At 36.4% G+C, this 144,179-nt stretch overlaps 1 protein-coding gene across 4 annotated transcripts; it reads left to right on the top strand.

The window, feature by feature from the left end:
* The first annotated feature begins 3,443 nt into the window (after nt 1–3,443).
* fbln2 (fibulin 2) lies at nt 3,444–63,194 on the top strand. Of its 4 annotated transcripts, none has more exons than XM_088916444.1 (18): nt 3,444–3,541; nt 12,356–13,876; nt 35,021–35,120; nt 35,546–35,675; nt 36,818–37,004; nt 41,102–41,311; nt 43,210–43,317; nt 45,167–45,268; nt 47,599–47,739; nt 50,658–50,792; nt 53,140–53,277; nt 55,168–55,311; nt 55,831–55,959; nt 56,568–56,693; nt 57,392–57,508; nt 58,948–59,076; nt 60,005–60,128; nt 61,458–63,194. In XM_088916444.1, exons 2-18 carry the CDS (start codon nt 12,496–12,498, stop codon nt 61,813–61,815), a joined length of 3,759 nt encoding a protein of 1,252 aa, XP_088772570.1. In that variant the 5' UTR covers nt 3,444–3,541; nt 12,356–12,495; the 3' UTR covers nt 61,816–63,194. The 4 variants fall into 4 exon arrangements, with proteins under 4 accessions (XP_088772570.1, XP_088772572.1, XP_088772573.1 ...); XM_088916446.1 differs by having other exon boundaries at nt 41,108–41,311; XM_088916447.1 differs by lacking the exon at nt 47,599–47,739.
* The last annotated feature ends 80,985 nt before the right edge of the window (nt 63,195–144,179 follow it).

The following is a 144,179-nucleotide window of genomic DNA, read 5'->3' on the forward strand; positions in this document are numbered from 1 at the left end:
TGCTAACTACTGCACCACTGCACCACCCTACAGAATACACCTCCATGCCCTAACTAAGGATACTATCAAAGATACACTTGATTGCATAGAGCCAGATGGATCAGACCCATTGTGTAATATAATGGACCACATAAATCTGAATATACCTCGCACTGAAAAGAGTGAGAGAGTTCAGAGTTTGTTATACATGCAGAAATTAACCTTTTTTAAAGATGATTCTTTATTGTATAAATCTAAAGGAGGAAATAGCTTATATCCGACTTCCTATAACAAAAAAGTGTAATTTCTTTTTGCAGAGTGTAAGGATACCACTCCTTTTAGACTAAGAACAATCCAAATTCAAATAATCTTCGATTTCTGGGCAATCATAGCGCTAGAATACTTAGCATACAACCTCTTGGTAGAATGTAGATATTTCCATCACTGAACAGATATGTAAAATGCAGATGAGCACAAACATAACAGTTGAATAGCAGCACTGATGCTAAAGGAAAGGCACAAGCAGATGATTCAGCCTTACCCAATTCAGTTCTTTGCTAGGAAAGCTGTTTCCTCACTTTTCTGGTGCCAAACTTCTGGAACTTAGGTCATGGCAAATCTGACTCTAAAGCACTAACCTCTGTAATAGAAATGAAGCTCTCTCTTTTCTTGCCAGGAGATGTCTGCCTTAAATCACAGACACTTAGATACCACATACAAAGGGCTGGGAAGCTGAGGTATGGGATGGCAAGAGAAATAATCAACCTGAGCTTCCAGGTCAGTGTGTTTTTGTATTTGGCAGCAGTTTTCTTTGTCAAACGCTTGTTACTTCCCAATTAATTTGGATGCCTGGAATGCATCAGCAGGGCATGATGGACCTGGCATATCTTTAAAAGGGCAAATATGCCGAGAAGTTTTAATCATAAAGCTGTGCTAATAATGGCCGAGGACTGGCAATAGATTTGAGTTTGAAATGCTGAAAAGCACAAATGAAAATGCACTTTATTTGCAAATAACAAGAGACTGCCGTCAGCTGGAGCTGGAGAACCTAATTCATTGCAGAAAATAACAAACAGCTTACTGTTCTGTACTGGTGTTTTTCATCTTAACAAAGGATTCCACATGTCTTTGAAACTAAAGGACTGACCAAAGTAGGAACTAAAGTTTTTCCATTACCTTTATCCTTAGTAATGGTGATAGGGCCTGAAGACCAGATTTTTATCATTTGTGGTGGATTTGGACAGGATACTGGTGTTAAATTCATGTTGCAAAAAGTACTGTGAGATCTTTAGTGTTTACTGTGAGGACAAAACTTTGGTTCAACACACTGGTGTTCACTCCTGGTCCTGGAGGGCCACTGTGTCTTCCTGTTTTCATTCCACAATGAACTCTTCATGGCTGTATTGTAACTGTTGAGTTATTCATCTGTAGTAACACCGCTTTCACATCTTTATTCATTGGAAATTCGAAGTTACCTATTGTAAAACACCAGATGGACTGTGCCCAGGACCAGGAGTAACACTGGTTTTGCGGGTTTCAGGTGAAAGCACAATCTCCCCTGGGGACTGGTTTAGATTGTATTCGCAAGAGTGAAGTACTGTATAGTGGAAGAGCCCATTTGCACTACTGCTAGAAGAACCTGATTTTTCTTTGAAGAGTTCCATCCATGTTTTTACTGTAAACCAGACTTCAAGATGGTATAGCTGCAGCTTATTTCGTGTTTATTATATTTAAAGAATCCAGCAATATGGTTGCTCTGCTCCTTAGTAGGTTTCATATAGTTTAACCAAGTTAATAGTTGAACCAAGGCAACCTGGTCAAATTGCATAGAAAAGCTCAAGTTAAATTCAACATACAGTAGATGTCAAATTCTTATCACTTTGTTGCTACACTTTCATCACGAACATTTAAAAAAAAATAAGGTGCCAGTATATTACAGTATATTGACTTGTCTTTTACAAAACAGTCAGCACTTTTGTGATTTCTACCATTATGTTTTTACCCTCCTGCGATGCAGTTAAACAATTTTTTTAAAATAGGGACATTTTTAATGAATAATTTCTTCATCAGTTTACAAAAATAATTAGCATGCAATGTGAAGTACGTGAGGTGAATTAAATGTATCTCAGATAATTCAGCTTGCCCTTTCAAATAATTCCCAAAAGGTACTTTTATCTTTAAGTAATTAAGATGTTTCTTTTCAGTGTCTGGAGCTAAGGAATGTACTGGATTTTGCACAATCAACATATGATCTCATTTTCAAGGTGTACAGTATCATTTCGTCTAAAGCATTTAATCAGTTTTTGACTGATATTACTGGTGTATGTCTTTATTAACCTTTCTATTTCTCCTCTTAGGAGTGATGTGTCATTTTGCAACAGTTTTTGGAGAATAACAGTATGTAAGTTGTGAGAGATGTGGTGGTGACTGCGGTACATCAGCTGCTGTTCCTGTGTGTCATTGCACTTTGAAGTGCTGTTGAGTTACCCTTGTATGTGCTCCTTTTGTCTGTTTCTGGTATGAGAAATATGTACTTTGCTCCAGATATTCATGTTACTAATACTATGCATATGTTATGTTGTGGACTAAAAAAGAAACACCTGTTTTAGACTGAGGGAGATCTGGATCCCAGTTTTGTGTGAAGAATGCTGTAAAAAGGAGTTTTTATTTAATGTGATGTAAGCATTTTAATTATTTAGTCATTAGAATTAGTAATTAAAATCTGCATTTCAGAGATAATTTAATTAAAATATGATGCAGTGGAAGAGGATGCTCACTGTTTTATAAATAATATAATTTAATTCGATTTAGTGATCTCTGTCAGTCAATAAACGTACAGAAATATTCATTTTAAACGCGTTAATCACATTTCTGTTTCCCCGTTTTGTCAAAGGTTTTTTGTTTTGGTATTATTTTCTTTTGCTACACAATACATGACCAATTAATGAACACAGGTTAAGGCAATGTATTGCAATGAAGATTAAAATGTGACTGGCGTCGGCACGAAAAATAAAAAAGAAAAAAATAAAGAAAAGAAAACATAAAGACAAAAGAAAAGGATAAGGACGCTAGTCTCTGAAGTGCAGTATATATACAGTAGGCTGTATATTTGCTGCGACCCCGAGAATAAGAGGATTGAAAACGAATGGATGCATTATATAACCTATACTGTTATTTACCTACTATGTAGTTCAAACTAATATGCATCCGGAGTCTATAATTCGGAAGCGTGTTGTTGAGGAGCTCATTTTCAACCGGATTATAGCCCAAGAAAACGTAATTTCAGGGGAATGGGTTTTGATTACAAGGGCAGCAGGTAACTGCCCCGAAAAAAGATTAATGGGAAGCAGGAGTGTTTTAAGACGATCGCGTCAGTAAGTGCAATAAGTGCAGTTAGAAGAGAGGTCTAAGAAACTTTTGTCCCTCCCCTCTCTAAAGAGTTTGAGGCATCCCCTCAGCGCTGCAGACCAGGCGCTGTGGAATGACAAAGTCAGACTACCAACCTCTGTTTGTTTTGGGACTTTCTCCACTCCATTGAAGAAACTGTTGACTATGACTGTAGGTAAGGACCAAGCGAATTCTTGAAGTTTGTTTTAGAACACGTTGATGCACAACATTATGAAAGATAGTGACGCATCTTTTATAAATGATCAGTAATGAAGTTAAGGATAGGAGTCTACAGTACATGCATTGTCTAATCATTTTATATCGTGTGCATATTATATATTCTCTATATAATATAGAAAAGTATTAAAACAAAATCACAAGTATTGGGCGTAATCACAAGTAACACTATGCTGGGCGGTCGGATTCAAACTTGTAGCAAACTTCATCTAATTAAATGCAAATGAGTTTTGACGCTTCAAGCTGCTGCACAGTTGATATTGAAGGATTTCCCCACAACGCCTTTGAATAACAGTTTTTAAACCTAGCATTGTGTCTTTGCCGTGTGATCATTTTAATACACAGATAATAACATAAAAGCTGAAAGAGAAACGTTTCTATGGTTTCCGTGTCATAGAAAGCCAGCGTTATAAAATAGAAGAAACCACGAATTGGGTGAAAATGCCAAGTGATGGTCATGTCTTATGGTGTGCACAGGGCAATTATGTAGGCGGGTTTTATGGCGAAATAAAGGTTCAGTGGTAAAGTGGGTACTTTCAAATTAGTTTCAAAGATTTCCCCGCGTGTTCAGGGGGTCTAGTTAAAAAAGGGTTCTATTATTCAAGAATGAACAGATGGAGACCAGAGAGAGCTCCAAGCCAGAAAGTCACGACCGAGTCTGTTTTCAATATTGATGTTAAAGATCTCCTAATTTACTGTACAGTACTAACTTGCTGGAACCCTTGGAGAACGAGACCTAGAATCATGTGGCCCCTGTGTCTTTATTAAAGCAGTTTTTTCACGTTTTTAACGTCAAGGTCTGAACTAACTTTTTGTCTGGCGCGATTAAAAAGTGAACGTTCAGGCTTGAAGCCTTAACACTGGAATGGCAAAGTCAGACTACCAACCTCTGTTTTGCAACACGGGTTGCAACGAAGAGCTCAGGGTTTTGACAGATGTTGACCTTTTTATTGCGATATTAAAGATAAATAAGTGTAATGTAAACGAAATATTGAGAAATGTTATATGTTATTGGAATCATTTTCTCTCTTCATTTGTTTTCCAGTGATGGAAACTGATTTATAAGGGTATATGAAGCGCATATAACCACGTCATTAATTATCATTGCTAGGCGTGTTTTTTCCATGAGTCTCGGGGGTTCCTATTATCTGTATTAGATGTTTACCGGGCTTTATCGAACACTTAAAACAACCGTTCACTATTTACAAAAAGCACAAATGTTACAAAAAAATGAAAGCCCACTTCATTGTCTCAGCAGATACCCAACAGTGCTTGTGCTTTATTTCAAATAAGAGCTTGCAAGTGCATTTTCACTAACTTTCTCAGCGATGTAAGAGAAGAAGCTCCAAGACATTTAGAACAGTTTTAGATGTTCCTTGCACAATCCTAACACGATTCCTATATTTTTTTAAAAATACTGATTTTGAACAGTTATTTTCTTGAAAAAAAAACCTGGTTTTGAGCACAGTTTTTTCTTAACTGTATTTTTTAAAACTTTTTTTTTAAACAGGATGAAGGTGAGGTATTTTTGGGAGCTTAGTTTTTTTTTGAATCACTAAGAATTACATCAGAGAAAAAGTAGTCTGCTTTGGAAAATGATGGAGAAAATAAGACCCTCAGGGGCAATTGCAGACAGACTTGTATCTTGATCTTTTAAATCACAGAGGATTATATGACGTTTCGTCTGAAATCACACTTCTGAACTTTGATCATATAGCTTAAATATGTTTTGCTCGATTTTAAATTTAAACTGTGACTTGAGGGAGGAAGTTCAGTGGATTAAGGTATGGCAGATTTAGTGTGTCACAGATTCCAGTGTTTGGCACGATGTGATCAGATTCCTTAAGCGGCAATGCATGAAAGTTAATAAAGACTCAGTAGTTAGTTTTGAATTGCTGTCCTTTTGATTGGTTTATTTCAAGTGTCCAATGCAGATTTTATATGTATTCTTCCAATGTAATTGTGCCCTTGTAGTTATCGTGCTAGCAAAACCCAGAGCTGCACAATTTTGTAGGAAAGAAAGTACAACATACTTACAGTTAGTATCTGGGAGCGTTGTAAAAAGAGAAAAATACAAAAGAAGATATAATGTATATATAGGAAATATGGTATAACATCCTGAGAGTAAATCAGGCTAAGGGCTGTTCTCAATTCAGCTAGGCTCCCACTGGACAGATAACCGACTAACCTTTGTAACACTAAACCATTTCTGTAAGAAATAAAAGGGGCAAACAGTATATCCACAATACTGCACCTATGGCACTATCCTGCTCAGATTACACTTTGAGGCCTGGTCTTTTTTTATGGACGGTTTTAACTTGAATAGGCAATAGGCCCCTAGAAAAGCCATCTACTGGGACCACAACTGTTTTCATTTGTATGTGTTGACCTGGCATTTCCATGCTGGAAGATGACCTGATTTTCATCTTCTTGTCTACACTGCCATCTAATTTACTGACATTTGCAGAGGGGATTTCTACCAGTTCACAGACCTCAGGGCATCAGGATGTGAGTTTTAACATTTGCAGTTGCACTGGATGGATGTTTTACTCTATGTGTAGCTGATGCATTGTCTCATGACATATTTTTAGTTAAAACTCTATAAAGTGTGTAAACTTATACTGTACATACTGTTTACAGACATCAGTATGTGTGATGTTGTGTCCTTCAAAGAGTCAGTCAGTCAGACACAACAACAAATAAATTTAAAGAAGCGTATTTATTGTGTCAGGAAAACTTTTATTTACATTTTCTGCTCTACAAACTTCTGATGAGATATCAAGACAAACTATCTTTGCTTTTCAAGGTTATTAACTTTTTGGAGTTTACAGTGAGCAGCTGAGAGAAGAAACGAGATGATGTTGCTACTTTTTTCAGAGTGTTTTTTTGGGTTAAAGGTTTGTGAATTGATCAAAACACTGTTACTTATTTTCTTGAAATTGGAAGTTACAGGTTGTTATACTTAGTTTTCGTCTCTATACAAATTAGTTCTTGAAAGTACTCCATCAGAAAAATAACACATATCCCATCGAGACCTAAATGAAGCTTTACATTTTTAGATCAGCGACGTGTGTGAGTACTGTAGGTTGTTCTTTCTGCGGTGCAATAACGTGACAGGCATTCATTGAGGGAAATATTGCATGCCAAAATGAAAGTATAGTCTTTTCTCCATCAATCGATTTTCCATATGTTTAAGTCTCTCTGTGACATCATTAGTTCTGTTCTGTATGTCCCTTTTGTTCCAAAAATTTGGAACATATACAGTAGTCACCACATGAAAAGGCACTGAATATTATGCCATTTTTCACAATTCTGGTTCTCAGAAGCTTTCATTATTTAAAGGTGTCCAAAATAGGGGGCACACGTATGTTTAATCTGGTATTCATGGAGCCAAAATCCAGATGGTGATAGTAGACTTCCAATAGAGAAACGTTTCACTGTTTAAATAGTGACTCACAGTGAAAGTACGGGCTATAAATTTAATATTATTCATAGGTGAACCTTAACTGGTCCTATAACAGTCTGGACTTAAGGTCTGCTCTTTCAATTAGAATATTAAATGTAACTAGTGTCCATCCTTGCTCATTTTCTGTTTTGTTTTTTCTTGTTTTTATAGATATTTGTATATTATGAGTAAATGTAATGTTTAGTATGTACGTTTGGGGATATAAGTAAAATTAAAAGCTGTTAAAGTAGAGGATGCAAATACAAAGTGACTTGATTGCCAGGGTATATTTCTGGTCATTTAAAACTTAACTTTTTCAGTGGCTGTTTTCTTTTGATTCTGTGGAAGTTATTCATTTGTTCATGTGAAACTCTTCATTGAGATGTCTTTTTTTTAGGAGAAACTGTCAGAATGCTGGTGCTAATTTATGGAAATAAAAGTAGTTGCAGGCTCTTCTGTGGCATTCCCTGGTTAACAGATGGTATTTTGACAGAAATTGCTTTTGGGATAAAATGTTTGCTCCTGTCTGGCAGATCAGATGCAGCTGCAGAGAAAAAGGTTAACCTTTGCATATGAAATTGTGCCAATTCATTAGTATAAAATATTTTAAATGAAAAAACCTAATTTGTTTTAATATGTTAAATTAATGCACAGTGCTGGCTATAATTATTTTAAGATAAAGGGGAAAAAAGATTAATGGATGCTACTAGGCAAAGACACTAGATTCTGAGGAAAAATCTGTACTGTAATATTCTGAGAAATAGTCTGTTTAAATGAGGTTTTTAACCTCATATGCAAAAATGGAGGAGCAATACAAAAAACATGTTTATTTTGTTTTAAATTACTTCCAATGCAAACAGAGCCACATAGCAAGAATAAATTGCAGTGATTATCATTCTTACCCTCCTTTTCTGCATTTGTGACACCCCTCCAAAGGTTTTCTGAGTGCTCTTTCATCCTAGTGAGTGGTGGCTAAGATTCATGGTGAATTAATGTTTTGCAGACACTGGGAGTAAATGCTTATTTTACAGGGAATGGTTCACATCAGGTTAGGAGTATGAAAACATAATGAACGAGCTTTGATTTCAAATTTATTTGAGCTTTTTGAACTGATGGTAAGTCTGATTATCGACATGAACAATGATCATTTTCACAATCTAAAGAATTTAAGGTTTACTGTAAATACTCCAGATTTACTTGAGAAGCAAGTCTTGATACAGTGTTAAGTATTTGGCAGAAATACCACTTGTATGAACCAGCTGGCACTGTCTGAGTGGTACTCATTATTTCAATCAAAGCAGGCTGATATGATCAAATACCTCAGTCTAGTGTCATTCATTGGTATTGTTTTTGGCACATTGACCAAGTTCTGTGTGTTGGAATCAGAAACCACATTTCATTAATCTCTACTTTTCACAGGATCATGATGGTTAAAAGGAGGAACAATCTTAAGCAGTCCAAACAAAAGAAAAAATGCCAGCTCAGAAAAAAAAAGAATGCTGTAATTCAACCTTCCATGTGTGCTTTTCAAGGAACATGTTCGCACTTACAAAGTTCAACAGGTCAAAGTCTGTTACCATATGTCACACATTATTGCTTCTCTGAGGGGGAAGTGTCACAGCATCCTTTTAGACATGATTTTTAAAGAATATGGGATAACTAATATTTGATTAATATATGCCCTGTCTTTACCAATCTGTCCTGTCATTCTAATGGTACTTAGAATGAGAGGACAGATTCATTTTCTGAATAGATTGCCCTAAAGAAAATCAATTAGCCACTGGTGAAATATATTCCTCAAAATCTGAAGTTATATTTCGGATGTGCAGCTGAGGAGATAGATCATTCAGAGTTTGTCAGTTCCTAATTAGATGCTAGCAGCCAAACATAGGCGGACAGACTAGCTTCCTGTGGTTGGTAACCTTTCTTATGCTTTTATGGTAGTTCTTCTTAAGACTACATCAGGTACATCAGCAGAGTCCAGCATGTACACCTGATCTTGCAGAGCTGGGAGATATCCATTGCTTGGCCTATGGCAGGGAGTTACCCATGACTCTGTGCTGCCCCAATCTTGTAATGCAGCTTGATCTCATATACTGTAAAATCTCTTCTTAAGAACATAGAAAAGGTTACAAATAAGAGGAGGCTGCTTCTCCTATCTAGCCAGTTTATTAGTTAGTAGTTAATTGATCCAAGGATCTCATCCAATCTTTCATTGAAGGAAACCAGACTATCTGCATCAACACCATGGCTGGGTAGTTTGTTCCAGACTTACACATCCCTCATATCCATACATTTGCATGAATGTTGACGAATCATTAGAGTTTTGGATCTCATGAGGTCCAAAAATAATACAATGCGGTGACATTTTAATGTGTAAACAGGTATTGTTTTAATAACTATACTCTTGTTAAAAAATATTGGAGTTCTGTGAGGATCTCTAAAATAAAGACCTTCAAATTTGTTATAGGCCTTTTGCTATGGGGGCTTCATCATTCATCATTTTGGCAGATAATTTAGTTCCTTTTGAGCATGACAGAGCTAATGGATTATTAGCAGACTGTGTATGTTTCTAAGCAATTGTAAAATAAATAGGCGGGTGTGTTTTGGGTTAGTTTCCCAGTGAGAATATAGAGATTAGCAGATTCAGTAACAAATAGGCAGCATTTACAGTATATTTGGAATTGATTTTGGAGATAAGGCAGATATTTGTTTATAAATAATGTAACAGATGTGTTTCCAAGAACCACAACTGTTATAGAATTGTCCAGACTCTGCATGAACCTGCACCTTTATCTTTTCCCCCTTTCTATGATAAAATTTAGTACAAGGCTGCTTCTGTGAAATGCCCAGGACTTCTTTTTTCCCATGGGAACTGTGTGATGTTTCTTGTTCTTTACACTGAAACAACACACGTACTGTATAATGCATGCTTCCATGGTAGCTCAAACAAGCCTTACATTTACTTCCCAATGAGGAAGAGTTGATTTCTTTTGCAAAGCAACATTTAAAGATTCTAAGAGGAGTCTAAGATATCCGTAAGCCAAGAAAGCTAGGAGGTGATTGAACTCGCATATTATAAGAGTACATGAAATGTTACCAGTGGGGGTGATTTTGCCCATGTAGTTTGTTTGCTCGCTGGTAGGAAACTGATCAGAGGATCTCATCCTGTCTTGCAACTTCTTGAAAGACGTTGTGATATCAGCTTTGACAACAGCACTGGGTAATGTTTCCCCGACTCCCAGAACCTTTTGTTTTGAAAAAGAAAAAAGTTCCTCCTGTTCTCACTTTTAAATGCACTTCCCTTCAGTTTCCTTTTGAGCCTGGTTCCTGCTTCACAACTGATTCGGATGAGGTACTGTATCAGTAGTTCATTATTTCAAGATTGCCTCATTTTGCGGATTATTATTGTTGATGAAGCGTGTACTTAATGTTCTTTCCTACAGTCAGATCTACATGATATTGTGTGGCTATGTGGCTCTTTGAAAGCAAATTGGAAGTATTATCAAATTTAAACTTAAATACTAAACTGTTCCTTTGACCAATTTAGTGCTGTTTGAAGAACAATACAATACAGAAGGTAATACAAAATTAGTTTTAAAGAGTTCTAATTCTCCCCAGCATCAGGCAAATACAGTATATAGTATGTAGTTAAATGCATGTTGTGCAAAGTAAGATTTGAATTGTTTAAAGTCACTGGGTTTTGTCTATTTCACACAGCTGGCAGCAGTTGTGAAGTATTTATAATCTGTGAAATGTAGACACATTAGCTCATGCAGAGTATGAACACAGAGTAAACAGAGCAATGTCAGAACAGGAGGAGTAACTGCAGTCCACCTACAGGGAGATTGGATGTTTTTTTTCCCCTTTCCTTTGATCAACAGTTTCCTTACCATGGCTTCGGGAAAACTGAATCTTAAGAATGCCTTGGAAGTGGAGAGAATCATTTCAAGCATGTACCATGAATTTTTGGTTTTGGGCTTTCAGAATCACAGTCCTTCCAAAACAAATGTTGCCTTTCCCATTGTGATGTGCCAGAGAATTCAGTATCTTCAGCTTTTGTACATTCTGTATAAAAAAGGAATATATACATTGATGGAAACAGTAGTATAGCAGTGAAATACCTGACCATCTAGTTTCAAGTTAATTTTCTGCTTAAGCATGCTGTAGTTTTATGTATCTGTATAATGGTCTCTGTAACCCTGTGCTTGAGCTGTTATATCACTGTTTATATTAATTGTATATCAGTGAAATATTTATTTTCTTTCTCTATTCATTGTAATAATTATTAACTTGTTAACTTGTTTTTTCTTTGTGTTTATATGCCCTTCTGTCTCTTGTGAAAGTTTTTAAAAGATTATCAAGTGGACATCTTTTATAAATCCATCATTTGCACTCATACAAAAATACCAGAATGGAATTTTTGCTCTAAGAGATTTCTCAGCTATCACCTGTAAGCCAAATATGTCTTATTCATGAAACTGCTGCTGTAGATGAAAATAATTCAAAATTCCACCAGCCTAAAATATAACAGAAACTACATGCAATATTTATTACATTAATATTGTCCCATATTAATTCTGGTTCCTAGCTATCTATGTCATAAAATACGTTCATACACATGAGAGTAAAACTGATAAAACTGAGTTTGAATAAAAAGCCACATGCCATGTTCTTCTTCCAAACCTTTTTGGAAAAATGAATGCTCCTTTAATTTCTTCTCCTGGATTTATTCAGGAGAAGATTTATTTATGGATTTATTTATGTCTAATTTTCTGCTTTAATAGGATCAAGTCACAGATCATGGAAGTGAAAATATCTCTTCACTGGTCCTTTAGCTTTCCAGTCTACAAATCAGTGTAATCCAGAAGCCACTGATCTTTAGTTTTTCTTGGTGACAGTTCTGCTTATGGGATAAGAATCTTAAGGGTATTAGCAGATGCCAACAAATCCGAAGAGGGTATTAAGTTGAAAGAAGTAACTATTACACTCACTGTTCATTTTAAGAACTTCAGAGTGAAATCTCCACTGAAAGCAATGCAAATCTATTTTTTCCTTCATAAAAAGTTAAACTGGATTTTACATGGCATTTATTAAATTTATCACACTGCGTTTCATGGTTGTTGGGAAAATGTGTTCATAACTCTGAGTAACCTTGTGGTTATGAAACTGGGATGGCCTTAAGATGAAAAACTCAACTATGTATCCAGATGTTGGCTTGAACTCTGAAAGCTGGGCTTGCTGAATGTGCATGACAGGAAATCTGTTGTGTATGGTCTTTAACAGACTGTTCTTTCACTATTGTAGGTTCTGCAAAGTGGAGGCAATTAATGCAAGAAAACTAAACACTGATGCTACAGTCCCTTGAAAGACAAAAACAGATTGTGGAAATCTTTACTGATTTTTTTATTAATAAGGTTTAACTCACTTTTGGAGCTGAAAGCAAAATGGCTAAATACAAACTGATGAAATCAATCCTTTTTATGACTGTACTTGTGCTATATATCAGTGGTGCCCTGTGCCAGAAGGACTGCACTGGTGTGGATTGCCCACTACTGGAACATTGCATTGAAGAAGTTTTGGAAAGAGGTGCTTGCTGTGCCTCCTGTTTGCAGAAAGGCTGCACGTGTGAGGGTTATCAGTATTATGATTGCATAAATGCCGGATTCAGGAATGGTAAAGTTCCCGAAGGAGAATCCTACTTTGTTGATTTTGGAAGCACCGAATGTTCTTGTCCAAAAGGAGGTGGAAAAATAAGTTGTCACTTTATTCCTTGTCCTGAAGTTCCTCCACATTGTATTGAGTTTTCTGAACCAGCAGATGGATGCTTGCAGTGTGAGAGATTTGGCTGTGTACATGATGGCCATAAGTATGATGCTGGTCACACTTTCCAAATGGACCCATGTAAAGTCTGCCACTGTCCACATGCTGGAGGAGAGCTCATGTGTTATCCTGTCCCAGACTGTGATTTAGGAACCTTTCAGACACCACCTCTGTTTCCTACAGCCCATGAAGAAAACACGTCAGAAAAAAATAACGATGAACTTTCAAACTACGAACGGGCAGGGTCTGAAGATCAGTTGTCCCAAATATCTCACCTGCCCCAAAGTGAAAAACTTCCGCTTTTCAAGACAGACATCAAAGATGAAGACGAGGATTATGACTATACACCTACCGATTCTGCAAAATCAAGCCTATTTGATCTGGCTGTACCCACAAAGCCTGCAGTTACTTTGGTGTCCTACTCTGATAAACCTGCTGCTCATGAAATGTTTAATGAGGATTTGAAACAAGAACTAAGGCAAAAAATCAGAACTCAGGAAGAAGAAACTAAAAATGAAGAGATTACAGAAGATCCCCTCGTAGGTCCTACATCTCAGGTCTTCCAGGATGTGAGAAAGAGCATGGAAGGAATCTCTGGGAAAGGAGCTGAAGACTATGTTACACCTCACATGGCTGAAGAAGAACATGAAGAAGATGAACAGGCTGTGACGTTAAAAGACGTTACGGAAGGCGGGACTGACATAAAGGAGGTGACGTATGTTATTGATCATGAACTGCAGACTACAGAAACTGTTCCTGCAGTAGAAAGCAACAGCCACTCCAGCACAACTGAAGAGAACTTTCTGGTGCACGAAGACCCTCTTGGGAAACATGGGCAGGCTGTGTTACCTACCATAAAATTTAGTCCAACAACCCAGCCTCCTCAAATTATGAAAGCGGTTGAAGGCCTGATTTCTAAAAAGCAATCTCAAACACTTTACAACTACCAACCTGAGCGAGAGAGGAGAAACAATTCTGTTGATTCACATCCAGCATCGCAGGGAGGTGAGTTCACTGAATCATCATATTATTCTCTCAGCTTGTCTGATTGCTGTTCTCTTTTCTTATTGTCTGCTATTATTTCTAGCCAGCACTCCTAAAATGATGTTTTTTTTCTTTTGAAAATGTCTTTTTTTCAAGGACTTTAATGTAATGGGTTGTTGTGAATGCCAATTCCAACAAACGCTGCTTCCCTGAAAACAGTGTGCAATTGCACCATGCAGTCTGTTCAGAATGAAAGACTTGAGTATAATGCTACTTCTTGTACAAATTTGTCGTTCATCAGAAGCTAATTTCTGGTATAGCATGGACTGCATACAGTATGTGATCCATAACAGAAATTTAGTAAATGATTCCCCAGTTGCAAAAACATTTTCCATTTAATGACCCCTAGAGGTGAGAGGATTAGCTCATATTAACCACAGAATATATCCATTGCACTGTATTTAAAGCAGAGAAAGATATGTTAGTTTTAGAGTAGGAATTCAAGGTCAGGAAAGTAAATGGTTTTGTCATTGAGGTTGTGAATAGTTCCTGTTAATGGGAAATAAGATATGTTTGTAAAATTAAAATGGTAGTAATATGTGACATGAAAACAAATGGGAAACGGTGCTCCTCTCTACTCCTGCTGTTCACATCTGCTTTGTGACTGTGAGTTTTCAGGTTTGTAAAAGTCATTTCTGCAAGAGGAAAAGCCATGTATCCTTCACAATACTTAAATTCTTAATTGATAAAATATGTTAGCAGAGATAAATCAGAAAGGTGACAGAAATCACAAAAGATGACAGTTCACATAGCATATTGTTTATTCCCGCTACTGAATCTTTGAATAGTGCAGCTGTTTAGATTTGTTAAAGTTATGTTTGTAAGAAATACATCACACAAACAGAACTGACAACCATTAGTGCCTTAACATAAAATTGCTTCAAAACTAAAGTAACCTGTTGAGAGTACAGATTTAATTACTTACGGAGCTATATACTAATTATATCTGGAGGGCACATCAGAATAAGTTTGAAGGAAGTGACTCCCACATGTATTCATACAGTACTGTCACGATTATAGTCCCTCCTCCTTAAGGGTGCTCCAGCCCTTTCACTTCAGACTTAATTCTGTGCACCTGACCCCTGTTCCCAGCCCACCTTAAAAGCCAGGCTCTGCATCTGGTTTCCGCACCGTGCGAGTCCGGGACCTGGAAGTGCCTGGTCCCGTTAAGGTTTTAATCTTTGTTCCCGTTCCCTGTCCACCGGTTCCGACCCGGTTCGTGTTTTAACTCCTTGTTGGATGGATCACCTTGGCTATGGACTTATTCTTGTGTTTTTTGGATTCCCCTTCTGGATTACTTTTGGATTGTTTGCCTCGGCCACACCTCCCCCGTGCACCAGCGCACTTTGGACACGCCCCCCTGTTTTCATCCCCGTATTCCTGCATGACTTTTTCCTAGTGTTTCCTCACGATTCTGGATTGTGTCGTCCGCATAGGGTCCGGAAAGAACTGATTGTTACAAGTACCTTCATTTCTCTATCTCAGTTGTGATCATTCTCTTCCAAGACCACTGTTGGCGATATATATAAAATGTGATGCTTTTCAAATTTGTTTAACATGCAAAAGATCACTGTTCATCAAGTACATTGAACCACATTTTTTCAAGCGATCCACTTGCGGGACTTACCTAAAATTAAACCTTACTTATTTAGGCCTCTGGGTTAACCAATATATTTAATTTCCTATCAATGCAACTTTTTTGTATCTTAAAAATAAGAACATAAGAACAGTTACAAATGAAAGGAGGTCATCTGGACCAATTAGCCAATTTTGTGGTTCAAGGATCTCATTCAGCCTTTTCTTGAAAGATAATTTCAATTACTTAAAAGGGTTTGGTTTCAACAACATGGACGGGCTGCTAATTTCATATTCCCATAACCCTTTGGATAAAGAAGTGCCTCCTGTTCTTGGATTTAAAGCACTATCATGCTCTGGTTCATGCTTTGCTGATCATTCGGAAGAAAAGCACTAGGTTTACGTGGTCAGTACCTTTGAGGATTTTGAATTCCTGTTATGTCCCCTTGTAATCTTCATAAAAGCTGTATGACACAATAATAATAATTTAAAAATAGTTCCCTAACATTTTCATTTAAGGCTTGATTTATTTTAGAAGAATGAAGGTATTCATAGGTTAAATTATATACTGCATTCCTTCTTGTTTGCGATCCTGTTAACAACAAGATAAGTAGAGGAATTCCATGTCTTTCTGTATGCATTCTGGCCCTGATCCAGAATAAACTCCTATGCATCAGCTTTACGAATTGAGTTCCCTTGACAGGTAGACCCACCTTTTCCTTTTCATCTGAGTGACCAGGCAATTGCATTTCTTGTTTTTGTTTTGACTAAAAACACGCACTCTGTTGGTCAAATAGAGGATCAGAGGCGGTGACATACAGTACAGTACATTGCATAAATACTGCAAGAGGTCAGGTTGGGGCTTGCAGCTCTAAGTAACTGATAGGTTAGATTCTGGAAGCAGACATTGACGTGACAAGGGCCTTGTAAATAATTAAAAGCCGATTGTGCTACAGTAATGGTTTCTTTATTGAAATAAACATTTAATGAAGAATACTTACCCCGAATGAGTCCACTAGACAGCTAAAGCATAAACATTTTTTTTTGGTTTAATTATTGGGCACGGAATTAGTCTGCTCCTTAGAAGAATACTGCAAAAGCAGAAGGTTTTATCTGGAGCACTGAAGGTAGAAAATTATTTGTAAGGGTTGGAGCTGGGATTTTAGAGTCTTTCAGCCATTGAAGGCATTCAGTCAGTGTATAGTTTGAGCCCTGTAGGCCAGATGTTGACAGTTTGACTCAGTGTCACATCAGTGTCCCTGGCCCTGCAGAACGTGGTTTTACCTCCGGAACATCTTGGCTGTGGAGCCTTCTTCAGGTGTCCTTCTTCTTCACAATGTTCCATGGCAGCCTACGCATGCTGACGCTGCTATCTACGTGACTTTACATCAGATATCTTAAAAGTTGTAAAGAGTGGCGTACTTGTGGGACTAAAAATTAAACCTAACGTATTTAGGTCTCTGGTTGCACTTTTTAACGTGCTGGTGCAGAGCACTTCTTAGTTAGCCGATGTCCAAAGATGTGTTGACAAGAGGTCAGTACTGGGTTTCACTTATCCCAGCGTCCCTTGTGTGAAACTCTTAGGTTATAGTGCTTTTCTGAGTATTGATGCCTCCTGGTATGTTTCCTATAAATGAATAACATATGATGAAGGAACTGAATGAATGTCTGGAGAATACATTTGCCTTGAGCATGTGAATATCTCATTTTAGCATTTGCCTCTTTGATGTTTCCGAATCCACAGCATCTGATGTTAACTTCTGATTTTGAGGACTGTTATATTGTGCTACATGTTGCTTAATTCTGGTTTTCCTTCAGTTCTTAACCCATTATTCCAAAGTTTCCCGTTCCCTCGAGTATACTTTTCAAAACTCTCTTTAGAAACTTTGTTTTTAATGATTAAAATTTTGTATTTTACCTACATAACAAACTCTGGGATTTAAAAAACTAGACTTCCCTGTCATTGTGCAATCTGTATTTTGTGTTTTTAATGCTTTTATCAGATTAATCAGCCATAAATCTGTGTACACTTCAGAGATTAGTGAGTAGAGAGAATATTTTTGCTAAAATTCAGTGGTTGTGTTTTAAAAACAGAGAAACAACTCTAGTATGGAGTATAAAGAGACGTTTAGTCATGGAAATGCTCTATCATTGGCATGCTTGTCCACTTCGAACAAAAATATTTTGAAAAATTAGGAAATATTAAGTTGGTGCCCAAATACAGCTCTAATTTGTATATTTTTCATATTTATTTGCTGTGTTGCAAATACCATCTTATGAAATGGAAGAGGCACTCATACACTGGTGTGCTTATTTGTTAATTTGCTTGTTGTTTTGCAGCACATTACTGGCATTCTGAATATTTTCAACATCAGAGCTGTTGCTTCCACAGTTCTATGCCTGAATTCCTTTTTCTGAGTAGTTCTCTCATGCTGTTACATTGTTCCATATTGTGTTAATTCAAGCACTGCTGGTGTTCAATCAAGTACTCCTCATTTACATAATGAAGCCAACAGATTGTGTTGTTGGCTGTGTTGAACTGTACTCGCTTGAGTACATCTGAATATACAAAAACAAACACAGAAATGTCATTCACTTTTTCAGACATAACAATGTGGTTTTCAAATAAGAACACATTATTCACTTTTGTAATCGAATCGTTTGAACTGGCGATCTGGAGGTTTCCGTTTGCAACATTTTCTTTGTGTGTGGTATACTGATTTCTTGGCCAGTTTTAATTTGCCCATGGAGCAGGAAGAGCCAGTTGAAAGTTGAGGAAAGCTGAGTTCTTGAAGATTTGTTTACTTTCTCATGGCTTTATACAACAGGACTCGTCGAACACCTGAAGTACAAGAAGTTAATCACAACTGGAGTCGTCTGTGTGTAATTTTAAGATATTGTAGCGTTCCACTCCTGGCAGCAGTTTCCCTTTCCTTCCCGAAGGGTTATATAAGGAGGAGCCCCCAGGCAGTCGCGCTCTCTCCCCTCGTGGCATGCTAGGGGCTACCTCACAATGTGAGCTCTTCTTCCAGCTTCCACCTGCCCGCGGCTAGTGCGCTCTATTGCTCTCCGAAAAGGGCAATAAACTCCTCCCCTTGCTGCTGCAACTCGCCTTCTGTCTGCTCTTTCTCTCCCCCTCTTCCCTCCGAGCTGACTGATTCGCCACAATATATTTTGTATAACCTCCAAATTCCATTCATTTACAACATAATACACTAGAAGAACAGTATATACCGGTTTTATGTTAGTAAATGTATCATCTTTAGAGCTTTATGTCCTACTGATCCTGCATGCCTTTCCAAGTTAGCACGTCATTAAATATTACTGTAAGTAGTGGAGTTTCAAAACCATGAAAATCCCTTAATATAATTTGTCGTCTCTGGTGATTTGTGTTCAACAGGAGGTAGATGTTGTGTCTTATATCATTTGCACCATATGGTAAATGATAAAATGATAGCCTGACCAACTGGTTAATGCTTTATAAAAAAGCATTCCACATGCAGCAATTTCTGATTCCATTGTATGATGACACATTTCTGATTTCACTGTGTGCTGACACATTTTAATGTAGTACGTTTTGTGTACTTCTAAGCACCCCAGAGTGCAAGTTGTCTGAAAGAATTCAGACCCTGAAAAAAATGTGATAGAACTTGTTATATTGTGACTCTTGGCAGAAAATTTCCGAAAACAAAGTTTAAAAAATTAAGAAAACACTAATCCCTGAGTGTGCACGAAATACCTGAGATGTAGTGGGAATTATTGATTTCAATTGCAAATTTCTTAAGGAAAAGGAAAAACGTCTTCATCTAAAGTTTCTTTGTGATATATAAAACTCTTGAAAACTTTTGAAGGCTTGAAAACTGGCAAAGTTTGTGCTAGACAGCAATTAATGTATGGTTTCCTGACTGACTTCTGAAAATTGCCATTGGAATATGTACTTGATAGAAAATGTGTTAAATGTTACACTTTTGAAGTTACATCTTTCCAAAAATACTGAAGCGTTGCTGGCAGTATAAAAGACTGCCTATAAAAGACTGGAATACAGCTAACTCAGCAACTTCAGTATTTCATATTTGTCTTAGGAGAATTGGTGAGTGAAGTCGGATTTAATTAGATGTGATGGGAGCCCGGTAATAATTGATCCCAGTATGGCTAAAAGTGCCAGCATGGGTTCTAAGGAGTCGAGCTGCGATAAAACTGAACTAAAAACTTCATTTTCAGTAGAACGGTCTATGCTCTTATACTAAAAGAGGAAGGCACAGAGGTTAAACAGCAGTAGTGTTCTCCACTCAACACCAGTCAACCCACAAACTTCCAGCTAGGTTGAGATCTTAGCATGAGAGCCACATGTGTGCATGATTGTCTGACATCATGCACACATGTGGCTCTCATGCTGGCAGGAGTAACCACTGTTATAGCTCCAAGGTGTACTTCTACAGTTTCTACAATATACAGTATGTGACTGCCCCATGTCCCACAGCAGTACACATGCACAGTGTCAACAGGAATAGAGCAGTTGGATCAAGGGATAATTGAAAATAATACAACTATTTGCATTTAGCTATAGTTCCTTTAAATGCTCATAGAGTCTGTGATCATGACATTATTTTAAAGAAAAAATACAAAATAAGCTACTGTACATACAGTCATTATGGAGAATGTCCTAATGTTGTCTTCCTTCTGACTTGAAGTTATTTGTTGTGACAAAAAATGACTTCTTTTCAGAACTGACATAGTCATCATCTTTGAAAATTTTAAGTTTCCTGTCTCAGTTCAATTTCATCCTTTGTCTTTAGCATTGTTGCACTGTATTCTGTATTCTGTTCTGCATAAGTTTTTAGATTTACTGTTAAACTCATTTTTATAATAGTTGAGACCCTGGTGTTTGAGACAAATAGTGATGAGAATGGAAAGAAGATATTGATTTATGGATGGTGCACAGTGTTGACAGGCTATGCTACCCTTTACTTTGCATTTCTCAGTATGGACATGGTGTGAACGGGTCTTGAAAGCGCCATGATATAGATTTTGCATTCTTCAAAAAAAATATTGTGTACAAATTAATTACGGTTGGTAGGATAGCAATACACTCATGTACAGGTATCATATAGAATTGATATATTCTACAGTACATATACTGTATGAATCTGTTCTGTCAAAACCTGACTGTTTTGTTCTCACTCAGTATTTATATATATTATGTATGTAGTATAAGTACTGTATACCCACTGAGAATAATATGAACCTAAGGATGGTACAGTATATTAATTACAGTATATTTAATATGGCTGTATGAAATGACTGAGTTAACATTTATAAAACAATTATAAACATTTGTCTTTCAAATGTATGACTATTTCTATATTTTTTTCCAGCACGTTGTGTGCGATAATCGAAAGTGCTAAGGATGATGGCAAGTCCTACAGTGGCCTCTACATTCCCATGGGATGGAGTGGGAAAATTGGCTGCCTTAATTAGTCTTGCTGCCCTGCTGAGCACAGGCCTGATGAAGTCAGACGGAGATAGCCTTGCTAAATTCTGTCCTTCTGGCTTGAACGGCTCATCAAAGTTAACAGATCAAGTTTGAGTTTGTTATCTTAAGAGAGCAACTTCAAAATGCACAGTCACAGTCTTTCTTCAAGTAACACTTGTGGACTCACATAGGATGGAGCACTGAACCGGGTCATTCTGAAATGAGCGGATCATTTAATATGCCCCCGAGAGCTGCAGCTGAAAGTGGGGCCAGAAGGTTTTTTTTAAATGTATTTTGTTCTGGCGATCTCTTTGTATGATATTCAGTGCTTTCAAAGGGTGAAAGCTTTTGGTTTTACATTTCATTTCAAAGCTGACTCTAAAAACACCATTACATGTGATGGATGAGGGCATTTTGGAATTGCTTTTATGCCAGGGGCCAATGAGATTTCCTCCTGAGTCCCTGTGTTTTGTTTCTATCCCATCTCTTATACCCAAGCTGTTATTGTTGCATTTGAGGGTGAATATTAGCTCATTGCTTATACTTAGTAATTTTACTAATATGTCCATGCAAAATCCCTTACCTTTCATTTCTTTCCTGAAAGGAATAAATATTCCAGAAGCAGCTGTAATAATGAGATGTTCTTTTACTCAAGGTAATCCATATACTTAATGTATACAGTACAATGAAAAATACGTCTATAATCGTATATAAACCAAGATTAAATAAATATGTTTCCTTGTGAATTCTCAAGCACACAATTCATGGTTCAATGACAATAACTTCTTTGTACCTCACTTCCCTCTTTAACTGAAATTGCACGAGAGCAATAAATTCTTTTTTTATTTTTTTGCTTGAGTGCACACCTTGCTCTCAGAAAAGCACATATCTGTGAAGTTTTCACTTGATATCTGTAGAATAAATCTCCATTGTTCATGTTGTTATTAAAAAGCCTCCGTCAGAAGATCCCGTTGATTTCTCACACGTTGACAGCTACCACTACTCTGGGGACAGAGGTTATATTCTGTTCTGGGACACATCTGTGTGGAGTTTAGTGTCCACAAATGTGGAGAATCCAACACAATTTTCCATTTTTCCCACAAAAATATGCTGTCCAGGTTAAAATGTTCTCATTCAGTTGAATGACTTGTTTTGTCACTGTGCTTAACTAACTTTGTGCATAGTCTTCTTTCTGGTTCAGTCCTGTTTCATGAAGATCTTCAATCAAAGAGTGAAATAGCAAAACCAAATCCTTACTATGTATGTGACTTTTCATGCTACTGTGTCAAACTGTAAAGCAGAACAGCCAACTCTGCACACTGGTAATTGTAGCCTTCTGGAGAACAAGTCTATATTACAGACAGCTTTCCACATGTACCCCAGCTTCCTTGTTTTAGTAGTTTATCTTATCTGAAAAAGAAGTAAGATAAATCCTCTACCCCTTCCTCCTTCTGTTTGGACATGAGAGAAAGTAGATGTTGGCATATACAGTATTTGCCACTTTTAAGAGGAACACAAGACCTCCTGGCATCTGTGACAGTGAATCAAAAGCGCATGGTGGCGTTAATGGGTGGTTTCCTAATGCTGCCCATTGTTTTAATAGAGTTTGAGGAAAGTGGCAAACGAGCTTGGAAAATATTGTTTCAATCTTTCACTAACTCCATTTACATTGATTATGTGCTACTGAATGTTTCTTCCTTTATGGAAAGGTGGTTGTGCACACAATGTATGGGTATTTTAAAAAAGCATTACAAGCTAAAAATTCTAATTTTGTACAAGCAATACCATTTTCAGTAGAGTTTCTTGACAATCAGTGTGTTTGGGAACAAAAAATTAACTTGCTAATGAGAGAGTTCAGTAGTACATTAACCAGAACAGTTTATTACATCCATGTGCAGATTAATTATAATAATCTCTGAAATTAATTATTGTGGCAATGGTACGAGAATGTCCAAATAATACATTTTCAAATTAATTCACTAAAATGAATGATTATTAAATTTAATGTGCTAAAATTAATTGAATGTTGTGATTTAGATTGCGATACCAGGGTTTTTGTTCCAAAATGTAGCATTTACCAATAGGTTCAATCTGTCATGATCCCCATGCAGTCAAAGCCTTTATTTCCTTTAAAACCCTTGAACACTGTCACTGTCTATATCGTTGACAAGTATTTGTACATTACGATTGATTATATTATAGATGACATCAAAGTGCCAGCCTATGAATGTTACACATCCATTATAGATGGTATGTGTTTGGTGGAAACAAAAATTAAAAGCCACCATTGGGAAGGCCGGATGGCTCTAGTATAGGAGGAGCCTTCACTTAGATGAAACTTTAAACCCAGGTCTAGTGACCTGTATCAATTCCTCTGTACATTCTGGCTTCCCTAAGGTTTCCCCTTAATTGAACTAGTGAAGTAGCTTCTCACTCCTCCACCTGACCTGCTGTGTAGTGGGGCTGTTGGGACATTCATGGCTGTAACAAGTTACCCAGGTGGGGCTGCATTTCAGTGGTGAGAGAAGAGTATCCCCTCCTATATGAAAGCATACTGGGATCCTTTTGTGATGAAGAGCACATTACAGATGTGCAGAATTGTTATTAATGTGTTCATGAGAGCATCTTATTTCAAAGTGCATTTATATTAAGATGTAGCTGTAAAAAAGGGTGTGTTTTATAGTAGACTGGGTTTTTTGATTTCCTCCTAGAAATGCAAGAAAGAGTGTGTATTTCTGAGGAACATCCTGTCTACTTGGAACAGAAATGTGCACTGGATTGGAGTCTTCAGCACTGTCCAACAGAATGTTAACTTTTTGTCAGGCTCCAATCGTGTGGCGCAGAGCTCAGTGTAAATAGTTTGCATTGGTGAATGCCCAAAATGTGCAGTAATGCCTTTTGTCTATTATTGTTTGTAATGACATTATGGATTACATGAGACAAATGGCGGTTTGTATCCAGGATATGAGGTAATTGGTTATGATACAGTGATTAGTTTTAAATGATCCACATTACGACATCTGAGGTAAGGCCAGCATTCACTAGACGTTTTCACAAAATAATTTTATGTTTGATTGCAAAACAGGAAAAATGAGAGAAAATGGGAAAGATATTTTTCATGTGAATAAGTAGAGTCATTAAGTACTTTTTACATTTTATGTTTGGTGAAAATTTTCATGCTGCACAGCAAGCAAGACGTTGGTAAGGATTAACACTGTTAAGAGTGTTCCCTGCATATCTTTTTTTGCTTTGTATTATCAATGCATTTTAGATGCTATAAAGCAAATAATCTAAATAGGAAACTAATGCTTAGGAACCCTAGTAAATGAAATAGGAAAAATAATGTATTTAATGTGTTTTTGCAATTTTAAATAATGAGATTTCTTGGGGTATCTCATACAGCCTAAATTTAAAAAATATTCTAAAATACACCCAAAATTAAATAATTTAATTATTCTAAGAATGTTTAATATTTTCATGGTGTTCCTCATTAGTATCACTTTTATCAATGTACAGTATGCTTTCTTAAATTACAAATTACAAAGTTCAAATACAGTTTTAAAGTGTATCAAGGCTTTTATAATAACTTGTGTGTGTTCTCTAAACTAAATGCATACTCCTACTATAGATTAATGATTAAACTGTAAATTCAATTATTCCAAAAATGTGTCACCTAAAAGAGAGTATTATACAGTACAGTATATCACTTAAAAATTTGGAATAAGTATGGATTATGGGGCCTTTTCACAGCAGAGGTAAAAACAAAAATTACAGCTGAATAAAAACAAAAATCTTGTTCCAATATGTCTAATGGCTGAGATAGAAAATAGATGATTGTTTTCCTAATTTAATTGAGTTACCACATGAGATTCACTGTGTATATATAAAACAAATGTCCATATAATTTTTTTATTATTTTTTTTAATTTTGATTACATATAATGTATGTAGATTGAATGAAAAACAGGAAACAAAATTTATGGAAAAAAACAGAACAGTGCATTTAACCTTGTTGTTAATACCATAGGTGAACTCTATAAAGCTCAGTTATTTGTTTTGGAGTCCTTATATAGACAGATTTCAAACAGATCTTAGTATGCCTCTATCAAGCATTTGAAGCAAATCAAGCAAATAAACCTGTGCTGATGGATGTTATATCATTAGTAAGAATGTCACTTTAGATTTTAAAATGCATTAGGTATTTCACATCTGTAGTCTACAAATCGGCTTTACCTCTTAGTGTGGCTGTGTAAACAGAATTCTGCTGGCATGTGTCTGCATTTGATAGATGACCAAAGATTAATGCCTTGAAGGGGCAGGTGGGCCAGCATTGAAACAGGACTTGTAGAGTTTAGCAGTTTTTCACATCTTTTGATAGGAGCCACACAAACTACTAGTATATCACACTGCTCACATAACTTAGTGGAATTTACGTGTGCGTTACAGCACAAACGTGACCCCCTGAATCTTTTCCAAATCTGTTCTAGCTTTTTAAAAAAAGTAAGACAACAAATTACATAATGGAATTATGCATAAATATATAAAATGCTTTGAAAATCTATTTCCCTTGGGGAAAAAAAACTTTGCAATGCAAAACCATCATGCTCTTTTTATGGGAAGAATGAAATTATACCTACTCAGCTAACACAAAACATTTTAACAACATTTCCAAATGTTGCGGGAAGGTTGGGATTTGGTTGTTAGACCAAAAGGTTTTGGAAAGTTCTTTACACTATTACTGGAACAGTGCAGTTGTGTTATACCGGGCATTCAGATATAATGTACAAAAAGGTAACACATTTACAGTTTTAGAAGATGTTACCTGGCGATGTGTTCTATACATTATTAAGATGTTGGAATGTTACAAAATACCAAACTGACAACTGAGCATTTTAGCAGCACTGTGTTGCCATTATATTTTGTCAGTGTCAACATTATAAAGAATGTTTCAACAAAATTACACTGGCACAACTTTTCTGTGCAAAACTGAAACATTTCCATGATGTTGCCACAAACCCTTTAATTTGGTCAGCTCGGAATAGTTTAATATACTCATTTTCTTTACAAAAAGAATAACACAATGACAATGAAATGAGACCCTGTAAAAATGTGTGTGGTGTGTGGAAACTATAAATATTGTAAATTGGATTGTAGCAAGCAGTCCATTGTGGCAAAGTGACTGAATGAAAAAAGTTAATGGTTAAATATATAATTCTTCCAAGTATACTCCGAACTTGATGCTAACCATTGTGGGTTCTTTTTGGCTAAGGTCTAATTGTTTGGCACACCACTATCTGTTATATAGTATGACAGTACCATTTGGCACATTAAAGTAAATAAACCTGAAGCTCTATTTTAATATCCATCACTTTTATTAGTAAGTTGACAGTTATACTGTAGCTGAGCATTATCAGTAGGCTTGGCAAACTGGATAATATCTAGTTAGCAATATTTGTTTAAAAGCCTTTCATCTTTCTTTTTATGAAAGCAAACGTTGGTCTTTATAGCGTTGCCACGTGTCTGCTAACTTAAATTGTCCAGTAATCTCTTCCTGTCGCTTTAAGCTTTAATGCTTTTGAGAATTGAAATATGAAAGCTTAAAGAAAACTAGAATAAATGGGATCAGTGTAACAAATGTTTTACAATGGCATGTCTATCATGTTGAATTAATTGTCCTATGATAGCTTTAAAGTAAATGTTTTTTTAAAATGTATTGCATACTCTTCCACCCTCTGTCCCATCAAAACACAATCCTGTCGTTGAAGGTTGTGGTTGCCACAGGCTGCCTACTTTTTCAAATAAACCTTTATGGAAGCTAAATTTGAGTAGTTTTTAATTTTTTTTTATGTTTTCACTCTCTTATGAATATAAATGAAGTAGAATGGAATAGTTTTGAAAATTGTTTGAGAAAGAAAAAGTTGCACCTGTTGTTTTTTCCTCATTCCTATCCCCCGTGATCCACTGTTAATTTCTTTGATGTTATGCCTCTTAAAAAATGAGATAAGCTTTTTATTTCCTTTACGTGGGAGTAGTAAGCAGTTGCTCAGCCCAGTGTCTTTCTCGAAATTCTATCTTATGTGACAAGTTTGCGGTCCCTTTTCCTTTTGCCTGTTCTCTTCCTGGTCCCTGGAATTTTAATAAACCTTACAGTCTTAAAGTTTAACTTCTAGATGACCATTCATCAGCCCACATAAGGACTCATCATGTCAGCATTGGGGTGATGTGATAAGTGCAGCTGCCTCACAGCTGTGGAGTCCTGGGTCCCATGTTTGGCTGGAACATGCGGCGTGTTAAATTTCCTGGTGCTCCGCTTCACCTGGGTTCTCCTGGGTTTTCTATGGGGGCTCTGATGTCCTCCCACCTGCCAGCGCTTTGACTGGTTGCTCTAAATTGTCCCATCTATGGGTTCGTCCCTGTTTCCCATTAGCTGGCTAAAAACATGTCACAGCACATGCACTAGAAAGGTGACAGCATTGTACATATTATGCAAATTATTTAACCGAAAGATCTGTAGATTTTATTTGCATTGGTGGCAAAAACAAAGACTTCTTGCACATGAATTGCAGAAGGACTACTGTTTCCATTGAGCCTTGCTGGCTTTGCCCGTAGTCACCCCCACTGGTGATTAATGGCCTTTTGTAGGCCTGCTGGGATGCTGCCATTTTCAATGTGGGCTGGTTGTAGATAAATCTGTCGTCCTAAGTTGTTACCTCAGTTATCAGCCTCTTAGGATGCATTAGGTTTTTAATTATCTACCTTGCCTCCAGCCAAAAAGTGATTCACCACTTGGGTCATTGTGTTGTTCTCAGCAACTGGTATTTATTGGTACAATCAACAAATGTGCTCTTAGACAATAAACATATATTTAGTAGCATATAATAATATATAGACTGCTTTCATCAATTCAACAGGCATTTGCCTAACTGCCATGGAGCATGTGCATTCATAGGTCAAAACTTACTATTAAAATCTGACCGCCAGGTGCTGTTATTTGCACAGTATTGATCAAGTGGTAAAATACAGAAGGTTGCCTGCTGCAGAAAGGAAATATCAGGAAGTAACTTGAGGTCCCCCCGTAGAGAGCCATATGTCTTGAAATGTCAGAGCCAGACAGCACATACTGTAGTAGGAGAGCTGGATGTGTGCTGGCAGTGAAACATGACTGTTGTTTTAATGGTAAGGACTCTAAGTACAAGAGGAAAAGGCTGGCATTCAGCCTGTCAAAGCAGTAGTTTATTGTCATGTCATTCTTCCTGTCCTTAAATGTGTATTTTTGTAACATTTAAAGAATAAAATATGAAAGGTGCAATGTAGCATGCTAACAATATACTGTCCAAAATCGTGTGCAGAGCGAGGCATTTTTTAACAAAAAATATCTGGGGCTGCACAGGTGGGATTTTTTTTTAAATTATAGTTAGTACACAAAATTTAAAAATAATTGTCTGAAGGTAAATCAATTGCTTTTGCTGCAGAGTTTTGATACTCTCACTTGCAAGTCCAAGATATTTATTGGATTGCTTCCAAACAACACAACTATTATACATAATAGTTGTACCTAAGTTACACATAACTTTTTAATAATCTGCCCTCAATGCCTTGCTTCAGGTTATGATGTGGGTTTCCATTGTGAATTCTAGTAGATAAGTACTGTAAATTACACTTGGAGAACTGTACATCATCATCTTTGACGATAACTAGCGATAAAGTTTAGTTTTACAGTTAACTAAAAACTACAGATAGAATACTGTTATCAATATGAATGGAATAAGGAAAACCAAAGTAGTTTAGTAGATGAACTGAGAATTTTGAAATGTTATTTCTCGTGTATTTCAAATTTGGGTGAGACTAGGGGCACATACTGTACCTGCCTTAATCCTTAACTAAACCTCACCCTTCACACTATTAATGTTGTTTTTTTTGTCGATAATAAGAAAGGTGAAGTTATGAATAATTACAAAACTAGGCAATGATGTATAAAGCATTGCATTATTTTGTTTTATAATGGTTTCATGTTAAGTATTCAAATACATTTTAAACTCGGTAGGATTTCTTATTTTTAAAGCTAGCTAAAGCTATTGCCCTCTTTCAAAAACTATAACTAGTGCTTAACCAGAAATCAGAAACCAGAAAACCTGTTATAACATTTCACTTCCAGGTCATATGAGCACACACTTTCTTTAATAAAGACAGGAGTAATGCAAAGTGTTCATAACTGTCTAATAACTCTTCTGAAGCAAACTGATTTTGGAGCAAAAAAAATCAGAAGATGCCATAAGTGATGAAAAATGTCATTTCAAGGAATGCATTTCTACCAAATAAATTCAAGAGGTAAAGACAAGTCCCATGGTGTAATTATTTGGGTGACAACCTATCATTATAGATGAGGAGGTCTGAACTTCTGAGTGGAATAAGCCCAGAGGTTTCTGCAGGGGCAGTGGAACTGAGATTGGTGGAGGGTTCCTGTGCAGAGGACGCTGGGAAGGAAAGTCTGAGGTCTCCGATGATTGGCTGACTCGGGGGCCTAGCCTTCCTTTTGAAATTCATTTAATAATGCTTGGATAATACAAATCTGCACATGAAAAAAAAAAAACACTTCACCACTTAAAAAAAACAAACATCTGTCATTGACTGTACAGCTCCCATACCTGCTGGAATATTATGTGAATATACAGACAGATTACCACCTTACAGAAGAGTGTAACAGTTGTATGAGCATTCATACCTACCTATTAAAGAGTAAAAATCATTTAACTTAAACCCAGAACATGTTTTCTTCAGATCTCACAGACATCTGCTCTGCAGATGACTTTCTGGAGGTTTAAATGTGGAGTAATAACAGAAATGACACTCACATTTGCTATGTTGGCCAACCATGTGTCTTTCGACCTTATTTAGATGTCAAACGTTGTACTGTAGGTATGATGAGGTTACACTACATGAGGTTACAAAACACAAAAGGGTGACTGAACACAGATTCATGTGTGTGTCTGTGTGTATCGGTAAACATGATGACATTTCAGCATGTGGAGCATTTTATGGGAGGGCACAGTTAAAAATCATGTTTTTCGGTATTAACTCCTTCCAACTGATGCAAAACACTGAAATATGTTTGTGAATGAAATTTGTTCTTAGATGTTCTTCAGTGGACTTGCTGAGCACATCTTTTTTTTTTACTAGCACAGTTCAGATCCCATCGCATTTATAAATTCTAAATCAGCACTTGCATTTTGATTGATACGTACAATACTTAAATCAGCCGATCAGTCAAAACAAAGCTGTAGTGTAGTGAAACTTTTTTCATTGATGTTGTAGCAGAATATTTGTTTAAGGGTATATAAAATAGTAAACAGCTGCAACAAATGTCTAAAGAAGACTCTCCATAAAGTGAAGAGTTGGAGTGATGCATTTCCCTTAAGCATCCTGTAGCCATTTTAAATCATTCCCTCTGGCTGGGTATTTTAGAATAACAAAAAATTAATTTCATTCATACTGTATGTGCTCCCATACAAAAAAAATCAGGTCAGAATAGGCTATATTGGACAAAAGTAAAAAATAATTAGCTCAATGGCGTCTCTTTTGCTATGTGAAAAAGATTTCCTGTAATATGTGTGAGACAGTTTGCAGGGTGAGTTAAATTTCTGTTGTCCAGAAATTTTTTTCAGGCTACAGTATGTTTAACTGTAATTTTTCTCTTTCTTTCCCTAGTCTGTTTGTGGTGTTACATTATCTCCAAGATTAAAGGAAAACCTTGAAAGTTCTAGTAAGAAGTCATTTAATGTTATATAGATGACCTGAAATATATCATTTACTCAATATGTTTTTTTTTTTTGTCTTTTATGGATGTGACTGTTTCCCTGAAAGAAAAAAAAAGATTTACCTCAGAGCCTGGTGTGTTCAAAGTCTCGGTTTCTCTTTGGCAAGCAGTGTAATGGCAGTAAAGGGTAGAAAGATAGGCTTTAATCATTCTGAAAAGCCCCCTGGAAGGACAGAAAACAGCTGAGAAAGGATCATTATAGAACTAAATTGATTATATTTTGCTTGGCATCCTGATTAGAACCAACATCAACAACCTAGCAGGGAATTGCTTTAAAAATTCCTTATTCATTTATAGAGAAAAAGCTAGACTAAGTGCCCCCCTCCAATTCCAGCTACAAATAGTTGTTCTCTGTTACTTATTTGAATAAATGCAAAAAAATCTTGTTTCTATGTGTGTTTGTAAGGTTAACATTACAGGAAAGGGGATGTTTAGATGTTGGGAAATATTCCTGGTTTCTAAATAAATTCAGGACTTCTGCATATACAGTAGCTGCACCAGATCCTGTTTAAAATCTTTTGTTTGCTGTTGCTAAATAGAATTTAGAAGACACATTGATGAGGTTTAAAATAACAAGTCATGGGCTTCTGGCTAAAAAGTATTACACAAAAGTACAGTATGTTGCAGAGAATATTTTCTCTCAAATTATCAGTTTGTATGTTTTTAGCGTGTAAGGACATGTTAAGGGTACTGTTTTTGTTAATTTAAGTATGCATAGTATTAATCCACAAACCAGTGTTACTGCACATCTTCATCTTCATAAAACATGTTATATGCATGTTATGGAAATATTGACAAATTTAGTTTTTAATACTATGCATCTGTTTTAATATTGAAGTGATATTAAATATTTTCATTTAGTATGTCTGTATTGCATATTTGTACCCAGCCTAAATTGGTACGAAGTGGATAGTGATGTCCATGCACTTGTGTTTTGTTATTACTTTTAGTAAAATAACCTTGAAGATATAACTTTCGCAAAGCTATTCCTTCATAACATGCTTTCTAAAGATAGAACAATTATAAGTCCACTGGTATGTTCTGATATGAAGGCACATTTTCTTTATTTCCTTTAATTCTAATAATATTTTGTCCATATTTGTAAAGTTTCCCGAACACCCCACCTGATATTAAAGCATTAATATACTACTTTAACTGATATTTAGAATTGGGATTGTAAAGTTTTTGTATAAGGTGTACATCATCGGTCTCTTTGCTTGCAGTATGTCTATTAATAGTCATACTTAAGAAGAGGAGGATTGCTCTTTTTCTGTTCCATGCAGTTTATTTGTTTTGATAAAATAGTATTATCTCATACAGTATGCTGTAAGTCCTGTTTTTCTAAGCACATGTGCAGTATAGTGTTTGTTTATAGTGTGTGACTAATTGAACATTGGGATTCAGTATTTATACTGAATTTCTGTTTCCGTATGTGCTTGAGAGCTGTGCACAACACTAATGTTTTGGGATTCCTGCAACATTCCTGTTTACACTTCTTTCTGTCAAGGGCAAAACTAGCTTTCTGCTGCTCTAGCCAAACATCTGTTTAGCTTGCCAGCGTACAGAAACCATAGTAACCAGATGAAAAAATATCTTATATCATTTGAAAATTTGAAAATGTGTGATGGATCACTAATAAATCAATAATGGTGGTTTATGGCTTTGTAGTAGTATTGTAGTAGTATTGGTGAGCTGCGTTTTGCAGAAGTATTGTTTTGAAGTTTTGTAGGGCACTACAAGGCACCCACCATTAGCTGTTAATTTCAAAGCCTCAAAAGTGCCATGTGAATTGTCTGTTTCTTTACCCAGATCATTTTCTCAGAGGTCCTCTATTTGATTTGCAGGAATTTGGGGACCTTGTGAAAAATTTTGTAAAGCTTCTTTTCAACCCAGTGCAAATTGACACCATCAGCTTTTGTTAGATATAATTTTATATCCACCTGAATTATACTGCTGTTTAGGAAGAAGTCTACAAATTTTTAGAGGCCGATTCTTTCCATGATGCATTTGAAAATACATACAGGAATGCTAGGCAAGAGAGGGAGAAATTGGCCGGTCTAAAACAGTGGCCAATATATACTGTAGTCTAGCTGACTGACACTTTTGGTCTCAACTGGATCAGCCAGTTCATATACCTAGAGGTGCAGTTAAATAAAATCACAGGCATAAACAGAAAACACAAAAATGTATAAATTGAAAATATGATGGTGAAATTTACTAATCACAAATGAAATGAATGATGTTAAGTTAACATAAAATTTAAACACTGAGACAATAAAATTACTGTGTTTTGAACTTGTAAAATATAAAATAACCACAGATTCAATTTGTTTAAGTTTTTTTGTATATGTATGTGACGCAGAAAATTGCATGCCGCCGCAAAGAAGCGATTTAAGACGTGCTAAGACAACGCAGCGTGAGTTTGGGAGAATTCCCTCAACAGTTATTTGCAGAGCACACAGGGCTGCTGGAAAATGTACAGTGTGCGAGGTAATGGGAAAGGTAGTACTGCCAGCAGGAGGTTTCTGAAATCTCTGTTGTATACACATTCAAGGTAATTATGAGCTGAGGGAGGCACAGCTTGACAAAACTGGTCTTTGTGTTGCTCGAAGAAAGTCTAAGGTTTCACATGCAGTTGGTATATGATTTGAAACAACTGTGAAGGAAAGCAATAAAACTTTGGAATTTACTTTACTGGCTTACAGTTTGGTAGTGATGCAAGTGCACAAATTTTGACTTTTGTTTCCTAAAGAAATTGAAGCTAATTTCTTCCACTAAGATAACTAATTGCATATTAAAAAAAAAACTGGATACATCTGAATGAAAGAATGATTATAAAATCCTTTTATGGTGATTTTTTTTTGCTCCAAGAGAGACAAAAAATGAGAGAAGGGAAAAAGTGAAGTGTAATGCTTAAATAAATGTTCTTGACTGCAGTCTTAGAAGGGGATGAAGGCACATTCAACTTTATATTATGATCCAGTTGTGACATACTGTACTGTACATAATTAATATACAGGCATATTGTACACAAGCCTAAGTATCAACCTTCTTACTTCTTTGTTGAATAATCATTTTGTGTGTATAGCCACACTGTATTTTCTAGTTGCTGGAACTGGAATTGAATTGACTGAAAAGAAATTATAACAATGAGGATGTTATCTTATTGTGTAAATATACATCAGTCCTTTTCAGAGAAATGGGATCTGTTTTCCAGTGGGTTTGCAATGTCCTTAGACATTCTATTCCAGCTTTAGGATGAATAGCTTGGAATTAATTGACCTTATTGTCACAATCACATTTTTATATTTATTTGTTAACCTCTGCCAATGTAAGTAATGCAGTACTTAAACTTCTTATGTGTAGTGAGAGAAATAGTACTTTCAAGACAAATCTAAGTCTAGATAGTATTTTATTGTCCAGTATAGATAAGATAGACAAAGAAAATCTCTTATAAAGCCACAGGACTTCTCTGGAAGTAAAGTACAACATGCATTATACAAAATGTAAAATACTTCTTTTGCTGTCTAACCAGATTTTTCATTTGAAGAACCAGCTTAAGCCCAGCAGTGTTGTCCTCTAGGAGTACCAGATGTGTTGGTTCCACCAGGGCGGAACCCTGTAATGTTATGCAGGGCTGTTATAACAGTAGCCTATCCTATTCAGACATCTGTTTTGTGGAAACAGTGCACCGTGGAACAGTGAAACACAGTACACATACAGATGGGACCTTGGGGATCATGTTGCTATGGATAACAGTGGTACACAATTTGTGTCCAAGATGGCTAGCCTGCATGGAAGGAAATGAAGCATTGTAGCACAAAGTTGTTCTCTGTCCACTGTTGTTGTCCATAGGAATGCGAACCCTTTGTCCCTTTTGTACAAGTACTGTATGTGTGCCCAAAGGTTATTGTGACACAAGACACACAGTACTTTCTATTTTATCAAATAGGCTGTTTTAACCACAATTTTGTTTCTTAACATGCTCCATGAATGGTAACTCTTTTGTTTTGACCTTTGCTCATGATTTAGTCATCTTCAGTTTATGGTTGAAGCTAATGTAATGAGGTGAAGCATAGTTTAATAAGTCCAAGGTTTCGTAATCACCGAAACATTACAATACAACTGAACTAATATTTTCTTTCACTTAGTGAAGTAAGCTTTATCACAGATAGACTTACTTTTGCCAAACTAAACACTCTCTGCCTTTTGAGAACGTGGGGTTTTGTTTTCTTTATTTTCAGGACATCTCCTTGTTGCAACATGCTGTGAGGCTGGACAAAAGTGGGCCTCTGACAATGGACATTGTACTGGCATGCCACAGAGAGAGGTGAACACCTGTAGGTAAGTTAATAGTCTTGAACATTATCTATTTTTTTTTAATTCCTTTTCAAAGAGTCATGAGGGCAGCAAGAGTCTGAAAATTACAATGCATTGAATTTAGTTATAAATGTGTCTGTAACCTTGATATCTTTCCCTTCATTGTGTCCTGCTGTGATATTGCTAATTGAGATGTTGCTCACCACAGGCTTATTATGCATAACACAACTTGACTTGGTAGGTTGATGAGACTGCAGTAACAGGAAAATTAATGAATACAGTACATCATTTTCCTGCAGTTGAGGGAAAGCAGTACGTCTTAGCCAGGTTTGATAATAGGCCTGACTGGGACAGATGGATTCTGTTTTAATTCTACCGGATTTGCTATACCAGTTGTCCGGCTTTGTAGTTGCTCTACGTATCACTTACCTTTTTGGGTTTTTTTTTAGAATTGCTGAGCAGCAGTGCTGCTTGGGACACTTGAGAGACAGCAAATGCTTGGCCGGTATGACTGCAGCCAAAGAAGGGAAAATGTGCGAACTGGGTGAACGTGACACCTGCGGAGCCGACTCTTACATGGCAAGTCACCCTTCCATCCATTTTCTAACTGCTTTATCCAACACAGGGTTGCAGGGAAGCCAAAGCCTGACCTGGCAAGCAGTGGGCACAAGGCCAGATACACCCTGAATGGGACACCAGCCCATCTCAGGGCAGACATATAGACACACACACACACACACACACACACACACACACACACACCAGGGCCATTTGCCCAATGGAGAAAGGAAACAAACTCTTATTTTATTTCAGCTGGGTTAAAATGTTGCTTTTTTTCCATGACCTACAGACTTTGGAGAAGTCAAGAAGCCGTTGTGCTAAAAATCTGGTTCAATAATAACAAAGAATATAAAAAAGGGAAACTGAGTTCTTAAAAATATCCACAGTTTCAAACCCGCTAACAAGACAAGAGAAGAAGTTCAACTTGAATAGGCAAGTTTTGAGGAGAAATCTGTGCTGATGTTTATTATTAATATATTTAGGTCAATGGTTTAGCAGCAACATTATGATACACCATCTAAATAATGAAGTCATGTATTTATGTTTTCACTTTTTTTGTTTCATAACATACATGGAACTGAATACAATGTTTTTTTTTCCCTGAAACCTCTCTGAAATGCACTTGTCACCCTAGGAGTTTAATTCCCAGATAAATGTCAGATTGGATTTTGTGTTGTTGTAATTGGGAAAAGCTCCAGTATGAGAGTGTGTCACTTGCCTGGTGCTGGCAAATATTGTAATTATTTGTACTTTTCTGCATTGCTGAGACCAGAAACACAGCAGGAAAATAAATTGCATGGTTTTTACTACTTGTCAGAGAGAATAAAAAACTATTACTGTCACCACAGAGAAAATATTCTACATGGTCTTAAAATGTCAATATTCCTCTCCTGCCACCTGCAGTGTCCTTGGCTTTAAGGCAGTGGTACTGTCAGAGGCAGAGGCTTACTTTGGAGAACATTAATTACTTAAGGGCTTTTGTCACAATTCAAATAGTGGTGCGTACTCCTCTCAGACAATGTAATCCCACTTTAATAAGTTGTCATGGTTACCAATGTCCTCTTATTTGTCCCTTTATTTCATGTTTACTAAACAGTAACAAGCCAAAAGATCAGAGAAATGGATGGCAATAAAATGTATCGTGTCACGCTGTTCTGCAGGAGTGCTGTAGCTGCTGTTCTCTGGGCTTGCAGTTTCGCAGTGAAGGACACAACTGTGATTCTCACCAGCATCTAGTTTACCCCTGTAGCCATATGTTTCTAACCTGCTGCGAGGGAGAAGATGGCCTCAGCCAACCCACTCTGAGAGAAAGGCAAAAACCTGAACCAACATCTCTGCCAAAGAGAGGTAATACTCCTTGCAAATGTTGTTAGGCATAGTAAATAACCTGATACAGTTATCTTGCACTTCAATTATATATCCATCAGTGAATCCATAAAGAGTACTGTGTCAGTACTGGCAGATTACCAAGACTGCACTTGTTCTTTATTAAGTCCAAAACTTAATAAACTTTAAACGTATTTCTGTCATGCTGAATTCTAAAGGACTTTGACTTTCTTTTTTGTTGTGCTTCATACCTTTCCTCTACAAAGCTCTGACACAGTCTTCAGGCTGCGTAACGGGAGCCGGTTCAGACTCCCATGTAGTGCGTATTTAGGACCCTATGCAGACGGTAAAATCCGGAAGAGACTGGAGAAGGGCAACAGGGAAACATGACAGGATCAGGATGGGATGACTGACAGGGGGGCGTGGCACAGGCGAACAAGTCCACAAACAATCCGAAAGGGGAAACCAGGAAGTCCAAAAGTCCATAGCCGGGAGATCCATCTGAAGAGAGACAGGAACGGGGCCAAGGAATCAGGAACAAGGAAGTTAAAATCACAAAGGAGCTGGGTTCTCCAAGCCCAGGACCCAGATGTTCAGGACGCCGAGGAATAAGAGCCCTTGGGGTATCCACGAGCCTGGGGGATAGGCAGGCCTTGTGGCGTCCATCTTCCAATACCGAGCCCTGAAGCCTGGAGACACCAAACTTAAGTAGGGACAGGAAAAAAGGAGACACGTGCACGTAATAATGAAACTAAAATACAAAAAGGTCAGAGCACCCTCTAGAGGAGGGATGACGACTGTGACAGGCTGGCACAACGCTGGTTCAGAAAAGCACTCAAAATGAGAGAATTAAGATGTCCAGCACAACCTGTCTGAAAAATACAGGACAATTCCAAATAGGGACAGGTGACAGCGCTAGCTGTTACTGTCCTATAGGTGAAAATAAAGCAGTATTTTTATGCAAGGCTTTTTAGCTAATTACAGATATAAATAAGAAGTCCAGAAAATGTGAGGGTCATAATTTTTCACATCCCCATAGTAAGTATTCTGTAAATTCTTCAGACCATTTAGTTTCTGTTAGTGAACTCTCATAAGTAAATATCACACATTTTCAGTTGGATTGAGGTCTGGAGATTGAGAACATGGAATTGAGAACATTTATTTTCTGAACAGTTAGCCATTACTTTGTAAATTTGGATGTACAGTATGGTTTGGATAACAGGCATGTTGGAATGTCCATTTCTAGTATCAGGTTTCAAATATCTTGCTATGTTTTGGTGTTAATGATTTCCTCTATCTTGACAAGGGCTCCAGTACCAGTGGATGAAAAAGAACCCCAAACATAATTGTTTTCCCAACATGAGCACAATTTTTTTGCCACACATAATGCTGGTGAGCATGTCCAGAAAGCTCAGTTTTCATTTCTTCTGACCCTATGGCATTGTTTCAGTTGTCATTCAAATGCTGGCAAGTCTGAGTTACTTCTTTTGGTGGGTTGCTCAGATGCTTCTTCCTTGCAACCCAGTTATGAATGCCACATGCAGGCAACTTTGAATGGTAGTTTTCAACACTTTGTATCCTGTAGATGCCAGTGAGTGTCAAAGATCTCCAGCTGTTGCCTTTGGGTGCCTCCCAAACCACTTGCTTTAAAGTCCATGATGGCAAGATACACTTGCATTCTCTTCCTGCTAGGGTGGCAACTGTAACCCTAGCCATCGATTTCTAAAAATGGACACTACAGTGGAAAGCGGTAGGTGCCTTTTTTTCCCGATTCTTTTATAGTCATCTCCTAATTTGTGGAGGTCCATGACCACTTGCAGTCTTGAAAGAGTTCTCTGACCTTAGCCTGGATAATGTTGCTGAATGGTTTCCATATGTTACTGTACATCTTTTTATACTCCAGGGAAGCAGGAATCCTTTTGGAGGCCTCTATATACAATACATCTGGAGGCATTGCACTTCCAGAGAGCAGAATGCTACTTTAGATTTGTTTTGGGTGATTTTTATTTAAAGGAATTCTTAGAGGTGTGAAATAATGTGACCTTTAATTATTAATTATAGGTTAATTATTTATGACAAATATATTATGGCTCTTGTCGATGCTATTAAGATTACAGTATAATCTGTCCAATCTGTAGCTCATTCTGCAATATGAGGTATTTGATTCTTATTTCATTGCTACTACTATAAATGTTTAGATTGCATTTTGAATTCAAGACACTAAACTGCCTTAAAAAAGAGATTGCGTAGCAGTATTTGTGTGTCATCCCACACAATTAGAATGAAATATTGTATGCCAGATGTGTTCTGCAGGCTTTAGATAATATGAAGATCATATTGGTGACAGAATCCCATGAGTCAGCCATGTCAGTATGTCAAGGTAATAGAAAGCTGGTTGCTAAAACCATGTGTCATGCCAGTCCTGTCCATCTGCATTATGACCTCTGCCTGTCAGAGCAATCTGTTACAGTATAATCCTATATCTGGGTTTATTGCCAGCTGTACTTTAATACATTTCTTTTAGTAAAACACTCTATTCTGTATTCCAATAAGCCACATAATCGTACTTAATAATGATGCCAAACCATGTTACTCTTTTCAGTGTTCAGATCTCTGTCAAACTCTGTCAGATTAAACCAGAAATTGTGGTAACAGCAATACAAACATGACTAGTGTTACTCAACCTCCATTTTTTAGCTGTTAAAGTCAGCAGCGTTTGTAGTAGTTGTAATGTCTACTGAAGCGCTATTTTCAAGGTACTTGACCTTACTGTGAAGGTGCCATTGCCTTTAGTTCTGGATCTTAAACTCTCGCCATGATCAGTTCATTAGCAGGTAGAACCTACTGATTTGGATTTTAAAGCTCAAGTGCCGAATTCTCCGATAGCAAGTGAGAGGTGAGGGGGAAACTGTATTCATACCACATGAGGGACATTTCCAAAGTTACAGCACCGTTCTGCCTTATAAACATTATGTCTTCATTATCAAGAAGGTCAGGAAGCATGCATGAGGTGGATGCAATAAAGGTTTACAGGACATTTGAGGGCTGGAATCAAAACAATTTTAAAAAGCAATCTGTACTCGAGTAAGTACAATATGAGAGTGTAATTCTGATTGCTGAACCTCATGCAACCTAACTAGATTAGTTTCAATGAATTTATTTTGTCCTGCATTTTCTTGGAATTAGTATTCAGGTAAGGTGAGTGATGATGAATTTTCTGAATGTGAATGTGTTTAATTTACATTATATTAGATCTGATTTTAACAAAACGTCTTTAAGCCAAATTTAATTATCCTGCATCTTTCTTCTTTGGCAGTTTTCTACATTTGGCCAGAATATTGTTTCCAAGTTTGATGAAGTTTACTGAAATAATGAAAATATTACTAATAACTCATTACTAGAGTGGTCAGTTCCTCCCTAGTTATTAACACTATCAATATGCTATTAATCTATCACAAGCTATGAAGAATCAATAAAATGGAATTTTCCACCTCTAATCTAAAGTACTGTGTGTTATTGCAATATCTTCTATTGCAATGTATATTGTGGTGGTGGTGGTTCAGTGCTGCTGAGTCAGTATCAACTCATGGCAACCCTATGGATATTTGCCCGTCACTATCCAGAGAGTTTTCATGGCAAGATACGGAAGTCCTTTCTTCCGAGTGAGAGTGTTGTTACTGTTGTCACAGATATGTGACCCTCCGCCGCCAACACCGCCCCATACTGCTGCTGCCCAGTATGGGTTCTTAGAGAACCTTGTGCCCAACGTGGGACACAAACCCACTACCCTGAGATTAGGAGTCTCATGCTCTAACAACTGAGCTAGTCGGGACTTAATGTATATTGTAGGCATGTAATATTTCCAATTTTACACTGCAATATATTATTGTGTCACTTTCTGACCTTGTGTTGACTCAGGCAGATTTTCTTAAATTAAATATCACATTTCAACAAGCTAATATAGTATATGCTTTGCAGCCTTACAATAGCAGGTAACAAAATACAGAAAAATCTTGACTGTAAGGAGGAACTATGCACCAAAGGGTTAAGATACTATGACATAAAGCGAATTTCCAGACATTTGTTCAATACAGTATACTGTAGTCTTGTCTTTCAAGTTTCAGATGGTACATATGACAAAGAAGCTTTTTCCATTACGGATGAGGAGGGCAATGAAAATACAGTGGAGAAAGGAGAAGACATAGATGAGTGCGTGGAGTATGAAGGACAACTCTGTCACCAAAGGTGTATCAATACCCGGACATCCTACGAATGTGCTTGCTTCCCAGGTTACATACTGCTGTCTGATGGATACAGTTGTGAGCCCGGTAAGAAAGAGATATAACTAAATTAACCTTTTTGTGAAATGACACCCAATGGTGGAATGGTTTATGACTAAAATAACTATTTTAAAATGAAAGTGTGTGTACACAGACACTTGCAGCACCAGGTTTATGTAATGGGTAGCTGTTTCTGTCTTTGCGCATGTTAAAGCTCACATACATTGCATTGTCTACTGCAGTATAATTGTGCTTATTGTACTACATAATACCAACAGGGTTTATCAGCAAATGTAATCATCTTAACTGAGAAATGGAACCACCCAGCATATTCTTGTTGCAATGATTAAATAAAACAGTCAGGGTGCTCTTTTGAAATTTGAGGAAGTTCTATGTTATTCATTGTCCTCAGTTTCACACAAGACTGAGGAACTTCGATTCCTTTTCACACAAGGATTTTTAGATCTGTACAGCAGCCCAGAAAGAGGAATGTTCTAAAAGAACTGTTAGCCAATAAGTCTGCCAGGTTTGTTCCATTCATGTCATTCTTAAGGCAGAAATAATACAGGACAGTACTTTAGAAAAAATCAGTTCATCTTAATTTGATTTCTAAGGCCATCTCACCCAGAAAGAGAAAAAAAAAACTCTTAATTCTTAATTTCACTGAGTGAAATGAGTGTTCATTCTCAGACAATAATATACAGCAAGCAGTTCAGACGTGTTGCAGAATTCTTGGCAGGAAAGAATGTGTCTCACTGAGGTTTGGCTTTTTTACTATGTATTCTTTTTTCAGTTCTTGTTAAAAAGCTCTTATCCTTTCCTTCCTTCAGTTCTGACTCAGATACAGTAGTTTTCTGATTTGGGACTGATAATCTTTATCCAGACTAGGCATATGACATTCCTTCCTGACCCTGCATTTTGTGTTAAACTGCTGACTTTCATCTGATTACATTATATACAAAAGTAGCTGAACTGTGGACGGACAATTGCTAAGAGTTCTATTGTTAGGTAAATGTTTTGATGTCCTGCCTGGTACGGCATGTTTACTAACTAGCAACTAGCAGGCCTACTGTTTTTTGTTTTATTTTCTTGTGTATTTAGTTAATATGTCTAGGCTAGAGGCTGGTGGAGCTTCACTGGCTGAAGTATGACTTTTCAAATGTGCTGCTAAACTAACATTTATTTAAGAGATAAATCTATATCGTTGAGCCCCAATCCACTCCTACTCAATGATAATCCCCAGATTATTATCCCTTTTCACAGAAAATGTTTTTGTTTTTTACTGCAGACAAAAATGTATCCTTTGGGGTTGGGTGGAGACTAAGTTCTTAAAATCTCACAGGGTTATAGTCGTATATTGTAGATATTTTTCTTAGAAAGAGAAGTACAGCTAAATTACATCATTCAGCTCCAAGAACTAGTCTGTATCTTTTTTTCTTCTTACTTTTTCCTTTTCGTTTTGTATTATAATCTAATGATTGAATCCAACTTTTGAGCTTCAGCCACTCCAAAAGAACTGTGATACCTCCAATTAAAAAAATCGGTCAATAGTGTATTGTCCGAGACTCCATTAGAAACATTCACCTTCAGCATAGAAAATGAGGCACTGCAGTTTATCATTGCTCTTCAGGTTTTGCCGTAAACTTGTACATTCATTTGCTTTAATAAATGATCATTTACCACACAATTTATACATGCATAGATGTCTTTCCAGAAATGCTTCACTTCTCTTATACAAACACTGAGTGATACTGTTATACTTGTGTGGAGTTTTACAATGTGTGTAGCCACAAGTTTTATGTGTACGGGCATATCCATCAGCAAATATCCGCCGCCCGCATCCAAACCAGATGACATTTTTATGATTCGCGGCTCGGAGTTAATATAATTGCAGGATAAAATGACTGCCCCTAGTTAATGGGTGTTGCTCTCATGTTTGCATATAGAAAATCCTGAGGAAGAGGACAACAGATTGAGAGAGGAAGACAGGCCTGCTACTCCTGTCCCTACAGTTGCAGCTTCTACCACAGTGATTCCAGTAGATTTGTGTGCAGGTAAGGATTTGATTCAGCTACATGTTTTGGTGCTGAAACCCTTCAGCCACCCTGTATGTACATAATCTATTTCAGGGGCAGGCAGATCCAGGGTTCTGGGGCCACAGAGTCTCTTGGTTTCCATTCTGCTGCTAGTTAAGTAATTTCTTAATTTAACTGATTATTTAGATTTGTAGTATGTCACTTCTTCATGCCTTAATCCAATTCTAAATGCAGAGTACCTGAAAGAACATCAGGGCTGTGACCCACATTGAGTTGAGTTCTGCATCTCGGGTGAAAATGTTTTCAGATTGACAAATTCATATTTTAAACATAGGCTTTTTAAAGGCTCTTACTTTGCCGTTGTTGTTTTCTGCAGCATGTAGAACAAGGAAGCATGTCCTGGAGTTCTGCAGTCTATTGTGTTCGTCAGATGTCTTAATTGAAATTCTAGAAGTATTCCATCTACATTGCAGTTTTAAAACTGCAGTACTGTACATCAGTAGTTTTAAAATACTGTCCCTGTTCATGCACTCTTGGCTCATATACAGTATCTAAACTGATACAAGACAGCATTTTCTGGCAGCTATTCTATGTACTGTAACTATACTTCTGAAAAATTGTTTCTGTACATAAGGTATAATTAATTTGTTTTATAAAAATATTTTGTATTATGAAGTACTGTAGGTACTTATGGGAATACTGTAGAATAATATTAATTTTCTGGAGTCAGTACTGAACACTTTTAATGTGCTTAAGACTTATTTTATTTGCAGTACAGGGAGACATACTGTATATTCTGTGTTTGTTTTAAAAATCAAGGGTAGGATTGCTGCTTTGGAACATGCATTTGTTCTTTGTTCCTTTATCATCCCGTCTGTCTATCACTTAGAGAGCACATGAGCCCAGGAACATCTGGTCATCCCATGAGTCAACCTTTATTAAACTCTAATTACAACACTGACATGATCAGGGCTTTCTGGGATGGGTAGCTTGAAATAAGAAGTGAAGTGTGTAGTGCATGACTTAGTGAAAAAAAGCCTTAGTGTGAAAGCCAAAACACATACTGTATGTCTAATACATGTACTCTATGTCCCATGGACAAAAAAAAGTTTTCTTCAAGGAAAAACAAATGGGCTCTGGCACTTAAATATACAGCTCTGAGAACAAAATAAGGTTCAGTTACTATCATGGTAAGTCTGAACAAAACACAACCAAGTGTGAAAACTTTCACACACTGCTTTGCCACGCTTCACCAAGCCTCGGACTGGACTGCCTTGTGAGTTTGGTCTTTTCTTTTTTTAAAGACTGGAGGGGGCCACCCAAGCAGATCAGCACAGTTTTTAGAACAAGGCATGCAGGCACATTCTCATGCCAACCATATGCTCATTCAAAACTATCCGATCAGCTCTCTATCTAGCTTAATTACACCCACGTGGGGCTCTCTCTGCCACAGACTGAATCTTTTGTTGACTGGCAATCTTCCATGTGTGTCAAAGATACACCAGAGACCCTTCCTATCTAGTCCTTTTCAGAAACCCCAGGACAAACAGCCAAAGTACATTGTTGTTTCCCTGGGCTCAGCAGTTCAGCCATAGCTGCCGATAAGCAGAGTTGGTGCATTGAGGATTGGCTATTATAACACAGTATCAGCTTGCCTCCAGTTCAGAGCAGTCTCTGTTCAGATGACCTTTTCACTGTGCAAGTATACACTAGGGAGATGACAGAGGGAAATGGAATAGGCAAAATCTAAGAAAGAAGGAAGTCACTGACAGAATATATATTGGTTGCACAAAAACTCTGAAGAGAACATCTTGCACCAGCAGGGTTGTTATTAAAAGCTTTTCCATTTTGTCCCCTCCTCCAATAGGAAATGGCCCCTGCATGCACGTCTGTTCACAGGCTGCAGGAGAGGTGCTTTGTTCCTGCTTCCCAGGTTATGCCTTAATGGCAGATGGACATTCATGTGAAGGTAGGGGAGCTGTTTGCTTTTATTATGTGTTTAATATATTAGCATTTAAACTAATGGAAAACAGCACAGATTCAATTATCGTGTCACTGTTGAGAATTCAAACACTGTATATGCAGACCTCCTATCACTCTCTGTTTGGGGGAAGTATCCACAAAGGCGTTTGGTGTAATATTGCCAGAACACCACTGCGTTACCAAAACATGAAAACTGTTAGGTTCACTTTAAAAAGACACTAACTTGAAAATGTGTGTACTGACCTTCTGGGAAATGGGATTCAATGTAGCCAAACAAGAGAGACTAAAATGCAGGTCTTTGTAACTCTGGGGGTTAAGTGACCTCAGCAGCATTTTTACAAAGTAGATTTCACTGCCTCAAGCACTGGTGAATACAGTCAATTATTACACATAAAGACATGTCTGAAATAAATGCCATTCCAGGTTCTGTAAGCTCAGAAATGCTCTGTGAAGTTAAAGCCTCTGATCTCAGGCCATTTATTTATTTCATTCCATTCCTAATTTTTATCAAAGGTTGCAAATTGAAAGCAAGGCTTGCACGACAAAGTAAAGTCCTTTGGATGTAGGGTGGAGTTGCTAATTTATTGTGTACAGTCTGAAGTCTTATGGCTGCATTCAGCTGGCTCTTGCTAGAAAATTCTCACCATATGTGTGTGTGATATGGAACAATGAGAAAAAAAAACATGAACATACCTCCCTGTGTGTATGGGGCTCCAGTTCTTAAGAGGTGTAGTCTGGGGTTTTGAAAGAACATATATCTTTTGAGGCCTAATATTACCAAGAACCTGTAATTAAATGTGTGATACTGCTAAAGATATGCAGCTTTAAATGTGAAAAAAACTACACCCATTTTCTTTCTAGTATATACATACATCAGGAGACAATAATTAGAAAGAAAATAATGCAATACAAATTTCCTTTGACGTGTTTTAAAAGAAAGGATTATTTTAATTATGGCCTTGGGATACATTTTTCCTCTTCTTGAAGGATATTCTGGAAATGGAGCACAGAACTCCATCTCCTAAATCTGAGGGATCATCTTTCGCAGGAAATCTGCTTTTCACAAACAATTTAAGATGTAATGCGTGATCCACATGTAGGAGCATTGCTTCCTGGTGGAACATTTACAATTATGTTGTGGTTTAGAATGTAATATGCAATCCATAAATAAATGCATCACACAATCAATGAATAATCTAATGGAGGATAATTGTGTAAACAAGGAAGAAAACCAGACACACAAAAAGACTTGCTGTTTGGAGGGGGCATGATTTAGCAAAGTTCATTCATTGAAGAATGCAGCACCATTAAAATCCTTTCTGTTTTCCCAACACTTAAGGAATTAATAGAAATGAAATTTAAAATTGATACTAGGAATACATAAAAAAGATATAGAACTGGGGGGTGCTTAAGACATTTATAAATTCATCTATACAAATATTGTCACATATCTACAGTATATTTCCCCATTCCTGAATTTTAAGCATTATTATAATTAGATAAATAGATGCTGTTAATGTTACTATTGTAGTAAACGTCTTTGCTGCATTGTGAATCCATTTAATGTGATTTGTTATCAAGACTAATTCAATCGTTGTTCGTGCGTTATTCCCCTGTAGTTCAAGTGCACAACTAATGAATTTTTTTTTGCAAAGTGTTACCATATGTTAGAATGTGGGTGGGCATCTTTGATTTAGTCTGGCATGTAACAAAGAAACCAGCTTTACATTGGCTGCCCAAACGTATCAGTTATTCATTTCAGTCATTGTGAGCAAAGAAAATGTGAAAATGGAAAACCAGTGCTTTGAAAACTGAATAAAAACCCAGTGCTCTAAAGTTGTACAGGTACATGACCAAAACTTGACACAGAGGTGATTGTAAATACATCTCGAAAGCATGTGAGCCATATTTGTTAAGAGAAATTCAGTGTTAGACATCTTTAGTGTCTTTAATATTTAAACATTTTTCATTTGCTGTATAAAAAAACATTCATTTGTTAATGCACAGTAGTTATGTTCCAATTAATAAAAACAGGAAATATGAAAATACTGCTTCATATACCAGATATATAGACTATTCCTCTTCGCTAACCCTGGTAGAATTTTGAGTATATACAAGTATTACAACTACAGCGTTAGTTGTCAAAATATAGTTTCCAAACCACAGAAAATGGAAGCCCATGGATGATCTTCAACACTTATTGTACAGTATGTGCACTGACATCTCCTTTTACTTTTGTGTATTTTTTACTCACTTATTTATTGACTATTACTGCTCATCTGATTCCCTTTCCCTTTGGTTGACCCGTTTGTGTAGATGTGAATGAGTGCCACTCGGGCACTCACAGTTGTCCCCGCGGAGTGTTGTGTGTGAACAGCAAAGGATCTTTCCAGTGTGTCCGCGTCAATGAGCCCTGCGAAGAGGGTTTTATATACAACGTGAATAGAGAATGCGTTGGTAAGATGATGGACATTGCGCTGTGCATTATTTCAGTCCATCCATGTAATTCATCCATCAAGTAGACATTTGGAAATTCTTACATTTGCCAGGCCCAATTCACTGCATGCCGTAGATCCAGATGAAAGTAGTTATCATATTTTTTTTTTGCAAACCACAATTGTTACTGTATATTCATTTTCAAATCTAAAAAATGATTAATTTGGAATGATACATACAAAAAGATTTGGTTGTGAGTTAAATTAGTTAAATCATTTTTCCCTGGTAAAATGTTGGGATCATAGTATGATTATTAATTGACTCTTCAGGTTACAGCATTTCTTTCTTCTGTTACATTACAGAGCCATCCTAACTGGATGTAATGTAAGACCTGATCAGGCTACTATTATTTAGACACGCAAATAATGTGAAAGCCGTATGATTACTTAGTTGGAATGCAGGCAGCTCTGTCCCTGTCCAAAGCTAATTCCCCAGTAAATCAGTAATCATTATGGTGTCGGTTTGGTAACAAGCACCACTCCTTGATTTGATTGCAGCTTCCATTGTAAATTACAGCATACTACAGAATGATAGGTGCCATCTTTCTCTGTACTCTTCACTCTTCCTTATGAGGTCAGGCTACATGGGGCCAGGGACTGGCAAAATGTTGATTTCCTCTTTTTTTTATTTCTCTTTATCACCGGCAAGCCCAAATGTATTGTTTCATTTTTAATACATCTCATCATGTTGATGAATCAGAAATAATGCCCATTTGATATCCCTCACTGCTTCTGATCTGAATCACTGCACATCACGCACTGCTTTAAGGCTTTCTTCAGCTGGAAGATCCTTGCTAAGGAAAAACCTAATTAAACCCCAAATGCTGAATCGCTTTAATTGTGCCTAACGTGACACTGTGCAAACCTGCACAGCTAGAGAAAGAGCTATTCTGCAGGTTACAGATGTACAGTATAGTGCTGGAGGTTTTTTATCTCATTCTCACCTAACAACAACACTGTTTACCATAGCATTACAACGCCCAGCAAAACAGTAACTTAATTTACCCTGTACTGTATCTATGGTTTACTCATTGGCTACTTATGATAATATTTTTCTGTTCTGCATTGTGTTTTGTTTAAATGCCTGGCTAATTGTGGCCGAACTCTATTCATTCAATTTCCGTGTGAAAATATTTTGTTTCATGTAACAATGTAATTATTTTTTTCTCGGCTCCTAAAGCCCAGTGGAATACAGTGTAAGGCTTGAATGTTGCCAGAAGGTGGAGACCTCAGCCATTAACTGTTCTTTCCCTTCTGCGTGACTCATGCAAATCAGGCAGGAACCTTTGCCAAACAGCTTTGTTTTTATGTGTACGTCAGGACTCTTTTCACTATATGTTGGCATTAAAACACATAATCAAGGAATGTGAGCACCACCATTAAAGACAAGCTTTGATTTTTTGACTAGTGCTGTCTGGAAAAGAGAAAATATAATGTCTTAACTCTGAAAACAGATGTTCCTTTCCCATTGTTGCCCCATAGACAACTTTAATATTTACAGCAAAGGAGAAGCAGCAGTTCTCATGTGTTTCTGTTGTGTTTCTCTGCATTTCTGGAAGCATTTTTCAGTGTCTCGATGTCAGAGATCCTTTTATGACATGACACAAAATTATCATTTTCACATAATAATTGAAATTTGTTTTAAATCTACAATAGCATTGCAGTCACGGTCAACCTTCAACAAACTCATTTCTAAGTTTAGTTCTCTTCCAATACACTGTAGACATATCAGCATAACCGAGTGATCTTTGTCTTGACTAGCCAAAAGCTGTCTTATATCCTCCGTTCTTGAATCCTGTTCCATTTGGTTTTCACATCCTCCTTTCAAGAAACCCATTAATTTCCAGTAATTAGTCAATTTAGTTAAAAAAATAACAGGTTTGTAGAAACATTCTCTCCTGAAAAATATACAAATCATATTACTAATTGCACAAAAACTAAGAAAATGCATTCAACTTGATTAGCTTGAAACCTAAAATGAACGTATTTGCATATTATGCAGCTGAATAAACTCAATCACTCTTCACGTCTCTATTCTGTTTTTCATTATTTAAGGAAGTACAGTTTTCCAGGTGATTATCAGTGCAAGATCAGACTGCTATTCACGTTTGAAAAAATGTGAATGTTCCTCTAAATTGTCTGTTTCAAAAAGTGGTTTTTATTTGTGGAAATTGGCAGGTAACACATTTATGTGTGATTTTGACACTGAGATCTCTAGGAGTCTGTACTGTTAGAAACTGAGCGGCTCACACCTGGATGTCAGCCACTGTCTTGTTTGCCAGCCTTTTCAGAACCTCCAAAGCTGCTTTCTTTGTAATGTGTGAAGTTAACCCATGATTCGCTATTTTACTGTGCTGATTACTGGTTTAGGTTTTCTTAAACCTTAGCTTTATACTCATTCACAGAAGTAGGATGGTTTAAATATGGTATTGTGCTTGCATTGCTTTAATTATTCTGATCTAGTGTTGTGCATTTTCTATTTTTACAATTTGTTCCAAACTCATTCACTGGTTTCCCCAATGCTTAATGTGCAGTAAGTGTGTATCAAAAAGCAGCGCCGAAACATGTTTAGAATAGATTTTCATCAACCTGATAATCATTACCGAATGTAATTCTCTCTACAACACCTCTCTGTGGCAAAAGGGAAACTGCTTTTCAAAGGGAGCATTCTCTTTTTTTCAACCTATTGCACATTTGCTTCTGAAACAGTTTGCTCTAAATCAGTCATTATATAGCGTGGAAACAGGCCAAATCCAGCACATATTCTTTTCAAGCCCTGTGATATATTCCTCCCTGGGCCTCTCATCTGTAGAAGATCTGGAGGCTCATTCAATAGTCTTGTTTAATTTTGCTCAGACATTTTCTTGTCTTTTCCTGCAGATATTAACGAGTGTCTAACTAACACACACAGCTGCCAGGCTATGGAGAGATGCATTAATACTATTGGTTCCTTTACATGTGAGAAGCAAATCACCTGTTCCCCAGGGTATCAGCTGAAGGAAGATACCTGTGAAGGTATATACTGTAATACTATATGTATATACTATATGTGTGTGTGTACTGTATATGTGAGTGTATTATCTGTATTGAACATAATAGGGGAAAGCTATACAGTCAGTGCACATTCAAAATACAGTACACGTTTGGTGTTTATTGTAATTTCATCACTCATAAAAAGGTTTCTTAGAAGTTATATGTTTGTGTCATGTGTACTACTTGGTAGATCCAACCTGAGCTTGAATGCAGCAGTGCAAATGAAATGGCCCAGACTCTGCAGAGACATTGACCAAGGATAACAGGGGTGATGCAGTCCATTCAATCTGTAAAGGAGCTGTCAGATTATTTACGTAATCTTTGGCAGTAGTCAAACTTGACAGAGTTCCAAGTAAGAAGGGGCCATTTGCTGCAATTTGATATTGACATAGAAAGTCCTGGGTGGCCACTGCCAGGTGGGAGTTAGCATGTTTATAATGATGACATTAACAATATTGGTGTTGCTGGAAGAGTATATAACATCGGTTTCGATCCAGCTTGATATAGATACTTTTAGAGAAAGATAAATAGATACTGTATAATTTACATATCTCATTTTCATTTTTTCCATGTATCTTTTCTTCTATGTCAGCTCTGTAAATTACTACATTAAATTAACACACAACAAGGTGGAGTGCTGTAACAGAAACATCCCAAACATTACTCAGTCTCATGACAAATATTTAATGGATCGCTATTCTGAAAAGCTCAACAGATGAACTGCTCTGGTACTACTATAGAGATAGGAAAAATAGGGCATTGAATATAGTGACAAAATGTGGCAATGATACAGTAGTACCATTAATAATTATTTTAATGCTCATTCATGGTGGCACTTGTAACTGATAAAGCTGATTATTGCAAAGAATTACAAGAATCAATACTCTTAAATAATGGTAATTATAATATTGATATGATATGAAACTGATAGGAAGTGTTTCTTCTAGTGTAGGCTTAATTTGAAATGTTGCTGTTAATTTTAATTTTCTACTTCATACCTGATGCTATGATTCTGATGAAAACAATACTAAATCCATTTCACCTTGAGTTTGTCAGAATTCGCCCAGCCTTGACCCTGACCAAGAAAGATTTGTGTTGGGAATAAAATGGTTTATGCATTTCCCCAGTTCCTCTCTCACTCCTTCCCTGAAGCACTGGTTGGTAGTACTAAATGGTGAAAGCTTCAGTTTTGACCATTATGATTTCTTTACATATTTATGCACAAATGAAATGGGTGAAGTGGCCGGCAAACTTTATAACCACCCTGTAGATGTCAATTTGCAAGCTGTATAAGCACTCTAATCTTTGTGGTGCTTGGCAGATATTTGGCATAAAAACTAATAAATGCAGTCCAATAATTAAGGTAATATTTAGCAGACATGATATCAGGGGAATAAACTAATTATCTGCCTGAAAGGAAACAGAAATTGCTATTCTGCCACTTAAATTATATCTGCAATGGTGATGAAGACAAAACAGTAAAATAAAAGATCTTACCACAGTAGACAGAACATTCCCTGAGACAACAATGAACATGTTGCTCTTGGAAGGCAGATAAATAATTATCGTATTTGCAGTGCATGTTTTATATTTGTATATTTGTTGTTCATGACCAGTTTTTTTTTGTAAGGTAATACAATACATAGTAATCACAGTAATATATGGAAAGTAAAAAAAAAACACAGACAATAAAATACTTGGATAGAATCTAGAAGGAGTTAAATTTAAGTATGTATAATGTTTATGGATAATAAAATTGAAATAAATAAGACTTTTTAGTGTCTTGGGAAATTGTCTGGGAATTTGTTTAATCAGTCATTGCACCACAGTGCCATCTAATGGTAGACTTCAACAGCTCTTTATAAAGAGGTACAGTACATACTGTAGAAGTAGTATCTATATTTCTTTGTACCAGGATTGTTTCATTTTAGAAAGTTATGTAATTAAATCTACACATTTAGTGTTACCACCACCAAAACTACTAGTAACAAATAACATAATGCAAGTGTTGCAATTTATGGTAATTATTGTGATGGCAAATACTACACTAACAATAAAAAACATAACAAACGTGAGTAATATAATAGTGAGATCAATCAGATGCTGCCCAAGTCCTCCTCTTTTCATATTTAATGTCATATTCCAAAACAGCTTTCTAGTTACTGGAGCTCTATAAGGATAGGACTGATTTCTAGGTCTAGGGACACTGGCCAGCCTGTGAAGGAGTTTTAGAAACAGGTGTCTAACTTTGGTCATATTTGTTCTGTTACCAAGTCTATTGACCTCATTTTCATAAAAGCTATTTTTTTCTTTCCCCTCTTGATGCCAGACATTGATGAATGTTTGCAGCAGACCCACAACTGTGGCACGGGCTTTGAGTGTCAGAACACAGCCGGGTCCTTCTACTGTAATCCAAAACATCGGTGCTTCACCGGCTTTTCACAAGACCAGCATGGCAATTGCATTGGTATGTAACTCAGCTGGGTCTATAGCCAAGGCTGAAGGTTCTACTGCACTTCCTATAGCTTGTTTTACTCCGTCTGTACTCCTGTACAGGAGGAATACATGATTCATGGACAGACTTGCCCAATTCTTTTACCAAAGAGATGAAGTATAGTACGAGAGGGAGTTCGTGGAGTGGTAAACTAGATAACAGCATTCCTCCCAGACAGAACAAAAGGACAATAATATATATAGATTAGCATTACAAGATTAGTAGGGTTACAAATGAGAGGAGGCCATTCAGCCTGTGTGGTAGGTAATAGCTTATTGATCTAAGGAACTCATCCAGCCATTTCTGGGAGGAAGCCAGGGTATTGGCTTCAGCTACTGGACATGGCTGGGTAACTCGTTCCATACTCCCACAAAGAAAAGGTTACATTACTAATCCAGTCTGCCATGACCTGGATTTGAACTAGGGTTGGTGAGACCACAACACAAAGAACTAACTAGTGTAGGATCATGCAAGCTGCCCAGCAGATATCTGCATTCTGTGATCCTGAGTTGTTAGAAGTTCAGTTGTGAAACTCAAACCTGCTCTTATTTACACAATTATGCTGAACAAAATGCACTTTAGACCATGGATATATCGTGTTGAATTGTGCTCTAGGGAAGAGGAGATGGTGCAAGTTGAGAAACAAAATACTCTTTTTCATATGAAAAACCTATTTAAGGATGTGAATATGCTGTAAATATGTCAGACTTAAAAACAGAAGGTCAGAAATATTTCATTTCTGTATCTGTTACAAAGTTCAAATTGTTTTTGGTCATTCTTAGAAGTCACAGAATAAGAAAAGGGTAGGAAACTGCTTTCTAATAGAGAGATTATTCATTGAAGAGAACCACAACAGATGAACTTTCTTGCAGAAAGTGGTGCCACTGTAAATTGGGTGGAGGCATCTACTGAAGTGAAACACACATTGCACTAAAAGTAAATAATTCTACTAATTAATGCTCTGGGGACATCAAATTCATCATTGAACCTCTCTTGACACAGACTGATTTGTCAGTGACACGTCTAATCTGTCTGGATTGGTGGTTGGAGGTAGATGGTGTTGGAGAATCGTTTTGTTGTTTGTTTCCATGAGATCCACATGAGTAATAATCAGGTTTCTTTTTTCCTAATAAGGAGAATAATTCTCTTAAAAATTCTATAACCCTTGGTTTCATTTTAGTAAATTCGGAATTGACAGGAATAATTGACTAGCTTTTCTGCGTAACCCAGCTTTCACCTGCACTTCCACCTGTACTCACTTTTATTGACGGATAGCTGCCAGCTGGGCCAAACATCTGTTTTCACACTATGGACAGTGAATATTGAACAGGCCTACAGGGACCCAATTAGCCAAGCCAGTTGCTTTTTCATTGAACTGCAATTTTTCTAAACAACTCCCCTCTGTCCGCTCTCTTGTGAACGTGACCTAGTACTGTAAATGCCATCACTGGGGACATCCAGTCACAGATGACAGTTGGTACAACCTGCCTCTGAACAACCCCCATCTCATAGACTCTATTCTGAGCTCCTGGTGGGAGGCATTTGCTAGTTGAACTACATGATTAAAGAGTCACCCTTTAAAATAAAGATAACGCAGAGCATCGGACTTCATGGAGTTGATGCAGACAGTCATGAATGCTATGAAACCTGCTATTCCCATTTTCAGGCAGGAATGTCATACCTGAGACTCCAGCTTTTAATATGTAGTTTTTCAGTGGTGTCAGCTATAATAACAGCCATCTGATGCTCAAGTCAAATACGACTTCTACATATTCTCCAATGTACATGCTGTGGCAGCTGGAAGCGTGTCAAATTTTAAGTTGTTTTTTATTATTGTTGTTATTTTGTTATTTTTTTCTGCAGACATTGATGAGTGCAGCAGCCCAAATGTGCCCTGCAGTCCTGGATTCAATTGCATCAACACAGTTGGCTCATACACCTGTCAAAGGAAGATCATCGTGTGTAGTAGGGGCTATCATGCCAGCCCTGACGGAGCCAGATGTATAGGTAAGAATAAAATACAGGAAAACCTGAACCATCTCTGATTATGAACAGAATGGCATTTTGCTGTTTTGTTTTTCTGTGACAGCCACAGCAATATAAAAATGCATCGTGTGTCCCCCCCCGTACAGGCATAAAAATAAGACATAAATAATTTGTAACACCAAGGCTAGTTGCTTTCTTCTCCTGGCCTCATTAGCAAGTAATATATAAAGAAGGTAGTAAAAAGAGCAAAGAGAATAATGTACACAACAGTGGACTAGCACAGTGGTATTAATGACATTGTAATAACATCATTTTACACATCTGCAAGCAGTCAGTCACTGTGTTTTACCACATTGAAATATTGTCCTTATATCTACTCCTGCTTATTATTGATATACAGTATGTGTGTAATTACAAGATATAATTGTACAGGAATGCCCTCTGGTCAGCATATAAAGAGGCCCTTAGCATCTTAGAGTGAATGGGTTTCCTTTTTCCACTTGTGTGTGATTCCTGGTCTCTCTTCCTTCATGTGTGTAGATGTGGATGAATGTCAGACTGGCGTGCATCGCTGTGGAGAGGGGCAGATATGTCACAACCTACCTGGCACTTATCGCTGTGATTGTAAGACTGGCTACCAGTATGACATGTTCAGGAAGGTATGCGTTGGTACGTAACATGGCACTGAAGGTGAAAATTTTCAGGCAGGTCTGAAAGTTTTCTCAGTTATTTCTCTGACTTTTAGTGCATTTTGATAAAGGTAAGAAGCCTTTTATTGCTTTACTAGTCTCACCCTGTACAGACTAAATGTGTGGCAGAAGGGTTTAATTGGTGATTTCTATTCATTGTCACTAACATAAAGGCCATACTTGTCCTTTCTCATCTGCTATAAGCAACTCTCATGTCCACCACTGTTTCAGTGACACTATCTTATACTCAACTGTCTTATACTCAATTTCTTTATCATGAGTAATAACTGATTTGCAGCTTTGTTTGGATTGTGTTGATGTTTTGAGAATGGCTTCTAAAGCTGTTCTTGGGAAACATCTTTCGAAGATTCCTGCTTGATGCAGTGTGGTTTCAAGAACCTTCATTAACACTATCCTGACCCACTTACACTCCAACCTTTGCCCCTGACTGTGACAAAAACACACCTTATGCTGTATACACAGTTCACTGCTCGTTCACTGCTTTGTTGTCCTGGCCCGGTCGTCAGTGTAAGTGAGAGTTTGTTTCAGCTGCCCCTTTTGTGTTAAATGAAGAGTTCTCGCCGACAGATGTGAATGAGTGTTGGCGCTATCCTGGACGACTGTGCGCTCAAACGTGTGAAAACACTCCCGGCTCCTATCAGTGTTCCTGCACCGCTGGCTTCACTTTGTCATCTGATGGCAAGAACTGTGAAGGTACCTATTTCTACACATTAAACAAGCTGCGTTAAAAAGTCGATGTCACTGTGTCATTCTCAGCATCTGGTGGTCATATGATATACTAATAGTGGTGGGCAGTCTTGTGTAACGTTTGTGTTGTGTTTTTGAGGATAAGATCATCACCGATTATTCGTTACTGTTCTGTATAAATATATTAGAAATATCCATACCAGACATTTCTGATATATTTATACTAGAAATTAATTAACTAAATTCAAAGGAAATTAATTAATTGTCTTTCATGTAACAAATAATCAACCCCCGATATCCTAGTTTATTGGCTGTGTAACATGAATGTGCAGTGGAGGAAATACCCCCCCCCATAAAATGTCTTACATCACATTCAAACTTCAATTAACTTGTCAAATCCCAGCCCCTAAATTAAATATCTTACTGCCAACTTGTGTGAAAAAATCTGACCAGTTTATAAAGCTAGTTGCTACTTTATCCTGATTGTAATATCCCATACAAAAATTGTGATTAGTGATATTTAAACCAAAGCAATGGTCCATTAAGATTGGAGACATTAGGGGTTCACCTGCATTAGGAAACATTATGGACAACTGTAGTTCTTGAAAAGGTTTTCATTTCAAGAGAAATTACTTTTCAGAACATATCATTCTTTTTAGAAGAGATGACATACTTTATGTTTTGCTTGATTATCTTTTATGCAGATGTCAATGAATGTGAAAAAAATCCTTGCAGTCAAGAATGTGCCAATATATATGGTTCGTATCAGTGCTACTGTCGACAAGGCTTCTATCTAAAGGAAGATGGGCATTCTTGTGAAGGTAACCTACAGTTTTTTAATTGTTTTTAACTGTAAATGTGTGGTGTGTAACGTGCACTTATATTCACATCTATTGTGAATTACAAGAAATGTACTGCATATATTAAATTGTGATGACTGTTCCCCAACATTAGAAACAGATTTGCCTAAAGTTTCACATTCACAAGTTTCACAAGGCAAACAACCACAGACAGCTGTTTCACCATAACTATAGCCCATCAGTGTGATAGCTGTACCCAGACAGGTGAAATGGTGCTAAAGATCATTATGGGAAATACAGTTTGGAAACATTGAAAATACAAAAAATAGTCACAACACCTTAATTTGGTTGTTCTCTATGAAACATAGCATAAAATACTTGCTTTCATAGACACTCAAAGATAATTAATAATTATCCCAGAATTATAATTGGTGCTTCTTACAAGGAATGTATTGTTCCTTGTTCAGTTTGATCCAGTTTTCCCTTTCAATGAATGCAAGATGTACTGTACTGTACCATTATAAATAAATTACATAAATAGCTTGGCATCATAGAATTGTTTAATCAGTAACACCTTTTGATAAGTTATGCTCCATTTGTGACTAAATAATATTGAGCTTTTGTTATGACATTTGTGTTAGAAAATGTGGTGCTTTGTGTTGGCCTGTTGCCACACATTATTAAGGTGCAAGTTTTTCTTTTTGCATTCAACATTAACATTATCATTTTGTTAAACTTTATTTGTACTGTACTTTCATCAGAATTTCAGTTAAGAATGATTTTATATAAAATCCAGTTTCAGAGAATGATCCTTCAATTTTTTTATAGTGTTTCAGCAAAATGTGTGAAATGTGAAATTGGTTTTCCGCAGTTCATGGTCATGAAGTTGACAATAAAATTGCTGTTAACAGCCACATCTAAAATGAACATTCTGTTCATAAAAGTAGGAGATTTTCTTGTATGTCCAATATTTTGCACTTGCACTTCAAAACAGTACAAATATTAGAATGCAATACCTGAGATAAAAATCCATCTTTTATTAGGGAATGGCTTTGGTTCAAAGACTTACTAAAGTAAAGATGTATTTTTCATTGATCAATACAATGACACTATGTTTCCACATGTGCAGACATTAGATCAATAGAATCATGACTCTTGTCATAAGGGATTGATTTTCCCTTTCCTCTGTGACAGGTCCCAATGGGACACCATGTCATTGCTGGTCCTCAGAAGACCAGTCTGGTTTCCGATCTTTTCCCTTTTCTTGTTTCAAGAAAGATTCTTTCATTTATTGGCTTTCTCTATTTCTATGCACGATTTCTGCTTTCAGTTACACTGCACAGCTTAACATCTTAAGCACTGTTTCCAAAATTCATCTCAAGAAGACTTTTGATCTCTTTCCTTGTCATGACTTGTGGAAATCGCTGAACTAATTGGCATTTTTGATGTTTTGGCTGTAGACATCGACGAGTGCTCACAGAGTGTAGGCAATCTGTGTGCTTTTCAGTGTGTGAATGTCCCAGGTAGCTACCAATGTGCCTGTCCTGCGCATGGATACACAATGTCACCCAACGGGCGAACATGCAGAGGTAAGATTAAAAAAAACAAAGACACTTGCTACAAAGGTTTTTTTCCCCCATCCAGTAATATAGACAAGAATTTAGTTGTGGTACAGTATATCTCAGAATGTATTTCTGTCATGATGTGTTTGTTTCTGATTAAGATAAAATGTATATGTAAATCTATTTGTTTTCTGCAGTAGAGGCCTATATAAACTCTCCCAATTAGCAATGATCTTAATTGCTTTAATTTAAATACTGAATACACTCAGACAGGGCTACAATGTGACTTTGCTCCTGCTGCCTTGCAATTTCTGGTTCCTGGGTTACTGGAATATTGAGTTTAGATGTGTGTGAGAACTTTGTATGGTTTTCTCTGTGTTCGTGGTGGTTTGGTTTAGGTTTTCCCAGTTTCCTCCCTCCTCCCAAAGACATACAGATAGGTTTGATTTCCTCTCAACTGTCCCTCCTGTGGTACAATTCTCAAAGCCCCATGTGTAGTGGAGTTGGGCTTCTCATCTCATTGGTTGTCCCTGTCATAATTGGAAAGCTAGATGGTTATGCTAATAACCAGCATTATATTTGCATTTTGTATAGTCCAGTATACTGTATGTAGGACATTTATTGGCCTATGTGCAGTATAGGCCAATATCCTGTAGGTTTTAAGAGTTTTCGTTTACAAACCATTTTGAAGTGAAAACGAATAAACTTAAGAAGACATTCCGATTCCCAAAAGGTTAAAAAGGTAAAGTTATGGATTCATTTGAATTTTTATTGAACAAGCTAAGCTGTAGTGCTTCTTGACTGAAAGATGAAACTGCCTGAAGGAAATGAAGTCCTCTTATTCACATGCTTATTGAATCAAATAAATAGGTTTTCTTGCTTTCCCCTGCTTGAATCTACAATAAACAAGCTTATTTGATATCTACAAACCTTGCCTGTGTCTTTTCTGCTACAGACATAGATGAATGTGCTGTTGGAACTCACAACTGCTCAACAGCAGAGACGTGTTACAACATTCAGGGTGGGTTCAGGTGTTTGTCATTCAGCTGCCCCCCCAACTACAGACGCGTATCTGACACGTAAGTACAAACAAATAAGCTAATGTCATCTTGAAGAGTGCCCTGTGGGCTTCTAATATCTAAAGCCTTGTAGAAATCTATTGTAACCTAAAGTATTTTAGGTATTGGCTGTACTATTTAAGTGTTTGATCCTGTCATTAAGTCTAAGTCGGCATTGGTCAAATCATAAGTTAACATCTACAGTACACTTTGAAATATAACAGCTGGTGCAAGTGGAAAAAATAAAAAAATACAATGAATTTCAAATTTGAACAATAAATAGAACCTCTGAGACCAGTATGTATGAAAACAGTTATTGTATTGTATTATTTATGAGTCTACTTCCAATTAAAGTAGGCTTTTGCCTCAGTTTTTTTTGCAAAATAACACATGAACATACTGTGACCTCTTAACTAATAGTGTTCACACAACAGCACTGTTCACAAAAAAGATCATGATACTATGATATAGTTGTTGAGCTTCTTCTTAACAGAAAGCAGGTTTTATTGAGCTGCTTGATCAAGTAAAATTGCTTTGATCAAGCCTTTCGATTGCATGGGCATGACTGAGATTTCTCCCATTTACTGTGGTTATTATGAGGTCAGTCTGGCCTCAGCTCACACCTACACAATTCAACCCCTTGCAAACTGAAATAAAAACCCTGGGAAAGTCTGATATAATATAAACCTAATGACCTTCGATTACTCCCTTATAATGATTCTTACCAATTGCTAATGCCTGAATGTGGCATGGGGTCATAGGAGTGAATTTGTTTGTTAGTTATTTCCAAGAAGTGATTTTCTTAAAGGCATCAGTATCGTGTATTTGAGGTCAAAGATGCATAAGTTTTATAATGGAAACGAGGCATGAAGACTGTAATCTGCAGTTTTGTTACAGTTTGTTTTTCCAATAACAAGTTAGGTTTTACCTGAACTGCAATGTTTGTGAATAAAAAGATTAACATTTACCAAAGATAGCAGAAGAGAATATTGATTTAATGAAGCTACCAGAACGCTGCACATCTGTGATTCAAAACAAATATATCATTTCACACATATGTTTAGTCAGTGGTAGCATTATCTTCAGTAGGTACAATGACTGATTCAAGAAATAATCCCATGCTCATATAAATTAATGTCAAAGATATGTTATGTTTTGGATGAGCAGCTACTATTAGATATTCTGAATGATTTCAAATTGAATTTAGATGTGGGTGCATTGTTCATGATGCCCTTGCTAACAGTAGCCAGAGAAAGACTTTAAAAAATCTGTACAAAGTGGTGTTACACTAGGAATGATGGCCTTGGCCATTTTTCAATTCCTCATTTTCTGGATTTCTTTATCCCACAGGCGCTGTGAACGTATATCTTGTCCAAACTATGTGGAGTGTCAGAGTTCTCCCTTTAGAATAACTTATTACCATCTAAGCTTCCAAACCAACATTGTTATACCGGCTCAGATTTTTCGCATCGGACCATCACCTGCGTATTCTGGAGACAATATCATCATCAGCATCACAAGGGGGAACGGGGAGAATTACTTTAGTGCCCGAAAACTGAATTCCTACACAGGAGCAGTGTATCTGCAGCGACAAGTCAGGGAACCTAAAGACTTCTTGATAGATGTGGAAATGAAACTGTGGCGTCAGGGGAATTTCACAACATTCCTGGCCCGGATTTATGTGTTTATCACAGCTCCCTCTCTCTAAAGCTAGCTCGAAATGTGGATTTCGTATGGTGCTAACCTCTGAAGCCGTTTCATCCTAGATTATATACATCTGTTACTGTGGAGGCTCTATTTACTGTATGCTTCAGACTATTCCTAATCGAATGTCTATAACTGTGTATGAAATATTACCGAAGGCTTTCATGTTTTTGTTATGTAGATGTGTTTTTTGATGTTTGGGCTACACTGATGATAAAATTCATGAAACATGCCAGAGTCTTAACTCTAAAGTCACAACATAACTCCACCAAGGCAGTTTTACACTGCAAAACTGAGTCATGCCGTTCAGTGTTTAGCAAATATATCTTATATACAAGTCTAATTTTGTGTTATAAATCTTTGCAGTCTGCCCATTATTACTTTTATTTTAAATCAGACTCCTGAATGTTGGTATTCAGAATGTTAGTATGTTGGTTCACTTATATTCAGTTGCGTCATATAATTGAATGGATGTATAATATTTCTTAAAGCTTGATACCAAATATTTTTTTTTATAGAAGTATAGCAGTTTAAACACAGACAACATTCACATGGTAAATCCATGTGAGGGATGATGCAGCACTGAAAAATTTCCTGTCTTAACTGGGTCAGACATATTAGTGGATTTCTGTTTTTAAAATCAGCTCAGGGTAAAATCATTAGTAACCACCCAGACCATAAAGCATCATCTCCATGAAACACCTTCTGCGTGACAAAATAGTTTCCTACTATCTTTATTCAGGAGCACAGAATATGCTGTGTTGTCTTCCATAATTTATCATTTTCAAATTGAGAATTTCCACATGATCACACTCTTCTCCAGTAGATTAAGAATAATGCAGTTATGCAGTTCAGGAATGCAAAGTACAGTAGCTCTAAGATCTAGTTGTTACAAAAATTTACTTTAGCCCTTCCTCTGTTACAGATTATAAGAATTTGCTTTCAATTATATTTTTATTTTGTATTTCTTGTTTTTGCCAAACACATGTAAGGAATAGTGATTAGTTTTAAAGAAAAAGGAAAATATCGTAGTTCTGTGAATATACCCCTTAGGTCTACCAACAGATTACTGTTTATCTAATTAAAATGTATTAGATAGCTGATTAATAAAACTTTGTTTCGAGACTAACTTTCTTCTAAATATTATTATCTGACATACCGACTGGGAGTATTTATGTTTTCCTTTGTTATAAAATAAAAATGGCTGTATTTGAAGATAGAACCTGTTCGTCGTGTTTTAATGGGCTGCATCTCAGCGCTCTTATGGGAATAACAAAAAACTCCTGCTGGTTTTTCTGCAGTTATTGGAGAAGCGGATAACACTAAGACACTTTTTTTAAAACATTTGGTGTGTATTCTTATTTCAAATAAAAAAGAGAAACTTTAAAGGTGACTTTCTTTACTACACTTTACTTCGTTTTCAAAAAGGAATTTTATGCAAAGACATATTAAAGCTAAAAGCGTTTGCATGAAATAGACAGGTTATCCTGTAATCCTGAGAACACTTTAGGAGCAATTAAACTATGATGTACAAGGAGATCCAACTCAGTCTTAGTCTTGGAATGTAAGTATATCAGCACCTGTGTGTTTTTAAATGCTGTACTGACCTTTTGCTTCCTTTGTCATTCGGTCTGTTAACTGCTGTGACATCTACTCACTATCTATGATTTCCATCATAAAGATATGCTCTTCATATCACTATGTGTAACAGTTGGATGAACCTTCTGTAAGAGCATACAAAGAACTGTGTACTTATCAGAATTAAAATACACTGCACAAAGAAATGTCTTGTGTAAAGCTTCTGAGGTTAGCAGAGGAGATATAACCCAGGATAAGTATCATGCCTCCTAGTGGTTTAAGGGGAGGTGTCCCCACTTTACAGCCTGTCAGTAATTCATCTCCTGTAATAACTGTGAAGGACTGCAAGGACTCTGTTCTGACCTTTAATCTTTCAGTGCTCCAGATCTGCAAAATTGAGAGACATTTGTCCATTTTTGCTTTTTTTTATACAGCTGATACACCTGATCAGTTTGCTAAATGGGACAGTTGGGTTTGCAAGGGTTATACCTACAATATAAATTGTTCAAATGAAAAAAGCACTGTCACTCACCTTTAGTTATTACCCATCTTTTAAAACATGTATTATTAACAGCCTTGCCAGCCCTAATGACACATTTCACAAGCCCAATGACAAATTGCATTTATTTAACTATTAGCAGAGACCTTCAGAGTATATCCATCATTTAAACTGGTGATCACATGAATATTGCAAAATGGAACATTTTGGTAAATGTGCTTCCTGGCTCTATCCCATTATTGATACTAATTCTTCATTCGTGACAAAAGAAAAATGACCACCATTTCTGAATTACAACTGCACAGGTCTAAATGCAGTCTTACTTTAAGTGCATAAAATATTATTTGGAATTAATCTTTTTGCAGCACAGAAAATTAATCTTAAAGATTTTTACAGTGCTCTACCCTCTGCTGACATTTTTGGCTGGAACGTTGGTTTTCACATTGTAATTGTTGGCTCTGGATCTGTCAATAGCAGTGTAGAGGGTCAGGACCTAACAAGGTAAGGCAGAAACAAGTGGAGCCGGACCGCTGTTTCCTCAGCACAGTGGCTCAGCAGCTTCGTGTTCTTAAACCCTTTTGCTCTTTGGGGAGTGCAAGTCATCCACCAATGTTTTCCAGCAGGCTCACTGCTGCACTCTTCTCTCCATCACCCTGCATGATACTCCTACTGTATTCCTTTCAGTTCGGCCTGCACTGTTCTTCTTTAGCTGTTTCTCGGTCTTCCACATTTCCCCTTCCCCGGTGGCTTCCAGGAACGGGTTTGCCTAGTGGTGTTAGTTATTTGGTTTCCTCATTGGGTGCCCAATCCAGCTCCATTTTCTGTTTAATCTGTACGGCAGTATGTGCTTGGTTTGTACTCTTCCATAGATGTTCATTGGCCAGTGTATGTCAAGGGTGTTTCTCACTCACAGGCATTTATTTATGAAGGTTTGCATTTTATTCATTTTTTTGGTTCTTGTTGTCCTCCATGTCTCTGTGCCGTATAGTAAAATCATTTGACATCAGACATAAATATTGATGTTTTGGTCTTTCTTGATATCTATTTCGACTGTCATTGCATGTCCTGGCCTTCCCTATTCTGGCTCTGTTACTCCCATACCCACCTTTGTGGGCTTCTGTTCAGGTTTGAAAGTGCTCAGGGTGTCCCATTTCGCAATTTGACCTAGTTTCACAAGGGTGCTCAGGAGCACCCCCAAATGCGCCCTTAATGCACCCTTCTCTGACGTCCTTATCACAGCGGAGTGCGCTGAAGAGAAATACCCCCCTTTCCGCTGCAGAACGGTGACGTTTTGATGTTGTACCCTATCAAAGCAGAGAGAAGCTGCCAAGGAGAATAAAATATTCACGTGTTTGTAAAATTGAGCTTTTTTACAGTTTAAAAATTAGTCATATTTTATGTAAAAACAAAATTAAATTAGGCTACCTTACATTCTTGCTGTATAAAATACGGGGTATTTTGTATGTGGGATATTTAATAGTACAAGGTTTTGAGATATTGTCAAGTTTAGTTTATTTGGAATGAAAGTGAATGAACGTGTTATGTTCCTTGAACTGTCATTTTTTGTTCTGATTGAAATGGACCGGGTGGCACCTGCTGTACCTCTCAGACAATTGAATGGCTCAGGAGGTACCACCCAGCAGAACCCCCATGCCCATTCGTTATCATTCCATGTGCAGCAGGTACCACCCTCCTCCATTCCAGAGTCTGGTCATGAACAGATCAGGTGAAGGTTTCTTGGACAAGGCTGTCAACGTCTTTCTGGAAGTCCACAAATGTGAGATCTACAGTATGCGTGTATTCTACTCTTTGATCTGTTTGACAGTGATACACGGTGTAACAATGAGATCAATGCATGATCAGTCCCGGCTGAATCCTCCTTGCTATTCTCTCAGTTCTTTATCGAGAACTTTTGACAGCCTTTCTGGGCTGATCCTGCTCAAGACCTTCCCCGCCCCGATAAAAGCATGATGCCCCTGTAATTGTTGCAGTGTTGGAGGTTGCCGGTTTTGGGGAGTTTTTCTAAATGACCTTCTGTCCGCTCTGTGGGTATTTCTTCCTCCTCCCATGTCTGTTCAGAGAATTGATATAGCAGTTTTACTGTTTTGGCTGTGTTTGCATTAAAGGCCTCTAGGGGTATTCCATCAGGTCTGGGTGATTTCCCATTTCCAGTTTTTCTATGGCCTTGTTTATTTCTTGTTTGCTGTTTGCTGGGTTGGTTGGTGTTAACCTGCAGGGAGTGTTGTGATGGCGGATGTCAGCTGGAACTGGTAGCGCAGGCGTATTTAAGATCTCTCTTAAATGTTCTTCCCATCTCCTTAGTTGGTCCTCCTTCTTTGTGTTTATGTTCTTGTTTATAACTGGTCTGTGTTTTAAATGGTTCTTCCTGCCAGTTTGGTAATATTCTTGTGGTGCTTTTGCCTTCCTTGCTCTGGTGCGACTGCTGTTGAAGCTCTGTTGTTGAAGGGTGTTTTCTTACTTTGTTTTTTCGGAGTGATTCACCTGAGATCCTTTCTTTGTGCAGCCTTGATTCCCTGCCACAGTCTTTGCCATCCTTATTCCAGGCTTTGTGCTTCCTCTTCCTTATGGTTAACGAGAGGTTGGAGTCTGACTACCATTTTATTTATTACTCCAAGAGCCTGCTTGCCCATGATTTATTCTCGGCTTTTTGTGCCCTGTCCGATTTTGGCACTGAAATCACCTGTTAGAGGTATGATATCTTTTTTCTTTGTTAATTACTTCCTGTAGGACATAGACATTATCTTGGTTATCAGGCTATACCTCGTTTGTTGAGGCGTTGCACTGAATGATGGTGATGTTATTGCGTCTAACGATCGATAACTAACAAGTTTATTGACTCTCACTCTATCCACCATTTCAGTGTAAGGTGGTATCTCTCCATCTCTGCTGCTTTATGTAAAACATTACCCACTTCATACATGATGCGGATGTTCAAGATGCCAAGGTACTGTATATGCTGTGATTAATTGTTAGAAAGGATGTCAACTTTTCAACTCAATTGCGGGTTTCATTGCAGATGTTTCTGTAATCAGTGGAATTCACTGAGTGGATGATTGGGTTACCCAGCACAGCCAAAGCCCTGTTAGCCAAGTGTGTTTCCGAGTGGTGTCAGGGATCCGGCAGGTAGTTCTCCGGGGATCCTGTGCGCAGCTGTAAGCTCTGCGGGATGCAGAGGCAAACAATCCAAAATTGTAATCCAGAAGCAAGGTCAAGAGGCGAAGCTAGAGATCAGTTAACCAGAAAGGGCCGAGACAAACCGGGAAGACAATCCAAAAGGCAAAATCCGAGAAGAGACGAGATCAAAAGGGAAAAGTTAAGTCCAAAAACCGAGAAATCCAACAAGAAAATAATGCGCACTAGAAAACACTAAAGGAGGCTTTTCAATAGTGACCAAGGTTTGGTGCGCGAGGGAGCTTTAAATAGTGGAGGGAGAGAAACGTGGTTGGATAATTGGTCCAGGAGTGAGAGTCTGTGGAATCTGGTTGCCTGTGAGAATGTGATGGGTTCAGTTAGGAATGGGAGCATGAAACAGTGGGTTTGGGAATGTAATGGGAGGGTGAGTGCGGGACATGACAGAAACCCTCTGTTCTCTGAGCAAATGTACACTGTTTCAGCAGAGAGCTACAATTGTTTGTCTCCCCTAAAATAATCATTAACAATAATATAAATCTAAATTTTCATTATAAGAAATCACAGTATACCTTTATGGTGGATAATGTCTGTATACATACGTGGTTTGTCTGTTTCACTTACACTATCTCTTTTGTTTGTAAATTACATGAATGTATAAAGGTGTTACATCCTTACCAATAGTACTTAAACTTGAATAAATAAGGTAAAATGTGCTAAAAGTAAAACATCTTCACCATGATCTGTTCACTAAAAGATTACACTTCTTTGGCCAGATGTATTTAGCATTCGAAAGCATTGGCACATGCTCGTGCCTAGAGATAATTAAATGAGATTTGCTTCCCCATTCCAGGCACATAATCACTGGAATATATTTGCATGGATCAGTTTAGATCAGATTTCCTTGTACACAGTCTAGTCACAGACCAGGCCACTTGATGCTCTGAAGACATTTACTGTCTTTGACTAGAGTGTACGGCGGTTGATCATTTTTATTGAGCAACAGATCATTGATACATACAAGTAGAAGTCTATGCTGGAGGTAGAAAGTAAAATGTCTATTCGGATAAATGCGTATGAGCAATTCCACTCGATGTCCTAGGCTCTAGAGCCACCTGCTGAGCGATGCCTAGAGAACTACAAGCAGCAACCACACAAATATTTGGTAAATGCGTAAAGGTATATCATTGTACCCGGTTATAGTTTAAAGGGTTTGTGGTGTCAGTTCCTAGTAAGAGTATACAAGCCATCACACATTTTGTATTTTGCTTGAAGTACCGATATGTGATTCTTTAAGGAGTTTAAAACATATTTTCCAGTGTCCCTATAATTGCAAGTAGATTTTAAGGATATACTAAGTGTTACAACAAAATCAAGTGTTCAGAGTTGCAACAGAATTTAGGATATATAAATTTGTCCCTCATCTACAATCACAACTCTGATTACATCTACAGTAAATAACAATCTTTGGAATCACAGCATGGAGAGGTAACAGAAATTGATTCCCTTTTAAATTATTTTCACACACATATCAGTCATATTATATGGCTGGTTAGGGTTGTTTGATCTGCGCCGTGCTCAATTATGTAACCAGAAGCTGAAATGCTGGGAGTAAAGTTGATACTGTAAAGAGGCATTTGTAGGAATATGTGGTCAGTGATATTTTGCCATAAGCAAAATGGCAAGATATTGCATGGCTATACAGTGATGTTAAAAATACTTTGTGAAACAAGGTTAGCAGAGAATGTTGGAATGCACTGGTAAAGTGGAAGTGATATGCAAATCTCATAGTAGACAGTTCTTCTGTGAAAACAAAAATAGAGTTAGTGTTTGGTGCTCCTTTTCCTTAGATCAAGTGCTTTGATTGTGCACTGTAACAATAAAGAATGATTACATTTGTGCACAAATTCTGTTCCATAGGCTTTTTACATCTCTAGCACCTTAACTGTGAAATGGTACTACATTTTTCCTTTTGAAGCCAATAATTAAATCAGTTAGGTAGTTAAGAACATTAGCGCAATGACAACTTCAGATACAGCAGGACTGGATTTGTACCTCCTGCCGTATGGAGTTCTAAAAGGGTCTGAAGCATCTGAACACAATACTTTGGTTTCCATACTACAGTATGTTCAGTGATGGTTCAGTACAGTGGGCAAAGAATAACCTACAAAGACTACAAAGAATAACCAACCGTTAGTAAAAAAATAGACACCATTTGTTTGATTCATATGCTTTTTGTCCTGTGTTTTTTTATTCATGGAAATGTTTGTTTTCCCATTGGGAAATTAAAATTGCTCAGTATAATTCTGATAGTAATAAAAACATCAGTGTCACTTTGGCTCTTGGGTGATCTCAACTGTTCAGTACAACCCAGTATGAAAGACAACATGATTTTGCATTTTATAGCTGGCAATATACAATCAGCCTGCTGTAGAGAAAAGCAGTCTTCCGGAGCAACGAAAATTTGCGATACGGTATCTCAGTGTGAATTAAAAGTATCATTCTTGTACATCATAGTTGGCACAATTAGTGACCCTTAAATACAGAATACAGTGTAATACATTTTTGAATGATTCATTTGCTTTAAAAACAAAACAAATCAAAGACTATAATTAAGCTTTATACAGTATATATCCTGTATATATCATAGCAGTCCCAGGCCCAGACCTGGACCCCAGAGACAATGGCTGGGCAGTTTGGATGAGTGCTGATACAGTATGTAAAAAGTGGTAAGGGCGGTCCTTTTCATTAACCAATGAAAGGGCTAAGTCACAAGTGATGGGGGTCACCTGGAAGGAGGTATCTGACTCACTGTTGCTTCCCATAAGTGTAGCAGATGGGGGTGCCCCCTTGCTAGGGTCTCTGTTGCTAGGATGGCCTCTGTTCAAGCACAGTTTGTGTGTTGGGACCTTTAGCTTCTCTCAAGCATACTATCTGTGTCTAGAGGAGGGATGGAGAAGCCAAATTTAAAATTTTCAGTTATCCTTCTCTGAGCTGGGAGAAATGGTTACATTGGTCCAATAAGCTTTAGATTTAGATGAAGAGCTGGAATGAAACCCTGCAAATACAGTGCCCTTCTAGGACTAGGATTGTCCACCCTGGTCTAGAGATATGTTGCAATGTTATTGTTTTGACTGAAATCTTCCTACTACAACTTCTAGTTCTCTGTGTATTTACAGGTTATTCACTCATGCCATTATTCATCGAATCTAATATATAATGATATAAAATGTCTTCGCTAAATATGATACTAAGGAGTTATACTGTACTTCAAGCCAAAGAAATAACCAGGACAGCAATGCCATCTGCTGGTTGCAGTTTAACTGGCTTTAACTCTAAAGTAGGGTCTGATACTGAAAGCTTCCATACCATCAATATAAAGTTGATATTATCAGCAAGAATGAAACCCTTCCCTTCAATTCTCCAACTAGGACCCACAAGACCGTTTCAGTACTTCTCTTATTTTTATTGATGGATTTCTTTGCTTTTTATATTATAATAATATAATATAACACAATACAATATAATATAATATAATTTTATCATTTTGAAAGAAGACTTTGCCACCAGAATGCCTACTGCAACATGCTGCAGATTTTGAACTAAGTACTGTACAATATATCCAGTTGTAAGCCCTTGTTATGTAGAATGATTTGTTTTCTTTGTACTGTTCCATACAGGTAATTATGGTAACCCATTCCGAAAAGCTGGTGATTGATTTCTCACTTTCTAATATGAACTATGCTTGATAAACATTCTGCAGGACAAGAGCAGTGAAAACCGGCAGATGTTCTTTTTGGGTTTTATTGCTTTTGGTATGAGATAATGTCATCTGTTTGTTACACCCTAAAGTTAAGTAGGACTTCCCTCACCATTGTAAACATAGGAAAGGGTGTGAATTGTTCTTTGACAGCAATATTAATGTATATTGTAAGTACCAACAGAAATCCCAGCCAGATAGCTGTTTAGTGGTATGAATTATATTGCTGGAGGTCATTCCAGCAGAAACTCCTTTATCTCAGCTGTTTTCTTTTCCTAGAAGGAAGGCAGTCTTTAGCTAATTTTAGTTTGCACCCCTTAAAATTTGTTCAATATCTAGGCCAATAACAACACTCCAGATTATTATTATTATTGTTATTATTATTATTATTATTGGTTGTTCAGTCAGTTATACTTTTTGAGTCATACTCATAAAACCTTTGTCACTATGCTCGTATTTGGTTTTTTATGGAGAAGGGTAACTTTAACATCACAGTAATCCTGTATAAGTATTAAATTAGCCTTATTGGAGTCTAACTCTGTCCCTGGGTAGTAAAGGGGGATACTGTTTTCCATTCCAATGGAGCTCATAAAGGGCCAGGAAGGTGGCATCAGGTTCAGGGTTAGATCAAGGCCAAAGGTACCTTCTGTATAGTTAGCATGTTTTCCCTTGACCACACACGCTTCTGTTGGATACTCAGGTTTCCTATCCAAAAACATGACCCTAAGCTAATAGGCATCTTTTAATTGTCTCTGGTGTGCATGTGCGTCCTCTACGATGCACTGGCATCCTGTGTAGAGTGAATATTGCCTCAGACCCATTGTATCATCTGCCACATTGTGACATTATGACCCTGTATTGGACTAAGCGCTTAATTAGAAATTAACAAATAGATGATTGGATGGAATTCCCAATTACTTTATTGTTACTGGCATACTGTATGACACAAAATGTGATCTAAAGAAACATACTGTATCAACCTTTTAGGTTTGGCCACCCACCAGGAGCTTAGCTGCCCGGCACTCCTACAGTTGTAACTCTTCTCATATCTTTAACATGTTTCACCTGATAATCTTGTTTGTTTCCTTAAAAATAATCCTGTATATACAGTACAACATAGTATGGCCAGAGATCCTTGATACAGGCTGCCCTCAGATGTTGGTCTCTGTAGGAAAAAGCTACAGCTTGCACACGTGCAATCAAATATCCATGTACATCCTCGGCTTTGATTTGTACTAAAATTAATTTTCTCATACGTACACTATTTGTTTAGTGTGGAAAGAACTAAATGGTGTTAGGTAATAAATGTGCATTGATCAGGTGGGAGTATCATTGCATTTCATCAGTTTCTGTGGATTGATCTGGTAGGTGGCTCATTGCTTTACAAGGCTTTTTCATTTTTCTGGTCACCAGGGACAGACAATGATTTACTTCATTCTAACTGGTTATAGTTTAAGGTTCTACAAAGTAAGCCATAGCACTTAATCAGTATCTGAGAAATATTGATGGTACTGGTTACACAGTCTTCCTGACATACTAAACACAATGATAGCATTGATTTATTAATGTAGTCCTGAGCTATACACTTTGCAGAAGTGCTCTATTAGTGTGACAAATATTTTTAACGTGGTAGAAATAGAATATAGGCTGGTTATTTTTAACCATTTATTTTTTTTACACTGTCAGCCTTAAATAATTCAGCCTGTCTCTAATTCTAAACATATTAATAGTAATATTACAGTATGTACAGTATGTAATATTAGGCTTAAGAACATCCAAAACTGGGTGAATGATCTACCATTTCAAACATTTTAAACTCAAATGTAGGCTACACTTTTAGGCTGATTAGAATATTCCCTTAGCTCCAGGTGTCTATTTCTCCTACAATACAATGCTGTAGTGATGTAGTGCCTGTTAGGGATTTGAAGACAAACCTGTTGTCTATGTATTTGTTTGTGTAATATTGTATTTTGTGCCATTTTCACTCTTCAGAGTTAAGACAGGTTCTTCAGTTTTAGGAAGGAGATGGATTATCTTGTTAAGCAAACTCAGAATTCCAGAGTTTAATGAAAACAGAAGAAATTGGGATTTTTTACATACAGCTTTGGTGTATTTCGATCAAGACCAAGTGCTTATTTTAGTCTCAATCAATTGGAACCAGTCTCGTGAGACCAAAAGCGTTGTTGCTTTTCTTGTTTCTGTTACCTTGTGTACTGATTAATAGAATCACAGAACCTGACATTTTAGCCTGAGGCCTTGTGTTTCAATGATAAAACTGAAGGAAAGAGGAAATGACTGAGAAAGAAAGTTTACTAGCTTCCTGTCACTGGAAGAAAAACATTCTGAGTTTAAGGGAAAGATAAAAAAGGACATTTGTCGCTGTTTAAAAAGATATGAAATCTCTCAACAGCCTTTAATTTAGTAAAACATCCTTAGTATAATCATCAAAAACTACACTGATCCCCCTTAAACATTTAGTGAAATGAGCTGCAGTAGAATTATTTTGCGCCACCATGTGAAAATAACTATAGTAATAATCATCCTTGTGACCTCAACGATAAGGAAGTGATCCTCTTTAATGAGAAATGTCCTTTCGCCCACTTGCACTGGAGTCGGTGATCAGGAGGCAGAGCCCTTTCCTTTTTACAGTTGGAGTCAAGTTCTGAGCACATCCGTGCATTGAAGAGCAGCCCCACATATGTTTAGCAGTTTTGCTTGACAGATTGCGCTTTTCCCCCCAAAAAAAAGGTTTATCAGTTTTTTTCTAGATTGGATCCTGTTCCAGGCATTAAACTGCAAAGCAAAGAGAAGGGAAGTGAATGAGAGACGTTTTGGCTATTAGGGTGATGAAGACTCACTGTGGAAGTTACGAAACCGAAGATAATAGAAGAAAATGACTTCTCAGTTGTGAAGGTCTTGACAGTACGGCCTTGTGTTTTCTCTGTGTAAACTAAGTCCTTACAGATTACATTATGTCCTCTAAGCACCCAGAACTGTAAAGTTTTGTGAGAAAAAACGATGTGAGAAAAAAGAAATGTTGTCTTTGCTGTATCTGATCAGAAGTGTCAGGGATAAGGACCATTACTGGAAACAGAAATATTAAAGAGTTTTACAAAAGCTCTTTCATTGTGTCATGTTTGGTTGCAAGGTGTTGTTAAAATTCCATGATTTAGATTTTTACTCATTGCTTTTCTTCCTGCCTTCACAAGGAATCCCAAATCACCACGAATGGCTTGTGCTACATGTAGCTGCTGATCTGTATCTGAACTGTATTGCCTTTTCCTGTTAAAAGTTTGAGATCAAAATCATATGGTTTTATTGCACTCAGACCTCGGCATCAAGCAAGCTTAACTCTAAAAGAGTCTAAAACCATTCTTATCACAAAACACTGACCATCGATGAGGTAAATAAATTATTTTTTTCTGCTCTTCTTAATTAAACCATTGTTATCCAATAAAGATAATTCCTGTGTGCTTACAGTATAAACTATGGCTCTATATCGCTCACCATTAAAGAGACTCCTATCTCTGCTATTCACTTTTTGAAGTGGAGTGCAGTATATTAAGGAAAATTATTGAGAGGCAGTAACTAAATGGTGGCTGCTTAGAAGATTTAATCTTTGTAACTGAAAGCATACTGATCAGCAGTTCATTAAATATTTATCTTGCTACTAAGTGTACAGGCAGTCTTTGATCATAAATGAGAATTTTAAGATGAAACGGGTGATTATTACCTTTGGCTGATGAGCTAGGTCAGGCCAATAAGGCTTTAATCATTTAACAAGTGCACTTGACATAGAATTAGATTTAGTGTCTCAGGTTTACTTCAAACATTTTTAGGTTAGAGGGTACTTTAAATTAACCCCTCAGGTATAGCTTGTCATACACTTGTAGAAGAGAATCCATTATTTTGGAACAGACTCTTTTTGTATTATTTAATGGCCAAGACATCTGAAGACTGATTAATCTGCTCTCTTCTGAAGGCATCAACAGATGATGGAAACCAAAATGATCACTGTCACTTTTATCAGTTCTGAAAAGTTAATAATACTGTGGCTCATATTTTTAAAGAAAACAAACTTTATAGCAGAAAGTTTTAAGCACTTTGGGGAGTTATAGATATTTTTACATACATGTATGTGTTCTTATATGTATATGGTGATTAATATATGAGAGAATACTGTATGTTGGGTTTTTTTTCTTTTGAAGCGTTTGCAGGTCCACAGAATTTCAGTAAGTATTAAAGTCTGGCTGATATATTCAGAACAGGTGAGAAACTAAGATTGTTTTTTAAAAGTCTGAAAGAAGTCATTGCATTGCACATATTGTACACATCCATGGTTGTTTTTTTTGTTGGGGTTTTTCTCTCTTAAGTGTTGCACTGATTCTGGTAGGATTCCATTGGATTGAAGTTCATTATCTCACAGGTGGATCTTGTTGAGCGTGTTAAGGGGGAGGATGGTTCCACTCGCCTTTGATAATTCAGGTGGTCACCACCTGAGGGGGGTAGAGCTTTAACACAAGTTGTCAGATCCTGGCAGGTTGGCTCTTGTTTTTAACCTTTTGAATAATGAGAAGGGGAGCACATACAGTACAAGGTAAGTAACTCAAGCACAAAATTGTAAAACATGCTCACAAAATCAAGTTTTATTCACAAGTATTAGTAGTGGGATTCAGATATACTTCTAAAAGCATATGCTTGCACTGTAATAATGCTTAAACCTCCATGTTTGCTTCTGTTTTTGATTAAGAGTGTTTATATCTAAGATGAAATCATTAAGTGAGGCTTTTACTGAAGGCTGTCCTTTCTAAGCTAAACTGAAGAATTATGCAAGCCGCATAAATGCACTATTTCTAATTTAAGTTTAAAGCAGGCCATCAATGTTTTTTTTTGTTTCAGACTAATATTCAATCCATGAATACTCTGATCAGTTTATCTTATGTAGCTCATTTAAACACTAGGTGGCAGTAAAATGTTCATCCACTATTACTCTTGAAAGAAATCTAATTTGGTATTAGTATCATTGTCAGTACATGCACTTTTACCATATTTTCCTAATAGTTTATGTTCTGGATTGTTAAAATTAAGATTTTTAATATGCTGTGTGATATAATAAGGGTTTTCTCTAATAATAGTCATTATTTTCCATTTTATCTTTGAAAGGAACTACTATGAAACAAAATGAATAAGCATTTTTTTAAAATGGAGCAGTTTTAAGTGTTTTGCTGCTGTTATTTTAAGAGGTAAACTAACTTCCTACCGTAGTAGTGTTGTTTATATGTAGTATATTATAGTTCAGACGTCTCCAAATGAGGTCCTGGAGTTATTCAATCAAGTAAATCTTATAGGCCACCCTTACAAACTAGAAACACATACTGTAGATGCTATTGGGGTGGTGCAGTGTTTAGCATTGTTTCCTTGCACTGCTGGGGCCCTGGGTTCAATTCCAGACATTGGGTGCAATTGGTGTGGAGTTTGTATATTCTCCTTGTGTTTGTTTGGGGTTCCTGGTGCTTCAGTTTCCTCCCACAGACCAAAGTTATACTGGTATTTTAATTTGCCTCTGGGCAAATTGGCCCTGGTGTGAGTATGCGCATGTTTGTGTGTGTCCTGCGATGGACTGGTGTCCAGTGCAGAATGTATCCTGCCTTGCACCCCTTGCTTGCTGGGTTAGACTCCATCTCCCCTGTGATCCTATAGTATATTGGATAAAGTGATTAGGAAATGAATGAATGAATGGATGGATGTTTGCCATTGTTGAACTTGGTATACCCATGATTTATATTAAATATTTTCATAACATATTCAACATTTGTTGTTATTTCATTATTTAACAGAAGTTTTCAGAGGAGGTCAAATTATAATGTTGCACTTACCTGCTCTTACCTATAAATACTGCCTGGCTGCCTGCAACTTTCTACCCCAACTTCACTGTTGCAGTAGCCTCCCTGGCTCATTCCCTGAAAAATGTCATGCTGTCATTTCCTCAGTCAGTCAAGTCAACACCAAAGCATTAGGTACCCTATACCTTTATATATGACAGCAGATTTTATCATTGTTGAGTTAAGGTTTGGGAAGGATTACAACTTTGATTGGTCGGTTCTTTAGAAGTAGAAAAGGTTTAGTAATTAGCAGGTTAGATAGGTTCCCGTAGGTAAGAAAATGGATGGATTAAAAGTTATTGATTAACTATGCAAGTAATCTTTTCATATTTCGGGAATTCTGCTCCTTGAGGCTTGAAGAGTATTCTGATTTTTGTTGCATGATCTCTAAATAATGTAATTTAAAAAATCATTTTTTAAAGTTCCAGAACTTTAGAAATTTAGAAATTGAAGATGTAATGGCTACCTACAAATCCTGCTGGGAAGGCTTTCTCTTTGGTTAGAGACCCTTTAAACCAGTCACTTCCAGAAATGTTTAGGAAATAGCTGAGACAATCTAGCCTAGGAGTCAGTATAGTGCAATTTGTTTCCAAACAAGGAGTTAACCACTAAATTGGTAAGGTCTAGAGGTTAATCATTATCTCTAGAATCTGAATCCTAGCTAAGCTGCTGACTCACAGTAGCGTTTTTTTTAATGAAAAAGCCTGGCTGGTGTGCAGTGCCTGTTGTCTTTAGTTTGGTTTAACTTCTAATGTGTCTTTTTGAACAGTTTAAAAGAAGTAATGCTGTATTTTAATTGTCAATTTGAAATTGGCATGCTATTGTTTGTGATAACAAGACCATGTGTTCTTGTTTCTGCTCTATGCACATTTTTGCAATCAATTTTAAAACATAATAATATTATCCAAATTCTATTCTATTTTATATTTCATATTCTATTTTCTACAGTTTTACAGCCTGTAGTACAAATAATTGGTCAGAATGTATTTTCAGGTACACTTTTTGAAATAATTTCATATTTTTACTTTTAATGTTTCTAATTAAAATAAAAAATCTACAGTACTGAATATCGTTCCTAAAAATTTTAATTTTTTGTTTTTATTGGTTAAGGAAAGCTGCATTTATTTTTACTTCAACAACTTCAACATTCCTTCAATAAATGTGTACTCTGTTAACAAAGTAAAAGGCTTCAAAAGTCTTTTATTATAAAATAATTTGTGGAATTTATTAGCTTATAAACTAAATTTGCTTTTCAGCTCAAGAATTAAAATCTTTTTGTGGCCTTCTATCTTTACAGTGTTTTATGCAGAATTTACCTGAAAGCTATTCATAAAAATCTGATTTTGGTATGTGTTCATAACTATTTTCTTTCCAGTTTAGAATATTTCCATATTTGGCAGGTAATATCTTGTTTTCAATGCGTCCCTTGTTATATAGGAACTGTAATTATTGTAATTTCAATTTACGTGGTGCCTTGTTTTTCCTGAACATTTTGTTTTTCAAATGAAAGGAAGTCTGCAGGTATGTTTACATACTTTTAAAGCCATTTTAATTGTCCATGTCACATTTCAGTTCCTCTAGTAGTCCTCTTCCTGTGTAGAGTTTATATAATGCACTCAAGTGATTGATATCAACTTGCTAGTGGGATGTGTAAGAATTTTATTTTTCCTTCAACTTGGGTACGATGAACCCCTGACCATCAGGTTATACTGTATACTGTAGGTCTCTTTAACCCTCCATCGTCCTTTGAAAAAGGAAACGTTCCAACTTTTCCAGTTAAACAATAATGAGTTCAAATAGGTAATTAAGGGCTCAGGGGGAATGAAAACCAGGAACCTTCTGGCCCCCCAGGACTAGAGCTGTGTTATATAATATAATATAACAACAGTTTCCTTGCAAGATGGGAATTGGACAGTTGTACTATGGATGCCTGGGTTGCCAGACTTGAGCCTCACTTAACATTTGTAGGATTAACTAGAATGACGAGGCATCTAGTCAGAAACCAGTGCATAGTCTCGTGCTTGTCCAGGTTCTACCAGTGGAACAGAACCCCATGACCCAGCACCAGCAACGCAATGCATGGCATGCATTGCTCACATACAGGTTGCATGGCTTCGAGCAGTAGCCACGCATGCTATGACAAGCCCATGACATTGCACAGCAGGCCCCCTGTTGAAGACGCATGTTAATCAGCATAGTTAAGTAAATGTGTGCCTGTAAAAAAATATTTCCTGATAAGTGCATTTTGTTGATAATGCAGTTCTATGTTATATTTTCTTGATTGGTTTTGTAATCAAAACCCATGGTTTATTTACAGTAACTGTACAGTAAAATACTCAGCTAATGTATCACTAGAGCAACTAATTTTGTGGTCTTCAACTGATCAACACTGTTTAGACTTTGATATTTACACAGTAGGAACAGAAAAATTGAAAGCTCAGAGTAAATAAAAAATAAATGTTTTATATTGGGAAAAAATGCAGAACGTGTGTAAGTACAGTAGCACGTACGTGTACATGGGAACAGGACTCTGCATCAGTTTCTGTCTGTGTTAATTTATTATCGCTGTCATATGGCTTTGGAAAGCTTATAAATATGGATGTTTTTGCATAGTTTTGCTCCAAGGCAGGTCACGAGTTTACGAGATTTTAAATTTACATTGCCAAGCAATTAGAAATATACTGTATATTGTCATTTCTAACATCTTGCTAACCTTATTTCTAGAAATTATAGCTACTAACTTATAAACATTTTATAGTAGAGTTTATTTTTTCAAATAATATTGCTCTGGATGGGACATGAAACCTAAACATGTTTGTAAATACGTAGTATTTTATCTTTCAGAATATTAAATCTTATGATGGTGTAAAACAAACTTTTTAAAAAACAAAGTGTAATGGATGTAATCCATGCTTATCTACATCTTTTGCAATGGCCCTGATATTTCAGAGATCAACAGGTTTTTTCCCAAGCCTGTCCTATATAACAGCCTCCTCATGATTCTTCTTCCTTCTTCAGTCTTCAGCTTTCTTAACATTTTCCACAAAACTTGTTGATATGATCTTGATCATCTTTGAGGTCATTGAATTCTTCCTGGGCATTCATTATCTTTTGGGGTCCAATCTAGTAATTCCGTGGTCCAATCAGTGATGATCCATTATTCTTTCTTTGTCTCCCTTATCAGACATTCAGGAGGAGATGTTACACTTCCATTCTTCTGCCTTTAAATACTCCCTGGCGGCCCACAATGCTTTTCTAGCTCCCCTCCCTATCCCCCATCTTCACTGTTGCAGCAGCCTCCCAGGCTCATTCCTTGAAGGTGTCATGCTGTCATTTCCTCAACCAAGCAAATTAACATCAAAGCATTAAGTACTTTATTTCTTTATATATGACAACAAGTTTCAACATTCTTAGAATTTGACCAAACTTCTGAATTAAGCTTTAATAAGCATTAAAACTTTGATTACACTGTTTATGTTATAATTTCAGTTCTTAAATAGTATGTGTTAGTAATAAGCAGCAAATGGAGAGCAGCAATTTTGCATCCAACCAACTTAAAATAGAGGCCTGCTTCCTGTATTTCTTAGAAATATTTATTACATTTTTAATTACATTGCATATTAAACCCCTATTAGCAAATAATTTAATAATTTAGTGCAGAGTGTAGAAAAACATTTAAATGAAACTATCAGTTAACTTTTTAAAGGTATAAGAATTTTGACTAATGAAGGGTTTGGTTGGAACAAAAAATGAGATAAGGAATACTCTAGGACCCTGAGTGGGAAATACTGTCCTTACATTCCTGCTCTCCTTATTGTTAGATGCCATTTTTCATGATTTATTGGGTTTCTAGATTTTCCATATTTTGTATGCGTTCAGGATGCATATTTCAGATACATATGTTATATACTGATGGAAAAAAGAAATGCAACATTTTCTGGAATGAGAATACTATAGTTATATCTTATGTACTTTCACAAAAAGTTGTCAATTTGTTTAAAGCCCTCTGACCAGCAATACAGCTTGTGCAGTGAGGCATCGCAACTTGCCAATCACATGAAAGCTCCTTAGGTGCACTTTTACCCAACGAGGTCCAGGTGGAACAATGCCTCATCAGGTCACCTTTAAAAAGGCCTTAATTCAAAGCCTACTGTAGATCACTGCAAGAAAAAGCCCACACTTAGTCATTTTTCTGTGCATTCCATAATGCCTCGAATGTCACCAGAAGCAAAGGAGAGGGCCATTGGCATGCTGCAGGCAGGCATGTCATGTGCCAGCGGTGTCAGACACTGTGGAGTAAGCTGCTCCACTGTGTCCCAACTGCAGAGAAGGCTTCAGTAGTCCGGCAGGACAGATGACCGTCCAAGATCCTGTCACCCTCGAGTGACCAGAGCAGGACCAACACATCAGACTGGTCCATCTGCGAGATGGTTTCAGATCTGCCAGACGTACTGTTGCTGAAACTGCCGGCAGACACAATGCCCTCATCAGTGACTGGACACTGAGGCTCCATGCTGCTGGCCTTAGAGCAAGGCGACCTGTCAGAGGCCCTCTGCTCACACCTCCTAGACGTCACACCTGACTGGCTTGGGCCAGAAAGAGGCTGTGATGGACTCGTCAGCAGTGGCATCAGGTCCTCTTCACAGATGAGTCACTCTTCAGCCTGTTCCATGCAGATGGGAGGGCCACAGTGTGGAAGAGGAGTTGTTTCTTTTTTCCATCAGTATATATTCTTCATAGCACAATATATTTAGCGTTTTGTAGATTTTTTTTCATTTCTGCAATAAACCTTAGTGAATTCCCCACATTATGTGCAGAGGGGTGTTGTAAGGTGTGGTTTGACTAAATGTTTCTTCACAGACTGCTTTGTTCTTAGATTAAATCAATTAAATGCCCAGCAATGCTTAGTCCATAACCCCAAATCATGAAAGATATCAAAGCACATTAGCAGAACAAAAACATTTCACTTTTGATAAAGATGGAATCAAAGGTCACATTGTAACTGGGAATAAAACAAAGAATCCAGTCATAATTCAATAATTTTGTGTTTATTAATTAAGATCCACCTGCCTCAGACAGGACTATGGAAAAGCTCAGGCTTTACACAATGAGTTGCTTTCATTACTTTTTTTCCCTGTATAGGAAGCCAACGGATCTCTGGTGCAGGACTGATAAATGACTCGACCTCTAAGCTCGACGGTCCAAGGTTTTAACTAAACATCCCTGAAGTGCTTCAACCAGTAGGCCAGCCTAGACAACAAAGGTAAAGCATTGCAGCAACCCATTATTTCTTGAACCTAATAATCATTTCCTGACCAGCTTAATAAGATGTGGTTTACTTTAATTAAAAATGAATTGTTTTGCTGTTAAATGTTAACAAGTTCCTTTGTTAGGGCAAGGTCTCCATAGTCTGCTTGCGATCAAAAGCTTTTTCATTTCTTTGACTCGCCAGCGAAACCAACTTCTTTATTGGGCTCACGTGGACATTATGAAATGCTGAAAAGAATGTATACTAAGCTACGTAGCTTTAGAAAAGTCTTTTTTCAGTAATCATTGCAATTATTCATTATTTATGGATAAGTGTCTTGGGGATGAGTCATATTTTATGAAAGCATACCCATTTAGCTTAAAACATTTAAATGAATGATGGATATGCTACTTACCGTATGCTTAATGTGAGTTAATCCGCAATATTTTAATGAAAGCTTGTCTGTTTTGAAACTCAAAATCCTGACATTCATTCATGCTCTTGTGGAATCCAAGGTGCTCACCTGCTCCACCCCTTCTGCACATTAAGTGGCATGACTCATGTGACAATTAAGATGACACATGCACATTATGTTTTTCATCGCATTTGTTATTCCTAGAAATTCACAGCAGTGGCATTTGGTATGTGGTAGGCATGCCTGCATGTGTATGGAGGTTTATAACGTGTGTATTTTGGAAGTTCTTGTTATGAGGAGTGCATGTCTCTTCAACCACAACCTTTTTAGGAAAATTATTCAGAATATGTGAAAATGTTATAATGACATTTTAAAAAATGGTAATGATACTGCTCAGATACACTCACTGGCCAAAATACTAGGGATGAGTTAGACTCCCGCAAGATGAAAAAACAAGGGACACAGGATGCAGCATGTATTCAAAACAAAGTTTTAAAATTTTTGCAGCCCAGTCATAATCCATCCTTCTAGCAGTATTACGTTCAATTATGAACATTTTAAGACAATGATGTCTAAGACTGAATTGCATGTCCCTATGATTTTCAATCATTTTTCAAAAGTATTAAGACGTTTTGTCCAGGGGAAGATGACAGGCATTTGTATTAAGCCACCCACAACTTGCCTGCCACTTAAAGTGTCTGTTAATTTCACTTGGAGTTCTTATTACTTTTGGCCAGATTTGGTACATACTGTACGTTGAGCATCTGTTCACCTGGATGAAAATTGTAGAGAATGGTCTAGTTTGGTTTTTTTCTTGTTGAACGACAAAATGTCCAGGTAAATTGTAGTATTGTTTTCTCGGGTAGCAATGACTTTTTTCTTTTCATTATTTAAGAATAATTTTGTATGTTTGTTTTGTACAGTATGTACTGTACATCTTACTCACTTTGTATCCTTTTCCATAGGATAGGTTTCCCATACAAATATTTTATATTATTTTAAATGGTAAATAATCAGCCTAGAGATGAATGTTGAGACACATGGTCTACACTTTGTGAACAGTAAATTTTATATCGAAGTTCTGAAAGTCTCTTTTTTTCCAAACATAACTCTATATACAGATTCATTTTTTGCCAGATGGCACAGAATGCATAAGAATCTGCTTTGGCTTTTGTTTCAGTATAATGCTTGTTCACAAACATCAAGAACTCAAGTTGTTACGTATATATTTTAATGTACGAAGTTGTCTAAGTTTAACTTCAATATGAGGTATTTTTGTGAATTTTCAGAGAACATACAGTGTATCCTCAGTTAAAGGGGACAAATTAAATGGAAGTGGTAATCGTTCATGATCGTTAATGATGTTTATTCTTGGTGTGTGTGATCAGATCAAGCTTTCTTGAAAGTGCAAAGTTAACAGTAACATCATAGTAATAAGACAGCAGGTTCTGAGCATTTTGTAAATTCCATCCCCCATAGTTAGGTTTTGCACAACACAGAACCAGCAAACTCCTGCTCATTTCCAGTTGGCGCAAAGGAAATACAGACATTAATCCTTTAATGACTTTTTTGGGAAACTTTACCGTTATTTAATGTTCTTTAATGATGTATCTTTATTGTTGAAAAGTGTGGAGCAGTCACAATGGAAATTAATATCAACCATGTCCAACTTGATGTCAACCATGTCCAAGTTGCCATAGGGAAAACTTTGTAGCACATTGCCAGTACGTTGAGTAGGAATAGCTGTTGGTTTTTGACATTTGAAACTTAAATATATATAAAAATATATTGATACTCGTTTCCGAAAACACTAACATGTCTTTCTGGTTTCAGATTACACTTTTTGGTAACTACAGAACTAGTGTAAACAGTATATAAAGTATGTTTTAACAGTATGTGCTTTCTAGATACTTGTATCATTGGTATTTCACTGTGCTTTGTGTTTCAGTTACTTTGCAAAAGTGTAGAACAGGTTTGAGTTTGAGAAAGTACTAGAAACATAATACTATTAGTTGATTTTGAGCATTTAAACCATCAGTGGCCAGGATATAAAAACGAGGGTCAATAAATGTGTAATGAATTCATAGATGTATATACTTTATATTATATACTGTACTTGCTGTCTGACTATTTCATTCTTTGGATATGTGAAAATTCAAAATCTTAATATATTGTTTTTACATTTTGTAAGTGTGAAATCTGCATAGTTTAAAAAATAGCTTCAAACACAGAATACAAACTCTGCTTAGGTATTTTTCTTTTTCAAGCATGTTTCAGAACTTCAAATGGGAGCAAAACTTCTGCTATTTCAGTTATTTTGAATGATCTCTTATAATACATGCAATCCTATTCTCTCATCTAGGGTAGTGAAGTTGAAAAGAAAGAATATTAAATCTTCTGCCAGCTAATTTAAAGCAATGCTTAATGACATACTTCAGGGGACTTCATTCCTTAGACCTCAAGCATTTCATCAGTATTTTGGCTAAGACAGAAAAGACAATTTTCAAGAAAGCTTGTTAGTGCGGAAACCATTTAAATGTTTATTGTGACTTTCAAGTCTTTTGTATTTACAAGAAATGTTCACACAGGTACAATGTTGGTTGCTTTGATCTCCTTTAAGAATGGTATGTACTACCTCTCAAAGGTAAATATTGCACAGTTGGGCAGAAATTAGTGGAAAACAATAGATTGAGCTTATAAAGAAAAAAAATCTACCTAAACTCTGGAATATGTTCACATTATGCAGTTACAGATCATCCTCTAATTACACTCAGATAACAAGGAAATCCATTTTATGATTCACAACAAGCATTGTACAGTACATTTTATGTTCTAAGACTTTATTTTCAGCACTCTCATCATTTCATTGACTTTTGTACTTTAGCTGACTTTCCAGGGTTCTAATGTAAAAGCATTTCTTCTAATGTGCACAATGACGAGAAATGAATTGCTTGCTTTCAGTTTCTTTTATGTTTTTGCGCAGACTGCCTTGTATTCATATCAAAGCATATCTGGAATGCTTCAGTGGGTCACATTATTGCATCCCATTCTAAGACCAAGACTAGTTTGTCTATGTGGAGACTGCGTATTATGGTTTCGGCTAATACTCCGGTTACTCCCCATTTATGTACAGTACCTTTTTTGGGGGTCCAAGAGGTATATCTGGGGGGTGTCATTCCAGAACAATGAGATTCATATTTGGAGTAACAGAGGAATCCAACCAAATAAGCACAATTGAGAAAAAATTGTCTCCTCTTACTTGTGTCCTAAAGAAAAAGGAGGGTGAATTATAGATTTTTATATACAGAAAATATGCTGTGTTGGATGTGCCAACGTTTTGCATCAGGGTTGTGAAAGCTGGTGTCTTGGCCAAATTCCACATTCAGCTTGTTCAGCCTGACATATCTAAATTTCCCCCTTAATTTGATTCGGAAATGTACAGTATGTCTCACACAGTGTCTGTGTATAACCCAGATGGGGGCTCCAGTACAGTGGTGGATGCAGTTGCTTCTCTTCAATTATTTTTCACACAGTAAACAATAAAGCATATCCTGACTGAGTAATTTTTTTCATAAAGGGTATTCTATGACACTACAAAGCATAATTAAAATGATTAGCAGATTATTGTTTGTCATGGGCACAAATAAAGCATTTCTCATTGAATAATGCCAATTCCTAGGTTAAAAAAATACTTTTATCATAGATGACTTGCAAGGTGATAGTCACATTACTAAAACTGTAGTGGCAAGATGCTACAGGTAGCTTCTTTCATTGATGTCTGCATACCATGGTGACCGCAGTCTAACTATTACTTTCTTAATTCCCTCCCCCCCCCAGGCTCAAGGATAATACCTTGTGTACTCTTTCCAAAAAACACAACTTATATGGGATGTGTAGATGATTTGTTTGTGTTTATCCCTACAGCAATTTCTTCTTCTTTTTCCCCCCTTCACACATCTTTATTAAAATTAGCAAGTGTTTTGGGAGAAGGCTATAATGAAAGCCCATTACATATGAATGTCTAATTTCATGCCAAAACCACAAATCTAAAATTCATCTACTAAATACATATGGCTACTAAAAAAATCACCCAAGTAATTCTGTATTTTGTATAGTTCAGGCCAGATAAATTGATTTTGAATTTGGCTGAAACAGTTACAGTTTTGCAATAATATATGTGCATACTGTATCACTTCTGTAAATATCAGAATGATACAGGTATGTCTGATATAAACAGCTTACTGCTGCTGTTCACTGCAAACCCAAAGCAATTTTCCACTTACTGCAGTATTTGACTGAAACGCTATGCAGAAACTGCTGTTGTGGTAATTAACACATTCTAAAAATACATTTTGCACAAAGATTATATACAGAACTACATACAGTACCATGCGTAATCAGTACGATGTGTTTTACTGAAATGTTGAATTTGAATGGTATTCCTATATCATCCATACATACTGTACATTATCAGAATATCACTGGTAAGAGTCACAGCAACCCATAGACTTACATCCTGAATGGGATGCCAGTCAATCACGGGACACAAGGCGTGGAAAGAAACAGGAGTACCCACAGGAAACCCACATGAACACAAGAGGAACATCCAACACCACACAAATGGCACCTCAGGGCCTCAATGCTGAGAGGCAGCAATGCTAGCCACTGCACCACAGATACGCTGTGATTCTACTAATCAGTGCTATATTACCAGTGCTATATTATTCGCAAGGAAATTTGACTATTATTGGAAATGAACTTTGCATCTTCAAAATGTATTACTCCTTTATCTCTAACACTCTAAATGCTTAACAGCTAGCTGGTGGACTATTGATTGTGAACAAAGTGTATCTAAGTGCTTGGTAGTGTAAAACTAGGCAGCAGAGGGTGCTCTGTAGATACAGAAACACACTGACTGGAAAGTATTGAGAATGGAATTTGCATTACTGAGCTCATTTAGTTGTTCTTTAACAGGAACTGAAAAGGTCATTTTTTACTCTGTTTTAAACTTCCTATCATCAATCATTGTATAATTGTATATAACTGATTACATAATATTTAATTATAATTAGAACAATGGAAAGGTTGCTGTGGAGTTAACGTGATTGCAGTGCTGTCTGATAAAATGAATTCAAATGTGATGCATATGATGGAAACGGAAAAATTAATGAAATCGTGAAAAGTTCTTGCTGAAGTTTGAATATCACAAGAATTCTATCAGGAATAATGCACGCTTGTTTCTTTTGATCTGCTCTAGATGTTAATGCATTTTCCACAGCGAATTGTGAAAATTACAATTAGCTGTTGTAGTGGTTTTTTTTATGTAGATTTTGGTTTTTATTTATTGGGTGGTGCAATATGTCTCTCTTTGCTAAGGCAGTCAGGGTAAAGCACCTCACTCAGGGATCTATTAGCAGTGTTAACTCCGAGGATTAGAGCCCGTAGTCTTGCCAGCATGTGTCCAGAGATGCCATTTGTGTCTCAAGAACTTTGCAGCGTGTTTGGAGTATTTCATCTATCCATTCGTCCTTCCCTTTTCCGCTTAGGCAATTTAATTCAGGGTTGAAGGGAAGCTGGCAAGATACACCCTGGGCATGACGCCAGTCCATCACAGGGCACCCACAGACACAAACACACACGCATACACTCACACAAGGGCCAAATTTCCCACAAGCCAATTCACCTACCAGTATGGCTTTAGACTATTGGAGAAAACCAAAGCACCTGGAGGAAACCCACGAGAACACGAAGAGAACATACAAACTCCACGGAGATAGCACCCCAGGTCTGGAATTGAATCTAGGGCCCCACTGCTCCAAACAAGCAATGCTAAACACTGCCACCCCCATTTTGAGTATTTCATATCTCAATATTGCAATTTAACTACACAGGTGTAGACCACCTGAACAGCCTGACTTCATCCTAGACAATGGAAGCTCACACAGGAGTGTATGCATGTTTCAGTCATGGCTGTCACACTGATGTGTAGCCCCAGGATGCTGAAAGTGTAGCTGGCTGCTAAGGTTTTCAAAGACCCTTTCTTGGCACTTGTAGCCCAGATGAACAATGTAGTTTTCATTTCACAAATATTGGTGTCATAGTAACAAGTCTTGAACCTCTCCAAACCTGTAAGGCATCATTTTTAGAGGAAATACAATTAAAAGCAGGGATTTTTCAGAACGCTCAAAAAAGAAAAGTTAACTGAAAGCGGGCATCCTGATTAAATAATAAAAATAACATTGTGAATGCATTGCATTATTTAATGTTGCATTTCAAATTTTACAACTCCTTAAATGTACAGTATGTATATCTTTAATGGCTCATTTAACTTTTATTGACTAGAACTGGCTGGATTTAAATGTTTAGGTCACAACAACAAAAAGTCCTGAAGGAAATCTACAAATTCTAAGCCTTGGCTTTGCTTTTCTGCCCTTCCCAAGGAAAATGTCAGAGGTTGTAGTTTTGAATCAAAATTCATAACTGGAATCAAATGAAGATGAGAAATTTTTTTGGACAGTGAGAAATCCCCAGTGTTTTACACACACAGAAGGCATTCAGGAAGGCTGATCATTGGTTGTCTCCAGAGAGTTGTGGTTTGTTTTTACTGTGGATTGCCTTTTTCCCAGGACCTTGTGCTTTTTAACTCTTGTGATTTTTTTTTTCTTAAATCTGTAACCTGTTCAAAAACGGAAAAAAAATAAAAGACAGTATTCGCTGAGAGTTTTTTTTTCACCCTTCTATTGGGATGTTGTCATCACTGGGAATTCCGTTACCATTTTAATACTGTTGGTTATTAGGTTAATGGTACAGAACCTCACCAGTAGAGGAGGAAACATCTGAGGGCCAGAGGTGCTGCATTCAGTACCTCTCTTAGAAAGAGCAGCGGAATCTGATCTTTAAAAGATCCCTTTGACCTCCTTGTCTGGCAAGCCAGAGGGTTTGATACATACTGTATCTGCCTTTCTAATTCAACATAATCATCATGACTAGCCATATAGAGTAGGTCTGCTTGCTTACAAAGCCAGAAGTTAAACACATTCATCTGCCATCTCAGTACGTAACTCATTCCACTGGTGAATTGGTTTTAAAAAGTGCGAATATTGGTGTGGGAAAATATCTTAGTTATGGACGGTTGTGGCAACAACATTGAATTTCCAAGTAAAAATTAAGTAGAGCCTGGCACTTTTTCTTTCTTTTATTAACCTAAGGGCGTTTCGGTCAGGTCCTGAAATATTACGAAAAATAAATTCCTTAGATAAAAAAAGGAAAGAAATATGACTTCTTCTGAATGTGATTATTGTTTCCTGTTCTTTGCTGTTTCACATCATAAAGCTCATGGAATGTAGTTACATAAGTGTTAGAGCTTTGCATTAAATACATTCAACATCTTACTTGTGCAGCCATTCAGATCATATACTGCTTTGACTGCTGTTATTCTATCAGTCATCTGTTGCATTATTCTGTGATCCATGGGCTCTATTCAGGACCAGATAAGAACGTGTAAGTCAGAGATTCTCATCTTTCTCACTCAGTGGCCATGTTTACAACAAAATAAGTATGAAAGCACTTTTTTGTCGACCTGGTATCTCCACTTCACCAATGTTTGTCTGAGGAACAGTTGGCAGATATTTGTTTCTCTTTCCCAGCAGCACAGTGGCATCATGAGACGAGAAGTAAAATATAAGGGATTCTTCTACTGCTGCTTGCCAGGATAGTCTCTGGCTCCCCAGTGACCCTGAATTGCAAGAAAGGGTTAAGATATTTAGACCATCTGCCAGAAAATAAATATTAAACTTCAGTCAAATGTGTAACTGGTGTCAGTTTTAAATTTGTAACTGATGTCCTGAAAACAATGTTCACAATACTTAGAAGTCACACGAGTTTTATTTTTAGCAGTTTAGTTTGAACTGCAATAGTGCATTCTAAATGTAAGCACAGTCCACACCTTAGGTGTTAATACGCAGGCAGCACTTGACCCTTGAATCTTGTATGTATCCTTGGAACCTGAAGATTGATATTATTCATTATAGAGGTATTTGCTAAAGCTTTTTCCAGTGACAGACGTTTTCCTCCATGGCAGTGGTATGAAAAATAGTTTCAAGTGTTATCATGTAAATGTTAGTGAGAGCTGGTGAAATTTCACTGATGCATTCTGAAAAGCAAAGTGCAGGTTCAAGTCACAACGTGAGCACAAGAGGTGATCAAATCATCAAAGGGGATATAATTTGCAAACAGTTCTGTTAGTAGATCAAAAAGTATCATGTTACAGCTGTGGTTGACGAGCATATTTTTAAAAGCTTTTTTTTATTTTGTCAACGAGCAAAAAGCAATAGCCTTATACAGTATAAAGCTTTTAGAAGTCTTAGAGTACTTTTGTAGTTCATGCAAGCCTGTTATAATATTAAAGAGATAAGATGAATAATCATAAATTTCGGTTTCCTAAGTTGTTTAGAAGTTATTTTCTTCTCTATTTATATTTTTGGCAGATCAATAATGTCTTGGTTTTAAGTAACTGCCATGTTTTGACATAAAATGATATGGGCATTCCTAATGTGCATGGTAGCATTAATGCAGAATGTAGATAGTTTAGATGAATGTCTCATATTCAATATCTGAGAAAAAGCTGTAAGTAAATCTCAAAATGTTGCTTGTGTTTACATTGGTGCCTGGGTCAGCAATTTATCTGCGTCTGTGGAAAAACGTGTCGCCGAAGATGCTGAAGCCATTGGAAAAATAATGAAGTGTTGTGTTATACCCTTGGCTACAAAGTATTTTCTGGATTGCAGGCATACTTCTCCATTTGAGGTTATCAGCAGTAAATAAAGTTCTTTAATTTTACTGTTATGGTTGGAAAACGTATCTGTGACTTAAAGTAATGCTGTCTTCACTCCATATGCAAAATAATAATGACACCGGCTAAGTACCTGTTGAAAAAAAACTATGCCTTAAGTGATACATTTCACAAACACCCACTTATTTGCTTCCTGATGTACTGCACAGACTGCTGTTTAGAAGGAGTCACAATTCATTCACTGCTTTTTAAAATGAAAGTTTAATATGCAGCAGGGATTCCCAGTCCTGGTCCTGAAGATCCACATGGTTGTTCCACCTGGGCACATAATTAAATAACCGAACTCTGAATAGGCCTAATGACCGATTTAATTTGAACTCTTTAATTGTTTTCAGATTCCTAAACATGTAAGAGGTTGCCTTTTAATTATTGCCTTTCTTAAATAACTTAGAATATTTGGGTAGGGGAAAATAAAAGCTTGCAAGGGTTTTAATCAAGCAGCTTGTTGGTTCAAATAAGGACTCATTTAAAGAGGAACTGCAGTCCCCATTTCTCAGACCGGTTATTAAATCTCGTCAACAAAATTAATTCGTCGACGATACCGCAAAATTTCTAAACAAGTGTGAAATTGTGAATTTTGTGAAAGCACTGTATGGCTGCTATGTTGTCGCAGGCAGATGAGAGAGACTTGTGAGAAATGTGGCACCATTAGCAAATGAGAAACTTTGCCTCCCAGCAACATTAATTATTAGTAGTGTATTTTAGTTGGTAGACAGGTTGCTCTTTTTTTGGAATACTTACAAATATCTAAAATAAAATCTCCTTGTATGTGTCAGTTTCCTGAAAGTCCTTACAATTAATATTGTAGCAAAATTTGCTTTGTCTAAAGCATGTTTACAATGTAATAGGACTGCTTTCGCAGAGGTTTCATTGGCCTCGTTCTGAATTGCAGACGACAACGACAACATTGCGCTATGCATACATTGGAACTTTGTCTTTTTTGTGATGTAAATTGGAGGCTGTACATATTACTGTGTACTTGGTACAGTGCTTTCATTGTGGTTTGAAATGCACTCATCATTGCCGATTCATTATAAACCCAAAATGTAAAAAGAGCGCTGCAGTTCCCTTTTAAATAAAGCTGCAATGAAAAAAAGTGGGACCAGGACTGGGAACCACTGATATACAGCATGGGGAAGCTTGTACAATCTGAGCTCTCATGCCCACCTTTACACTATATTATGTCTCATAGAGTCTGTTGGTTCAGGGAGTAGAGCAAAGCCTACTGTTTGTAACATAACAAAAAAATAACACGTCAGATTGAAGCTGAATTTAATAAAAGCTTTCATCTATTAACCACAGTTACATTTTTTTATTATTTGGCTGACTAGCACAATCTGAGTAAAGTATCTTGCAGAAACCTACAGGTGTACATTACCACACCTCACAGCTACATCAGCTCTTTTATGACTCATCTTCTGTCTTCTTATAACAATGATCAATGTTTAGAATATTTGTATTCGTTGATTTGGAAACGTACTTTGAAATCTATTGGTTTGTCACGCAATATAATTAATAATAACGTGCTAAAAACAAACCCATTCTAATTAAGTGTGCAGCTGTAAAAACCACACCCTCACACATTTCAAGAATCTGTGATGTCTGAATCCTTCAGTCAGTGAAGATTCATTATGAAGCATCATTTTGGGGGAAAAAAATGTTTATTATCTATCCTTGGAGGGAATTCCCAGCTTACAAACCTCACTTGTACTGTTTAAATCTTGCTTTTTGTCCACTTTGATCTATCATGCTATCTGTGAAGAATCTCGGGTATTAAATCATGTTAATCCTTATGTCTGTGCCTTAAGAAGTCACATGCAAACTGATTCTTTAAAGGTTATTGTCACATTGATTTTATGATCTACATACTTTAAGCCTAGCATAAAGGCAATAGCTTCAGATGCTGAATACAGAAAGCTCTGGAAATGCAACAAAAATGATTATAGGAGAAGATACTTTTAAAAATTTTTTGTCTTCAGACAAAATGTCCATAATACTGTGTCACTGAACCCTGTAAACCAGAGAAAATGTCTGCATTGTTAAAAATCACAAAACATACAGTACAGTTACCCCATAACAAAAAACCCATTATCGTGGCTCAGGACCCATATAAGAGGCAAAATCCATACTATATCTAAACCGACAGGGCCCTCTTAAAACTATTCTAACCTGAATAAGTTGTCAACTGCCTTGTCTGACTGCCTCAAGGCGGAACTCGATTTATGACCGACAGGCGTAGTTGAAACCCCTGAAGTGAGAGACGCCTCCGAGACAGATTTGTTGCTTCGGATGATTCCTGACGGGATGCTGGGTCACCCCTAATTTCCAGCATTGACATGTAAAGTGGTAGCAATTAAACCGCTGCACCATTCTTACACGATCTCACCTCCCCGGCAGGCACTGCTAGAATGCTTTTCACTTTTTGTTGTTGTTAAGTGTTAATCAATGGCTGATATGCTGTACGTGCCATTCTGCTTTGTCATTACAGATATAGTAGAAGGAAACATTTAATGAATTAAAACAGAGTTCAGCACATACCTTGTCTGAAAAGTGGTATAACATTACATAGTGTATAATGTATTCGCAATACAGGAGTTACCACGATTACTGAAATCTTAAATCTTAAATCACACAAAGCACACGTGTTGGGTGGGAGTTCCAGCAATAACATTTTCCAGCTGCAGGGCATATTAGGTACAGCCCCAAGACCTTTTTCTCTGCATATACTGTAGCAATGAGTAAGAGCAGTAGTGCAATACAATAAACTATTATATTTGGTCTTTTTTTTATTTTTTATAGCACATTGGCCCATCATGGCAGCATATATGGCTAGATTTCCATTTACATATATATATAAAATCTCTTCAGGGACTCATACGTGATACGGAAAGTTAAAATAGAAAAAGTGTGTTTTGTCTTGCTTGCAAATTTACTTTCATATTGATTAATTTTAGTCAAAAGTCAAAATCCAAATATGTAAAACATTTAAGGGAATTACATAGGCATTATTGTTCTGTACACAAGCTATAAACATATAATTGGAGTCCATTAGGGAGAGTTCAATTCAATTTTTGATGCAAACATTAACTCTAAACACCTTTTAATGTCATGTTTAGTTTAAAGTTAGTCATTTCAAGGTCTACAGGAATAAACTTTTGGAGTGTCAAAGTGAGGTAAGACGTATTTTGTGGATGTTACAGTTTCTTTCAACGTGGCTCAGTAAATAAGGTCACTATCCAGAGTAATTTTTAAAAAAATGAAAGTATTTTTGTTTTTCCTGTTGTCATGGAGACACATTTGCAGCTCCTCTCTTCTGCCCCAAATCATTTTTTTGCACATTGCAACCAAGCCTTTTAAAGTTATGTTTGCTCACAAAGCAGTGTAACAGAGGTACTTATGCTTTCTTTATACACCATTTCAAAGTTCTTATAGCCTGCTTAGAGTTATTTTCTTTTGATTTTACTTCATTTGATAGTTAATTTAATTGTAATAAGACTTCTTAGGGAGCAATAGTATATTTTTTCATGTAATCATTTATTACAATTATCTTTAGAAATGCATACTGTATACTGTATACTGTAATCTGCCATGTTCGGACTTCATGTTAAAAAAATGGTCTGTTGTAAATAACATCTTGTTTAAATATTGTTCTCTTCTCATGGAGAATGTAAAAAGCTGTTTTTTAATCTAAAATCAAATACGTGTAGTGAAAAGATGGTTTTGGTTACTCTTGTGTTGAAACTGGGTAATTAAATAGCACAAAACAGACATTGATGATTGAATAGACTATGTAACAAGTGTATTTATTTAAAATTCCATTAATATCTCTATATCAGTCTTTTAAAGGCAGAAGAGCACATGGTAGTTAACCTCTGGCATTACTCTTAAAAAAATGTTGACTACTTGGAAGGTTATTGCATTAACTTTGCGTAAACTATCTAATCCAAAAGAGCTGCTTCTGTGACAGTAGCCTGTGTTATAGCTCATTATTTTTTAATAAGGTTTAAATGCCTTATTGTGTTTTAGTTTAATACTGCAGTCAATTCAGCTTTCATGTAATTTAAGACACTATATGAGACAAGTTTAAGAGGATTTGCAAATATGGATGCTTATTTTTAGCAAGAAATTCAACCTTTAGGTTGCTCAAATATACTATTCATAATATAATTTGAATTTAATGACTTACTACAGTCTGGCTCTGCCAATTCAACAGTATGAATGTAAACAGAGATGGTATCTTAGATCAATTGAAAATCAAATTTGATATACAGTACAGTATTTTATTCATTCAGTATTTTTCTTGTTCTCTACTACTATGTATTTTGCTGTTTGTAGAGATACGGAATACATAGACATAAGTTAAACAGTGGATAATGTTTTTAGATCACTTAATCTGTTTACAAAGGGTTGCACAGTTTCTTTGCAACTGTGCTGGGCCCAGAAGTCTAAAAGGCTGTAGAGCAGATCATTCTTATACTTGTGAAAAAGAAAATTGCATAGGAATTGTGTACTGAAAGATCCCAAAATGACTTTCCCTTGGAATTAAAAATGGCTAATAACATGGATAAGGTTTCCTGTTGTGTTTAGAGGCTGAAAGCACTAATGGTTGGAAGGGTTTAAACTTCCAGGTCTTCATTTCGCTACTGTTTAAAACTCACCTCAAATTTACGAAGTTGGCTGCCATTGAAAGGATACATTGTTTTGCCATGATCCACTTCTGAGACAGGAATAGACAGGCTTTCAGTGATTAGATCTAGGCTGATTAATGTTAATTTTTAGTCTACAGTTACATGTTGCTATTTTCTCATGAAATTCATCTCGTTACTTTAAAAAAGCTAAAGGGATATGTCTGAAAAGGTGTCACAAAACAATGAGACAATGTTTGATTATTTTCTACATATTTGACACCACTAAATACTGTTCTGCAATGTTACGGGCACAATCCTTTCATTAATCATTTTTATAATGGAGTTTTTGTTTTTAATTGATCACAAAATCATGTCACGTTTACATGTTTCAAAGACATACAGTCCATTTCACAGTTTGTTAATATAAAATACTGCATACAGATTATTTAAAGATGTATGCTTTGTGTTGTGAATTATTACACCAAAAAAAAGAGACATTTGTATTGTAAAAGTATGCAAATGATTTTTTTATTTATTGAAATGCAGGCAATCGATTGAACAATCTGCAGGACTGTGATGTGATTGACACTCTGATTCTCTTTTTCAATTTCTGCCCCAGAAACATTTTTCAACCTTGTCTGATGTCACATTATGGCAAATACTGTATCTTTCAATGAAAATCCATATTCACATCAGATCAACAGCTGAAAAATCAGTTTTATCAAATTATTTCAAACCTCTAACACTTTCCACGTTAAGTTCAAATTAAAATCAGTTTACACAATGTGAATTATTCAAATAAAGCTTTTGTATTGTGAGGACTACAGTATAGTGTGGAAATTTCATAGTATTCCTAAATACTGTTAAATAGTTTTTAAGTATTTAAACTAACTTGTCACATGTGGAGCAGGTATATTTTTAACAACAATCCTTTGTAAATTGTCATCCTTTAATCCTTCAAAACCTTGACCCAAAACAGTCCAAAATTAGAGTTCAACACTGTATACAATTATCTGGTGTTTGGTACGTTAATGGTTTAGGCCTTAAGCCTATGTTAGATTTTCCTGCCTTTAAAAACTCAATGACCTGCAGAATTTAAATAATATCTTTGATCTGTTTAGCAGACCATAGCATATTCTAAACTCTGGAGAAAGAAGCAATCCCTAGAACAAGGATTTAAGTGTTTTGCAGGCTGATGACTCAGCACCAAGCTTTGTTCCTAAGTAATATCTGACTGCTTATTTTTCATTGCGTACTAAGCAATCCATGCATTGTGCAGAAAATACACATTGAATGTCATGATCACGTTATACTGGCAAAGAAAGTCTCTACACAGTTACAAATGGATCTGTTAAACAGCCAAATGTTCCAAATGCATGTCTGTTTTGAATCACAAAAACACTTGATTATTCACTGATTTGCTTGTCTGATTTAGGTGTTACACTAAGTGCGGTCAGTCAACAGATAGAAATGTGCTTTATCCGTCCACATCGCTGAAGAATGAATACTATCCATTTGAGCCCATAATGTATCATTATGTACTTTCCAAAGAAATACACAGAGACAGAGTTTTTTCCCCACTGAAAAACGACAGGGATTTGACTCATCTCCAAAGCGATGATTTTAGAAATGTCGGAAAGCCCTCTTCCCCCTCCCTCCCCCCCACCAACACTCTTCCTGGCAAAACTTGCATTTGAAAACTGTTTTTTGAAATATACAGTATGTGTTTATGATGTTTTGAAAAAGGTGATGCAAACAGTTGTGTTGAAATGCTAAGACAGAAAGTATAGTTTAAATGTGGGGACTCAGACATAGTCTTTTCTTTTTGAAAAGTCTTTTTGAAAAAATTATCTTCGTATACATTGTACTATATGGTTATACTGAATTAATTGGAACTGTAAGTGGAATTCATGTGACCATCAAAGTCATCATGTCCTACGTATTTTGTGGAATGTGAAAGTTTGGTATATTTGGCCCTAAAAGAGGTCAACAGAGAAACAAAGGTTGAGAACACACCTGACTATCTTACAAAGCCAAAAGAACCTTTTATGCTGACTCTCATCTTTCATCACAGGAAGGACTTGACATTTTACTTTAATTCCCTAAACATGATGTTGACAATTCTCCTTCAGAAGTAAGTGGCAGGCATTTCAACTATGTCATTGTTTAATAAATAAACAGTAACTGTTAGAGCGTCAGTCATTTAATACAAGTCAACATCTTTCCAAAGATATTGTGTTTGTATCCTACTATTTCTGTGTTGTTTTGACTTAAAAAGATACTAGAATTATATATAGTATACCATATGTATTTTTGTGCATCTCTGCACAAGGACTCTTGTCCTTGATGAAGATAAGGGTCTTTGATTAAAAATGGCACCACTGTTTTAAGCTTTTTAAGAGTAACAAGCTTCTGTTGAGAAAAATGTAGTAATCCAAAATATACATTATCATAATCTTACATAGAAAACATAGACATACTGTTGACCTTGAATATATTTATACTCTTAATACAATATATTGTTTTAGCAAAACCAATGAAAACATGAAAAACTGTAAGACTATCAATATTTAATCCCATGAAAACAAATCTGTTGAAAAGGATTGCGCATATTTTAAATATGTGATGCTCAGTTATTCACACCCTAGTAATCAGTATTTCATTGATGCATTGGTCTTCTTTTGGCTAGGAAATACTGTGCTTCAGACACTTCTCAATAGGGATTACTGATGATTTGTCCTTGCCCAACTTCTTCAACTTGTACAGATTACACAGCTTGTATTTGTAAAGCGTTTTCTTGAATATTCCAAATATTAAATTATTCCAATGAAATATTCCAATACCTAATATTCCATTAGATTGTGATAGACATTCAAAAACATTGTCAGATTTTTGGATAAGTTTTGAAATGCCACCAGGGTCAGAAGGTGCTAATCATCCCAACACCTCTGTACAGTCCTTTATGAAAAGGATGACATTCTTTTCCAATGCAAGCTCTGTCCTTGAGCGATAATCGTACCCCTGTGTGTCCGCCCAAGAACTCAATTGCTGTTTCATCCAACATTTGACAACATTTTGTCCCATTTGACTTTTGAGTCAATTAGTCGCTTTTAGGCAGCCGTATGTCTTTCTTTTATTGGTTGCCATGGAACTCGGTCACAGATACTAGGTTCATGAGGTCAACTTCATGGGTGTGATATACAGTAGCCTCCAAACCCCATTTTCCTCACCTTACATCTGGGTAACAGTTCCTTGTTCCTCGTCATTTTGGTTACATAACAATTGTCCTGCTAGCCTTGACATTTTTGGTGTCCAACACCAATGGTCAAATCGGGGATGTTTGATCTGATTTTTTTTAAAAATAAATATCTTCCAGTTTGTGGAGCTCTTCTAACCTTTTTTCTGAGGCCTTCGGATAATCTCTCACTCTCCCCATTATGATTAATGATGCTGACTGGATGTTTTCTGTGTGAAGCCCGTTTTTATGCCCATTGGCCATCAGTGTGACTTCCAGAAGTGACTAAAATTCCCCAGAAGCTTTGAGTAACCACAGATCACCACACAACGGTGCAGAATTACATTTACATTTCTATTTGACAGACTTCCAGGGTGTGAATACATTTCAACACTGTGCATGTAGAAAATCTACAAATATTTTGGACAGATTTCTTTTTGTGGTATCCAATACTGAGTAAAGGTTATTATTAATGTTTTCATTTATTTATGCAGCACATACTAAATGTATTCTGTAATTAATGCAATGAAAATCAGGTTTCAGTATCAAGGGTATGAATACTTTTAGAGCCAACTGTCCATTTACTATATAAACATTCTGTGCACAATAATGATTTAGTTAGAAAGCTAAAATAAACATTTCTTATTAAAATATACTGGCTGTAGCCCTGCATTCAATTGACCTTTGGAACCTGTTTTGATTTTCACTGTACAAGTGTCTTCTCTCCAACAAGGGGAAAATACTGGCATTTTTTTCCATGCAAATTTTTTGATACTGTTGGGTAACATTTAACAAACGACATCAAGGAACTGTAAATATGCAAATCTTTTAGACGATGTTTTGTGGAGCTCTCACATGGCTAAATCAGTAAAGGAGGTAAAAAAGAATTGAGCCCTATAGGCCAAGATACTGCCATTTTGATTCTAGCTCAAGTTACCAGTCAACTGTAAACAGGACTCTACCAGAAGTGCCAAACATTTGGCAGAGACCCCAATTAACGTCTATGAGGTGTCCTCAGCTGACACTCCTCCATTCAATGGTAACTCTTCCAAATGGCACTGTGGAGTTTCCAATTCTAAATGGGCTGAGGTACATAATAAAAAAAAATGGTAGTTTCAATAAAAAAAAAATCTATACCATGTATTACAAGACATCACAGCAAAGCTTTGTCAGTGTTACAGCTGCAGCTGGTCCTAATTAACCCCTCATCATCCAATTTCCCTCACACACCCCTTCCTTCACTAGTTAAACCCTCAGTTCACCCAGTAACATCGCTCGGTATTAGGAATCTATCCGCCACCTGAGCTTGCAATGTCCTCGAACCTCTGGCTACTGAAATACAGACCTTTCTAGTGTTGGACCTTTTGACTACTCTTTCGTCTCACCTCTTTTTGGAATTGTTCGTCTCGCTGCCTTCTTCAACCGGAGTCCGACTTCTAGCCTAGAACTACCAACCACTCTGCTGCCTTGCTCCTCTCGGACTCATAGACATCGGACTCTCTCAGCAACCTGCACAGGGTTCAGAACTACTCGTTCATTTACAGTCAGTGCTGCTAGCATTATGTCTATAAGCCACTGATATCTGTAGGCTCCTAAAAGCCTAAATACACTCGTTCACTGAAACTGGAAAATGACAAAAGGTGAAGAATCATGTTCATATTTACCTTGGCTTACCTCTTATCACTTTGATTAGAATATGATTGTGTTGTGAGGAAGGTATTTGTGGGTGGCCTCTGAAATGTTTGTGGTTAAATGCTCAGATCCCAGCCAGTAGGATCTGGGTGACTTTGGTGTCGGCAATCTTTAAAAAAATCATTTTTTAAATGGATAACAGGTCTTATAGTTTTCTTCAGATTAATATTCTGGATGCCTTCGTAAGCAATATGTTTATGACAATTTAAAAAAAAACATTTCTTATAGGCTCCTGTTCTATACACTTTTAATTCAGCATAAAAAACCTCCATATCCCTAACTACTAGTACATCCACTTTTGTAGTTAAAAAAGCTACCATCAACGGAATGTTAAATGTTAGGCGTAAAATACTTTTATCCCATAAAAAGGCATTCTAGCTTTAAGTACCTGAAGAACTACAGTAAACAGAGGAGATATTTTGAAGATTTTTTCTGGTTTTAAAATGGATACAGTTTTTAAAAATTTAGAGTGAAATTGACACATTATACTGTAGTTTTATCATTGTAATGGGATTATGCCCGTCATACAAAAACAGCAAGTTTTAAATGAAGAGAAAATGCAAAAGTGAGGATGAACGAGGTTTATTCCGAGACTCTGTCCGAATATGAAGTTTTACTTTAGAAGGTGCCAGTGTGGTGTATATTCGCAGTTAGTCCTTGTCATCAGATTCCAATTCAAGCTGAGCTTTGATAAATTGCTTTTGGAAATTACAGCAGTGTTACACGCAATATAGAACATGTACAGGTACATTGGTTTGCTCTGCAAGTTTTGTTTAGTCATTGGTTTTTGTTTAACGCCAATAAATCTTTCAAAAAATTATTCATAACAAATTAATTCTGTGTTCTGTGTATGCAAATTTTATGGTAAGTGTTTTTTGTAGCGGTGTATGACCTGTTGGGGCCTTTCATCTATCCTATGAGGATTCTTAATCAACTTTATCATGATAAACTTGTGGCTAATTTTCAAAAGATCGGCTGGGTAAGACATTCAACTATGTAATTAATAAAAATCCTGACTCTGTACACAGGGGTAGTATTTAAGAAAATTAATATGAGGATTAGGGAAATTGGAGAGGTACAAAACTACTCTTAGCGATTGCACTTTAACCTAAACTTTCATCACATAGCTTAGGTGGGTCTGGGTATAACAAAGGATAATGGTGATGATGACGGACAGTTTTGCTGCCTCTCTGTGTGGCGCACAGTCTGTACCTGTCAGAATGTCGCTGCTTTGTAATGCTATGATAGATGCTTACATATATTTTTTAACTTGAAGGAGAGTGTTATTGCTAAAGTATACCCTATGCAATGAGCATAGGCAGAAAATGTTTGAAATTCAGATGAGTGTTGTGGCACATAGAGGCCTATATACATTGAGGCTGCTTATCTGGAAGAGTGGAATTCTTAATATAGACCTGCATGTACAGTAGATACTGTATAGTATCCCAGAATACATGCTATCTGAGATTCCCTGTATTGTGTTCATTTTCTTAACGCTTTTCTTCTGGTTTATGGTTTGCCTACTCACTAAACCTCATTTGTTTTTCTTCTTTTGACACCTATTGCAATACACTGCAATTTAAAATTATACCTTTTGTTTTCAGGTCATGTTCGTGTGTGGGTGCAAAAACAGAGTAATTTCTGACCTACTTCTGGAATGTCACTTCCTGAGTGCATGGTGGGGGAAAAGTTAATTAATTTGTCATAAATGATCTTCAATAGGTCAGACCAGCCCTAAACTGAAGTATCAGATAAATGTGACTAGTGTCTTTGCCTTAACCAGCCACCCCAGCTAAGATGAACCAAGGGGCTGATGAAATGGTGTTGGACTGAGAATGGTGCAGGTTTTCTGCATATGTAGAAATATGAGCCTCATATTTATAGTGATGTGGCAACAGGTGATTGGTTGGAAAGGGGGGCTTTTGTAATGACCTCGTTGTAATGTTTCTGTCCTCTTTATATGTGATTTTCTTTGGAACCTGTCTGCACTGAACTATATGATGTTGCTCATGTCCTCCTCACAGACTAAATATCATTGGTTAAATTATGAATAATGTATTAATATGCTTTATTCTTTTTATGCTATGCTGAGGCACATAGTTTCATTCATATACAGAATAGCTGTACATCCAGCTGTTTACAGTATGTTGACAGTGTGTATTTCATATGAAGCCCAGAGGACAGTTACATAATGTGTCTTTTCATGCGTCCTTCATCTTCATCATTTGTTATGCACTGTATATAGAGGAATTTATTTCGGGATGACGAGTTATGTATATAGAGGAATATATTTTGGAATGACAAAATGAAAAAGAAAGCAGTTTAAAAATGAACATTTGTATTTGTTTCTTAACAAATGAATAAAACTGGAGATGATTGACATAATGTATAGAACCAATGGAGCCAAGGAGAACTGACAACAGCTAACAGTCATTCATCATTCATTATTTTGTCACAGATTTTGCCAGTGGAGTATTCACTACCTCTTTCTAATGAAAGATGAAAGTGCACAAAGTAACCTCTTTTTAAATGTGAAATGAGTTGAATTTAACTTTGTACATCCAGAATGTCTTTTCCTACCACCAATAGAACAAACTTTAAATGCGCACAGTAGTTATCTTAAACGCATTCAAACCAGCACCTGAAACAAAATTTAGGAGTGAAAGGTTTATCAGTCTTTCATGTTTTAAATTTGTTTGTTTTGCTTTCTAATCATGCATCTTTACGGATCTGTGTTTAAAGGAGATGAAGTGCTGTGTTTCATCATAGATAGTGGATAATTAGAGAAAGCTTTCTCCTGGAGTAATCACTACCTGTGTCATTATGTTTTTCTCCTCTGCCTCATTGAATATAATATGGGCTTCCTTTGAGGGTTATCTGCAGACTTGTCCTCACAAGAGCTGAAAACTCAAACAACATTGTAAAAACGCAAGTTTAAGGTAATGAAGCCAAGGGGATGTTTACATTGAGGAATATAACTTGATTTTTAAAGTTCTTTGCTTTATCTTCTAATTATTACCTTAGCCAAAAAATGCATGCTATTAACCCTTTCTGAACATTTTTCAAAGTATGGCTTCCTGTGGTCTATCATTTGAGTGCCACATAAAGAAAGGTGTTAGGAAATGTATCTTCCTGACTAAAAACTTTGCCCCAAGGTTTACCATGAAATAATTTCAGACCAAGGTCACTTTATTGTCTAGACTTCACAAAGTAATTAGCTATTTTCTTCAAAATACAGATATTTTAGATGGGGAAAAAATGGGTTTACCCTTCAGAAAAAATAACAATACAAGTGACCTGAGAGCTATTAACACAACAAGATTTAAGTTTTTTTATGTTTAATAAATCCAATGTAACTATGCATTAACTCCTATTGTCATTTAACTGGACCCTGACCTCCCCCAGGACAGATTTTGAAGTCGGGCTACTTTCCGCTACTGTGGGTTGATTTGATGATAAGTAATGAATATCGACAAACCAGGTTCACATCCGCTGAAACTCTACAAAGTCTAAAAAGATCACCCAGGAACAACATTTTGATTTCTCTTAAAGCTGCCTGTATAGACAGTTATTTATGACAAGAGCTTTGATTCCTTTCATTAAATTTGTAGACTCAAATTTAAGGATACATCTGTAAAAGATGGTTACTGGCACATCCCTAGTTTTAATTTTTAATATTGGTTTTATCTTTATTCTCAAAATGTTTCTTTTTATGTTTTTGTTCCTAACCTTAATACCATCAATAGCTCTCTCCCTCTGAAGCCCCTAAACGCCTATAGCATGACACCTCTCTCTTCAGCTGTGTAAGACATTCTTTAGAACTCTAAAGTAAGTTGTTGTGGCCTTAAGTAACAAATCAGTTTTGGAATGCATGCTGTCTGTTGTAAATGGATTTGGGGTAATAAATTTTCTGTTACAGAGCAATGGGCAGAGTTTCATAATGATGAAGAGTTTGGGCTTGTCTTGAAAGAAACAATGTCACTGAAGTAATGAACTGACTCCAAGTATTTGTTATTATAAAAGGCATTTTTTTCCTTAAGGTGGAATCTACATCAGGTTACAGACTGTGCTGCAACATGTTGTTCTTATAACTCATGTGAAAATGATTGTGGAAAACAATGCCATCCATCTATTGTGATTTACATCAAAGCCGTTCAGAAATAATTCAATTTTTTATTACAGATTGGTTTAAGTTCTGTTTCTAGCTCCTGTTAGTTTATTCTTCTATGACCCAAGTTTTTTTTTTGGTCATTTTTGAGGAGTTTCATTATTTTCCAGGTTATTCTTCCAAAAATCTAACAAATGCACATACTGTATATATTTTTACCTTAAAGAAAAAAAGTACATATCATGACTAATATGCTTAAACACGTTTCTAATTATGAAAGCATGTTTATTATCAGTAAGATTATTAATCAATTCATAACTGAAGGTAAAGATAAAGAAACATTTCCTTTAAGTTATCTGCTGTATTCTGTTGTGGAATTATGATGCTGATATTACAGAACTATAAAAATATGACATCTCAGTTTCTATGGTGGTAAAAAAGACGCTAAATTTGTCTGATCTGTCTAAAGTGTTCACACTAATATTAATAGTGTGTATAATCCTATTCTTATTATATAAATGATCTCATAATAAAATGTAGTGAAGCATACAAAATATTTACTGAGGCACAGAAAAGTATGCTGATATTTTGTCACATTAGTTGTATTTGCTAGCTTTAGCATTTACCAATATTGTCTCTGTGTGTTCTGGAATCCACAAAACACAAATACTACTGTACAAATATTTTTTAAAGAAAATAGCTCTTTAGAGCTATTTAAAGAAAATAGTTATAGTATTTCTGTAAGAATAAAACGCAGAGGGTAAAACGTTCGGTTTTAGAGTGTAGACATTAGTCTACGTCTCAATCTGTCCTTGGAAATGTGTTGGTGTGGCTCCCGAACACACATTTTTTAAAGCAGCAGTCACAGCACACAAAGGATGATTCCAGTGGCCATCAGCGGACATTGGACACGCTAAGCAATTGGTGAAAGATCTGCTGAAATGCATGACCACTTTAAATTGAACTACCTGTGTGGGAGGCTCCAATGGATCCACATAGTGTTTTCACTACTTAAAACCACCACAATACAGTTCAGGAATTCCACTGGGATCATGTCTTTGCTAGCAAAAAAAAATATGCTGTTCATTTGCTTAAAAATAGTAAGATTTACAGGGTCCAACATTTTATTGGACCCTTTCTAAGTGTTGCCTTGTCCTATTAAATGAACAATACCAATTTAACATTACTGTTGAAAACATAAGTAATAAAGCAACTATACTGCATAATATATCTGCAGTATTGCTAAACAGAGCTTGAGAACATTGGTGCTTCCAATGATAGAAATGTACATGCTGTGTAAATAAATAAACCTGCTGTATTTTCAATGAAAAAGAATGATTTAGTAAAAATTGTACGTCGTTTCACAGCTTGCATATGTTTTGGAGACGTTTTTCTAACTTCTAACCTCAGGGAATGTTCAAGACAAGTATGTTATGTCAACTTTATTAATGAGTATTATACTCATATATTCCAAGAACAAAGTCTAAGCCCAAGCATCCCAATAAAGAAAAAGGGAAGAGGGTACGTAAAGGATTTATGTTGGTGTTTCCATGCTGGAAACTTTATTGTGGTGTGAATTCTGAGGAAACATGGAGCAGATTTCTGTACACTATGTTGTCAATGCTTAACCTAGAGAAAGTCTTTTTAGAAACATGATATCATAAAGGGAATCCCATTATGATTCCCCTATTTAGCAAGGGTTGGTTTGCAATTGCTTTGATGTCTTGTTTTAATGCATCCAGGGTCACTTTCCTTTACTGTGATGGCTCCTTATGTGGGTTCTTTCCTCTGCCTTTGAAAATATGCTACAAAAATCATTGTCTGGTTTTGTGACGTAATGAAAACTGCCAGCATTGATATTCATCTCCTAATTAGGATCCCAACATTTTACATGACCATTTCACGTACAGTAGATTTAATGCCTCCTTTAACCTGTGTGCAAGTACAGTAGAGCAATGCCATGTCTCCTTTGTCTCGAATATAAGTATAATAACATTTCAGAAATTGTCATCTCAGTCAGAACTGGCAGTTAGTTACTCAGTGTGCTGGCATTACAAAGAACATGATCTGTTCATCATAAAGTTTCATTCAAGGTCACCTTACAAAAATTTCTTCTGTTGCCTTCTTTACTATTTAAGAGGCTTTTCTTCACAAAGGAAACAAAATCTGGCCTTGGACACCTCCTTAACTTCAGCCACATTGTGTTGTCTTCTGTAGTGCTACAAAAAATCCACTTAATAGTTTTCCTGTTTCTATGACATACATCATGACTATTGTGTTTGTGAAACAGCATACTCCAATATGCAGTTACAGATGAATCTTAGAATCAAAAGCAGAGGGCTTATAAAAAGATGATGTGAAGTTGTGAATCTTTTCTGGTAGAAACCTAATTTGGAAGTAAGCTATTTCAAAATGTAATCTTTAATAGTTTTAAATTAAGGCTCGGAGCTTAATTTTATCCATATTATTTTAAATAGAGTATACAAAATTTCTTTTAATGCCCTGAAATCATGAACAATGAATCAAATGAATCAAAAGAAATATCCCAGGGGCACCCCATAGTCTTATTAGTATGTACATGAGTTTTTTCCTCTCCTGGTTTTGACTGAATGCCCTGAAAAAAAGTCAACAATTCCTGATGCATTACTCAATCAGTGAAGGTAAAGTTGTAAGGTTTGCAGGCATGTGAATGTTATGTGGGTATGGACTCACACTGCAGACTGACTCACTTAATCTTTCATTTCTTTTTCCTAGGGTGTTGAGATATTGCAACAGTTGAATTCTGCAGCAAGTAGATACACTATATTGTAATTATTATTCAGTGTTTAACAATGCATTGTATCTTGTGTCGTCTGGGGGTCAGAAAGTATCATCTACTACCTCCTGTTTCAGAAGACGAATGATTAGGGCAGCAATCAGACACCAGAAAAAAACCTTCTGATGGAACAAGATTTTGTAAGTTGTCCAGAAAAACTGAGAACAAAACCAGGGGTGGAACCTGATTAATTAAGAAATACAGTCCAGCATATCTTCTTACATCGCTATTAAATTCTCAATTTGCCAAAAGAGTTGAAACGCATGAGAGTTTTCATGAATTTTGTGGGTCAGTTGATTCTGTTAATTGAGGAATGGCCAGCTGTGGTCCTTGATAGCTACAAGGTGTTTGTATTTTTATTACATAGCTTAGAGAATAAGCCGCTTGCCAAAATGGTAAAAGCAAAGTTATCTAATATTTCAGTCTTTTACTACTTAATAATAACACATTTCATGATCAGCTGCCATGGTTCCTAGCATTGTTCAGAAAACCTGCTTAGTATTTGATTTGGAGGGTCAGCATTAAATAAGGTGATACATTTCTAATTAGCAGATAATAAAAGGTATATTTATAGGATGGCAACAGAAAGTACTGTAAATGATTTAAAGATTACAGAGTCTCACAATGAAACACAATGTCCTGACAATGATTATAATATTACAGTTTAACAAGAAATAAGCACTTAGTTTACTTGCTGATTACTTTTAGTCATGGAAGTCAGAGTTAAATTCTATCTTTAGTATTTTAAGTTCTTTTAATGCCCTGAAATCATGAACCAAAGTACAGTGGTACAAAAATACAAAGTACAAAAATTATATTGTTTTCTCCAGGTGGCCTAATGGTGCCAATAGATGCTTTAAGTTTAGTGTTTCAGTCTAGTGTTACAAATAATTGTTTCCAATATCCTTTTATATGTCACAAGATGAATGTCTAATTCATTCATTTTCTGACTATCTAATAGAATTACAACAAGGCAGACTCTGAACCTCCTGAAATATTTAGCTTTCTTCTTATTCTTTTCCAATTACTTATACATTCCAATACAATTGACAAAGTAGTTAACCACTCTTTCAGTCATCAGTAATTTCTGTTCCCCTGAGGCTTATCTTGCAGACTATACAGAACTGCAAGCATTCATAATAAAAATTAAATTCACAAGCTTCCTACTGAATGGAACTTTTCGTAGTTCCAAATATTCTGACAAGATTCGAAAACTCCTTCAGGCATCCCAGGCATTTGATAATTGCTCGATCATTGTGGCTCTTAATGGGTAACTTACATATCAAATCTTTTTGTGTGTGGCAATGGTTGTAATGTTCATAGAAATGGTCAAATGTAGTTTCTTGTGGCAATAGAACCTGGAAATGTTCCCCTCAAAGTTGGTTTTCAGATTTAAGGAATAATTTCTCCGTCATTTAATAAGAAAAATCATGTTTTGGTCATCCCAACTCTCCTTTCCCTGGTTAAAGCCTTTGTTAATCCATCAATTTAAAGGCCTTTTTGAATCTTTTGATTTAATTTATTGTTACATTATGTTAAGGGGCCCAGAACTATCTAACCCTAAAGGGCAGGTGCTGGAGGAACAATTGTGCTCCTTGATGAAGAACTTCATGTACTGACACATTGGGAAAATTTTCAGCTGGAAGTGTCACTGCCAAAGGGCTTACTGTAGGAATTCACCGTTTGTTTTGTGGACAAGAGCTGTTGTCTTAAATGTAAAGCAAGGAAAGTTCATCCGTAGGTAACGCCTGCCTCAGAAAATGACCTGCACTGTCTGACTGGTACAAGGCAGCCAGGGAATACACTGACAGTCACTGAAGATTTCAAAGACCTGTAGTAAAGATAAAGCCAATATTGTCTGAACAGGTTAATCAAGGTTGCTGGTAACTGCCACAATGAATTAGTGCCTTAACCTGTTGCCGTTTATTATGATTTTTGTTTTTGTCTGGTGAATTAAATGAGAATTTCTAGTAACAAACTGGCAAAGGTATGTGTATAACGTTATTGTCTGGTATGTTTATTCATAATAAAAGGAAAAGGTGTTTAGGAACATGTACAATATAATGTAGATAAATCTGTTAGTCCAGAGGTGACTTTTCCCTGTGCTGTCAGAAACAGTGTCAGAAACTTTTCCCTGTGCTGTCAGAAACAGTGACTCCTCTTGTAGTATCCCTGTACATCTACAGTAGGCTTATCTTCACCACTCTGTGTGTGTTCAAGCAGGTGTACATTTAAATGTTGGATTTCAACAGGTTAAAGCAATTCCTAGACACACTTCAAAGTTTGTTGCTGTTAGACATTGTTATAAACTTTGTTTGTTAAACACATTTAACAAGTGGTTTTTTTATTGAGGGATCTTCCTAGAGACACTAGGTTTGTCTGTGCCAGTGAAAACATGAACAACACTAAAATACCCTCTCTTGTAATGCTTTTTTACAGAAAACCGGTGAGATCAACACCGTTTGTTTCCAGCAGTATTCAATTAACTGTTCATAAACTCAGTATAGCGTGCTGTTGATTGTAACCGCATGACCACAATATAAATCATGTTTTGAAAATAAAACATTTTACAGTTATTTTTGGTAAAGGTTGGCTTTCATGTTCCAGGTATTGAAATTGCTTTTGCCTTCAGGCTGGCATGCAATGTTTCTACTGTGTGTGCCAGTTCTTCACACTCATTTTCCTTAGATACCCAAGCTATGTACCATAGGCTTGTAATGTTAAAGATCCTACCAGAAATGGATGGACAGGAAGTCTCCATTCATTATATATAGCTACACATACATGCATATAAGGTGCAATTTAGAAATGCCATTTAACCTAGCTAGCATGTCCGAAGGAGGAAACCAGAGCACCTGAAAAAACCCACATGAATATAAGACTTCGAACAGGAGGTATTGCAGGTCTGAATTGATTCAAGTTTAATAGCAGTAATCACAACAATGCTGTGACACCCTTACAGAAAGCCTATTGTGTATAAACTCCTAAAATTAATAAAGCCTCCGGACCTTGCTGATCTGGTTTGAAAAATTCTTTAGATTAAATGCAAAACTGTAGACCATTAAAAGAAATCTGACAATACAGTGGAATATGTCCTGATTAATTGGGGAACAACTTCTATGACGTTATGGGAATTTGTAGTTGCTCTGTAATCGCAATAAATCTGTTGATTAATACAGTACTGTGCTCTATAATGCCTAATGTATCCCACTCAAATGTGCATTTTATTCAAATTAAGTGGAACAAATTGAACAAGCGGTGTGGTATTTGAGTCGAGTTAAACTGAACAAAACATGTTGAGAATCAGTGTAAAAAAAATATTCAAAAATACTTTTTTTTTTTTCATTTTAAAGAAAGCAGCAACAGCAAAGGTGGTATCTGTGACCCATTTCAGCAGTGAAGATTGTCAGGCTAGTGTCATGCTGCTTGTCCATGGAATAAGATGTTCTGCATCAACGATCAGTGGGCTTGACCAGAGTAACCAGGAAACCAGCTCTAGGAGTATCAGGGCATGATCTGGAAGATACCAAGCTCGAGTTCCGCAGAAAGAGTGGAGAAGATCCACAGCTGTTCTATCCATGTGTTAGCAATGCCAGCATTGTATTAACGCTCAGGAAGGTCACTTGGCTTATGCAATTCTGTGGCACTCAGTTTACACTGTTTGAAGTTTCACCCAGCATTGTAATGTACCACATTATATGAAATGCAGAACTCTTCACTAATCCAGAAAATTGTACACACTCTGGAGTGGTTGAATAGCTTCAAATTAGTTTATGCAGTTGAGGAAGGTAGGGGGTCATCACTTTTAACAGGGGTGAAGGTATTAGCAATTTGACCTCCTGTCTAGCTCTCCTCCTCCGTTTTCTGAACAGGACAACTTGGTGACGCCTCATTTGAGGGTTTAGGCTAGAAATGGGTTTAGGGTTGCAGATGGCCAGCTCTTGAAATCTCTGTTCCATACATTAACATGGATAAACCTTTCTCAAATCCTAAAACGTCTGCTCCAGGCAGACGTAGTGACCTGTTCAAATGCAAGAATCAACTGGTTCTTTGAAAGACAATCTGCATCCTTTCTGATATTTGGCCTATGTGCGATCCTCACATATTCTTCATTATTTATCAAAAGCAGACTGGTACTGTAGTTTAATAAAGAAATGGGCTTTGTAAACACATTACCCTTGACAATAATATGAAATTGATTAGGATGTAAACAATGAAATATTAGAATCAGTTATGGAAAACAACAGTGCCATTTTTATCAAAGACATACTGTATCATATCAAAGCTACTCAGATATCAGTTTTTGTTACCAATGTTCTGATTTGGTCTTTGTCATATTTAAGAATTATAAAGAATTTTTGTAATCTGATCACTGGAATGAGATGAAGATGAAAGTAAGTCTCCAGAATGAAGCATGTTGTATACCTTTAAATACATCTTGTGATATCCTATATATCCTCCAGGCTGATAAAATGTAGATTTTATCATTCTGACATTTTGCACTGAAGCTGATCTGTCTTGCAGATTTTTTTGTCATTGTATTACGAAGCATCAAAGAGTGGCTGACTTTCCTGTTATCAGCAATGAGTTATAACACATAATTAAATACTTCAATTAATAAGGAGGGTTGGGGATTGCAAGTTTTGAACAAAATAACATGTTCACATGAAATAAATCTCTTCAACAGTCAGACCAAGATGGCAATGGAAACATAATTTAAGGAGATTCAAACACTTAGAACTGTGTACATTGTGCAGGGGCAGCTATATGAAGAGATCAGATGGAGACCAGGTGTTATGATGCCTGAATATAGAGACATTGATATTGACATAGCTTGTAAAAGACTGTCACCCCCCTTCTTCATTACCGCATTGTAATTTGTCGATCAATGGTTTTTTCCTGTGGGTCACCTAAAATTCCTCAAACAGTAAGACAAATGAATTTTTTTCCATGCATATTGTTTTCCTCACACACATACAACGATTGTTTTTCACACACCTGCTATTTTTCCAACCACAGAGCAAACCTGAATCAGTCAACTTTTTTTAAAAAAATATACAGTATCACTTACACTACCAGGAAAAATAAAACTGTAGTAACTGTAAAACCAGAGTTATTGTAACACAATATGTTTACAGAACCTTTAGGAAGAGGTTGAAATAAGGTTTTGAATAACTCTACAAGCTTTGTGGCATGTATATGTTTATAAAGCACATGGAGTGTAATGGAATTTAATTTTCCTGTAGACGGAATACAAAAACAGCAAACAATTTCCTTCCAAGTTCTGACCTGTTAGGTGCGGTTGTTGGTTCAAGTGTTTCATTAATCTTAGTCAAAAAAATTCAAAGACCTAATTAATCAGTGTCCATTAGGAATAGACAGAGGTAAAAGCTCAGTATAAGATTGAAATAATGTCAGGATAAACTCCAGCATATTGTAGAACCTAATAAACTGCATATGGAACATCATGCAGCTTCATCATCAATTCGGCATATTGCTTTAAGACGTATTTCACATTAAGAAGACATTGTAGCACATGTATTATGGCTAGCCCTCTATTTTAAGACAGTAAATACTCATGCATTTAGAATACTCGCACAGCTTGCCTTTTTAAGATCATTTGTTAGAACCAATTATGAGACACCTGACTTGTGGCTCCTCCAGGGAGCTTATCAGTGCAAAATTAATGATACAATTCCTCTCGTCTGTATTATCTTTGGATCTCAGTCCTGGTGGTATAAGCAGGTTTCTGAAAGTGACAGTTATCTTTTGAAACTGTCTCTCATCACCGTCTTTCACAGGAAATAGGACAGCCTCTACCTAGCAGCTACCTGCTCTTCCAATGATCTATAGTGAACCTGAGCTCTGATTGATGACTTCTGCTTTGTAATTTTCCTGTTATTCTGGCTGATTACAGCAGCGCGGAAAATCGTTAACTACATGTCTTCATAGAACAAACATCTTTACTAAGGCTGTTCCCAACTCATTGGAGGATGCAGAGAGGTTGAACATTTTCAGACGGTCAATCCAACCTGTACTGTATATCAGTTGTACCAAACATTTTGATCTGTGGCTCACAATTTACTCCTTTGTTCAAATATAGAACTAAAAATGATAGATGCTAAAGCACGTTAATATTAAACAGATTGCTTATTGCAATGAGCACATCTTAAGCATTACAAGTAATCTGACTGATGATTGATCAAATTGTAGCAGACAGTACTGTATAACTCTATTAATAACAGCAATACAATTAATACTATTCAGAATTAAATGGCAGTCATTTTAATATTAGTTTTCACACATTACATTAAACGAATTGCAAGAGATTTAGTTCAGAATAATTCAGCAGAAATCTGACACAGCTTGTTCATCACCGATCTATGATATATCCTAAAAGCACACTTGGACATAAAATTAAAGTGAAATAACACATGGTGATAGAAGAACTGTCAGACATGCAATGACCTGTGAAGCCTGCATAGTAGGTCTGCATTAATCTGTAAATAAACATTTTATTAAAGTGCTCATATAGTGTTTTTAATTGCTCAACCCTGTAAATATCATATTTCTATGTATGTTCTCATCCCTTAATAAACTCTGTAAGCAGAAAATAAGCAAATACCTGTTTATTTCCAAAAGTAAAGAATACAAGAGATTTAAGGATGTTCATTTTTTCACTTGTCTCTCTCAATTAAATCAAGCTAAGTGCCTGATGTCTAGGTGCCTGTGCTTAATTTATTAATTTGCTTTTAAACACAGGAGATATCATTCTTTAGACAGATCTTCAGATTCTTTGAGCTGTCAGGCTGAAGGCCTGAGGTGAGGAAATTCAGAACCTTCTGACTGGTAAACACCCAAAACGCTGTTTGACATACTTCTGAAGTCAAAAAAGGTGAATATTCAACTTAAGTTCTGTCCCAAAGCTTGAGGGGTGGCGTGCATGTTTTATGTTTTTTGGTGCTGCATTTCTTTTTCAGAAAAAGCTACTACAAAATAACATCTTTCTACACAGTTTTCAAGTGATATATTAGTATATACTGAGATATACTTACTCTATACTGTATATTGTTTCTCAGTGTTTATTTTTATAATTTGGAATATTTCTAGGCAGAGTATTCTTTTTACTGGATTTTACAACAGATAAAATAGAATTCAGAAACAATGTGCATTATCCATACTGAATAAAAGGTATATAAAAATCTTTTTTTTTTCCTATAATATACTGAATGTCAAAAGAAATGTACCTCTCTTTACGTGTACATGGTTTTAGGAGAATACTGTAGTACACAGACTTAGTATATCAGTTACATGTTTTGCCATCATTGCTTTTAATTGGTTGATTCATTTTGGATAATTCATGTTAGTGACACATTAAAGTGACGGCCAGTTTAGTAAGCAATAAATCACCTCATTCTCATGAGTAAGAGAGCTGATTGGGCACAGGTCAAAGTGAATATCAGAGCTGGTGGATTTTAATGAAGAAAGAACAACACAGAAAGGAACCAATATGTCCTGTTTATCAAGAGAACAATGCCTTCATGCCATCAGTCTGGAGCAGCACCTCAGATAGACTCAGTGGAATCACGTTTTCTTTAGCAATAAATCAAAGTTTTGTGTAGACCATCCTGATGTCTACCACAATGTTTACCACAAAGTGAACTAAGTGTGATACTATTACCAGAACTCACTTATAGTAATTGATGGTAACACTACTGCATAACGTAACACTGATTAAATCCTTGAAACTCAATTGCCTCATTCCCACATGTTCATCTTTGATGTGATAACACATTCTCATGTTCCTGTGGATATGCTGTGCATAACATTTTGCCAGACATGAGTCCCATTGAACATCCATGGAAGATGCTGGCTGTGTAGTATTTAAAGTTTTACAAGAGGAATGAGACAGGATCTCAGAAGAAAGCTTCTGAAACTTGATGTGAAACATGTGTTGCAGACATGTAGCTTGTATTGCTTCCAACAGAAGCCACATACACTACTAGACAGCGACTAATTGACTTTCGTAGTAGATACCAGGTTAATCAGCATGATAAATTTACCAATGTCATACCTATTGTCCTTGTCCTTATAATAACTCTGAGAACTCATTGGAGTTAATACAGATACATTTCTTTTGAGGTTCAGTACAGAAATTGCATTTTTAATCTAGAACTGTAATTGATTCAGATTTGGAAATTTGTTTGCAGTAAAGATTGAGTGTTTTCTTTTTCTTCCCTCAAAAACAAAAAAGCTACCTGAAATTATTATAGAGAGCAAAAGGCAATAACAGAAACAATTAAATGCCTTTTTATGTTTGTTGCTAAGACCATGGGAGGGTCCATTGTACAACTTTGAATTTTAAGCTAAGTAAATGCATGTTGTGTAACCAATTGGAAGTTGTTAGGTTGAGTAAACAGACCTTAAGGTGGCATCACCTAAGAAGCCCTATAAAAAACAAGGAAAATCTGAGCATAAATCATTAAACACCTGGATATTAATGTAAGTGGATTCACCCTCAGGCAATTATTATGGCTAAAAGACTGCTCTTTTATTTTGTTCCAAATAAAATTATAGTATGAGTGGAGAAAAACAGCTCATGACATACAGGTGCATACCGACTCGACTGAAGCAACCAAAGTATTGTTTAAAGAGAAAAAGCCAATATCGCCCACCAGTAAAAATGGATCCCCATTACCAATTCATTATTTTATCATGGCATTTTGAGAGTATAAAGACATTCTTTGCAGAAGAAAGGCAGGAAGCAGCTCAGTGAGTTTAATACCCAGCTTTTCAAGCTGTTCACAGTGTGTGTGTGGTGGGGGGGGCCTGTCAAAATTTCCCATTCAAATTTTGAATAATGCTAGTGTTAAAAAAATACATATTTGTAATACAAAACATCTGATATACAGTAGTTGGACACCTTCAAACCAAAAGCAAGGAAAAACACAGATGGAATTCTCTTCACCTGCCTCAATGGATCTCTCACAAGCAATACTGGAAACTTTTGTCAGGGGGACAGTGTGGTTAAGACCACATAGATAGACAGGCCTGGGTGGAAAATGAAGCCTTCTGTAGCTGTGTGGCAACCCTCAGGCAATATGACAAAAGTGCATATTGTTCATCAGGAACCTGCATAGCTTTTCTAATCCAAAATGACACGGCTTTGTTTAAGATGGTTTGAGACTGCTTAAATATATTATATTACATAGTTCATTGCGTTTCGTAGACTGTAATTTACCCAGCCAAAAGCACTTTTAATTTTTCAAATTTTAAATTGTTTTGTCTGAATTTCTCATTAGTGTTTCACCTTCACAGACATGCTATGGACAGCTGTATGCAGATACACAACAGGAAAATGGATGCATAGCATTTTTCATGAGTTGACTTGTCAGAAATATATCTTAGAACAAGATTGTTTTAGTTTTGTCATAGGTAAATGTAACTATTGCAAACGTAGCACTGGGCTGTTTCGAAACGTGCCATTTACTCCATTCATCTGAAAATTACTGTTAAAAGAGATCCATTCCCCTGAATTAAAGGAAAAAAGCAGCTTGACACCCTGATGAAAGAGAGCACTCAAGTATTTACAGTAATCATGATATGAGACACAATAGAAGGAGATGAAACAAAAGTCCCTTTGAACACAGATCAGTGAAGGTGAAAATATTTTATTTCTTGTTGTGGGATAACGTCTTGAGAATGCCACGCTCAAAGACACGCTGTGATCTCATTACAAAGCGAGGCAGAGCCCTTGTTTTGAGAGGAAACCTCACAAGGGGACAGGTAACTACCTACTAGTGTTACAGCTCGCTTACAGATTAACCTTTCATTGTAGAGTTCATATTCTCCCCTACCATGTATTCTTTTTAAAGCATGCAGTCAACACCTCTAGACTCTACTGATAATTCTTATATAATATTGGAAAAACACAATCTTTGATATACAGCACAGAAGAATACCTATATAATGCAATCCCCAAAAGATGCTAAAAGGCCAATTATGTATTGGATTTTGGGAATGACCTCGTTACTACAAAAAGTTATATGAATATATTTCCATTATTTTCCATTGTCAATTAGCCTGTTAAATTATAATGTGTAACAAGCCATCACCACATGGAGAAGAATAATTTTGACTTCTGATGCAACAAAGTGAAAATTGTCATTTTGACTTCACTGTATATTAACACTACAATGTTCCCCTAACATTAAGTCTATTGGCTCAAGCCAGATTTCCACTATTGGAAATATGAATAGTGCATTTAAACATGCACAATCCTTATCTATTATGAACATTATTTTATTTGATCTGCTCCTTAACTATTTTCTTTGACACCAGAACAATGAAACACAAGTATTTCTTGCTGAAATTGTACATAGAATGCTAATATGTATTACAGTGGAAATGTTACTTAATAGTATAATAATCAGTCTGAAAGCTGTATGTAGCAAATTTTTCTGCTTTCTCAAGTATTGCTGATTTCATCTTATTAGAAGCAGTAATACCAGTATTGAATAGTTTTTAATGCAGTTATATCTGCATTGGTACAGTAGGAACCACATATTGTCACGATCGTAAGCCCCTCCTCTTAAGGACGCCCCAGCCCTTTCTTGTTTGTCTTAGATTTTTTGCACCTGCCTCCGGTTCCAGCCCCCTTCCTGTAAAAGCCAGACGCTCCTACCAATCTGGGCTCAGCTTTGGAAGATGGACGCCCGGAAGCCCGCCTACCAGCGAGTCCAGGATTGGCCCGATGGCATAGGCTTCGCAACAGCGTCCTGACCATCTGGGTCCGGGGCTGGGAGCACCTGGCTCCGTTACCCTTTTTTATTCCCCTGACCCTTCACCGGATCCCACTCCGGCTTTTAACTTTGTCATGTCTCTGTCATGGATGGACCACACAGCTCTGGACTTTTGCATTTCCTGGACTCCCTTTGGACTTGTTTGCCCTGGACCACGCCCCCCCCCCCCCCCCCGAGCACCAGCGCACCGTTGACACAACCCCCTGTTCTTCTACCAGCCCCGATCCTAGTCTTTTTTCCCCATGTGTGTTGCACTCCCTTCCGGATTTTATCGTCTGCATAGAGTCCTGAAAAATGCTTCGTGACACATATTCTTTCATTCGGACACAGAAATTGGTAATTCCACTCACCTGACATTTAGAGCAACTCTATTTAGCAGCCCTCAATACTCTCAAGGTTGTTTTCATTCAGTTCTGCACCAGAAAGACCTCCAATCCCATTCAGGATGAAAGCACCAAAGAGCCTACAGTAACAGCGGTCAATAATTTTTTTCATCATCAACATTTTCCTTGTCTCAGGATTATGTAGAACAAAACCATCATCTCAAGTATATCAAGGTGCTATCAAGGATTTGGGGGGATGGAATGCGATTTTTACAGTGAATGCACAGCGAAAGGCAACTCTGACGCAAGCAACAAGATGAAGCACAATGTGTGGTTTACTGCACATCTTTACAAGAAAGTTGTGTTTGCTTGAATTTAAAAACTTGTTGCTTTTATATATGTAAGATATGAGGCTTCTTGAAAAGCCACACAGGGACACTGGAGTCACTCAAACCCACTGAGTGCTACCAGTGCCTGACTACTCTGGCCATCAAGTCATTGTCAATCTAGTCTATGGGCCTCAACATTAAGCGATCAATATTAAAAGTTTTGTTTGGGATTCTGTTGTGCTCCATCCTTTGTAATCACAATCTCGTGGATGACACATACAGTATGGACAGATTTGCTAAATTCTAACCAATATCAATTTCAGACTAATTAAATCATGTCTAAGGGACATCACAGGGCTGTAGACTGTTGCTGAAAAATGTAGGTCTTGGCAGGTATTCATATTGCCTCTCTATAATCAGCAGTAATTGTTTACCAGGTTTAAAGTAATACCCTCTCTCCTCATGCCATGCCTCTATAAAAATGCACTCTTTTGCTTGAGTACAGTTGCTGCTAAAGCTGTTGGCACTGCCAGTGCTAATGCTGACGTTTATACAATAATAAGCTGCCTACCGTATTGCTTATCCAGTCTTGTATTTTCACTCAGATGAGACAGTAAAACGCAAATTGACAGAATTACTGTCAAGACTGGCAAGCTGACACTATTAAAGCAATAAAAGAAATGTTGATACAAAATCTGCTGGCAAGTTGCAGGTAGTATGTGCTTGACAGATCATGCTCACACCCAGGCTTTGTTTCAAATCACATACAGCAGTCTTTGTGGAGGTAACACTTGTACTTTTTTAATATGCTGTGCTTTTACTACTTAATTTAGAATATGTATACATATAGTATTCAGCAGTCTCAAAGTAGTATTTGGTAAGATTTACCCTCTAATAGTTTTCAAAAATAGTTGTTAATCAATAAACATACACAATGTGCTAAATATAGGCTTTTTCAAAAACAGAAATGTGGGATACTTTGGCTGGTTTTACATACCTAGTAATATATTTTATGTATCATTTTTAACTATGTTCATTAATAGCCCTAATGTGAAATAGGGTTATTTTAGCAAATTCTTTGTTAATCCTGAAATCTTTCATTGTTTTCACATTGAGTTAACCTCTTCTGTGTTCTTTTCCTTATTAACCATCAAGCCCTTCCTTTAAATATTGCAGTGATATCTTACTTAACGACTGTATCCCGGTCTAAACATTTTTGCCTCATAAACAGCAGCAGTCATGTTGTGTTTCATTGCATTTCGATGCCTGCGAAAGTCAAAACAAGTTGGTAAAGGGAATGATGAAGTTCATTGTAGATGCATTCCTGTTAGTAGATAAAACTTTTAAACAAATCGGAACGTCTGTAAAAAAAAAAGGCACCAGCAGTACATGTTCACATTGTTCCCTGCAGCCTTTTTCACTTTTTGTGAATCTGTAGGAGCCTTGAGGGACTGAAGTCATTTTTCATGTAAAGACAGCAAACCTGCCCAACTGGCTTTAGGTGGGTTAGAAGAACGACCTCTCTGGTATAGTGTCTGCAGTCTTCTACATTTCAGAGACGTGGAAATGAATGTTAGTTTGTTTCTGAACATTTTGGTTAAGCTGACCTTATATTCATCTTGTTTACTGTTCCCTTCTAAAAAATACATCTGCACATTAAGCTAATATGGTTTAAAAAACAGATTCTTACAGATAATGTTATGTGACTGTTTAAAATGCATACAATAAATGTGTAGCATTATGCAACTACAGGCAACCCTGGTATTCTAGTTTTTTTCAATATGCTATTCAGTATATAGTAAAACTGTGCTTAATTTCTCTATTCCTTTTGAACATTTGCTGATATAATTAAGATATTGAAGAAGTTGTGTTATAAGCGTTTTGTCAGTAAACCCATTGTATTCTCAGGGGGTGTATATCTTTCCCTCTACCCTCGATCTCTTACGTCATTATTTGAGTGTTATTTTTTAAATAGCTTTTAAATTTTAAGGACAGAGTCCCTGGTTGCGGCAACAGACTACTTTTGTTGTATTTTTAGCTCAAGAGCCTAAGTCTCAGACACTGGTAGTCGCAAGCTTTTACCACAGCTGTTGACTGACGGCCTTTAGCTGCTGGGAAGTTCAAGTTATTGCTACTAGACTTTCAACATGGGGGGTAGAGCTTCTCAAGAATGGCAAAATACGGAATGCCAAGCTCAGTACTCTCCACTGACTGTTGGGTTTGATAAAGATACTCCCCTCTGTTGCCAAACATTCAGAGTTATAAAAATGCGTGGGTGCAACACTACAAAAAAAATGTTGGGAAAAAGTACCTCCCCCATTTTTTTAAATGAGGTTTTCAGTTGTAGTCTTAATGTATTATGTGTTGTGGTTAAAATAATTAGGCAATATATTCAGCGTATTCATTTCGGAAATGCCAGCTTTAAATCATCCATGTAAATTTTCTGCTTCATGGTATTCTTAATTCAGAAATGTGAAGTGTCAGAGCGCATTCCAGCTATACATTCTTGAAGCACAATAATTAAGATTGTTTGCCTAACGTTCAAGTGTACAACAATATTTGTTGATGCTCACATTCTTTCCCCATAAAAGTTATTTTCCATGTGCTAACCAAAATGCTACAGGGCTCCATTTCTTTCTCTTACTAAAGTTTCCATTTGCACTTGAATTCTTTTGTGCACTGATAACTTTGCTATTTCAGTTTTTCCAGGGATGTCATATTCCACCACTGTACAGCATAAGCAGTATCATCATATTCACCATTACTGAAACTTAAATACAGTTTATAGTACAAAGAAGAATATTATTTCCAAAGAATTCCCTTCAGGTAAAAATATTTTGCTTGCAAGCCACGATGAACCCAGCATCATTATGAATGTAAAGTTAATTTTAAGTTTTGGGGATATTTAGATGTATATGTATTGTTTCAAATCTTGATTCTAGCATTTTCTTTCATGTTTTTAAACATATTACTTATGTTTCAAGTCTTATTGTGTGAATGCAGTCAGGTCCTCTCCTCCTGTGACAATTTTTACAAATTATCACATTATGAAATACCTCGGAAAAGAAAAACGTGATTCAAGATTGTGTAGCAGTGTAATTATCCTCCGGAGTGTAACCAGTGAAACATAAGACTGTACCAAACACTTCAGAACACTGTGCAGCTTTCACAGTTGCAAGCCATCCTGAGGCTATTCTCTATGTTGGAGACTCAAAAGTAAAGAATTAAGTATTAAGATGTTGTTAAGATGATATGAAATACTGCTTTAGTATAATATTTCATTTCATCTAAGTCATTCTTGCCTTTATTATCCACATAATGAACATAATCTTTTGAAAACATAAAGGAGAATTACCGCATTGAGGCAAAGTTTATCTTCCACTGTGAAGCCATTGTTTTTGGTTTTTGAATTTGCAGAACCTGGTAGAAAAAGATTTCAGCCATTGGTGGGTAATTAAGAAATATACGGTACCATGAGGATGGGTGGTTAATACCTCTACCATTACTAACTCTGGACTCAGCCCAGATGTTCATAATTTTGTGCTGAATAATAATACCCTGGCTGTCTTTGTACCAGGAATCCCAACTCAGATATCACATTTGAGATTAAACACCTAAATGTCTTGGTAAAGCACAAGACTCCAAGCAGTTTCAGCAAAGCAAAAGTGCTCCATTCACTATTTTGTACTTTAGGAAATTTCCCAAAGGTCAGTAGTTCAATCATTGTTGAACCATACAAATCCTGGGACAGACCCTGCTTGTCACACACTGAGCATTGATAGACATTCCTCCAGGCTGGTGAATATGTAACAGGTCTTGATTAATGCATCTAGTCATATGGAATGAAAGAGAATTCATTGTATCCGTATTTACATACAAATAACAAGCTGATTTAGAGAAACACTCTGTTTCTTTACAAAGTGAAAGTCCTTTACTACAACTGCTGAAGGAGAAAGAAGCAAAGAGAATATATTTACTTTAGTTTTACACAAAAGCAATTTACTGATTAGAACTGTTTCATGTTCTATGGGACAGCACATTATAGTGAATTGAAATAACAAGAGGGGCAACAGTTTACTAGGTGTGCTCTATTTGGATGATCATCATACATTATTTGATTCATTGATGATGGATGTGGTTATACTCATAGCAGAGGGAATGTGAGTATATGATGGTCTTTATTGTATTGTCTTGTAACAGCTACAGCTTTAGAATACAAGTGGTAACCTGCAAGTAGGAAAATTAAAAATATTATTATATTACATCTGTAAGTAACATTTGTATGTTTTGAAGGATAGTTTTCGTGTACTACTAAAAAGGAAAATTCAGTATGAGGAAATAAGGAATGCAAGTTTTGTATAGTACAGAAGTACAGTTTTTCAACAAAATGTAAAAAATATATTATTTTTAATGTAATTTTAATTATTTTGAAGGTTTTGTCCTAATGCATAATAAATTAGTCATTTTTCAATGACTAATTTGTTATACAAAACAAACTACTCAAACTGTTTATCGTACATACTGCATACCCCTTAAATAGCCCTACCAACATGTCACTGCTCTGGCAATCCTATTCCAATCAGGTAAATAGATCTAGAAGATCTAGGTCAATTACAATCAGGGCATTGATATGCATCACATGACACTGTCAGCTCTACTGTATAACCAATCTTCTCTACAACTAACTGTTTTGTGAAGGTTAGCAGTATTTGTTTCTAAACTGCTAGCAAAGTATGGGAGTATTAATTGATGAGAGAATAAGGGTAACCTAAAAAAAAAATCTGTGGTCCAATTACCTCACATAAATTGATCTCTACCTACTTAACTTTCATCAGTCATAAATTATAATTTGCTTAGAAAAAAAAGTAGAAAAGCGATTCATAAGAAAGGTCACAAAGGAGAGGAGGCTATTCAGTCTATCTAGCCCATTAGGTAGTTAGTATTAAATTGGTCCAAGGATCTAGCAGTGTCTTGAAGGATACTGGGCTATTGGCTTCAACAGCGTGGATGGGTACAGTAGCTTGTTCCATACTCCCACGATCCTAATATTCAGAGGGTTAATATCCCTGCCCTAATACAGCAAGAGGAAATGGTATTCTCTTTGGTGCATCCGTTTCTTATATTATCATATGACTAGTTTTATAATCAGATTGGACATTACTCAGATTAACGGCGATTTTATATGAAATGTGAGCTGTCGGTTTGCTGCTTGTGAACTGGTGAAATCTCCTAAGATAACGCCACAGGCAGCAGATTACTATGAACTTTTTTGCCAAGATATCGACTTGCACATCAAGGACTTCAAGTAGCGGGATGGGTGGATGGATAGATATCTATCACGGATATCATTCATGTTTTTCACACAAGGTTCCGGGTCACATGTGGATTTTGCTACAGTACCTTTCAATTTGTTTTGTGTTGTGTCTTTTTCTTTGCTTTGTGAATGAAGAGGCACAGGGTGACGAAAGAGTGAGGGAAAGAACAGACACAGCTGTAGCAGGTGGTAATGGGCATTTCAAAGACAAAGCAACCTGTCAGGAATGCTTGTGGCAAGGGATGTTAACACATCCACAGGACAGAGCCCTGTTTTTGTTTGTTTTCAAATGAGGATGTTCCTGTGTTATGTATTTGTCATTGCAGTAATACTTAGGTTCAGCGCTTTTAGGTACGATGTAGTGACAGATGCTTTTATATTTGAAACTCACACTCTTGTAACATTTCAATGCCATGAAGACCTTGACTGTAAAGCACAATTTGATGTGTGTGACATTGGATTCACTCTTTATATTTTAATAAGCAGCACAGCTTAATATATTTACTTCTGTCTCATAGAACCATATTTCTCAAACCCAGGTGGAGGACTGAGATAACATTTGTGAACTTGATTTTGAACAAGGTAAACAATTTAGCAGTGGAGCTACTTATTGCAGCAAAAATATCTGGCTAATTAGTAATGAGCCATGCATTTTTCTTAGGCTTCCCTCTGTGTAATAACTTTTATTTTCCATAATATTTTGGTGATGTTTCTCCCTTCCCCTAGAGGGAACTAGTCACCTCATTCATAGTGCAACACTATCCTGTCTTTAGAGCTTATCTGCTTTTCAATTTGTATTTCCTACTTTCAGTTCTTATATGATGTCAACATTTATATATCTTGCTGTGAATTAGCAATTAAACACATGTATGACAACTTTACATGGAAATGGACAGTAGTTTAGATTTTAGAAGACAAAAACTAAATTTCATGTGTGTGTTTTTAACACCATTTTAAAAAGTCTCACGTGTTTAGAAAACCAATTTCCTCCACAGCAATGTCAGTGAAAATGATTAATGTATTGTGCCACAAAAGATTCTGTTTAATTAGTTCTGATGAGAGCTGGCAGTGTCAGTGTCTGATACAAGGCTAACAGGAATTAACAGGAGCAGAAAGATGCTTTATCCCAGGATGTTGGCATTTTCCTATGACACTTGGAAACAAAGCTAATGAATATTGAGTTTGACCCACTGGTTGATCTTGGATGAATTACGCTCTATGCAACACTAGGCATGTGGATTCAGTTTGCCTTGGAACAGGATGGCCTTAGTTTTCAGTGAGAGTAAGTTTTTAATCCTCCCAAAGACATGTTGTGAGCAAAAACAAAATTAGTTTTTTTGCTCTGTGAATAACAAGATTGAAATCATTCTACAAGAACAAATAATGATAAAAAAAACGTTATATTGACAGATACCTATCAATAGATGCATATGTTATTGTGCCATGAATAAGTGAATCGCTTTTAATTTATTCATCACTCAGGGAAAGTGTATTTAAACCAGAAAACTGGAAGCACTTCTTTACACAGTGCGCAATATTCTCAGATCAATTAACTAGAAGCAAGCAAGTGAGTTTGATTGTTGATGGTCCTCTCATTTGTAACTATTTTGTTCTTATGATAGTATTAATTTGGTCACAGATATTCCCTGTTTCAGGGAAACATGAGTGTTTGGATTGAAAACCGGTTAATAAACAGAGAGTTCAGATAAGGGGTTAATGTAATTATTGGAGTGCCACAGGGATATGTACTAGGAACAATGCTCTTCATAATGCATATCAATGATCTTGATTCTGTTATACTGTAGATGATACTGTAAGTGCAGGACTTTGAATGCAGGTAGAAAAACACAAGCTCTAAGTAAATAAATGTTAAAATGAGGTACAAAAAGCTACTTATGACAGCTTCTATACAATGTGATGAAGTAATTAAGAAGGCAAACAAAATTTTAGGACATGTGTTTAAAAGTACTGAATTTAAATCAAGGGATGTTATGTAAAATTAAATAACATATTATTATGGCCTCATTTAGAATATTGTGTACAATTTGGTAATAAAAAAGAAAAAAGACCAACTAGTTGCTTTTGAGGATTAAGATAATGTCCCACACTGACAGGCCAAACAAACTGAATCTTTTTAATCTTGAACACAGATAATTAATACTAAATGAACTAGATGGGCTGGATGGCCTCCTTGTGTTTGTAACCTTTTTAACGTTCTTATGTTCTTTGATTTGTTTGCCTGATTGAGGCCAATTACATCAAGATCAAAGTGCATTTTAATATTCTCATCAGCATACCTTAAAAGTTATTAGTGATGAAGTGGACTAGTAAGATACATTAATAGATACATCAAAGTGGTCTTTCCATAAGTTTCTCCTTAGTAAATTAGATCTCTTGGAGAATTAGATAGAATGTATTGTTTTGCTGGTATCTAACTCCATGGCCCCATGCTCTTTATACTTTAAGGAGAGCAGGTTTGGTTGGTAGTGATGCCAAGGATGAGATGATTTTCTGGGATAGCTAGTTTGTCGTCTGTTCTTTAAACTGAGGCACTATAAGGGTAGTGTGTTGGTTACAGATATGAAATTCATCATTATTCAGTCTGTATCACCATTTTAAAAGATTAACTTGATTTTCATTCAAACATATCCATAATGGTGGTTTTAATAGATGTATTTTCACACTGTTAGAAAGTAAAGGCTTTGTTACAATGACATTTCCACCATAAACAAATAAACATGGAGCCCCTCCTGCTCAGCAAATGTTGTTTGACCAAGTAAAGAACTGCAACCAATTCCTGTCAATCATGAGCCAAATTCTAAGTAAGAGAAAAGACTTCAATGAAAGGAATCCTTCTGTCATTGCCTTGTGCGCTATCAAATGAACCTATCCATTAATCAAGAAAATGTATACCTGCAACTGCCTTCTTGTACATGTAATATGAATTAAACTTTTAGCTGATACTTTTTCCAATATTGTAACTTGCTTTTCACTTTAGAACCTTGATGCTCTGCCACCTGTAACAAGCTTTCACCTGTTAAATGCAAGAACAAAACTGCTAAAGTCTTATTCAAATTTTCTGCACAAAACAGATATCATGCTTCTTCTTGCACAGCTTTTTACCTTTCTTGCCAATAAACTAATTTTCACTTTGTGTAACAAAAGCCTGCAATTATTAGAAGTCCGTATGCTTAGTCATAATGATAAAATGAGCATAGATTAAGGAAAATATCAGTTTCCTTTACCACACACGTGGAGTAAAATTAACCTCTGCATAATGCCTTTTCTTAAATTGATGCTTTTTAGCATTTGATTTCTATTTAGGATTAAAAGATTCTATTTGCTGTCAAAGGTGCTCATAATACAACTACAAATGATTGGGAAGAATGTATAGGGATTTTAATAAATTCATGTCCAAATAACTTTGAGATTGATATTAAAAATCAGGGCTTAGGACCTAACAACACAACAGGGTCTTGTGTTTTGTTTATATGCGGATTACAGGTTTTTGTAAAACACTTAAGCAATGTGGTTTAAAGCATGTACTGTAACTGTTTTGAATACAAGGCCTAAGGCTTGTTAGAGGAAAATGTATAAATGACAAAATAGTACCCTATTGAATTATTATTGAGGCAGAATGGTGGCACAGTTTATAGCATTGCTGCCTTACAGCAGTAAGGCCCTGGGCTCAATTCTGTCTGTGTGAAGTTTGTATGTTTGCTCCATTTTTGCATGGGTTTCTTCTGGATGCTCAAGTTTCCTCCCACAGTCCAGAGACACAGTGAAAATTGGCTCGGTTGTGAGTGTGTCTGTTTCTGTGTCTGTGTCTGCCCTTTGACGGACAGGCATCCCATACAGGTTGCATCCTGCCTTGTGCCGATTGCTGGCTGGGATAGGCTCTGGCTCTCCCCCTGTATTGGATAAAGCAGTTAGAAAATGCATGGATGGATGAATTGTTGTTGATAATACATTAGCAGTGGCAGGAATATCATTAGATTAGGACGTAGTGTTTATGCCATCCATGGAACAGTTACTACAGCATAAACTATCACATACAGGAAATTCCTTATAGTATGGCCTTGAATCTTTAAACGGCAACTTGCTAGTTTTTATAAAAAATAAAAGCAAACATTGTTCCAGTGATACTAACGTAAATTTCTTTATGTTTGGTATTATTTTCATAGTCATCTGCTCTTTTAATTTAGAAATCTTCATCAGTGCCAAGTACTAGTCAGTCATCGCTATTATTAAGCCACAGAAACATGTGTGGTTTAAGTATCTGTCGCTGTAATAATGGCCTGGATACAAGAAAAGTAAATTCCTAAATTTATTAAATTGTTAGTTATATACACCATGATTTTATCTCAACACAAAATATACTATCTCAATTTAATATCAGAATCTTAATACATTAATACACAACTTAGTATCCTGAGCCAGATGTTTAAATATTATGTGTGCCTTTGTGTAGCATGGGTTTTGATTCCCATATGGAAAAGGAATAAACTGAAGACATGTCCTCAAATATAACACAATGAGTATTTCTAAATATGTTGTTGAAGCACTGAGGGCAAGCGATTGTCATGGTCAGACTTTTTTCCCTACGGTATGAAGATACCAACAGCTGCATTCGTGGAGCCAACGTTTGTATCCTGTTTAGATCTGAAAACAACATGAATCTAATGAATGAGTCATTTCTTCAGCAATACATTTCATGTATGTGTATACAGCCTATGTTAAGGTAAGAATGTGAATCCAGGAACTTCATGAATGTTTAGGGAATTCATTCATATTCGTTCAAGAGTCATTGCACATAAGTGTACATCAGTTTTATTTGAGAGCACTACAAAATGCCATTTTAAAGTTTCGAGAAAGCTATGCTCATGATATTTGTATGATGTAGCTCATTTGTTTATACAAGTATACATCAGATTACAGATGGTAAAACTGTGGTGGGCATTGGAGAACATATCCCAAAGATTTATAGATTTGTAGTTCACTTACAACAAACCGAAGTAGCGTCTGTATTGTCTAGTAATAGAATAGCACATGTAACCAATCGCATGTTATAACTGTAAACTAAGAAGATGCCGTATGTGACTAATCCCATGTAATAACAGTAAGCCGAGACACACTCTGGCCAGAAACGCCAGAACCAAACCGCAAGCTTCTGACGAGTTTATCGATGAAGTCAGAAGGAGGTTTGTTGTTTTGAGTTCAGACAGCTTGGAAGGCATGCCCTTGAACCACAATAAAGATCCCATGGCTTACCGCAAAACCTTAGTATGTGAGCAGTTTTAAGCACAGGGAAGGGGACATGATATCCTATACTGAAATCAGTGCACCGGTATTTATTTTTCTCTATGAGCACATTGTACGATAGCAGGGAGCATTTGTAAACAACCCCCAGAAATGTTTGCAACTGACTGAATTTTCATTCTGTAAAGCCTGCAGCAGTTTGGAAGCATGGTGTCTGGATTCACTGCTTAAATTTTAAAAATTCCTGTAATTTCTAGTTTTTTGGTTTTGTAGGCTATATGTAGAACTTTACATTGCACTTACAGAAAAAAAAAATTCTAAGAAACTGTAAGACACAGTTCTTCACTCTAATGAAGATCTTCGTGAAGCAAGAAAGCTCCAGCTTTCAGTTCACTATAGTGACAGGTTGTCTCGAACATGTCCCAGTTCCCCCATTCTGAAAGAATCAAGATTTGAGATGTTAAAGCCATTTAAGTTTAGTGTCTGTTTTTCACTGAGAAAGCTTGCATCTGAATTAGCAACAATTTTAAATTATTCTACTTGGTTTTTAAAAATGTCTTGTTTCCTCTGGAACAGAATCTAACAATGTCAAAACAAGATGGAACTTCAATGTCCGCCTGGAGTTGGTGAAGGTTAGGAAGAGGAGGAAAAAATGTAACATTAAGTAACCTACACAGACAAGCACAGGAGTAGTGCACATAAAATCTAATTTAGTTTAAAAAGGATTCATTTATTTGTGACACTCAGATATACTGCTAAGAAAAGGATGTTTCTTGTATGCTTAAGAACATAAAGAGATTCACATCTAGTTAAATAACCTTTGTAACTAATCCTAATCCTTTTTTCGTAATGCTGCACAAAAAAGTTCCTGTTATTCTTTTGTCATTTGATATTTAAAATGATAAATGTCGAGTGAGTCGGACGTTTGCTTTGTTGTTAATGGGCTATCTGGGTTCACTCAATGATTGCTCGTAGTATTTAGTGTCTCCAAAACATCTCAGTATACAATTACCAACAATATTTCCTTTTCTTTTCATTAAAAAAACGATGGCATCAAAATATAGTCTCAAAATGATAAGGCTAAACATTTGGTACTGCTTAAAAGCACGAAAGCATCCCATATCCTTTTTATTGCCTTGTCCATTTTGATGGACGAAAACCATTCACGTCTCACAGCAGGGATTGTCAACTCCTATCTTCAAGAGCGACAGAGTCCTCTGGTTTTCATCTCCCATCTGAGCTTTATTCATTGCACTGAGAGTTGCTACTTAAAACATTACCTGTGAAACCCACAGGAATCCTGTTCTTAAGGACTGAAGTTGTCCATCTCTGTCCTGGAGAATCTTCAGGGTCTAATGCCAATTCAGTGCCCCACTGGATTTAATGTTTTTGATTCATTTTAATGTGATTAAAAAGGGAAATAGACAACATTATCACTTCCAAGAATATACTGTATATGCTCCTGCCAGTTTTCTTCTCCCATGGTACGGTTTTGCAGTAATTCTTAGTGGGTCATGTGGTCATTGTTAACCCAGATTTCTACCCAAACATATTGTGCATTCTTCTTAATATCCAAAGGAACAGGTAAAGGAAAATAAATGAAACACAGTATTTAGACTATGTAGCCAACCTTCATTTTAAAATAATACAGCACAATCAAATAAGTTCAGATGGTGAAGCCAACTATTATTCCATGCACAATCATGACAAAAAACAGCCACTTTTATATTTTTTTTGTTTATGTAATATTTGGGTTCTGTGGTTTTGTATCTGGGGCTCTGGAAATCCTCAGTTCTGGAGTTTGATACATCTGTTTATCATGCATGTTCCAATTTACCCATCAATGATGTATTCCTTGTAGAAATTTTCAAGTGGTCTTGTTAACTAATATATATATATACGTTCCATTTAATCATAAATATTCCATTTAATAAAATCCAGACAACAATTTTGTGTTGCCATCTGGACTGAATCGAAAATGCTCTTCTTGATTTGCAGGTAACACCATTAATATTTTCTTCATGTATCACCACACATTAATCAAGTCAGTCAAAACTTCATTAATAATGTTTGCATTTTGGCACTAATGTTTATACATTTCTACCAGTGCCATCTGTTATTTATTGCAGAGATTTAGGACATATATCTGTCTTAAAGAGGAAGTTTTTATGTTGTGCTCAAGGTTTAAATGATTAAAATATAATTTGTTTCAGAATGTTTTGGCCAAAAGTCTTTCTTCAGGATATTTAGAAAGAAATGAGAACTTTATTGCCCTGTAGTTAAATGTCTTTCTAAACCGCTTGAAAAAGGACTTGTCCTGAAAATGTCTTGAAACAAAAGGATTTTCTAATCATTTAAACTTTGACATAACTTCCTTCTCTTAATCTACCTGTCTGTTTGTCCCTTCTGTCTTTTTATGTTGTGTAATCAGTGGTGGGTTTTCATTTTAATGAATAATTTCAAAATTTGAAAAATGTAGCCTAGGTTGTGAAATTTAACGTACTCCTCATCTAATCCTCTTATTGATGTCTTTCTTATTTTTATGGGATGACTCACAATATTGTTTCAGGGAGACTAATCAAAAACAAGAACAAGTGGGAGAGAAGTTCATTGTGAATTCCACAACATTCAACAGCTTTCACTAAGAGCAGGTCATGAATGCTGGCCTGCTGCCATTGGGAACTTGAAAGGCTGAAAGACATATCGTATCGTTCCGTAGCCTCCTCACAAATGGGTAGGCTTAAGGAGGCCTTGTTTCTCACTCACATTAGCACTCAAGCCCAGTTTCTTCTCCTACCTTCCTGGCAGACCCTGACGAACTCTGTCACTTTGACCTAATCCAGTTTTCTGCACAGCTGTGGTGAAAGTCACCTTTAGATTGATCACATTTTAATGCAAACAAGGCTGGGAAGGAAGCTTGTGTGGCTTGTGGAAGCGGTGACAGTCCTCCTGAATGGGATAAGCTGTAGCCGGGTGAAAAAATGTGACAGGGAGCTTTATCACTGCTCCATGCAAGACAATTTGGAAATTATTGCTTCTTTCAGAATGTATTCTCTTTCTGGGGGCCTAACCCAATACAAGGCTCTGCTTAGCATAGACACCATTGTGAGCAATTCCTTAGTCCTGAAGAACATTTTTTTCAATCTATTGTCTGTGTCTATCCCTGATTCCCCTAAGAGGATTAACTGAGAATATCCCATGGAAGACTCAGAAAGATTTTGGGACTGACTTGATGCAAATGTGAAGTAATTTTGCCCCAAATACCCTGCAATAAATTGCAAACGAGCTTTTCTTAGCAGACATCTACTCATACTTCTGATATGCACAAAAATGCAATGGGGTTGAAGAAATGAATTGATTCATTTATTCTTTGACAGGCAAGTTAAACAGAAAATTTTGAAAACTTCTTTTAAAAATCGATAACTAACATATCCTGAAGTGGTTCTTCTGCTTATATTTTAATTGCACTCACTAAAGGATTAAGCTTGGATAATAAAAAAGGGAAAAAAAGTAGTTTATCAATCAATGACTGACTCTGCAAGTATATGTATTTTACTTTCAAATTGTAATTATAAGTATCCTGATATATTAGTTAATAAAAATATATTTTAATTCATTCTCATAACTAACATTTAGTAACAAGTTTCGGATGCACTAGTGGATGAGGTGTGTAAACCTGTGAACAGGTTACAAAGTTCACAGCAATTTGTAACAGGGTTAACACCAATTGGAGGGGTTAAAGATCACTCAGTAACTACTGCAGTCCTGAAACTAGTTAGTAAGTCACATGAGCGGCTGTTTCACTGAGAGTCAAGAGAACACTAGCCAATTAATCTCAACCATGCCTCCTGCAGTGCTGTGCCACTCAAGAAACCACAGTCACAGTCAGATAGTGACTCAGATAGTGATAGGATCAAACCCTCAATGTCTGGTCCAAAGAGTGTACCCAGAATAAACACCTTTACAACTTATGCCACTTTGGAGACTCTGATGATGTATTTTAAGAGTACTGCAACACATTATCAGATCATTACTAGTACATTTCTGCCAGATATACTCTTAATTCTTAACTATTTCTATTCTGTCTTAACTCTCTATTAAATGAAGCACCATGGTCCAGTCAATGTGTTTTTCATGTATAATGAGTCTTGAAAACTAATGTTCTTTGCATTTCATGAAAAGTACAGTAAGATAGAACACAGAAAATGTCAATGGGATTAGCACAGTGCTAAGTCATGTTTTATTTCAACGCAGTGCTTAGGAAACAAACTCTGGGCTAGGCTAAAATTGTAGTATTTTTAGAAGAACTGGAAGATAAATAAAGTTAATAAATTTCTAGCTTGAGGGAATATAATGCACATAAACATAAACATCTAGCTTGTGAAGTCTTTGTAAGTGTTTTTTTAGATGCGTGAGTTGAAGACTGACAAAAATGGGCTACACTTGGTACTTGTACCAACCTGTTTCACTGCAATGTGGCACACATCAGAACAGCAGATACTGAAGATGGAGTGATGGAGGGTTTGATTTTGCCATAATAAAATGAACTCAGAGGTATATCCTGATCCTCCTGATCCTTCTTATTCAGGCTCATAACATAACTGAACATCACATTAATCAATCACATTTGTCTTTGAAATTTAATTAAGATATTTTTTTTATGTTTTAATTTTCTTGAAGAGGAATTTAACTTTGACTAGCATGGTAATAAATATTTTGCAGCTATGGGTCTTTATTTTCCTTCATCAATATTCTTCCAGAATCTGGAGAAATTGGCTCTCTGTGTGAGTGTGTGTGTGTCTGTTTTGTGTCTTTGTGTGTGCCCTGAGATGGACTGGCATCTTGTCCAGTGTGTACACTGCCTTGCTTGCCAGGCTAGGCTCCAGCTCACTTACGACCATGAACTGGGAGAAACAGTTAAATCAAGGATGGATAGATCATTCCTCCATAGCTACTCTCTTTCTCAATTCTTAGAATAAGGTCACGCCCTGTATACTGTATGTGTTGGTAATTACAGTGTAAGGAAATTTGTGGCTTTTTTAGAAGAATATTTTTTCTTTATTCATCATCTTTCTATGCTTACCTCATTTCACTACAACAATTGAGATACTTTAGTACCTACGGTACTGAAAGGCCAGAGCTGCATATAAGTGTTTTTATACAGTATATAATGCGATTACATTATAATTATACTTTATGTATTTAAGAGCATGTTTCCATTGAAAAGCAGTTCGACTGTGTGCATTATATGCTCTTGGATGTTTCTCTACTATTGAGCTGAATGTTATACTCACTAAAATATGAATGCATTGACAATACATTTCATTTCAGAAATTTGACAGAGGATAGATAACAGTAATATTGCACACAGTGATACAGTATATATATATAAAGAAGATCAACTTTGTGTATTAACACGGAGATGTGCTTGTAGCACCACACACAAAATACATGAAAGAAGGCACTGAGGAACAGCAGCAGTAAGTAATAAGATATTGCAAAGGATATTAATTCTCAGACATTTCACAATAACTTGCACCTTCTCATTCATAGGTGTATTCATTTTTAAGGTTTGCTTTGATAAATGAAGTAACGTCTTGTGCTCCTAAAAACTACGGTCTGAAAGAGTTAAGTGCCATATTAAACGAGAACATATATGAGTCCAGAAAATTGAGAACAATTAAGAAGAGAAGCTTATAAAATATGTAACACAATAGGAGAGAGGCTGTTTGATTTGCTCATTATGCCTTTGTGAAATTCTTGTCCTTTAATTATTCTGAATATATTCACATTCTGGATACATCCTCGAAGTGATCCGATGTCAGTACACGGCATGTAGACTTAAACTCATAGCATCGGTGCATTATTTGCTAACATAATGCATTCAAGGAGGTCACCTGCTTATAATATATGGCTTTTATGTGCTGTGGCAGTCATAACGTATGTCTTTGTTGCTGGTGCTCTGGTAACTGGAGATTTGTATTCTTGAAGAACTGCAATTTATGGTGGTTGCGATCGCACAAGTATCAGCTGACAATGGCGTGCCACATTTTATTTCAAAGAGGTAGTGGTGACAATGGCTTATAGTAATAACAGTATACCCTTTCCCCTCTGGGAAAGGGAGTGAATGCTATCTACCCACACCATCTCATTTCTTTTAAGCCTTGTGCTAACCGCTGACATATCACATAAATGCCTCCTTTATTACCTGCCAGTGATTGTCTGCTGTTTGGGGAATAACCTCCGGAACCCTGGTCCGTATGCCAGCAAAGTGTTACACTTATTCCATGTGAATTTGTCTCTGTCTAGTGTTCCATGAGTCCCCATTATACACCTGCCCTTTCTTACTAACTCGAGGAAACCTAAGTTACGCTGTGTATGAAAGGCCTTTGTGTAAGCCTCTTGACTGCTCTGGGGTTTTAAGTTGGCACAACCCGTGCAATATTTTGGAATACCTTTGCAAAATAACAAGGACCTTGTACACCTGAAGATGAAATGCCTTGTATTCTTGCAAGCAAGCTGCTGGTTTCTGAAATTCTTGCATGCTGCATGCTTGCACATAAATGAGGCCGGTCAGTGGTCTAACATTTCTATTCAAAATGGTCTTTCTTGGAGTCTTTCTACTCTTGCTTTGCAAGTAAGAGTTGCAAAGAAAAGAAAAGGCATTTCCGGTGTGAATTATCAAAAGTTTGCTCAATGCATTCTTCAAAGAATAGTGCATAAAATAATTTGGTGTTTATACTTTCATAGATTTTCTATTGCCCAGATCATCAGCTACTGACGTCTAACTGTAACTTATCTCACCTTGATTCGGAGAAATAGATACTGATCCCCACTTTCACTGCAAATGGCCCTCATCCGTACAAAGCCTTCTTCATCCATGATGGGTATTAAATTCCAGTGGGGATTTTGTTAAACAATGGTTTATGTTTTCTTTAATTTAGACTACAGCAAATCAAACTGCCGGTGACTTAGTGAAGTTATACGGCCACACTTCGATTTTTTTTTTCTAATGGTATCATTTGTATTTATTGCCATTTGTTTCTCACAATCTGTACATACTGTATTTCAGTTTAGAAAATATAGTTAAATTATGTTTTAATGTATATGTACAATATAGATAAATGAATTATGATGTTCTATAGGTAAAACAGCATTTTATTGATTTGCTAGTTTATTTTCAGATATTGAAAAAGAAACTGGCAAAAAATATATTTTACTTTTTTTTTAAAATATATCAAACTGCCAGCAAAAGGCAGTAGACACTGTTTTCTCTCCAAGTACAAATTTCAAATCTATTAAAATTGTGCTCATTTAGGTGAAAATATTTGTACAATTCAATTGATAAAAGTACTTTATCAGTTTTAAAATACAGTACATTTAGTGTGTTAAGCAAAGCCGTTAAAGCAAGCATTATATTTTACTTTTTTTTTAAATATATCAAACTGCCAGTAAAAGGCAGTAGACACTGTTTTCTCTCCAAGTACAAATTTCAAATCTATTAAAATTGTGCTCATTTAGGTGAAAATATTTGTACAATTCAATTGATAAAAGTACTTTATCAGTTTTAAAATACAGTACATTTAGTGTGTTAAGCAAAGCCGTTAAAGCAAGCATTCAAAATATTTAATTTCAATTTTTCTCATAATCCTGATGATTAGACAAAGCAATAAAGTGCCACAGCTGACATCAATCCCTGTGGTACTTTAAACAACCCAATAACATCCATTGACTGTTATTATCTGTGATGGCTAAGAGAAAATTCCAGTGGTATCGGGTTTTTTTTAGTTTGTTCCGATCTATTGATAGAGACAGATAATAGGAGAATTGACCTGATGTGATATTTGTCCTTCATCTGAGGCTTATTCAAAACTGATTTCCACTCTACTCCCCATCTACTCACTCCTCACTATGCTGTAATACAGTGCAGCATGGGATAGATGAAGTAATTTAGAATTGAATCAAAAATGAATAAAGCATGACAGATAGCATAGAAATTTTCTTTACTCAATTAATTTTATTTCCAATCTCCCATCCATTGTTCCATTTGTTATTTAATTAAAATCAAACTGCCTTACTTCACTGAAGTCGTACCAGCTGTGTTATTCTGAGAAATTCATGACATAGACAGAAACCTCTGACCTTTTTCTGAACTGGAGAATCATGTAGTGAGTGTGCACTTAGTTCCAGTTCTATTTTCCCTCAGAACAATTTCATTCTTTCTTCTGACCTTACATACCATGCGTAAATAATCCCAACCAGGACAAGACATGTTTACCCCAAACAAGAATTTTATTTAATGGAAAATAGATCACTGAATACAGGTTTTTGCCAAGTACAGCAGTATCTCATCTCATCTCAGTGCAAGAAATTATTGCCAGTTGATCTACTGTTAGTTGGATAAAAGCCTGATATAATAACTGATATGCACTTACCATATATGACATCACTGCATACTGTATATTATTTACCTGCAAAGTGGTCTTGTTTTAACTGGGGTGAACATTCCTTTTAGATTTAGAATATGCAGCTGTAACAAGAACTTGTTCTATTGCCAGCTATTCACAATCAAGGCAGCTCTAGCTAATGGTAACTCTGAAGCTATAGTCCAAATATCTACTTTCCTTCAAGAAGAAGGTTCAAGCTGTCTAAACAATGACAGTGAGGGACAGTAACAACTAACATGAAACAGTCCTGGGAAAGTAGAATGCAAACTTAGAATAGGGGTTGAGGGAAATAGCCTTATTTTTCTTTGCCTTAGAAATATGAACTTGCTTCCCACATCTGTTTGCTTAACTTGCTGGTTTGCCAGGTGCAGAGGCCTACCAGTTCACAACAATGTCACGATGTTTGCAAGTTGTATACATTTTTTCGCATACTTATGTCAGCATTCGGTATAAATGCTGAAAGACATGTTTCATCTATTTGCGAGATCTTCTTTTTGCAAATCGACACAATTAACTTTTCATGAAATAGTCATTCTGCTTTTTTTCTCTCCATGTAATGATGGGAATGTCATCCAGTAATTGTTAAGTTACATGATTAGCAGTAAATGTTGCTGAAAGTTTTTCAACACATATATTTGATTATATAGATGTATTTAAGAATATAAGAAATTCTTTGAGGGAGAGCCATGTAGCCTGTCTAACGTGTTTGGTTGCTAGTATCTAATGAATTTGAGGATCTCATCCAGATGTTTGATGTAAGTCAAGGTTCTGGCTGCAACAACATGAGTAGTTTCTTTCACACTACTGTCTACCCTTAAACTATTTAGACAGTACCTTGAATATCTGGGCGGTACGTATTAGGATGGCATCTGAAATAGTAACGGAACAGCAAATATAAAAGCGTCATTCTTATCTAACATACGGTATTTTCATGATGTAGTACAAACGGCATACCGATTCAAAACCTTCTGTGATTCCCGTGCAGGGATTTCTGTGGTACATGAGGCTGATTCATGAGGAATAACAACACTCAAGAATTAAAAGTATTGAAAATGTTTGTTTAGTCAATAGCAGGATTTGGTGTAGCCTGCTTGGCTGAGGGCCAGCCACCTGGCTGTAGGGTGAGAAGGCTGGGACACCCAGGCAGAGAGAAGAGTGAATCAGGGGCTCGGTGTAGAAGTGCAGACAAGGTGAAAGAGGAATGCACGAGAGGAATACAACAGTTTTCTAATTGATTTAGGAAATAATGAGAGGAATAATTACAAATTGCTGGAATGATACCCACCATCTCGCTCCAAACCTTCAACAAAAAAACAGTGTATTAATCTCGGTGATGGGAAGTACAGTATCAATTCCAAATCACAAAGCAATCACAAGAGAAGCCTAAGAAGGCAAGACTTGAAACATTACAGTTGATTTGTGAAAAGTCAGAGACCCGGGATGAATCAAACGCATGTTGAACTTTGCAGGTAGAGAATACACCGATGCCATGCAAGAGCTTTATCTCCCCTGCAGTGCCGTATTCTCATGAGGCACTTGCAGGCGTGAAGTAAAGTTCGTTATTAATGAAGAAAATGGAAGGATACAAATATAGAAAATTACAAATTGTAATAAAATAGTTACAATGCCATTTAAAATCTAAAAACAATCTTCTAACTTTTAGGCTTTGGTCTGATAAAACAGCAATGGAATGCAATCATGAGGATTCTGATTGCTCTCTCATAGTCAAGGGAAATGGCTTAGTTTTTTAGTGAATTCAAAAAACGTCAGACTATTACAGGGGTTCTGAGTTCTGGTCCTGTGGATTCACTTCCTGCTAGGTTTTGTTTCAGCTGAGTTCTGAATTGAACTGTAATTGAACTAACACGTTTTATGTTTGTATGTGAAGAGCTGAAAACAATTAAATAATTCAAATAAATCCCATTATTAGGTTAGTTAAGGATCGTAATCCTATTATTGCACTAATTATGTAACTGAGCACATCTGGAATTAAACGTAACAGGTGTGTTGGTCCCCAGGAACAAAACTTGCACTAGAATACTGCAGTTCAATCTAGATGTTACAACAGTAACAAACCTCACATATGGGACAAGATTAAACATATAAAAAGACATTTCTTTGGCACTACCATTGTTCCAGGTCTTTTTTATGGTTAGTTAGTTAAGGAGATAAAGTATGATACTAAATACTAAATGGTTAAACTGGGAGCAGAAGACACTTGAAGGAACAAAAAAAATCATGTATTCCTTTAGGTGCTGAATATGTTGTGTTTATTTGGGCAGGTAAAATGGAAAGACGAATCAAATCAGATTTTAATCACATTCTGCTAATATTAACAAATTAGTCACCTGTGCAAATATTTAAAATGTCAGTTTGATTCTAGACAAATAAGACATTTACAGCAGTAAATACAATAAGTTTTAAATTATAAAATATCAAGGCAACTTAGCGTCTTCGTAAACAACCTTATGAATTATTCAAAATTCTGAACAATGTTTTTTTTTTTTAATCTGGTGCCAAAATTGTCAAGCTTTAATAAATTGTACTGCTATGAAAGGAAGTCACTTAACTTGTCACCTAATATCAGAGAAGACTGCCAAATTGCAGATATTGTTTTCTCTCCTTTGCAAAAACTATCATTATGCTGACATTTTTGTTGTAATCCTATTTTGAATCTGTCATATAAAATATATATATTGGCATGCAGAAGCTTAGAGTGTATAACTGTGTGACTGTGCCATAACTTTCAAATAATATCAGCAGGCACAGATGCCTTTTCCTGTAAAATGTATGTCTGGTCACTTGTTAAGACTTGTTTTTAAATGTAATGCAGCAGAGTAGCTATGAGTTCACTGAAACAACTTGTGCTGATGTTGCCAGTTGAAATGACTAAGCCATGCAGTCACAGTTATTGTACTATTAATCTTCCAGCTTCCAAACTTTATCGTGGTGTATTATTGAAGTGACCTTGTGCTGAACTATAAGATGACAAATAAAAAAGGAAGAATTTAGCATCTCTGGATCTCTTTTCTCAATGTAACACTTGAACATTTTGATGTGGACTTTGGCAAAAAGAGACATGAAGAACTATTTCTTCCAATAATGGGGGGTATATATGGAAATAGTGAGAAAACAGATGTGCCCTCTGTTAATCAATATTTAATGCTATTTTTCTTCTAGACTGACTTTCAAATTTATTTGTATAGAGGCAAGGTTAATGTTTTGTCATTTAAAATTAAAAATAAGCAATCCAAAGGCATTCTTTTTAGAGAAGTGTACTGCACACAGAAATGGAATTTCAGTCTCCTTCCAGTACAGTGGGAGATAGTCAAATGGTTTTTATCAATTCTCAGTTTCAAGCAGCATTTAGTCTCTGTTTGATTCCTATTGGTTTCAAAAGTTAAGATTAATTTTACATATGAACAAAGGAAACCTATATCTGAAACACATGGACTATATACCAACAACATTAATTGAACAAATTGATTATTTATAGTTTTTCCTTTTAACATATAATGTTACAGAAGATTTTTTTTGTTTCAGTAAAGAGCCAGAAGATCATTTTAAAAATATTTAAGGCAATTTTAGATTTTGTTTTTGAGAAAGGTAAGGAATATGTTTTGTCTGCATTTATGTTTTACCAAAGATTGACTCAGATTAAAAATGCATCGAAAGCTGTTTTGACATCAACAAAAAAAACCCAACACATCTGTGGTGTAAAAATAAACCTTTCAAAAAAGACAAAATTGATGTTTGTGATTTGAATGGATTACTTTTGAAAACCAAAACAGTTATTTGCCAAGACTGCAAATTGTATGTTTTGGAGGAAGAAGACAAGTAAATACAACGGCCATAGTTTTTTTTGGGATGTACACATACATTGGCCATCAATGGAGAAAGTGTACAAACTTGAGCCTGGATCAGAGCCATGATGTTATCTAAATTGATTGTGCTCAGGCTCATTTTGGAGGTAAACAGACCCAGGAAGGCTGTGTGAATCAATGTGAACAATGTCTCTCAGATTTCTTCTGTTTCCCCAAATCACAGACAGGTCAACAAAAAGTCCGTTAATACCTTTTAGGCTTTCAAAGGCAGATGCTATGGACCAAGGATCATGCTTGGGGCTTTGCCTCTAATACATTACCTGTGGCTCAGAAATCGAATACCAGTCCTGAAAGACTCATAATTATGGGACTAGTGGAGAAGAAAATATCGTGATATGATTGCCATGCTGTGTTTTCACAGTCAAGAAGGCAAACATTCAGAATAGCAGCATCCAAACCAAAAAATGATGCTGAATAGGTGGTATGACTGGACTGTTATGTCATAACTGTTAGATCTGTAGATTGTTTTTTACAGGAGGGCTGTTGAGTTGCTCCACCAGTAAAGGCACTTTATGAAAGGGAAGGATGAACCCTATTTAGTAACATCAGAGGTTCTAATCTCATCTAGTCTGTTAGCAGGATTCCCCCACCAGACAACCGGTTGAGAGCTGTTGGCATCTGGTGATATTAGGACGGCCAGGGTATCCCCAGCTTTCATGCAAGGGGAACCCCAGAGACTTGCAGAATTAGGATTTGTTGTTGGGGTCAAACAGTTTTTGAGTCTGTCATTGTTGTGGTGGAAAAGTCCTTGATACAGAATATTTCAAATATAAATGATAATTGTGTTTAAAAGCTCTTATAGACTTGTAGCTGTTATGATGATAAACTGTATTTTGCAGAACTGATTTGTATGATATGCCAAAACATGTACAGTAATTGTCGAAAGACCCAGATAGAATTGGTTGCTAACGGTCATCATCAAAACATTTTATAAGGTTGAAGTGTGTATTTTGTATGTGTACAGTAGATGTTCTGTATGCATTTGGTCTGCGATTTGTGTTCAGTTCTGTTCAAATTGGAACAAAATCCCAGGATTGAGCTCCAAATGAAAAGGATGCTTGAATAAGGCCTTATTTCTGTCTGCTCCATTATTTCTAAGTTACCTTAGAAATTCTTCTCTCCTGTGTTCAACAGTCAACACAGTCAAGACACAGATCGCTTTTCAAGGTTATTCTGTAGCAGAATTATTAAAAATGTGTTAACATTCTCCAAGCATTATTTGCAGGTAGCCTCTTCTGATCTGGGGTTTCTCTTGATGTTGTTCATGCAGATGTATTTTGGTTTTTCAGCTAATATCATAGGGCCTGTAATTGAAGATTCTTTATTTCCCCCTAGTTTGTTTTTTGTTAAAGGGCTACCTGTTGCTTTCAGTATTATTAATACTCTTTGTGAAAACACAGTCATAAAATAAAATCACTAAAGCAGGCAAACAGCAGAATAGAACAGATGAAACAAGTGGTTCCTTTAATCCTTTATTTAACCAGATAAACGGAGGACAAATGAAAATGTTCTCTATTTAAACAGCAAGGCATTTACGGGAGATATCCTGCGGTATCCTGATATTGAAGTATTGAAGACTAGTGCTCACTTTTGTTACATTACTGTCATAGTGAAATGCTTGCTTCCCCAAAAATGTTGTAAATATTCTGTGTTTATGTTACAAATCTACTCAAGATAGTCAATGTATGCATCATGTGCCATTGATTCTTTTTATTTTGTGATGCTCACAGACGGTAACAGATTACATTATAGATCATACAGTATGTATTGTATGTGACAAATAGTATCGCAGTAATAGAGTCCTTTAGGATTTGCAAAGTTTTTCTTTCTTAAACCTACACCACTGTTGTAGGAAATATTAAGAAATATGCTGCCTTCCCAGTCAGAATACTTTTGGGATTGTTTAGTTCAATAATAAAAAGATCCATGTCTTATTCTCAACGTGTATCGGAGAGGGGGAGGAACAGTAGGATGCAATCTATTCTGTTGAATTTCAGATATGTCTTAAATATTGAAAGTGTCTCTAGCTGGGAAGTCATGTATTTTATAGTTTCAACAATAGATCCTTATAGTATAGTTGGCTGATCATGAACAGGCTTATTATGACATTAATAAAAGAATGGATTGACAGAGATGGGGATTTCCAGAT

The sequence above is a fragment of the Atractosteus spatula genome, chromosome 5 (genome assembly GCF_055471065.1).
Source record: "Atractosteus spatula isolate fAtrSpa1 chromosome 5, fAtrSpa1.hap1, whole genome shotgun sequence".
Lineage (NCBI taxonomy): Eukaryota > Metazoa > Chordata > Actinopteri > Semionotiformes > Lepisosteidae > Atractosteus > Atractosteus spatula.

Coding starts and splice junctions, on each gene's coding strand:
- fbln2 (XM_088916444.1), top strand. CDS start 12,496: ATGGCTAAATACAAACTGATGAAATCAATCCTTTTTATGACTGTACTT. Junction 13,877..35,020: donor ACATCCAGCATCGCAGGGAG/GTGAGTTCACTG, acceptor CTTTATTTTCAG/GACATCTCCTTGTTGCAACA. Junction 41,312..43,209: donor TGGATACAGTTGTGAGCCCG/GTAAGAAAGAGA, acceptor GTTTGCATATAG/AAAATCCTGAGGAAGAGGAC.